Source organism: Tinamus guttatus, unplaced genomic scaffold, assembly GCF_059628265.1.
Source record: "Tinamus guttatus ecotype Peru unplaced genomic scaffold, ASM5962826v1 Tinamus_guttatus_pri_ptg000056l, whole genome shotgun sequence".
In the NCBI taxonomy this organism is placed as follows: Eukaryota; Metazoa; Chordata; class Aves; order Tinamiformes; family Tinamidae; genus Tinamus; species Tinamus guttatus.
In genome coordinates, this window is record NW_028288590.1 from 3,553,925 (window position 1) to 3,698,103 (window position 144,179).

The window sequence follows — 144,179 nt, forward strand, 5'->3', positions numbered from 1 at the left end:
TGCTTGGGAAGCTTCTTCTATGATTTTTCTCTTCTTACAAAATAGCAACAAATCGGTTAACTCGGTTTTCAAGACCTCAATCTTAGTTTTTTGAGCAAGCCTTACGAAGCGTTCAACAGTATCATGTTCCATTGCTGTTGCAGTAACTTCCACTCTAGATGCGCCAATTCCCATTCTGACTCACCAGGTCGTGGTCACAATCCGCTTTTCTCCAGCAAGATCTCTTGCGTTCTCGCACGATCACGTCGGGGTCACCAGATGTCGAGGGTCACTCTCGTGCCAAGTGCCAGGGCCCTCTCCACAAGCCAGAGCAAACAACACCTCCACACAAAGTGAGGTCAACTCCGCTCTGCTGTTGTCTGTAGCAGGGCTTTATACCCATGCAGGTGGGCATGCACTGAGGAGCAGCACTCATTGGCTACAGGCTCCCAGCTGATTGGTTCTCCTCCAGGTGTTCGGTTGCTAGGCGTCGGTCCAGTTCCCCACAAACTCCACTTTCCTATATATTCTTACTAAGGCCTCAACAATTCCTCAATCCCTTTAGCGGTAAAGTTATCTAGAAAAATACAGAGGAAAAATGGGGACATGAAAACAGTGAATTCAGAGCATCCATCTGTCATGGCAGCTGGAGAAGCACACAAAGCACCTGGGTGGAAGTTTCCTTCTGTTGAATTGTGTCCAGAGAGGAAAAACTAATGGGATTTAACAACAAAAGGGTCACGTGAAGAGCAGGACAGGATCGGCAGGAAGATTGTTCATGTCCTAGAAGTAATATATGTCATAGGATGGATTTGGATATGGATCTATTCAAATCTATACCCATGCTGCCCATCATGCTGGTTCCAATCCAATCCAAATCTTTAAATAACTCAATGGAAAAACTACTGTAGACTTGATGGATATTAGATCCAACTGTAAGATCTGCAGAGCAATCCCTAGCAACATTCAGGTGATGAAAAAAGGAGAAGATGCTTGGATACTCTGGTAATTGATGATACTGAGTTCAAAAATAAAAGCAGAGGCTGAGCTGAGCAATACTTTGATCACTGATCCTAAGGATCAAACTCCTGTGAGGCTAGACCCTGCTGTTTCCTAGGAGCTGAGTGTTAGAGGAGCAGTCCTGTTTGAATAGAGCCTATCATTATAATAATCTTTTCATAAAACCTCTTCATAGTGTTCCTGCCAATATTTTTTAACGAAAATGTCTTTCTCTATCCTTCCCCACACCCAAAGTAGAAAGAAAAATAGCATATTGTATTTTCCACTTTATCCTGTGCACATTGCTTCCCACAGGCAGCTGAGTGTCCTATATTATAACATTGATAGTTTCTGACTTTTTAATTGTCTATGATATTAATTTTAATTGTAATGCTTTGATGATGAATATTTATTATATACAAAGAAGAGCTGTTTCATTAGGGAGAGAAATGAAAAGCCATCTCATAAAAACCCAGTTGTTAGCATACTTACATAGGAACTCTGAGTTCAATTACCAGCTGCAATTCAGTTAAAAAAAATGATTTAAGGGATAAAGCTTGGACATCTCCTTCTTCTGTGAGTTCTTCAAAGTGTCTTTTCCTGTCAACAGGAAAGAGGATTTTCACAGAAATTTGGTGGAATTTTCAAACAGTAAACATCAGAGCGTATAGACCGGAGGCTGATCCTGAAGGCTTTTGAGCATCTAAGTTTATACTTACTTGCAATTAGATGCTTAAGTGCCATGACAGTTTTAGCTCTTAATAACTTAGATAAGATTTATCTGGCACAATGCAGTGCCACATAAAGATATTCAGATGAACTCTAAGAGAGGCGAGGTATCAGCACCAGTGCAATGTTCTTAATGTGGTGTGTCTCATGTCTCCACAATCTGCACTGTTAGAACAGTGCAGCTCTAGAAAGCTGTCCAAAGGGACCCTAAATTGATAGCAGATTCTGCCTTAAAAATGTGAAATTTGCGAAACACAGGAAAAAAATGGTTGAGAGCTCCTTCTGAACCATTGTAGATCTCTTGGGTAAAGGATGTATACAACACCTTAAATAATAATATAAATAGAATAATGCTCTTCTGCAAGCTGGGAATTCCAACGGGGAAATGAAAGGTAGGCAGTGTTTAATCTAGATGTTTACAAATATACAAAACAGATGAGTTAATCTAAATTGTACACCTTAAAACTAGTGGTGAAAGCATTACAGAAAAGAACCAGATAACTTGATGTTGAAGACCTGTCTCAGGGCATGGAATAAATCTTGGTCCACCCAACTGTTAGTTCTGCAGTTTAAATTAGGAGACATATTTTCTTCTGACATAGGTTAGCAGTGAGCACAGACAGGCTTGAGCATTTTGAAGTCCACTACTATGGTTTAACCTGGATTTGAGTTTCCCGTAAATGTATCAGACCAAGAGATTTCATATCCAACACTCCATTTGACCAGTCTTTGATGGTGGCCAAAAGGAGCAACGTGATAGGAATTCACGGTGCTATTCAAATTTCCCATGGACAAATCTCTTCTTCACAGTTGTGACAGTTGGTATCGGTAGTCTTGACAGCTACATCAGTGATTTAACGATATGGAGGTTACACCATTGTGGTGTTCCGATGCACTACTTCATGAGAAATCTCTGTTGGAGCTTGCAACTAAGTCTTTAACAGTCAAAGTATCAAACAGAGCTTGAAAGGGAGAGTGAAGGAAACATGTCTGCTCTCCTTTTTTTGCTAATAAAAGCGTGTATCACAGAAAAACTATTCTAATAAAATACTGACAGGAGTGTCACATCTCCACAGAAAGTCCTAAAATTGGATCTCCATGCAGTTATTATCTTCTCTAGACTGGAGACACACTAAATTTTGGGTGGGTCTTTTGTATGATGGTGAAGTTAACTTCAGACAAATGTTTAAAGGTCAGTTTGGGTCAACCTAATAGAACTGCTCTGTTAGAAACTGTCTAACAACAAAACTAAGAAAATAAAGCCTTCTTAGGCATACAAAAGTGTAAAACAAAAACAAAAGCAAAAAAAAAAATTTGAGCATTCCTGAAACATTAGTCTTTTTTAAAGCATTTATACCTTTATAAGCATTCTGGAAGAAAATATTTAATTTAATAATTTTAAAAAATGCCTAATGTTTAACTTTTTTTCCCTATGAAATTCACTGTAGCAGAGTATTAAACAGCTAAATTATATGGGTTAATGATCAACTAGTAACAAGCTGTGTGTGCAAGCCTAAATTTCTTTGTATATGTTGTGTGTGTTTGGCTTGTAAGTATTTTTTAATAAAAACAACAGAAAAAAAATAGTTCCCAAACAAGAAGCTGAAGCATTCATTTCCATACACACATAAACATGAACTGATGACCTAAAACCTCAAGGTCCCCTCATTAATGGAGTGTTAAACTTAGGAGGAGCAAAGTTATGTCCAACCCACATTTAGCCAAATGATCTCTCCAGAATTTATACCCATCACCAGGCAAAAATCATCTGAAGGGAAAAACACAAACAGTTCTTTTTTTCCTCTATAAAATGGCCAAGTTTTTTCTGTCAAATATTTTTGCTTATTTGTTAAGAGGTACAAATTTATGATGGAACGACCAGTAGTTGATAGACTTTTTATTCCTTCTTCTTTGTAGCTATAAGCTATTATTATTTATAGTCCTCTAGCTGGTCTGGTGGAACATAATAGAATATAACCTTTCAAAGAGACTTTTTTAACCAGAATACATATTACTCTTTCAGAATTCCCATGTGCTGTAAGACTCAAGGGAGCCTAAAGTACTAACTACAGAATCTGTTAAGTTTATACATATAAACTTTTACTACTGATGTAGTAGACTTCTTAGTTCAAAATTATGACCCTGAAAAAAGCCTAACATATCACCTGATACAAGAGGTGCCTGATCTTTCATTTTCATTTAAATTCCCCAGGAACTGTGTCATCCAACCTGTCTCACGCTGAATAGCTCTGCATACAGCAAAGTCTTGTTCTAGAAATTGAGAATATAAGTAATTTGCTTGGAAATCTTTAAGTAATGGTTGTTTGCAGAGCAAGACTGATAAGGTCAAAATAATGTTTTCCTAATTGGTTACGTTTTCTGTGCTTTCCACAGCACACAGCCCACCTAACTCTTAGCATGTTTTCTAGCATCCTTCCCCATGACTTTCATTATGCTCCCGTTGTAGCACCCTAGAAGTCCACAAAAATTGTGCCCTCATGCCATGTTCCAGTATGGAACTTATATAAGAGAACTTTTTTAAGGATGACTCTTACAGCAAAAGTACTGCCCAGGGTATAGTGAACTTGTAATGCAGTGAGCTACTGATTCTTCTTTTTCAGAAATAAAAGTTTATCTGGGATTAGAGGCCTGGAGCCATTCAGACACCACAAGTGATATGCCATCTAAAAAGACTGCCATAACCAACTATAAGTCTCCTAAAGACATGTCATTGGTCTATTAAGGCTAAAACAGCATTGTTCAGGAAGAATTTTCTGTGTTTCAGTTTGTGTCCTCATCTATCACTGGGCACCACTGAGAAGAGCCTGTTGGAATCCTATTTACACTCTACCAACAGACAATTTCTAAACATTGATAAGATCCCCCTACACTACAATATGGGCAAATTTGCTGCGAATTAATTCTCCATGATGACTGTCAAAACAAGGGGAATGATGGAATATTGAATGGTATTTTTTTTCTCATCTATAACGTGCTGTGTCCTGGAGGCTGCAAGACTGACCTGAAATGATGGATATCAGCAACCCCAAAATTTGATTAATTAAAATGCAAACTTACAGCTCTCTCATAGTACAGCACTAATGTGCCCATGGTCTGTAAACACCTGACCACTTTTCAAGGGGTGATTTACCTCCCAGGTCTGGATCAGTGTGAATGCCTAGAAATGGGCTGCTGCACCTCCAAAGTCTTTGATAAACCCTGAAACAAAGTGACCAAGGTGACTTTTTACAACCTGAAATTAACAAATTAGCATCCTATTTTTGATCAGTCTGTTCAAATGAGAGAGTTTTATATATATATATGCTTACTGTCTACCAGGAAATCTGTCCTAATCTCAGTGGTGTTATGGCTCTGTCGGTTGTGCTTCCTACCCTGCCTTGCCTTCACTGTCAACAAGACAAAGTCATATATTCAGGTCACCTTATCTTATTTTTAATATATACATATAAAAAGAGGAGACCCCAAAACAAACCCAGTTCCTAAACAAAATAGCAATTTTTTGCAAAGACAAACAGAGGAAAAAACTAACAGAACTTTGGAGATATTTGAAAATAATGTTAGAGTAGAAGCTCCAAAGAACATTTTACGTCTGCTAGTTAAGATAGACCACAATTTAAGATTAAAGTTAAGGTAAAAAAATAGGTGAAAGTTTAGTACTAACAGGCCTGGTGGCTGATTGACAAAAGAGGTTCATCCACCAGTCACATTTATATTAAGAGTTTTTTATCCTAGGAAAGAGATGATGAAAGAAATGTTCTGTACTGAAGAAGCAATCTCCTAGTGTTGAACTCATATCTCGTCAGGTATAATGAGGCTCTTATCTTTTGCAGTTTTCCAACTAAGATTTGAGTAAAGATTATCCCTAGCAGTTTTCTACTTGTTAATGTAAAACTGGCAAGCTTTCAGTATGTAGATTTTTTCTTCTCATAATTTTTCTTTAGTGTGGTAAACTGTTCATTTCAATAAATTAAAAAGTGCAAGATTTAACCTCTTCCCCACAAACATTGTTTTGTATTTTTTCTGTTTGTTTGTTTGTTTTATTCCAAATGTTCACTCATGTCCTGACCTCTAGTTCCATCTGGTTAAGGAAACTTTGCAAATCTTCATGATGGCTGGGGTTTAAAGGGTGTTTTTATCACTATGACTCAACAGAAACTGGCTTATTCATACATTTATTTTATGCATGGATAGGAAAATAACTCAACAAGGCAGCTCAGCTTCTATAGAAAGAGAGTTTGAAGACTTACTTAATTTTCCTGTTTGTTAGCCCAGTTTTATGCCAATAGAACTCCAGTAGCCTGCAACAAGAATAGCGCTGTGCTGAAGCAGGCTCTTAGAATATATCCCCTCTGTGCAGTGACACTAGGTAGGAGTTCTTTCATTTTCTAATGCTCCTACAATCAACATGCCTGAGACAGTAAGGCACAAGATTTGGAACATTTACAAAGCCTACACAGACATGCACACTCAAAAAGAAAAAGAAAAAGAAAAAGAAGAAGGAAAAAAAAAAACTATGAAGCACTGGTAACACTGAGGCACTGCTTTAACATTTTGAGTATGGGATGTTTTACTAGGTGTATATTTCTTCCACAGGCTTATAAACTGCACAAAGGAAGTGATCAGCCAGTCAAAACTGAGGAATATATTTTCCATTAATGATAAATACCTGTAACAGACAAAGCAAATTTTCCCCCCTTTTCTTAGCTGAAGACCAACTTAACTTTTAAGGAAAAATTAATGGGCTCTTACACCACAATCCAGATGGTCATAGGCCAGAAGGAGGTAAATAACCCACTAAACATTGCAAATATAAGTAGGATTCCCCTTTCTTGCAAAATTTGATTACACCTTAGCATTTACAAATATTTTATAGTAAAAATAGTGATCATTGCAAGCATCAGCAGTATTAAATGCACAAAGTCAAGTGTTCGTTTCTTGCTTCTGCTTACCTTCATTTATCTTTTTTATCTTCTTATCTTCACGGAAGTATATGTGTATATAAGTGGGATTTTTTTTGTTTTTAATTTGCAATATTTTCAATTTGTGGGTATCTTTCAGACACAAGTGATGTGCGCTTTAGTAACAGCAAGCTAGAACAGTAAGGAATTAAAGGCTTAATTGTTTTGAAATGTATCAGGAATGCTGAAATTTTGGTATCTCCTCCTTGTGAAAGATTACAATAGGCACCAGAAATGGGTACAAATGTGGTGGCACAGGCAAGCGAAGCCAAAACATGACAACTTTCTTGCCTGAAGTGTATCAAGGATAACAGCCAGAAATTCTGAAAAAAAAAAAAATGCTAATTGTGAAATTTCCAGATATCATCTGGACAGAAAACCTGATCTGGAAAAGTAGGGAGAAGGACAGAAGGAAGGCAAGCATAGCCTAGACTCTTGTTAAACTACATTGGCTTGTAGATGTTTGCAGTCTATCCATCAGCCAAACACTCAATTGTGAATCTGAATGGAACAAAATTATGTACCCAAACATTTCACTGAAATGCCAAAACCAGCACTTAGCTGAAATGTATATGCAGAGCTTTTTGTTTTTCTAGTTGCATTCCAGTGTTGCTGTCCAGCTGTTCTTAAGGATACTGGATGTATTGGCACAGAGAAGTGATTATAAGGCAATATTTTTGAGGCAACCAGAAGAATGGTACCTCTATGAAATTTCAAATATGAAATTTAAGATACAGCAATTTTTAGCTGGCTTTAAAATTACAAGAAATGGAAATACTTTCATCAATCAGGCTTAAATGCATATAAAAAATATTTATGATATACTTACCAGCAGATAAATTACACTGTGATGAAATGCAGAATTTGTTTAATAGGTAAACCTTCCTTTAGCATCAGAGTGGAAATGCATTTTGGACTGCATCTGGTCCTTGGATTGATTCAATCATAGCAAAAAAATTAAGCGGTTTTGGAAAAGCAATCAATTATCTGCTCTGTGACAGAAAAAATAGTGCCACTATTTAACATGATCTTGCATTAAGAAGTGCTTGCTTGTAACACGGAGAAATAATTGCCATTAAACACAGGAGTTTATGTCACTATCTAAGCAATTCTGCCATAACTTGTAAAAACACATGCATTTGGGAAACACAGGGTCAAAAAACCCTCTCTGCCTGAATTCTCATTGCAGCCCATCACTCCCCCTTACTGCTATTAGCCTTTCATAATGTAAAACATTTCTTCATTTCCAGCAGATAATACTTTCAGTCGAAAGGTAATTTTTGAAGTCTATTACTTGCATTCTTAGTGAAGAGTACAATGTAGCATTTTGTTCTAATATGCCATTGAAATTGTTTGAGTAGACACACCATGGAATCAAATACAAAATGTCAAAATGGTTTCCATTAACTATGCACATTTGCACTGCTTCAGTTAATGGGCATGTTTTTGTTCTTTTCCTTCATCTTTGCATCTATAAGATGAAATGATTCAGTTAATGTAACTGAAAAGTACATTGAAAAGGTAGAGCAAATTACAAAAGCATCAACCACAATTCCACCCACGTACTTTGTTTTATAATGAAGTTTAATAATGACTAAAATTGTCTTTAGATTTAAACATCAGTCATTTCTGCAATTGTGGTTAATGTGAAAATCTCACCCAGAGTAATGTTTTAGGAAAACATGGTGGAAATTGTACATTATATTTGAGACTGAATTGTCATAATGAAATCTTAACTAGATATCATTGAAATATATAGTATGTTAAAAGTAATTTGCCACTACGGGCAGGACTGAAACAGGGACTATGTCCCCATCAGCATGATAACAGGTAGGGAAAGTTCTCTTTATATTATAGACCCTCCTTTGTGCTTCACCACCATTACAGTGAGAGAGTCTTTGATATTTGGTATCGTATAAAATACTGCAATAATATCTAAATGACTTGTTTTGTACTGATAGTGCCATAAAAGAGAGTGTGTTTCATGAGAGTGAACATCAATGAGAATATTATTTTCTCTGAAGGACACAAAATGGATTCATCTTCATTTTGATCAGATAAGTCTTGTATGACAAGAAGCATTTTTTAATGGTCGCCTGCACCACCATTGCCTTGTGAGCCTACAACATGCACCAAGTCCTTAGCCTAAGGAGGGCCGTGTTTAAGAGCAAAATATCATCAACTAGGAAGGTCTCAGATCTGCCCAGTGCACCCAGCCAAGCACTTCATGTCTTCATGGTTGTACAGGTTCCTGCTGTGGAGAGCAGAACTGGGGAGCAGAAAGGTTCTTACCCTGCTTTGCACCCAGCTGAGAGGGCCTAAACATTGTCCTTCAGTGACTGAATGATTTTTAGACGTTGAAATTTAATTTGGGTCAAAGTTGGATTAACTGCCATGGAAACTGTATTTAAGCCACTCTTAAAAAGAAAAAGAGAAAAAAAAGAAAGAAAGAAAGAAAAAAGGAAATCCTACATTCTGTGTATTCAGCTTCTCTTAGTGCCTGAATAAATGAGCTCTCCTGATAATTAAATTTAAAGCCAATTTTGTGCAGGACCTCTCTCTAAGAACCTGCACAGTGAAATGCAGCAGTGCGCAGATTCTGCGGGGGGAAGACCGAAGGCCCATATGTGGATCGAGGGGTGGCAGTGCCCAGCAGCTGCCCATGGGGCTTGGGCTTGCGCCCTAGCAGCCACCTTACTCAGCCTCCTACCTCTTCCTCACCGGCTTGTTCTTCTAATCAGTGCTGACAAGCTAAATCTTAGGGCTTTTTTTTTCACATTTAACGTTCAGGACAACGCTAGTAGTGGTCACCAGATGGCAGTAGTCACCAGATGGCAGTATATCATGCTCCCCCCACCACCCCAAAAAAAGGGTCCAAGGGGCTTGCAGGCAGTGAAGAGGTCCAGGGCACAGATGGGCCCTTGAACGGGGCTGGGCTTGGAAAGGGTCTCCTGGGGCTTCCTGCTGGCCTCTGAAAAGCGATGCAATGTGGCCCAGCTTCCAGTGGCTAAACTTTTCAGGTGACGATGCTTCTTTCCTACCATGAAAGCTATGTACACACACATAAATTCAGATACAGTTTGTCTCACAGTTAAACTAGAAGTCACATTTTTTTCAAACCTGAGCAATTGCTGCTTCCACTAAATTTGATGGGCAATGTGCTGCTAAATATCAGAAAAAGAATAAATTATTTAGTCTAGCTTGATTTATTTACAGCCTGTATTACTCCTGCTGAACATAACTTTCTGCAGACCCCTGAAATGCCAATGACTTCGGGAACAACATACTTGGTTATTGTGCCGGCTGTCTACTCACACTCAGTCAAGTTGCTTCAAGATTCTTCAAGTCCAAGGTTTCTCTCATGAACTCTTTCATTTTCCACTAGGCCATATGGTTAACTTCCTCAATAAATTAAAACATATGCAGTTCTAGATGCCTATAAACACCAGGTATGTTGCACACAGTGTTTGGGATGATGCTGAAGCAGCCTTAGGGGTCACTTCGTCACACTGCTAGACACACAACCACAAGCTGTAGTTAGACTTTGTATCTTCTCCCTGTGTTCCTCTGTTTCTGTGGAGCTTCAAAAGCTTGAAAGCAGAAATAATACCAAGGGTCTTTCTGTATGTGGTCACATATAAACTAGATTTAAAATCCTCTGTACATTCACTAAAATGTCAGTCTTAGTGAAAATGTCTAGTAACAGCAAAAGCGAAGTACAGAGATCAGCAGTCAGATGGTCTGTAATTTTTCTAATGTGATTCCTGAAACACTATTACTATGCAGATATAAGGAGGCCATTTCCTGCCAATGATAGTAGCCCAATAGCATGGTATCAGCACTACTGATGTTGATGCTTCCTTTTTGCAGGTTTGTATCTTCAGATAATGGTCAAAAGACGACAAGAACCCATTCCCCAAATACGTCATGCATCATCTTCTTCCCACCCTGGTGGGCAAAGGGTACAAATATCACAGAATCACAGAATGCTTGAGGCTGGAAGGGACCTCTAGAGATCATCTAGTCCAAACTCCCTGATCAGGAAGGGACACCAAGAGCAAATGGCACAGTGTCACATCCAGGCGGGTAGGAAAATCTCCAGAGAAGGAGACTCCACAACCTCTCTGGGCAGCCTGTTCCAGGGCTGTGTCATCCCCACAAGAAAGAAGTTCTTCCTCACATGGAGAAAACACAGGAACTTCTTGTGTTTCGATTAATACCCATGACCTCTTGTCCTGTCACTGGCCACCACCAAGAAGAGTTTGGCCCCATCATCTTTATGTTTTCCCCTCAGATACTTATGCATATTGATCAGATCTCCTCACAGCCATCTCTTCTCTAGGCCAAACAGGCCCAGCTCGTTTACTCTTTCCTCCTAAGAGAGATGCTCCCATCCCCTAATCATCTTTGTCACTACACGCTGGACCCTTTTAGAAGTTCAATGTCCCTCTTGTACTGCGGAGTCCAGAACTGCAACCAATACTCCACATGCAGCCTCACCAGAGCTGAGTAGAGGTGCAGGATCCCCTCCCTCAACCTGCTGGCAACGCTCCTCCTGTTCAGGCCAGGATCCCATGAGCTTTGGCCACAAAGGCACACTGCTGACTCATAGTTAACCTGTTGTCAACCTGGACTCCCAAATCCCTCTCCACAGAGATGTTTTCCAGCAGGTCAGTCTCTAATCTGTACTGGTGTCTGGGGTTATTCCTTCCCAGGTGCAGGACCCTGCACTTCTCTTTGTTGAACCTCATGAAGTTCCTCTCTGTCCAACTCTCCATCCTGTCTCGGTCCCTCTGAATGGCAGCAGAACTCTCGGGAGTGTCGGCCACTCCTTCCAGAGTTTGGTATGGTCCGCAAACTTGCTCAGGGTGCACTCTGTGCCCTCGTCCAAGTTATTTGAACAGTATGGGGCCCAGTACTAGTCCCTGCGGGACACCACTGGCCACAGGCCTCCAATCAGACTTGGCCCCATTTATCATAACCCTCTGAGCTCCGCCATCCAGCAAGTTCTCAATCCACTGCGGATTCCACCTATCCAGGATGGATAGGTATAACTTCAATCATCTACAATACTTTGTCATGTGAATCCTGTTCTCACAGGTAATACACTAAAATGCCATTTTCCTTCTGCTCAGTGGAATTCAACATGGTATAGAGCACTGTGCTCTCTGATTTTCTGGATACACTGTTCAAACTGTGGACTCCACTGTTAGCAGTTACAGCTGAAAGGTTTTATGTTTGCACAGGCAGAGCAGCTAATAAACTGCTAATTACTCTGTTTGGTCTCAGATATTTTAAGTTATTGTCTTACTGGTCAGTGGTTGTTTGTTGGTTAGTGGTTTTGTAAGCTGCTGTCAAAAATAAAGATACTTTGCACAGGGCTCAGCACCACATGAGGTCACTGGCCAGGTTTGTTCTCAGCTCCTCCTAGGGAATATTCACCAACTAGAAGGATGTCCATTAAAATTACAGGGAGAAAGTTTTTTTTCTAAGTCCAAACATAAGGAGGAAAAAATGAAATGCAAAAACTAGTATCATCGTTTTGTCACTAAATGCAAATTTTTTCTAGGTCCAGACAAAAGGAGAACGAATGATAACCTCCCCCTCTGGGGTCACTGTGGACACCGGCTGCCACTTCTCTGAACTGCAGTGCACATCAAGATATTCCACAGTATCTATAACAAATAAAACTGAGTTGCCTTTATTCATAGATCTGTTTTGAGCAAAATCTAGCAAAGTTCAACCCAGGTATTACTAGTAAGAGCACCTCTGACATTTGCCCATATCTAACTCAACATCTCTGATATCATCTCATTAGAAGTAGCATAGCACTGATTACCATTAATGCCCTCAGGTCGAACCATTTATTATTTACTTATTGAGCAGATCTATACAGAACAAGAAACTTTTCTTTGCCCCAAGGAGGTCACTATATGTTTCACTGAAAAAGCATGTTAGATCTAGATATTATTAAAACCTACCCTCTGCTACAACATGAAGCAACTAAGAAGAGCTGGTTTCCGATTAGAGGTGCAACTGACATTTAATACAGTGATAGTTAGGAGTCATGTTTGCTATTGTTACTGTTGAAGCTTTAGCTTCTTCTTTTCTAGATGAACTAAGAAAGACACATAAAAAGAGAAACATGAGTGCAAGTGGGTTTCCCTCTTTGGTGCTGGAAACAACAGAGAGTTATGCCAGTGCAAGTTTCCATTGGAATTTGCTGGTTTGGTTTTAGCAGATAAATGAGATAAATTTAGACATATTCATCAATCTTGTGCAATATTTGGAGTCTCATGTACCTTGATTTTCAACAACTACATATTCAAATAAAATGTAAGTTCTTCATTTTAACTTCTTCTAAATTCTGGACATTTAAAGTTGGTAGTAGGGTGAAGGTATTTGTGCTTCTAACACAATGTCCTATATGCATTAAAGGGAACTTCAAAACACTTCAAAAGTCAAACAAAGCTCCTGCTGTCAGAACAAAATCAGTTGCTGAGAACATAGCTCAGTACCGCAGACATCAGTTGCTACAAGGTACCATTGTTACTCCACTAAATCAAATGAAAAATGGGTTTGGAGGGTTGAAAGCCTTTAGGCTATCCCATTAAGCTACTTTTATAGGTAAATTAGGAAAATTCTGCACTGGTAACTGGTATATCCTGGGTTTTTCTCTGACCCTTTGAAAATGAGGCAAAATAAAGAAAAAAATAAGGTTGTACATGACTTTGTCCTTGCTTAGGCTATTAGGTGAAAACCCAACTGGCAAACTCACTCTTTTTCTAGCTGATTTATGGCACCAGGGGTTTGTCAAAATAAGATTTGCATAGTGAAAAGCACAACAGCTATGTAATGTGCCAAGTGAATATTTAATAAGCCAGGAAGTGGCGCAGTGTTTATTAATGCAACCTAATAACATTGCTATAATAACCCACATGACTTTTAGAAGAACTGTAAATCTAGAGGATATTGATACTTTGTTTTTCTTTCCCTCTTTTTTTTTTTCTTCCTTTTTCTTTTTTTCTTTTTCTGGGCTGTCTAAAACGTATATAGTTTATTTTTTTTTATATTTTGCCTTTGCTTCTCATGTCCGCAGAGCAGTTCACCTATCTGACTGGATGATTGTCAAGATTTTCTCACATTGCTTAAAATCGCTATTAATTGCCATCAGAAAAGGGTTCTTCCCAGGTAAGAAACACCAGTGGGGATCATAAGAGTTCACATTATCAAATGACCACAACGACAGTTACACTCACTGTTTTTATAGGCATTTTATGCAAAATGCCTATTAAAAATATCCACACATCAAGTTCAAAAGACCACCAAAAGAAGTGTACGGAGAGGTAGAGCTAATTCAGAGTTTGCAAGCTTTATAAAAAGGGAACCTTTATAAAAGGGATTTTTCCTTTTTTTTGCTATAAATGAATATTGAAATGGTCATTATGTTCCTTGCTGTGCTACTGTTAACCATCCAATGCATGAATGCGGCTGAATCATAATCATGAAGAAGAGAGAGAGTCTCAGACTAAAGTGGGAAAAAAAAAAAAAAAAAAAACAAGCAAACATCACCAGCATAGTGTAGTCAAACAGAAACAAATATGGGCACCCTTCTTACAATACAGATTTTGTGAAATGGTGGAAACACTCCTATCATTTATGATTTCCTGAAGAATGGACACTTATTTATAAATGAATGGCTCCGTAATAACTTGGTGACACCTTCATAAATCTCACCAATGCATGCCAGTGTGTGACACATCTGATGAGAAATGTGTTTACTCCTTTTGGATTAAAAATAGAAAAACACAATACAACAAGTTCATTGGCAGGTTCAGGTGGCCACTTAGTTTATAATAGAATCAGGAAATGAGAGAGTCCTGTAGCACACAGAAAAATACCCTTTTTTAGAGGGCATGAACAGTGTATTACTGTAGGTTTGGGTGTTTTTTGCTTTTTTTCAGCATTTAAATATCATATCTCTTTACAATGAACTAAATATTTATTCAAATCTTCAGCTTGTTATTTCTTCATTAGCAAGGTTTTCCCTGCTGCGCAGTGGAATATGTGAGTAACTTTGCAAATGTCAGAAGCACTCAATTTAGATCAACTGGGGGAAGTGATAACAAGACTCATAATCAAGTGGAAGTACAATAGTGGCACATTTCAAGCTGCGAAATAATAGATTGATTCAGAAGCCTTTCTCATGGGATAATACTTACATTTGTTCTCATCATCTCAATAGAATAGTGTATTTTTATTTTAGCATCCTATTTGTAGACAATAATTTAAATTATAACAGTCTACTAACTGTTGTTTTGTAAGAGCTTTTGTTTTTAAGAAAGATAAGCCGAATTTAATACAGGGAGTGTTTTAAAAGCTGTGGAATAAATTCTAAAGCTCTCACACTTCTAACATGCCTGTGTTCTTGTGACATGGGGTTTTAACAGCACAGTGAAAAGTATCAAGTGTCCTGTCTGAAAAGAGAACTGCTGAAATTTAGTCTGGCTGCAGGGAAGGACCATATGACCAATCTCAAAAAGGCTTTTTATGAAAGTTGGGGTTTTAAACATTTAGCTACACACTTTTTATGTTTTTTGGAGATCTATAGAATTGTGGCAATTGCCTAATTCTGTAAGAAATCTAAAATGGTTTCCTTCTGTCTGCTGGTTCTTTGAATTTATATTGTCTGTGACAACAATAAAATATTATTAGATTAATTTCATTGATACCACTTACTGTTCTTTCTAGGTTCCTTTGCAGTGCAATGACAGGTTAATATTAAAGTCTGGTTTTATTATTTTTTCAAAGAGATTAACTATAGAATATTGTCGCAAAATTACAACTCGGAGGTCTTTCTCCATTTCCTGTTTGCAAATCAGTTTGTGGCTTCTGAACCATTCTTTCATTTCCAAACTGAAAGAAGTTAGATGTGTACTATTGTTCTTTCTCAATGTTAAAAAAATGTATATTAAATTTATTAAATATGATGGACTTTATCCATTAGGCCACTTCATAGGACTCTGTAGGTTCTAGTGTGATTATTCATGTGATTAGAGGCTATAAAGATTGAGTGTCTCTTTGGCTGCTGTGTATATTATACAGTTGAATTAATGAAAGGAACTAACAATTCCTGATTAAAGCAATTTTCTTTTGGGGTACCCTTGGTATCTACTGTATCTCACTCAGTTAACCAGATTTGCTGAGATCAGATTAAGGGACAGACACAGACTCCTTCAGGCAGCAACTTGTCACAGCAAGATCAGACTCGTCTTCTGAATCATCCTTTCAGTGGCCAACCTTTATCAACTTCAGGACTGGGGGTTGATTTAGACACCTGAACTGAGTGACAGCAAAAAGCCTCTCTCTTATTTCAATATACCAGTAGGTATCCTCAGTCCTCAATTAATGTACATTGACTTTGCTTCCCTGAAGGCTTTAGGGCTATGTGGATTTAAGCCAATAAAGAGTGGGCCTTACAAAGCTTCCCTGTGCACCTCCATCTCCATGTGGCTGGCTTTTCTGGTGCTCCCTTTCTCCTTACTTTCAGCAGATATACAGGGAAATCAAGATAGAGAGTTGGTTTACTCATCAGGGATTAGGTCATCTAGGGTAATAGTCCATATCTTCCAGACAGATCATGAGCTAGACACCTAGCTAAGTCCAGACTTCTTTCCCTATGCTGCACTGAAACAGGAATGTTCCCAAAATGGGCAGGGAAAGGATCTAGGCCTTTTAATACACTCCTGTCCTGGTTGCCTCATTCCAGAGATCATCTTTTCATAGCCAGGGATCCATATCCTAATCTGTACTAAGCTTCCCTTGGTGCTTTCCGTGCCAGTGAAATCACTGAGACCAGTGATTCAGTAGGATTTGAAGAGGATCTTGAAGTTGCAGTGACAGTAAGTGCTTTAAATTCAGTTAAACAGAATTTATTTTAACTTAGGTATATAAACCTTAAAGCTTCTGAGATCAGCAAATCTCTAGCTGATAGAGTTAGACGAAGAGTTTTCCCATGGACAGGTGCCCTTTGCTGCCTGTTGGCACTGGTTTCTTCTGGAGATCATGCCAACATCTGGGGGAAAGGCGGAGGTTCTGCCTTAAAACAGGACAGGAAAGTGACAAAAAGTGCCTCCCGTCAGATGCAAGCAGAGTGATTCAGAAGAGCCAGGAGTGCAAAGACCAAACCTCTCTGCCCATCTGACACAGCTGAAGCATCGCATCAGACTTTCAAGGAAAACTGCACTTGTCATTTTCTTACCTGCAGGTACTTCCTTCTGATAGTTTTCGCAAGTCTATCTGCAGATTATTTTGTTAACATTAACGGGAGTGTATGATCTTTTGAGTGCACAGGGGGATGAAGGTAAGATTTCATGCTCTGAACATTTATCTTCTGGATGTCTGTGATACAAAATAGCTAGCAACCATATAAAAAGACCCTAGAGAAAGAAGGGATGAAATGTTGTTATTATTTTAAGAAATAAAAAAGCTACCAGTAATGCATAGAAACTCATGTTCATTGCCCCTTCATTCAGTTCATTAACAATTTCCTACAGAGTAAGCTATCTTCCTCCAGGACTGCAGTCTGAAGGACAGAAGAACATGGATATTTTTTGCACTGCCTGAGACATTTTAGAAGCATTGAGAACTACAGTTCCTTTAGATCAATACGAAGTGAAATCAGTAAAGGCAGCTGACAACCACTTTTCCTGTATTTGTGAGATGAAAAAGTTCTTGAAATATGTTTTCTTGGTCTTTTCCTCTTGATACTCTGGCTTAGCGTATTCTGGGATGGGATTGACAGAAGCCAACATTTTGTGGCAAATGGTGAATTATAAGCAGACTTTGTGGTTTCTGTTCTGGGCTCTTCTATTTATGTTAGTAATTGATATTAAAAATATAATTACATACAAATAATAATATTAGAATTTTATCTTTTGAAACAGAGCGCATTCTCTTGGTGCCCTAGGCACAGGAAAAGTGACATTTTCCTACATATTTTTTGTAGATCACAGTCTACACATTAAAAAAAAAGAAAAAGCAGATGTTACTCTCACCACTTTAGTATCACAGAAACTAAATTATTTTTAAGATAAGTGGCCTGAACACAGAGCCTTGTTTTTATCATTTTTCTGTATGATGTGATGGCATGGTCACACTCTGCTAAATATAGGCTTTATATGAAGGGAAAAAACAATCTTTTCGTTTTCACTGATCTGAAATAGTCCATCCACCATCGAACTCTCTATTTCCTTTGAATGTGGTGATATTATTAAGCAGAAGTCTAGCATTACTCCTGGGCTGGCTAAACCATAAAATGTGAATGTTTTTTAAATTGCCTTAGAACAAGTTTATTTTCAATTTATATGAAAATGTTACAATAAAAGTGTGGAAGGGATATATATGTAATTTCTAATAATCAGTGAGGATATAAACCTCATGGTTTAAGTTGCACACAAACAAAACATCAATTTGAAAACACAGACTTTCAAAAACAAGACCTCAGAAGTCAGCAAATGTCAGAATTAAGGTTGCCTTGGCAAAGTCGTGCGGTTCATTTTCCTGTTACTGCCTCTAATTATTGTTACTGTCTCTAATTATATGATTACAAAATAACTACTAACCCTCTGCCTCATTTAGCACACAAAATATTCCTAATGATCATCTAATCAATATTTTGTTTTAATCTCATTGTGCAGTGTGCAACCCCAGCCAAATTTATTGCTCAAATACAGGTTTAAGATCATTCTTCAACCCCTAAAACATTCTTCTTCTCAATATCAATCATTACCTCCACAACAGAGTGACATGTATTACTTAATTTATTTTCATATAACCTTTGTGACGTGGTGAATAATCACAGAATCACAGAATCCTTAAGGTCGGAGGGGACCTTTAGAGATCATCTAGTCCAACCCCCCCTGCAGAGTGGGGAACATTCTTGTTCCAGTGCAGCATAGAGAAAGAAGTCTGGACTTAGCTGGGAGTCCGGCTCACAGACCTCTCTAGGATCACCTAGAGCACGTGGCACACGACTGCATCCAAGTGGGTTTTGAAGATCTCCAAAGAAGGAGATTCCACAACTTCTCTTGGCAACCTGTTCCAGTGCCATCACCCTCACTGTTAAGAATTATTTTCTTAAGTTCCTGTGGAACTTTTGATGCTTTAGCTTATGGCCATTTCGTCTAGTCCTATAACAAATATTTTTTTTTAGCTAGGGAACCGGAGATCATATCAGAAGACAAATGTTTCCAGTGATTTGCAGGCTGAGTTTGAAACGTGGAAAGATTAAACTCCTTAGAGCACTTAATATTATATGGCATTTTATACCGTCTTTTGACTTGTGGCTAGCTGGAGTTGTGTGTTCCTGGTCATTTTATGGCTATCTGTCCTCTGACTTTGGAGACTAAATTTGTCCCACATCCAAATTGTCCAGACTTAAAACCTTTTTTAAGAAAAAGATTTGGGTGAGCATCCAGACAAGAAAGAGCAATACGGAAACTTTTAAGCTATGCAGCTACACTGACATGCCAGCAATGTTGTATGGTGTTTGAGAAGATCTAAGAGAAGATGCCATGTGATTCAAGACAGTCTGAGGTTTTGTGGACACTTTTCTGCCTGAAGTATGAATAATGGTCAGGGAACTGTGAGAAAATGTTCTCAGCCTGCAATAAAAGGCCTTAGACCTCATTTACTTCAGTATCTCCTTTCAATCTCCTTTCGGTGCAGGGGCACCATTCATAGTGGCCTGGATGAAGGCACTGAGTGCTCCCTCAGCAAGTTTGCTGATGACACAAAACTGGGAGGAGTAGCCGATACCCCAGAGGGCTGCGCTGCCATCCAGAGGGACCTGGACAGACTGGACAACTGGGCGGTGAAAAACCTCATGAAATTCAACAAGGCCAAATGCAAGGTTCTGCACCTGGGAAGTAATAACCCCAGACACCAGTAGAGGCTGGGGACCGACCTTCTGGAGAGAAGCTCTGCGGAGAAAGACCTGGGTGTCATGGTGAATGATAAGTTGACCATGAGGCAGCAGTGTGCTCTTGTGGCCAAGAAGTCCAATGGGATCCTCCGGTGCATTAAGAAGAGCGTCTCCAGCAGTTCGAGGGAGGTGACCCTGCCCCTCTACTCAGCCCTGGTGAGGCCACACTTGGAGTACTGTGTCCAGTTCTGGGTCTCCCAGTACAAGAGGGGTGTGGAGCTGCTGGAGAGAGTCCAGCACAGGGCCACAAGGATGATCAGGGGCCTGGAACATGTTCCCTACGAGGAGAGGCTGAGGGAGCTGGGCCTGTTCAGCCTGGAGAAGAGAAGGCTGAGAGGGGATCTAATCAGTGTATATAAATACCTCAAGGGAGGGAGTGCAGAGGATGGTGCTGGTCTCTTTTCAGTGGTGGTCACTGACAGAACTAGAGGTAATGGCCACAAACTGAAGCACCAAAAGTTCCACAGGAACTTAAGGAAAAATTTTCTAACAGTGAGGGTGACAGAGCACTGGAACAGCCTGCCCAGAGATTTTGTGGAGTCTCCTTCTCTGGAGCTCCTCCAAACCCGCTTGGATGCAGTCCTGTTCCACGTGCTCTAGGTGACCCTGCGTGTGCAGGGGGGTTGGACTAGATGATCTCTAGAGGTCCCTTCCAACCTTTAGCATTCTATGATTCTATGATTCTATGAGACAACTGCAACTTGTGAAAATCTGCTCTTCTGCTAGACCTATCTTTGTACACAGCATTGCTCCATTTCCAAACTGTCTGGGATTTGTACTAAAAAAAGGTAGGGCACTGCAGGAGATATTAAAAAAAAAGTCAAGACAGTATAGAACTCCCATCACAATACTTATTCGAAAGGAATTTTTAGTTGAGGCAAAGAACATAAATTTGCCAGTTCTTCATTTCTGAATAATGATTGTTCACAGTGCTAGGATAAGTAACAATCTAACCCCATGCTCCAGTGGGTAGTATACTTATAGAGTGACCTGCTTCCAGCAATCACTGACTTCTTATTCCAGAGGTCACAGCTCATCACGTGTGTTAGTCAACAGATGATCTAACCTTAACAAACTTCTTTGATCCCTTTCTAAACTCATTTATACCTTTTTTGTTAAAACAGTCTGTGGCTATAAAGTTCACAGATCATATGAAAAGCATGAAAATATGCCTTTTCTGTCTTTTAAGGTCTACTCCAACAAATTCATTTGGCATTACTTCTGGCATTGTGAGAATAAATGTTCCCTATCAATCTTCTCCATTCTGTAGATCTCTCTCACATTATTTGTCACCTTTTTATCCAATTCTTACCTCTGCTCGATCTTGCTGTCTTTCCTTGAATCCCTTGTAATTCTATTATATCTTTTCTTTTGCTACATCATGACCAAGGCTACACACTGCAGTTCTTAAATTGAGAATTATGGAATTCTGAAATATTAATAGATCATTAATATACACTAGGACATGATTATGCATTCTGCAGGGCTCCTAATTCTTTTCCCAATCATTGTGCAAACTCTAGTTGCTTTTACAGACACTGCTGAAATGTGAGCTGTTGTTTTGAAGTGGCTTCAATATGCCTTTGTTGGATGGTGGTAACTGCTCTGGAAGTTATCATATATAAATATATGCATGATATTTCTTCTCCTGTGCATTAAATTCAATTTAATATGTTTCAACTTTATTTAAGATTTGATCATCCACTCATAGTTTTGAACTCCTTGACAACCCACAGTCAACTTTAGTTTGTTTTATCCTAAACAATTCTGTATCATCATTTTCACATTTAGTCTCCTAATAATAATTTATTGGCTAGTAATTGTCTAATTAATATAGGTGTCATATTGTCACTTTCTATTCTTCAGGTGCCAAAATCTTTTAAGTGACAGACTACTCTTCACAGTTAGTGGTTCAACAGTTGTTTACTTCATTGCTCTAGAATTTCTAAAGGAAACAGTTCTGTGGGCATATCCTCTTTTTAAAAGTAGCTCAGTTGTAGGAACCTCTCAGGTCTCTTCTGGAGTGAACATTAATGCAAAGAATCAATTTTGAGGTTTTTTTTCATTAACATTACCTTATTGACTCCTTGCACAACTTGACCACCTAGTGCATATTTTCTTCAAAGGTTTCTGTTCCCATTTTAGGTCCTTATTAGCTTTCTTTATATATGCTTGATATGTGAGCTCCTTGTGTTTTCAAAGAACAAACTGAAGGTACACAGAAATTCTGTCCTTTGGTAAGAAATGTCAAAGAGTTTTGGAGTTTCTGGAAGACTAGAGGCAGCAACGATGCAGTTCTTCCATGTCAGCCAGCACCTTGGAGTCCTGACTCACACACTTCACCATGCTCTTGTCATGTTTACCAGCAGCACAGCAATGCTGAGACTTGGTAAAGTTGGATTCTGCTGCAGGATTCACAGAGGAGAGTGATATGCTGAGCAGAGACTTTTGCACATGCTCCTCTGAGACTGACCCCTTCTTTAACCTTGACCTTTGTTTGTCTCACCTCTTTTGGACTAAATTGGTTGGCTTTTTCACAAAAATTTCAATCTGAAGCACACATCCAATCTATAGTATATTAGTTTGGCAGACAAGTTCACAAACTCAAAAGTCAAGGACCTCAAAAACAAGGTTCTTATAACAAAAAGTGTCTCGGAGGCATAATAAGAAACTGCACTTTCAGTTTTACCTATAACATCTACAGTTAAAGGAACCCCTTCTAACTATGTGCTTAGAGGCGCACTTCCTAGTAGAACCCCAGGGTGTCAATGGTGTTATGGGGCAATTATCACTGGAAGCCTACATCATTTAAACGAGTCTAAATATAAATCATTTAATCCAAGAAAAAGCATGGCAAAATTAAACATCTCTGTTCTATCACTCCCCAGGCATTTTTTTGAAGCAGTAACTCTGTTATGAAAGGCTCATACAACTTCTTTGGATCACTCAGAGAAATAGGGTATTAGCTGCGTCCACATGTCCCACTCTGTCTCTCTCTGAGTTTTGCATGAGCTTCACTCTGCAAATCACTCCCCAACTACTTATTCTTAATAAAGCTACTCCATGTGCTATGAACCTTTGGCAAGGATCTCTGGGAAAGAATATGTGCCTTTAGCATCCTAACATTCAGGGAGGTCCTCCACAAATCCATGAAACTAATTTGAACCTTACACTTAGTTCAGGTTTCATTCTCTGACCTTGCACTGCAGATCCTGTGAATAGAACATTGTCCGCTCAGTGCAGTCTCAATAACTGGACATTTTCTGGGTCCCTGGGTTTGTACAATGAGATATCTACTCCAATCTGTGTGCATAATGCTCCAATGCCTGCCAGGAATGGCTGCAATATTGACGCCTTTCAATGTAGATCACATCATTCACAGAGCAGAGTTCAATAAAATGATACTGTAGTTAACAAGTTTTAATAACACAAAGTTACTTTAAAACATGGAACTAATCAGAAGGAAGCCTGTTTATGCACGTTACAGTTACATTGAATTGTCAATAAATAAACAAAGATTTGCTTCACCTATTGTCATGTATATCAAGTAAGTCATTAATCTAAACTAATGAAGCTTAAGATATACGACAGGCAGTTTTTATAGAGCTCCTTCTTAATGATATGTTTGCTTTTCATTGTAGTGTCGAGAGAGCCCATTATCAAGAAAGCAGCACATTATAGCCAAAAAGCCCTGAATCCACTGTTTCTCTCTTTGTTCCTGGCTCACAATAAGTAACGCTTACACTTACGCTTTCATAGAGCTCTCCTGGATGAAAAGCATTACTCAGAAATGAATGAAAAATACAGAAAAGAATTGCAACAGGAAAATATAATGTGTCCATCGCTTGATCGTTAGTTAGTTAGTTAGTTATTGATTTTTGGTCTATCTTAGAAAATAAAAATGGAGGCTAAAATGAAACTTATTCATATGTATTTCCCTTTTAAATTTATATGAATATCCATTTTACAAAACTTTAAGTGATTGCTTGCTATCATCATGAAGCTATCTTCGTTATAAGGAAATGCAGAATAAACGAATTAAAAATATTTCAGAGACTTCAAATAAAATCATATGCTTAACTGCAGATTTCCAAGAATAAGACTGCTGGCTTCTCTGTATAGATTTGCCAATTTGGTATTACAGACAAGAAAAATCATATGGCAGTAAATTTTTCATTTTATTTGAAAGTGGTCAGAAGTAATACAGAAAATACAACAGATCAGCATGATGCAGAAAAGACAACAGATTAGCTCCATCTCCTGTGACACGAGGTGCTCCAACATAGGCACCTAGTTCCAATTTGGATGCCCAAGAACACTGAGGTGTGACACAACAGGGAGGAGAGATCTGCAAACTATAGTACCCAAAGACCTAAAGTCATGTATTCTAGGGCATCTCAAACAGCATGAGGCCTTTGGATCCTGATTGGACAACAAGTTGACCATGAGGCAGCAGTGTGCTCCTGTAGCCAAGAAGGCCAATGGGATCCTCCGGTGCATTAAGAAAAGCGTCTCCAGCAGGTCGAGGGAGGTGATCCTGCCCCTCTACTCAGCCCTGGTGAGGCCACATCTGGAGTATTGTGTCCAGTTCTGGGCTCCACAGTACAAGAGGGATGTGGAGCTGCTGGAGAGAGTCCAGCGCAGGGCTACAAGGATGATCAGGAGCCTGGAACATCTGCCCTATGAGGAGAGACTGAGGGAGCTGGGCCTGTTCAGCCTGGAGAAGAGAAGGCTGAGAGGGGATCTAATCAGTGTCTATAAGTACCTCAAGGGTGGCAGTGAGGAGGATGGTGCTGGCCTCTTTTCACTGGTGGCCACCGACAGAACTAGAGGTAATGGCCACAAACTGAAGCACCAAAAGTTCCACAGGAACTTAAGGAAAAATTTCTGAACAGTGAGGGTGACAGAGCACTGGAACAGGCTGCCCAGAGAGGTTGTGGAGTCTCCTTCTCTGGAGATCTTCAAAACCCGCTTGGACGCAGTCCTGTGCCACGTGCTCTAGGTGACCCTGCGTGTGCAGGAGGGTTGGACTAGATGACCTCTAGAGGTCCCTTCCAACCTTAAGCATTCTATGATTCTATGATTCTATGATTCAAGCACAGAACGCTTTCCACATTCCTATATTTCAGTGAAACCTTTCCATGGGTACTTACTAAATCTTGTTTGGAAGGAAGCAAAAAATTAGAGTCACCACATTCTCTAGTCTTCATCACAAATCATCACACTATTAAAAAGACAGTTTCCTTGTTTCTATTTCACTTTTAACTCAGTCAGCTCCTAGTTATTATTTTTGACTGTGCTTTTCTCTTCCGAAGACCCTGATTGTCTTTTTCTTCCCATTAAAGCCCTGCTTTGCTTCTGCATTCAGTACGCAAATCATCCTAAGACCATTGAATGCTATTTTATATACAAGAAAATCTTGCAAATTGCTAGAGAAGATGTTCTTTTCACATAAAATGTAATTTTGGATTGAAGTTACAACTTCCATTCATCCAAGTTGCTCTAAGGTGGTGTGATCATTTGGGGAATACATATGTATCCCATTTTTATGTTGTGAATTCATTTCTAGTTGTAACCTTTCATTCTGGCTTTGAGCCTTCGTTTTATCGCAAGAACTTGACACCTTCTGGAGGCACTATTCCTGGTGAGCTCTGAAATGACTATGCCCTAGCTGATGGTTGTTGACTTTGAAGAGGTCTGTACTCAGATGATAACAGAAAATTGAAGTATGAAATTCTTCAGTGGAGTTTCACAAAAGCCTAAAAAGATTCCAATGCAAAGCTGTTAAGGCAAACTTTTCAAATCAATGGACCACAATTAATTGCCACTTGCAGATGGGTCAGGCCAAGAAAGGTGAGAGTTTAGGTGGCCAATTGAGATTAGATCTCTTACGCGGGTGACAAAAATTCTGCATTCATGACTGCATTCATGAATCTGATGTCTTTCTATATATGTGACTTTCTTATGCTTGCTCTAGTGCATACTTTGTGCATGTGCACATGCATGTAATAAGTTACTTAGCTGAGCTCATCTCCTTGCTGTGTTGAGACATTCAAGGTTACCAGAAAAAAGGTAGTTCCTAACACCAAGAGAACTGGAAAGGTAAAGGCAGGAGGGAAGCTAAGCAGGTGGTCTAATAGCCAAGGCAGCTATCTCAATATCTGCACAGCTAGACTACAGTCTTCTAGAAATGCCTCCAAATTAGTATTAGACATGGTTTTTGCATCTGAGAGACCCAAAATTGTCATGAGTCTTTACAGAGACCAAGGAGACTTAAACGATCATAGACTCCATGTTTTGAATCCACTACAAGAGACTAACAACACCATAAAAGAAATAGACTACAGGAAAGAGAAAGGTAGAGAGAAAAAATTTAAAGAGAAAAAAAATTAAATAAGATATTTGACTTCTAGCTTTCAAAAGAAGGAGAATACCTAATGAGCTCATGTGGTTTTGATACTCACACTTAGAAGAAAGCACAATCAGCATGAAATTCTTGTTTCTGAGACTTGCTTTTATGTCTACAGAATTGTATCTCTGAGCTGTTGCTGATAGTACTGAATAAGCCCTAACATTGCCTGGACATCAATGGACTTCTGTTTTAAATTGTCAATACAGGATTTCTAGTGTGAGCAGAATCCAGAAATAAATATCTTGCTTATTCATTATCAAATCGTATATTCTTAAAATTTCAAATGGACTTGAACAACAACAAAAACAAACAAACAAACAACCCCCTTCCCCTCCCTCCCCCCCCCATTTTTTTCTCCTGGAATGTGCAATTTCTGAAAAAGAGTATTTTGCATGGAGAAATGTCAATATCCTTCATATCTTCCTGTCCTTATTTCTTCCAGTCCCACTGAGAATTGTTTCAGGTTATTTTTTCCCAGACTGAAATAATTCATTAAATTGAGGAACCTAAACTTTTCATTAAAAATAGCTTTTTAAGATTGGCCAGATTTCCTTGAAACTTTGCATATCATAGTCTTCCTAATCCCCTTTTCACCTGAATACCAATCTCCATGGAAGTTCATGGATTTCTTCCATGAGGCAATAACAGAACCAGCTGACAAAGACGTGCAATATCTCAGAGACTTAATACTAAGTGTATCATGTGAAATCTAGTCACTGTAGAAAACTTAAGGCATTCTGATCAACTTAAAATGTCAACCAACATTGACTTTTATGTATTTACGCCACTGTCTGGCAAAGACTATATGCAGTTAACATCAACTATGAATGCAGCCCCATTAAATGCAATTGCACATGTGTTACATAGATGGTACAGAATGGATATGCGTGTTGCATGAATAATAGTCCTCCTTTAGTGGCCTCTTTCAGTTTAATGTAAACATGATGGCAATCAGAAATAGCATATCATAGAATTTCAGACCTGAAACAAGGATTCAAAAGAAGCTGAAAATATGTTATATTAGCACTCAGATGATATCCAAGGAATATTGTTCAGTACCTATTTTTCAAGAAATGTCACTTTCTAGTTGCTAAGCCTGCACAGGCAGTCTCCATTGTTAGGAAACCTTCTATTATGAAATCTTTCTGCCTTTCAAACAGTCCTCTAAAAATAACTCACACTCTTTTCTTTACCTGATTTGGACCATAGAGAATTCTTTGGACTGAACTCTTAGGTGCTGTGAACAGATAGAATGTTATTTATCAGGACTGTCTCACTGAGCAGAGAATCAGGTCTTTAGAACTGCAGTAGAACTAACTCGAAGTAACTGAGATTTTCATTTAGTATAAGCCATCTGAACACCACATATCCCCCCATAAAATGGTTTTGTGAATCACTACAGCCAATCTGTCTGAGGTTTGTTCTCGTTTGCAAATACTTTGCCACTGATGTAATGTATGTGGCTGTCAAATTCTTTCATGTATAAAATATAAATATTGGTAGCTGTTATGTTCAGCCTAAATGGATATCTAACAGATATTAAAGAAAGCAATCTCTGAAGAGAAAATTTATTTTTTTTTCAGAGCTCTGCTGTAACTTTACAATGCGAGGATTCTCACTTTCTTCTTTATTTTCCAGGATTAAAAAAGAATCTGTTCGGTTTACAACATAGCCATTTACATTCTGGCTTTGGATTTTCAAGAAGACGAGAAGTCTGTTTCCATTAGCACTAAAACCAAAGAGAGGCATTCACCCTAGAAATGTCAGGCACCATTACTTTCTATAGAGTCTGAAAGCACTGCATCTGTTGATGTCAGACATGGGCAATATGTCTATCTGGAGAAGAACAATGAGGCCTCTGAAAAGAATTTGTAAAAAGACATGCAGAATTGTTTTCATAGATGGCAAGTATCAGTATTAGTAAGAAAAATACCAAATTTCCATGCAGTAAGCAAGCTGCTAAAAGAAGGTACTCAAGTTCTTTATTTTGGGGGAAGGAGAAGTGAATGCTTTGTGTGACAGAGATGAGGTGACTTCCAAAGTTTGTAATGCACTTCAAATGTAATAGATGAATGCAATACTGGCATGTGATATTCCACTTCACATGCACTTCAAACCAGTATTGTTGACTTGGGCTAAAATTTTCCTGCCTTATACTTCAAATTTCATTTTTACAGAATAATATTATGTTTGAGATGAATACAACAATTAAATGCTTATCAGAAAGTACTGAATGAATAAAATAGCAGAATGTTTACCATATGAACATAACAATTTGCATTTTAGGTAAACAATTCTTATTTGCATAAAATGCTTCTATTAATTTAGAGAAAGCTATTCATTTATCTAAAGCTTTTTCAAAAGCGTAATATATGCATTTTCAACCTGTATTGAACCAAAAGTTATGCACAGTCTATCTTATTTCATCTGACCAAGGTATTCAGAAGCAACTCCTATATACTTTATTTTTTCACTGAAGCCATACTTTTCTTGACAGTCAGCTTACCTTTGCATTCATAGATTTTATAGATTCTGTGTTTTTAAAATAAGCAATTATGGACTGATCATGTCAGCTATTTTCTGGTCCATCAACATATCAGTCCTGATAGTAAACCATTTTCTTATATTGCAGCTGAAAAAAAATAAATAATGGAAAACCACACAGATATACCTGCAGAACATATAACGTATCACAGTTATTATTATTATAAATTTCCTCTTTTTCCAACAAACTAAACTGACAACACTTTTAGGTATATACCCTTATCTGTTGCAAATACATCTGATGAGTGTAACTGCCATCATGCCATGAGTCATATCATGAAGTGATTTTTTTTTTAAGCTGTGAAATTCATTCTCTTCAACTGAATTATAGATACTTCATTTCAAATATAGGATATGCTTCAAAAATTCCTGTAACACAGCTCTGACTACCCACTCAGAGGATGTTATTAGTTTTCAGTTTAAAATAAACACAGTGAAATGAAATTCAGAAATTAGTGAAATGAAAAGGTAATGCTGAAAGATAAGATGCCACTGAGAGTTCAAATAAAGAGCTAATCCTAATACCTTTTTTGCATTCATTAAAGATTGCATGATATATGGGACATAAGACCACAACCATGCTTATCAGATTCTCATGATGAAGAATTAAAAAATCATTATCAAATGTGGGAAGGACTCCCTGAATAGTGCCAGGAACATTCCTCAATTATCCCATAAGCTCTTGACATCTTCACAGTCTATTGAAGAAAGACAATCAGAATATGTAAATATTGGACTCACTACCTACATAGTAAAAGTTACATTTTCTTCCCAAGATCTGGGTTTCATTCACTGTGTATAAAACTACTTGCAAAATCTATTCAGGACCTTGGGTAAACATTGTTTAGAATTATGGAACCTCTCAGAAGGGTCATTTAAAAAAAAGCGTGTCACAAATTCACAAGTGCACTCTGTGTTGAATGTATTATGGTAATTGAACTGTCATCATACTGTTGTCAGTGTGCATCTGTGGCTAATTGAAAATGCATTTCATTGCAGTTTTAGCCATAAACAGCATGTGAAAAGCTTTTCTTGCAATACAGGGGGGATGGGTTCTGCAGCTTTTTGGTACTTCCTTTTTGTTTGAGCTCTAACCAGGAAAACCAAAGATGAGAAAGGAGAAATATTAAATGAATAAAATTAGTCATATGCTTATGAATTTCAACTTTGGGTCTAGCTGAATCCTAAATTGATTTTCCTGTCATTAATACTAGCATTGATCTGAGCAGGAGGAATTTATTAAGAATTTTCCATTGTAGATCGTTTTGAAAGAGTTATATACTTCAGGCCTGAATACCACATGCAATAATTCAGAGCAGAGTAATCCATATGCTACACATCTCTGTTAATCTGTCAAGTGAAAATGCTAAACCAGAAGTGGATGAGAAGAATAGATTTATTGTGACAATGTATTCTGGATTCCTTCTTTCCTTTTCTCACCTAAAACTTCTACATGGTAGATATTATTCTCAGGTAAATACTTATTCATGACTTTATGTCCTTTGCTAGGGAAAATTCATTTTCTTGCACCACAACTCTCAGCAGACACTGCCCAAATCACCAGCTCAATATTCATTACAGGTCATCCTTTAAGTAATGTAATATTTATTGCTAGTTCTAAAGGAACAAAAATTAATTGAGTAGATGGTAAATATGAGACATAAGTCTGTAGGGGAATATAGCTAGAAGTTATTGTGTGTATGGCTTTAAACTCCTGTTACAGATCAAAGTTACAAAAAACTGACACAATAATATCAGAAGTCTCTGGATCATTCATAACATCAAACTTTCTTAACTTTTGAATTTGAATAAAATCATAAGAATCAGTGGGTTAACATGGACACGTATTCACCATGCAAAAGGGTCTCAGCTCCAAGGTCTTCTAGGTCAGGGGCTAGAGCATAGCACATGCTGCACTCAGTCCATGTGCCCATGTCTCTGTCTTCAAAGGGAACCTGATTTTAGGACACAGTTTAGGAGCCTGCAAACAGTTCTGGTTTCTCCAGCTTAGACTCAAAGAAGATTGCAAGATCCCCTGCCTTGATTAGCAGGCATAGATGGTGTGGTAAAAAGTCCTGGCATAGGTAGCCTATTTGTTTCTGCAAAAAATCACCTTAATTTAAAGTTATCATCCCAAGCTAAGTTAAGCTGATATACTTTTATTTCTGAATGTTAATTTTATTGGATTCTGATGTCATTTACCCTCAAAAGCCTGAAAGTTTTGCCATCATGGTTTATACTACTACTACTCTATTCAATGTCCTTTGCCTACTTTCAATGGCCTGTCTTCTTATTATTGGTATTTCCTTCCAGTTGAAATTTTTATTATTAGTTTATCATCAGCCAGCTTCCTGTTCTCAGGCAAGGTAGACCTTGATAAAAAGGAAAGGTAAATCCTTATAAAAAAGAAAGGATTCATGGCCCTCCTTGCAGCTGTTGGCTGAGAAGCCCTCTCTTACATATAAAAAAAAACATATAGAATCTGCTTTTTTCTCTTATTTTGCCACTGCTAACTCATTACTATCTTTCTCCTCAGTCACAACTGGGGTCTCTGTTAATACAAAATCCTCTCATCCTCTTGTCTCCTGATATCTTTCTCTTCTTTTTTCCTCCTTTTTTTTTAAAAGGATGGAAGGCAATGAGGAAACAGAATAGATATAGTGTATGGCAGATAATCATAGTAGCTTCCAGGCAGCCAGACCAGCAGACCCTTCACAGAAGGAAATAGGATTACTGATATAGGGTCAATATTGGGTGAAGATGCTTTGTCTAGGAGAATCAAAATGAGCTTTAATAGGCTAAAAAGAAAGGTAGCTGATGGAAATACACTAGATAACATCAACAAGGATAGATGCTGAGAAATATAAAAACAAAGCAGCAAACAAATAAACCAAGTGACAAGATTTATATGTAAAATGTGAGAAGCTTTACAAAGCCTACATACATGATGGTATTGGAATAGTATTGAATTTCCAACCCGTTGTCTATTTCCACGACATTTTCTCAGATAGACAAAACCCATTTCTAACTCTTTGCACCAAAGGCATTCTTGCATACTCACCATTATTAGATAGAGTTTTCTGGATAGTAATATTTTGAAACCTGATCATTAGATTTACATATTTAAGTAAATAAAAATTCTTTTTTGAAGACTACTACCTAGGATATGGTCTTAATGTTCATGAATTATAATTGACTGCTTAGGTACACACTTTATTTTAAAAACACTGGCTTTAGTTATGGTTGATGCACATTATAAGAAAAATGTCCATGTTGCTTCAGCCAAAATTTCGGATCCTCAATGAGTTTGGTATAAAAAGCAACCATATATTTATAAATATTACTACTTTGATATTTTCATAGGTATTGTAGAATTAAGGTCCTTCAGTAAGCATGTTGTACCTTGTACTACTTTATTGCTGTATATTTATGACATATAGCTTTAAGAACTCTAATGGCATAAAATACAAAATGATGTAAAATTACGGTAGAATCACCAAGATTTTTACTTAAATGTAATAGAATCTACTATGCTGTTGGGTTTTTTTTCATAAGTTCTTTGGAAATTTATTAGTGAAGAGATTAAAAAATGATCTAATAGTTGCCCTACTTTCTGAAGAAAAGGTTTATGTCTCCTTTTCTGTGCAGAGAAGATTATAAACAACAACTACAGAGTTAATACAGGTTAGCTGCATGAGCCCTTAAGCTTTGTTTATGGTAAAGGCTCAGCATTTACTAAAACAATCTATTCAGAAAGGTAGGAGATATCCTTGTTTCAACTCAATGCATCATTTATAACAATAATGTAACGGAACAATTCTTCTTCAGGGAGGGCTGCTGCTCGGGTATCTCGCCTATAGGATATGCACCCAATAGGGCTGGGCAGTCATAGCAGAACATCACCGAGTAGTTCCAAATAAAACAGCGAGTGTTTCTGGAGCAGCTTCCAGCTAAATAGGGACAGTGACATTGATCTGTGATTATTGATTATGCAGAAATCCAAAGCAGTGAAAGATTTCTGATTATCCAATCCAGTGCAGAGAGCATCATAACTGCAAATTAAGAGTAGATGAAAGGGGCACATTGCTAGTCGATATTTAACTCTTTGATCCTGTGTGCAGCAGCTATAAAGAAAGATGATAGGTTGGCATCTTGCACCAAAAAGTATTAGGTATTTATGTAATATTAATCTGATCTCCCTAACAGAAACCATTTTTGGTTACACTCCCTAGAGAAATATGCAGAAGAATTGAAAGCATAATGGCAAGGGGATACTGAAAAAAAAAAAAAAAAAAAAAAGCTATGTTTCTATGCTTAAGTAAAATGACATGAGTCTTCAGAGGAAAAAGTAGGTGACATTAGTGAAGTATTTATCCCACCAGATGTTTCTACAAAATAAAGCTTGATGAGCTGTTTGAGATTGAACAATAAACCAAACTAGGCGGCTACTATTTAAGTAAAGAGAGAACACGCATAAGAAGGTTGTATAAACATATTGCTAGACCGAAAGTGTGATGAATAAAATATCTATTGATGCCAGTTAAGTACTATTAATGTAATTAAGATAATCAAATTGGAAATATATGTGGAGTCTATTCACTTAAAAGAGCATTATTAATCAGTTTGTGCTTGGGAACAGTTTGCTTTAGCTGTTTAAAAAAGAATCCTTATCAGACTTTTCTATTTACTTTTTGCAACTTCTATGGGAGACAAAAAAAAAAAAAAAAAAAGATTCCCAATCCCCTCCTTAAATTCTTTTCCACACTATTATCATATTTATTAGAAAGTAATATGTAAGTAAAGAAATAGCCAAGTTATATGCAAAAATTGATATAATGAAAGAATAGCACATTGTCTAGACATGATGTTGTTGGAAGTATCAAATCTGAAATGCTCTTTAATAGTTTTACAAACGACAGAAGTGAGTTTAAGAAGGCAAAAAGCCTAACTCCTACATTCTGGCTGGAACTGTTTTTCCTCCCAACAAGATCAATAAACATTCACTGCTTTCAGAGTCTGAAGGAAAACATTTTCTCTAATGAAGAGACAGGACCTCTTCCCTCTCACGTGTGCATTAAGTAGGTGCCCACACCCTTCAACCCGAAGATCTGATAGAAGTCTTGGCTAATTTTGGTCTCACAAAAGTCACTTAGTCTCCTGGCATCCACATTCCACCTATATAAAATGTAGGCAGTAATACTTGTCCTGTATGTAACTACTATGATGGCAGATTCACAAATAACAGTAAGGTTTTCTTCAGTGCAATATATCAGACCAAAATACTTGGTTGGTATTTCTGATTCCTGCCTTTTTGCTTTATTTCTTCCCTGAAGAACAACAAAATGCCAACCCCAGGCTAGTGAATGCAGGGTGCATGGTGAATTTAAGGTCCATGGAGATACTGGACTCCCTCCCTGTAGAGGACACCTGCAAGGACTGGTCACCAAGGGCACAGTGCTCAGTGGTCATGCAGGCATGTGTGATGGCCACAGAGACACCAATTCAGTAATAGTGGTTTTCTGCTCAAAATGAAAGGGCAGTGGATCATCACTAAGAGCAAAAGAGGTTGACATCTCACTAACTTTATTATTTCTCTTTCTTCTCTTTCTTCTAATTTGGTGAGTTTAGGTAAGAGATTTCCTCTATCCTTTCCTTTTTTTCTCCGTGATATCACAGAAAGCACACCTTCGTATTTGGCTTCTGGACTTAATGAGGTCAGCTAAAGAGATCATCCCCACTGATGACAGAAGACAGGTGCATCTACTCACAGGATCTCAGGCTAGAATGTTACAGAGGTGAAACCAGGTTGGATAAACATCTGCATAGGGATAGTTTAAATGTAGCTGATCCTGCTAGGTGAGTGAACAGATGAACACTGGAGGTCACTTTAAACTTTGTTTTCTAGGATTTTATGAAAGCTAGTTATGACATCCTTTTCCCTGTAACTACGGATATGTGTGCTTTAGAAGAACAATGAGAGAATGAGCAGTCTAAAAGTGAGGACGATTTCACTCGTGGATGATAAATCTACAAGAAAACCAAATGACAGCTCCCTAGCTTTTCCTCTTGAACCTTTTTACTTAATTTTAGGTACATTTTATTTTAAAACCTCAATTCGCCCGCTGTTAAGTAACTTATTACATTCTAGGTTTGTAAACAGCTCCTCTGGTAAATGCAGGAGAGAGGCTGGCAGCAAGTACCCATCTTCAATATTTTGATTAGTTCTGCTTGGCTTGTATCATCAGTTGACTGAATATAAGATTGTGCACATTAAATAAAGTAATGCCTTTATGGTGACTTGACAATTATTTAACCACTACATTGTACCCCAAACTCCATCTGCACCAGATAAATAAAAACAAACCCCTCATTCTTCATCCAAAGCAAGGTAGAATTATTATGACATACACATAATTCATAGAAAAGCATAGTAATACACTTTTACTGTGCTTCAAGTTGCACTTAAATATGTATTCTGCTCTGGACAGAAATGTGCAAAGATGGTTTATTCTGGTTTTAGAGAGGTGTCACTGCTCAAAAGCACTCAAAACCTGTAGGATCTGTAGACATTCTGAGTCCCTAAAAATGAGGTCGCCTTACTGTAAGATGACTAAAGAAAAAGAGAGGATGAATTCTCTACATTTCCCTGCAAATCTAGAAAATGCTGTCAAATATTAACATGTCTCACTGATTCCTATGAAATGAGGGATACTAGTTTTAGCATTTAAAACTTTCTTGATGTTCACTTTGAAGCATTCACACGAAGATCAGCAATGCAAAACTGTATCTGGACTTTTTTAGATAATCTTTGAAAAAATATTATTCTTCAAAAAATCTCTAAAGTAGCTATAGCAGACACTGCCATCCAGTTATTTTGTGTAGGTGGTTCTCCAGGCTGTGCACGGTTTTGTTGAAGGCAACAGGCAGCATCTGTGCTTTTCAATTCCCCCTGTGTTGCATTGCCTGTGGGAGTGGGGCCTTTGCCTTAGAGGAAGGCAGCTATTCTAGAAGAAATCTCTCTTTTTCCAGGGTGTCACTGTTGCTTTAAAACTTCAGAATCTAGTAGCAATATGAAATAAAATATATTTCACTGTTTGTCTGCTTTCTTTTGAATGCTTTTTTGGAGGTGTGGCAGTAATTCAGCCAGCTCAGTGCAGTTGGAAATATTTCATTTCCAGAAAGTTGAATTTTTGAGCTTCTTTGGAATCCTAAAGCTGTAACTTAATATATAGGCCCAAACTTTGCTTTCATTTAAGTCATTGGCAAAATTCCCACTGGCTCTGAGCGAAGCAAGATTGGCCCACTTTCAATGTTATTAGGTTTAACATTTTAAGTCCACAAACATAAGAAAGTAGAATTAACATTATCATGATTAAGTATTTTATTTTCAAATGCATTTGACAGTGGATTCAAACAAAGAAATGTGGCTTATCTTAAACTTTCAAATTGCTGGGTTGAGCAAAATGGAAGCTGCTTTCAATTAAATAATGCAATGAAAAGTATTGGGGCAGAATTGCATTTGGCAAAAGAAAATACTGTATTTATCTCATTGTAATCCATTCATTGCTTTATAGCTCCAGAGTCCTCAAGCAAATATCATAAATCCACACGAGGTGCTTGTATGTTCCAGCAGATTTTGCATTTGAGTCTTAGAGTTAGCTGAAAGATGTGTTAAAACTCATGTAACCAGGCAGCTTCCTGTCAACCACCCACCTGAGAAGCCTCAGAAGTGCTAGTGATTACAGTGAGGTTTTGGATTAAATTACACACCAGAAATTGGTTCCAGATATGTCCAATACAGAGGAGAATATAACTGAAATAAAGCTGAATCTCCCACAATCAGTTAACTAAAAACTCCTTGAGGTTTCTGACATCACAGCTGTGAAAGAAATTCAGCTTTTAGGATCATATATGTAAGTCTCAAAGTCAAAAGCGTTTGCAGAATGCAAGTTTGCCCTAACCAGCCCCATCTGGCAATGCTCACCCAAAAGATGTTGTTTTTTATGCATTGTGCTAGATATTGTATTTTGCTGGGATTTATCTATTTTTCAGTTGCATAAGTGGCAATTCCTTGCTATGAATATCGTGTTAATGAAGGGCAAAAGGAATCGGGCAGCACCAGCTCCTGAGTAAATTGAACTGGATGTTTGTTTGGGTATGGGTATGGCTCAGGAGGAAAAAGAGGGCTGCCCGATTCCCACCACCTGCTTGCAGCCTCCTCTAAAGGTTGTGCTGCTCCAAGGTCTTCACATGGAGACTCTGACCCTCATGAAAAGAGTTTTTGCGGGGTGTTGCACACTTGAGTCCATGGTGGCAAAAAACAGCAACATCCCAGCAAGGAACAGCTGGACTAGAACAGATGTGCCTGGTTCTCTAGTCTCTGCACAAGCAGGTATCTCAGAAGTAATTTCTTCACAAAACTGCCCTGCAGAGACCCCACTGTCAGCATGCGCAGCAGACATGCCAGACACCAACACCATGCCAGGACCTGTGCTCAAATGGGGCTCTGAGAGGACAGACACTGCCAGGCTCTAACAAAAACAAAACCCTGCTAATACTTGAATTGTGATCTCCTTTTACGTTTTAAATGTTGATTGAGTTTTGCTTATTCGGTTGTATTTATGTACACATAAGACATCTGTGGTGTGTCTGATTCTGTTTGTATTCTTCAAACAGTGCTCGTATATAGAGAAGACTCCATGGCAGTCGAGTAGAGATGTTGTTTTCTGATATTTCAGAGCTCAGAATGTGCCAGTAGAAGCTACTGTTTCAGGCTTGTGAACCACATGAGCCAAAGTGAAAACAGGGACCTGGACTCATAGGGGCTCCCTTTCTGCTCACACAAGGTATTGCCTTGGAAAAGTGACTTCCCACATTTAGAGGAAGTGATCAGGCCGCCTGATGGGTTACAAATGTGCCAGGGGCTCCAGCAGTCATGAACATGTACTTAGCACTGATCATGAGAACACAGGAGTATGATAAAGTACTCAGATAGGATTGACTTATTTGCCATTATCCGTTTCAGAAGTGGCTGCTCAATGAACAAATTTATGGCAACATTCAGGCTTCCTATCATTTGCATCCTGAGTTCAAAGCAATATCGTTAAGGGACTAGTAATATTAACAACAAATAAAAAGTCTGTGCTAGTTTAAAAAATGAATGTCAGTATGCTGATTATCAAAAGAACCAACTGTATTTCAAATAGAGCAGGTGAATCTGTTATCCACTGCTTTTATCACAGCAATTGCAGACGTTATGCACATAATTGACAGGAAAATATTTTGCTAATTTCTATACTGGCGAGTCTTTTTAAATCAAAACTGTAATTTGGCATATATCAGGAATAACTTTCCTCTGCAGACCCTAAGGTATAATCCAGAGACATAATCCACCCAATTTCATGTTTGCTTGTCATAATATAGGAAGGGCATATACTGGATAAACAGGTTGTTTCAGAAAGTTAAATAACTCAGATGACAATTGGTGATGAAATAAACACAGACATAAGCAGGAGCTAGTTAGACATAGTCAGTTCTAAGACAGAATCACAACCACATAAGGTTGTTCATCTACAGAAGATAAAATGCCTCTAAAGACTAATTTTCATTTGAGTGTGCTATGACAAATCATTTGTTTTTGAAGAAAAAAAAACCTCTTGATCCTGTTCCACTGAATGGCAGGGTGGGGAGGCAATTGCCAATGAATTGCACAGAGAAGAGTCAGACCATTAGTGAAGTCTGAAAACAGAATTAATGCAGAGCATGTATTCATGGAGATCCCTGTATATTATAGCATTTCAGAATGTATGTTTTGAAATATACTTGCAGCTTCATAAAAACACTCTACTCCTGTAATAAAGAAAAAAAATGGTGGGAGAAGTCTGCTGGCATTTTCACTTTAAAATGTATACTTTCTTGTTGATATAGGATGCAACTGTTCAGTAGTCTTTGACATTTCTCTGAGATGATTACAGATCTTTCTCTAAAACACCAATTTAAAATGCTATCTTGTTATCTACAGTTGATGCTCTTACCATTCCTTTTTATAGCAACCATTTTTCAAATGACTTGTGAGTCACTGCCTCTGTCTAGTCACCACTGTCGCTTTGAACACTCTTTATTCTGCCTGGTGCCAAAACTGCTGACTGTCCCGTATCTAAAAGATGAATTACTGCAAAGAAACATATTCAACCATCAAAATGGCTGCTGTCTTTGCAAGAAGCTGCGTTAAAGACTGGAAGTGGTCTAATTTAGATACTCCCCTTATTAGCAATATATTAAATAAAGAAATCAGAAATGTGTCTGCCATTTAGTATGTTAAAGATTCAGGGACTAGTGGGATAAATGTATCAAAAATGCAGTACCTAACTAACTCCCCTGCCTCTCTCTACCTTTTTCCATGAATTGTTGTTTACACTGTCATTTTCCACGACTGTACAGAAGCTATGCTACCTCTGCTGGTAAATCTGGCTATTTAGTCCATTTTTATGTTGATCCAGCAAAAAATGTGCTTGGTACATCCTCTGGTGGCAAAATTTAGGAACATCAGTTGGGTGTGTAAAGAACAGATTCTCTAGTTTATGATCTTGGTGTATTCCAGCTTTTTTACGCAGATCTAACTCTGCACCAGAGAGATTTCACAGGAAATGGGTATAAATGATAAGGATATCTCACTCCTATTCCAAACTGCCATGATAGGTTATAAACCCCGGTGGCTTTTTGCTATATAGATTCAGAACAGCTGATGGCACTGTCACACCATGAGTCTGAGCCTGCACCTTGCTGTGTTGTCCCACCATCTGAAATTGAAGTATGAGATTATCACTTTTTAATGAGGAAGAGGCAAAGTTGAGTAAGTCTCTGTTCTGGAGCCTTCTGCTCCAAGGGTCCATCACACTAAATCCAAGAGCAGCCTCAGAGGTGAAGGTGGAGAAGCTCACTCGAGAAAGGGGGTAATGGGGAGGAGGGCAAGCGCCCAGCCCTGCCTTTTTCAACAAAAATAGGGCAAAATAGTCATTACTAAGGCAGTTGTACCAGCTCAGTTCAGATGGCAACTTGGTGTTTCAGAAGCAGCAACGCAACATGCCCTCACCTCTCTGCATTTTCCTGGCCCTGCCAGCACCAGCGGCACTCCTCCGGCAGCACTAGAAATTAGTAAACAGCAGTGACAGCGGAGCTTGGCGTGGGAGAAGTACGGTGTCAATTAGGAATTAATTAAGTGTATGTGGAATGAGGAAAGAGCTATGAAATAGGTGCGAAATGAAATCAATTTTAAATTAGCTGGTTAGCGATTGTCTGCAGAGCATGTATAAATAGTTCCCTTTCTGATCAGCAGGTTTTCTATTTTGCCCAGAACATAGTTGTTTGCTTATTTATTTTTATTTTTTAAGGTAGCGGGTTAGGTCACATATGAAGCATTTTGCTATATTAATTTAAACTTGAACAGCAAAGAGGAGTTTTAGTTTCTTTTTTATCAGATGCTATCTTCTCAAGACATGCTGACAAGGCCCACAGAAATTAAGCAATGCTATTTCCTCTGTTCCAGATGGTAGGTTCAGTTGAGGTGAATTTCTGTCCCCCAGGGCAAATCCCATGAGGGATTCAAAGAAAAAAGGGAAGCAATCATCAGAAACCACCTGGAGACTGGTTGCACCACTGGTGGCCACATACCCTGCAGTCCTGCTGGCAAGATCAAGGTTTCATTGCACAGCACACATGGCAAGTTGAGCAGAGCCCCTGTACCCCAGACTTTAGAGTATGAACAAGAAGAAGACAAGTCCCAGGTACAGAAAATTCTGCAGGTGAGTTCTGGTGAGTCAGGTTTTCTCTAGAGGATGGTTTTACACAGCCTTGCAAGGAGTAAAAAGTTGTTAGAAAGAAGATTGACTCTTGTGTCGGAGTTCAGCAAGCCATCTTTCAATGCTGAGAAAAACTGATGTAATCTTGTGGAAGCTTGTGGTGAACCATCAATATGTAGTGTTATTACTAATATCTATTTATTTGAACACTGAAGTATTTGAATAAATATTTATTCGAAACTGCATGCCTGGGAAAGACAACCTGCCACTACGCCAGATACTAGAATATCTCGCTACAGCTCCAGCAAGAAGAAATCATGCATCCACACTATAGCAAATATATAACAAACATGAAGAACACACAAGAAATAGCTGCCAGACCATCACCCTCTGCTCATGGGTGGTTTGCCTGAGATACTAGAGAAAACAAAGGTCTTGTGCAAAGGTCTCACTCATAGAATGAGTGAAGTTTTTGGACCACTCTTACTGATTCTCCAATACCTGGAAAAGAGTGGAAAAAAAAAAAAAAAAAGATCATTCCTGTTTGCAATCAGATATGCTAGAGACCTGTGAGTCAAAAAAGAGAACGGACTGATTCATCATGCAGCTGAAGAACTAAGATAAGTGAAAATGAGTCAGACAGTGCCTGGATATGCACAGGTAGACTGGATAAAAAAAGGTGACACACAGTCACTTTCAGAGAAAATTTCTACCCTTTGATCAAATCCAACCACAATAGCATCAAATCAAGGTGTCTTGTGCAATGAAGCAGAGAGAAAGGAATAAACATCTTTTTCTGAGAGGTGTTTAAATGCTTGCATACATTTTGTATGTAATTAATCCCCTATTTAATCATTCTTTTAAAATTTTGAAAAATATAAGGATCTCTGACACTCTTTGTTCATATAGAGGGATCTACACCTCTCTCTGAAGCGGCCCACCACTTTTTTTGTCTCTCACTGAAGACCATTCGTGGGATTGCTCTGAGTTTTCTCTGAGTTCTCACCACCAGGTTTGTATCCTGTGTATTTTCCTTCTCATCTAGTTACCCAGTTGCCCCCCAACCACCTCCACCTTGCAGATACAGAGACGAGCAGTGACAGCAGTTCTCTCAGACAGTTCAGAGTTCATCAACCGCTGTCGTTTTCCTCTCCAAAGTCCTGAAAAGCTTTTCTGTAGCTTGCTGTAGTTTGCAGTCTCTGCTGTTGGTGCAGTCTCTCTTAGCCGGCATCCCCATTTTGTGTCCAAGACTAGAGCCCCAGACGTGCTAAGCCCGCTCACCCGGTGCAATAACAGTCTGCATCCAATGGCCAAACGCAGATCTCAGCTGGAAGACAGCAGGTAACAGACTTCACAGCGTGGCAGTCATCAGCAACAGCTGTCCCTTCCCCACGGCTGGTAGCTTGCACCAAGCTCCGTGCACCGGCTGGGTCTGGGAGACGGCGCTAGCAGCTCCTGCTTCACAGTGCGGCTGGTGCTGGCAGAAGAGGCATTTAACTTGTAGCAAGAGCTCACAGACAGGCTGCCTGCCTCTTCCCGATAAGACCAGGGCTTGCCTGGTCTCCTTGGTCTGTGCTGCTGGTGACTATTTGGCTACAGGCATTGATGGAACAGAGCACTGCTGAGCTAAGCCAAACTCTGGCTGTCTCGGTTGGCAGAGGGAATTAGCAGTGCTATCTCCTCACTGAGACCTGGATGAGTGATTTGTCTTACGCAGTGCCTAGGAGACCACGGGCACCCTTGTCTGCTAGAGAGTGACACTGCTCGCCCTGTTGCAGAGCCTTCACATTATCCTGAAGACAGCTCAAAGCTATGTCCTAAGGCAACTGTATCTCACCAGTTGTCCATCCGGCATAATTGTCCATCCTGCATGGACTAGTGAGCTGGGTTAAAAATCCTGTTTAAGGATCAGCAGGTGCTGAGACTCGGGCGGAGGTATGCCATAACTGAACCAAGAGGTCTACCAATGCACGGCATGAGAGTGACTCTAGGTACAAACCCAGGGCACATGCACACCAAATCACGTGCTGATCCTGCACCAAAAAAACAACACTGTTATATTACTGGATGCTTTGTGTATTTCATATCACGCAACCTTGATACTACAGCAGAGTGATGTCAGATTGTGGAACTCAGTGCGGATTGATGAAGGAAAGAACACCATTTGTGTCACTCAATGAGACTGCAAGCAGGATTCTTTCGATCTTAACACTGGAGAGTTTATTACTTCACTGACACTGGTATTGCAGAAACTGTAGTTTGAGAAGATAGTAAACCTGTTTTAAAATGCTTATTACAAGATCAAAAACCCTGTGGCCGTATGACACAAAACACTAAAGCAACTTCAGTCTGTCAGTTCAAATTTGTTCCAAATATTTTGAATTCTTAGTACAACTTCAATCTGTCTTGACAGATCAGTTTTTAGCTCATCCTGCCCACTCTAATTTTATGCTGAATACACATCATCTGTTTACGCATAGTTGGGATAAAGGCTGGCATATATCCACATCCTCTGCTCTGGCTAATTCATCAGAAATATGGCCATGCCTCATTCAGATCAGATTTGTACCACAGGATGATCCAGCAGCACACAGATCTTACACTGCAGAAACACAGCCTGTGTGTGTACTGTTGACAAAAATTGCATGTGACAGAAAGAATCTAGAAAGAGAGTAAAAAGCACAGAAGCTGTAGGAAAGTCGATGAGGAAAAAAGAATGAGATCTGAGTTCAAAATAATAATAATAATAAAAGGCAGGGAAAGAAAATGTGAAAACCAAATGCAAAAATTCCTGTAATATAAATACAGTGACATGTAATATTACATGTAAATCACTGAGAGTATGAATTAACTGGTTTTCAAGACTGGTAGAAGGTCAATATGAGATTCTGGACTGGATGAAAGACTTACTGGAAGAAATTGTGCTAGCTATCTTATGAAGATCAGGCTAAAGAAAGCCAATGTCACTCCAGTCTTCAAAAAAAGCAAAAGGGAGGAGCCAGGAAACTACAGGCCAGTCAGCCTCACCTCCGTCCCTGGAAAGGAGATGAAGCAGCTCATCCTAGAGACCATCTCTATGTATGCCAAGGAAATGAAGGTGATCAGGAGTAGTCAGCATGGATTCACCAAGGGGAAGTCGTACCTGATGAACCTGATAGGCTTCTACAATGAGGTGACTGGCTGGGTGGATGATGGGAGAGCTGTGGATGTTGTCTACCTTGACTTCAGCAAGGCTTTTTACACAATCTCCCATAACATCCTCATAGGAAAGCTTAGGGTGGACTGGATGAGTGGACTGTAAAGTGGATTGAGGACTGGCTGGATGGCAGAGCCCAGAGGGTGGTAATAAATGGGGCCGAGTCTGGTTGGAGGCCTGTGGCCAGGGGTCAGTACTGGGCCCGGTGCTCTTCAACTTTTTCATCAATAACATGGACGAGGGCACAGAGTGCACCCTCAGCAAGTTTGCAGATGATACCAAACTGTGAGGAGTGGCCAACACTCCTGAAGGCTGTGCTGCCATTCAGAGAGACCTAGACAGGATGAAGAGTTGGGCAGAGAGGAACCTTATGAGGTTCAACAAGGAGAAGTGCAGGGCCCTGCACCTGGGAAGGAATAACCCCAGACACCAGTACGTATTAGGGGTTGACTTGCTGGAAAGCAGGTCTGTGGAGAGGGCTTTGGGAGTCCTGGTTGACAACAGGTTAACCATGAGTCAGCACTGTGCCCTCATGGCCAAGAAGGCCAATGGGATCCTGGCCTGCAACAGGAGGAGCGTTGCCAGCAGGTCGAGGAAGGGGATCCTTCTCCTCTACTCTGGTCTGGTAAGGCCGCACCTGGAGTATTGGGAGCAGTTCTGGGCTCCCCTGTACAAGAAGGACATTGAGCTTCTAGAGAGGGTGCAGTGGAGAGCAACAGAGATGATTAAGGGACTGAAGCAATTGTCACATGAGGAAAGACTAAGCGAGCTGGGCCTGTTTAGTCTGGAGAAAAGAAGGGTGAGAGGAGATTTGATTAACATGTTCAAGTACCTGAGGGGTGATTGTCGGGAGGATGTGTCAGGCTCTTCTCCGTGGTGGCTGGTGACAGGATGAGGGGTAATGAGTGTGAATTAAAACACAGGAAGAGAGGAAGAACTTTCCATATGAGGAAGAACTTCTTTACTGTGAGGGTAACAGAGCCCTGGAACAGGCTGTGCAGAGAGGTTGTGGAGTCTCCTTTTCTGGAGATCTTCAAAACCTACCTGGATGCCATCCTGTGCCATGTGCTCTAGGTGTCCCTGCTGGAGCGGGGGGCTTGGAATAGATGATCTTTAGAGGTCCCTTCCAACCTTAAGCATTCTGTGATTCTATAAATAAACTGAGAGAATATTTTCACTTTAATATTTGTTGATCATAAATATTTGCAGGTCACTTTGATAAAGCAATCTGGATTGTACTTGAGGTCTAACTTGAATATATTTTTAATTCAGGTTGAAATGTTGGGCTGTGCGGCTGGAAGAAACAAGTAAAAAGAATGTACCAATAGAAAGGAAGACTTGAAAGAGAAGAAGAAAAGCTCATTAAAAACTAATGAAAGACAATTTAAGAGACTAAGGAGATAAAAATACCACATGATGGCATTAAATTAGTAATTGGAGAAGTCTTGAGAGCAGATTTAGATTTGGAAGATTTATAACTCCTTTCTTTACTCTAGCCAATGTCCTCCTCTTATGGGTATGACTACTTCATTTTGGGTGACAACAGCTCTGCTCCTACATGTAGGCTGTCATCACAATTAAACTGTCAGCTGAAATTTTTTAGCTGTAAGAAGTTGATGTTCCAATTTCTCCTATTCTCTCTTTTGTCCATTAGTGAAAGGAACGGGCATAAGGAAACTTGAGGGCTATAGGGATATGTCATTACCTGATCTATTGCTGCCAAATGAGCTTCCAGACTGGTCAGCAATGTACAACATTGAGAGTGAAAAAAATAAGTGCCAACTGGGTGAGCAGTTATTAGGAGATGCCATGCAGGTGGGAGGAAATCATTCCAGGGAAATTGCCAATATCTAAAAGATATTTGGGTTTTTCTTAGAAGGGGGAGTTGCGAAAAATCAATATTATAGTTAAAAAAATGTAGAAAGCAATCTCACTACATATCTATTTTGCTTTTTGTAGAAAAAGCTTATTGAAGTAATAACAGTTTGCTGTTTTCTAACTGTCCAGCTATTAAGAGGAGGCATGTATGCAAGATCAAGAGGTCTTTCATGTTTAGACACAGTAAAGAAACCACTCGCTATTATTCTTTTCATTTAAAGGACAACTTCCAGTTGCTTTCACAAAGAGCATTCGCCTTTTTCTTTTAGGGGAATATTTTGAGAATTTAAGCCATTTAAAAAAACAAGGTGTAAAATGCAGGTTGATCTAGAAGGTAACAAAAAAACCTAATGGAAATGGGAACAGAAATTTCCATAATTTCATTGGACTTGAAGAAGCCACAAACCTTGGAAGTCTGAGCACATATGAAGTCTGCCTAGAAAATAGCCAGAGAAAAAATAGCCAGAGAACTAAGCTGCCTTTTGTGCTAAAGTCCCTCAAAACAGAATTGTTTCCTTGAAGTACTTTCTTTTCAATCACTCAGTATTTTCTATGGGAAAAAAAAATGCTCTATTGGAAAATTCATGAGCTGTGGGTTGCTAGTGGGAAACTAATGAATTTTGGAGCTAAATTTTAAACATTCAGATTTGTAAAAGTGCTCTCTTACCATAGGTGCAAGAATGGAAAAAAAATGCTGGTAAAATATCTTTAGACTTTCGCTGCTTGATTTTTCTGATATTTAATAACTATAATTATAAAAGTTGCACTTTTGTAAACCTTCAAGAAGGGCATTCTTTTTGCATCTGCGGAGTATGACTTTGAATACTTCTTAAAAATAAATAAAACAGAAGAAGTATTGCCTCTTCTAAGAAAACATGTTCATGAAAGGAACACACATGAAGGACAAAGAAAAATGTTTATTAAAAATCCTGAACCTGTAATGCATGTGCATTTCTAAATTTATCTCTAAATCCAGGGTAGTCTATTCAGTTGCTTATTCACAAATTACTTTTACATGGTTAACTAACCAAGAGATATAAGAAACAAGGAAAGTCTGAATATCATTCAGCACTCAAAATCCTTACGGGAAAGGTAAATACTCTAATATCAAACAGTATACAAAAAGCAGCAGTGCTCCACAGACCCCCACTACGCATTTGGAAATGTGTCTGGTAAGGGAAGACATTGGATCAGGACTAGGAAGAGGAGGTTTTGTCTGGGACCAAGGAAGGAAGATCAATGAAGCTGCCCTGGAGGAAGGGGGAGTAGGCAGACTTCATCATTTAAGGGAAGTCCACAGGACACTGTAACTTATCTGTTCATCTGTCACTGCATGAGTGGTGCTCATTTAAAACCATGCAGCTTGGATGCCCTGGTGAAAGTCAGTAGGAAAAAGCCACTTCTGCCCTAGCTGCGTGCACGGAGATGCCAGGAAGCTGGGAGTCGGCTCTCTCGTGGTACCTGCTTTCAAGGCTGAGAGGAAGGCCGTGATGATGCCCATGGGATACTGAAATTACATTCTCAGCATTTCAAAACAGTGATACCTAGAAAGTGCAGCAGATTATTTTGTTCTTGGGAAAACTCTGTGAGAGAATTATTTATGACAAATCAATAGGTAACTATCTCCCCATACAGCATCTACACTCAGGCTGGCTTGTCCTGATACTCAAGAAAGAGACTTCCCTGAAAGGGTGAATATTGTTTTAGGTAAAAAATTATGATCTTCTCTTTGAAACATAACCCTTGCAAAGGAAGCCCTTGCTGATTACACCCAGGACTTATAGTGCTGTTTGACAGCTGCCCTAGGCAGGTGGTTCTCAACTTTGCATTTCCTGCAGCACTGGCCATGTTATTTTCATTAGCCAAAATCAACAAATGAGTTCAATTTCACAAGTAAGAACCAGTTAAAAAAAAAAAAAAAAAAAAAAAAGCTCAGTGTCCCGTATTGAGCCAGGTCCCCCTTCCTGCCAGGAGGGACCCTCGTGACAACACTGGCATCGCAGCCACCCCTATGCCTGTGTACACGTGTTCCTGCAGCCCCACTGCCATCCTTGTCACGTTCACTGCCACTTGGCTGAGCCAAACAACTGCGTAGCTGGAATTCCTGTCCATTTAGGTAGCAGTCATTTTGACTCAATTGCAGTCATTTATTTATGTTATTTATATTATCAACCAGATGTGACCTCAGCAGATGGCTTAATCCATGGTTTTCTTTCCTTTTTTAAAAAAGAAACCACTCTCAATTTTCATATATGTAATCTCCTTGAAGATTTTCTCTTAGCCCACAGCTACATCCTTTAACAGGGGGCACATGTCAGAAAAAAAAAAGAAAAAAAAAAAAAAAAAGCTGATACCAGGTTATAATACAGGCAAACATCCACAGACTTGAATTTTCTTTGTCTGCATTTTATACTGGGGACCAAACATCGCCTGAAGCTCTATAGTATGCAGACATCTAGTGGCCAGATAATATAGTGCAATTACTTTACAGGACACCTAAAAAAATTTCATACAGCCTGAAGTAACCTGAAGGCCAGATGCCTTGGGTTCTGTTGAAAACGTATTCATTGGCTCTGTAAGCCCATTTGTCATTCATTTTGGCCATGGTTGTGAATATTTTGAGGCACTCTGGCTTCTTGTGCTTCTAGGATTTCTTTTTAAGTTGTGCATTACTTAGGTGATCAAACTAGACAATACCGCGAAATCAGGGAGGTTCAAAATGCTGCAGCACATCTGCTAAATCACAGCCTCTAATTTCACACTGAGACTCAAGCACTTGATAATCATTACTGGCTTCCCTGCCAAGAGCACATGGCTCTCAGGGTTTTTGTGTTTGTTTTAGATTTGTCTCCTGAGTAAACATTTCCTTATCTATGTGAATAGTGCATATTTCTAAGCCATGAATAAATCTTTCTGCTACCTTTGGTTTGCTTATTTTTCTTTTTGTTCAGGCACACATAAAATTATCCAACTAAAGAGATCAAGCCTTTTTCTAATTATGATCCAAAGCAATGAAATTCATTTCCCATTACCCGCTAGTACATCAGAAAAAAAATCTGGCATCTTCATAACATGAGTTTAAACATACATTTTCCAGAATTGCCTTACACCTGCCACTTAGAAATACTCCTGACATGAGGTATCATATGCAGTTATATGTGTTTCACTGTGTTATCATGGCTTTCATTTGTCTCATGCTCACCAGTGTCAGATGTTTAGATGGGAGGCACTTCAGAAAACACTGCTTGTAGCGTGTATTTATACAAAGCCTAAGGGATGCAAGGAGTTTATATAAGATTAAGATGTTTTTGTCTCCAGCTCAGAGACAAACATTATCTGAAATAAATAAGTCCATACGGGTTACTTTTGTGCTTGAAACACCAGCCTTCTCAAATGCTTTAGCAAAATAAAAAAATACTTGCTCATCCAAATGCTACCTGCAGATGTACAGTGGTAGTGACTTCGTATTAGGCACACATTCTTATCTTTTATTGGAAGTTTTAAATTTCATTTTAAACTTTGCTTTAAAACTAGTTTTTCATTGCATTGCATTCTAAAGATATGAATATTCACACTGATATATGTCTACAATGACTGATAGAGTTTCTTAAATACACATGCATGTAAAAACTCCCAAACACAGTCTCAGGAGATGGGGTGAATGGTTCCCCAGCTGCTTGGTATTTTGGCAGAAAACATAGGTTTACAAAGAATGAGCTGGCTCCAAGGCTGATGGTGCCGTCATGAAGCCCAGAATCGGAGAAAAAACAGCAAGCTAAGACTTGTTCTCTTTTCATAGTCTTTACCTCTGTGAGGGTCTTCTCCTTTCTCCCTACTGCCTTCGTTCACCAAGGGATGTCCCCATTTGTAAAAGGAAAAAAACTCTTCCTCATTCTCACTGGGGTTGACTTGACATCCATGAAAGGATTAACTTGTACGAGGCCATTACAGCACCAGTGCTGTGCCTCCCAGTTAAATTTAGGCAAAAGACTGAGCTGATGTTTGCAACCTGGCAGTTTGGAGACCTTGCCCTTTTGCCCTGTATTTCCTGGTAGACTCACTACTCTAGTTTAGGCAAAGCTTTTGTATCTGGCTGCTCTACAGGGTTTATCACTGTAATGTCCGGGGTCAAGTCTATCCTTCATCCCATGCCAGTCTATGCACTGGTTCCCTTCCAAGCGTATTCCAGGTCAGGCCTACGATCTGCTGCTGCTCCATCTGTGCCTTGGTGTCCCTGCAAAGGAAGGGGAGAGCCAGTGCATAGGGGAGGCAGAGGGAGTCATAGTGCCCTCCAAGAGGTTCCTCTGATCTGACAAAAAGGAGTCCAGGACCACAGCCCGGAGTGCAAAGTGTGTTGTGCCATAGTCTAACATAAACTAAGAGTTTTAGGCTTCTAAAATTTCCTGGGAGTTCCAAGAAGCTACAAAAGAACCAAACCTATGGTGGGAAGACCTACAACAGTCCTGCTCCACCTCAGTTGCCTCCTCTCAACAGCTTATTCTCTGCACTACCCAAAAATGCACCTGAAGGCAGCAGAGCCAGTTTTTGCCTCAGGAAGCCTACAGCTGTTTTGACATATTAGGTCATAAATTTCTTGATCAAGAAGTAGCTGCTGTCTGCAAACTTATTCTAGCCTCAACATACCTCCTTGAAACTTTTAATTCATATTTCTAATAATTATATGGAGTGCTGCACACATTAAAAATTATCCCTAAAAACACTTTCAGTGCATATAGGAATTTAATTTAGATCTTCAGCAGGGGAGGCTTAGAAAGGAAATTATTAATTTAGGGCACTATACTGCTCTAAGAATACCTTTATCCATTTTTACAATTTCTTAAAAATAATAATAGAATGGCAAGAATGTAGAACTCTGAAGACTAACAGAGCTTTACCAAACTCAGTAAAACCTCTCAGGTGCAGTGTAACTGAAGTAATACACAGAGAATCCATGCTGCAAGCTCCTTCCTATGGATTCCCCCTGAATTCAGAAAGACTAATTTAGCTTTTCCCAGCACACCAAGAATTTAGGTTGACCAAGCTGTAACTAGAACAGGAAAGTTTTGTGAATGAATTTATTCTTATAATTAGATCTATTTCTAAAGACAAAATACATTTTAAGCATTTTTTTACTTTTTTTTCTTTTCTTTCAAAGCCAAGCCTTCAGAAAGACCTAAAAAGTCTCACTAATGTTGAGATAAATTTGTTACTCTCAGTTGCTCCTTCAGCTACAAAATTTATCTGACAAGAACTTCACTGTACAAGGCAATGCAGTAAAGAACAGTAAACACAGGAAGGGAACACAGGAAAGGGAAATGATGGACTTTGGGTTTTTTAGGGGAGACGTTACATCATTTGAATTGCAATATATCCTTCTTTCAAGGCCAGAATAATAATGTCCAGGTCCAAGATAAGGAACACATTTATTTAGAGAATAAATCTAGTTCAGATTTCATCATAACATTAGTATTTGTCATATTTATATTACAGTTACTCTCAGCTAATATTCAGTAATTAATAATGTTACATGCAAAGTGAAAAGATCTTCTGGATGAGCTGTAGATGTAATCTGGGAATTGCTGAACTCAGAATTTGGTTCGCTCCATTTTTGAAGGTGTCCTTTATTGCTGTGTACAAGCATATAGGGATGGGTTTTAAACTGTCAGAAATTGGTTGATTTCTGCCACTTACGTTTTTTTGTCTTTTTTTTTTCTTTTTATATCTCTAGAGCCCAACTCAACAACAAGGCTCAACACTATGAGGCTGCCGTCAAAAATTGCATTGAGTTCAGTCTAGCCTTTGCAGGCCAGACATTGTTTTATTTGTAGCAGACCTCACGCAGAGAAGCAAGATGTGGGTCAGCAGGAGGCTGAACCCAGTGTCTTAGGTTGGCCTCCAACTGCAGATGCCAGTGAAGGGTGAAGGGCAGTAGCCAGTGAAGCTACTACTTTGCCACTATGGAAATGTGTGACAGTTGCACACATTGCAGATAGGTTGGGTGTTTTTGGCTTGCACTGAAATTATGATCCTCTTGTCTACCAAATGTGGTCATACTTCATTGAATTTGGTCAGGAGATGGTGAGGGGCTTTCTAAAGCATAATCCTAAAAACACAAAGAGTTTCTACAGGTAAAAAGAGTAATTCAGCTATTATAGCTCTCCTGAGCAGACAACTTCATGAGAGGCTGCATGCTGTGTGTTTTCTATGCATTCACTGCATACATGATGTGAAGGGCAGCTGGGTATCTCTTAGGCAGTAACAAATGGTTCTGCAGTACACACTAGGGAACACATGAAGTAGTGATCAGCATTGACTCCTCTTATCCAGTTCATACGTGGTATGTGGGTTTGTCCTATTGTTCCTGCTGCCCTTAATTTGCACATAAATGACTGAGAATCCATAACTCCTTATTCAGCAGTCACTCTGAAGAAGTGGATTAAGGACGCCTTGCGACCTGCGCTTATCGCTGCATGGTGCTGACTTTGTGACTGATGATTCATCAGTCTGTTCTCAGCGAGTTCCTCTCCTTTATGAACCCTCTGCACCTCTGTGGTGCTCCTGCCTGGAGCTTGCCACCTGTGCCTCCAGCTTCCCTCCACTCACGTAGGTCTCTGCATAAACCTGCCCTCTTCACACTGGTAAAATGGAGCATGCTGATACCTGTGGTGATCAAAGCTACTTCCCACCATGTTATTGACTCTGTCTTTCAGCTCTGCATGTTGTGTAGGAATCAGAAGCTATGAGCTTGATTAACTGGCTTAGACTACCTTTCCCTTTTCTGTTTTGCACTGTGTACTGTGTGGCCCAGCGTGGCAAACCCCATGCTGTGCAGTGAGCTACAGACATGCAGAGCAGGTCCCCAGATCACCATCCTCAGCAACATGCAGAAATAAACGGAACTGTCATAATTCCCAGGAGGACAAAAGCCTATAATTTTCTGCCTGAATTGAACATCTCTCCGCAAAGTTCCATGACTTACCAAGTAGATAATAATCCAGATTTATTGGTACATTGGTTATTGGTACATTGGTTAATTTTCCTTATTTCAAAGTGGTCCCTTATTTCAAAAAGGCTCCTAGTAAAATGTAAATGTCACCCAGCTTTATTCAGCTTAACCACTTTAAATGTACAGATTGGGCACCAAAGTGTTCTCTTCTGTCCCAAACTTATTTCCAAATTTATACAATATCTTCTGTGCAGAAAGAATGCTTTTATTAGCTTTATAGAACGCACTTCCTCTCTACAGAAAATACATTAGTTAATTACAGCACAAGAAATGCAACAAAATAAAATTAAATCCAAAATTCAAAACAATGATGAGTATTTCTATATATAGTAACATCCATACCAAGCTTAAAACTAGTACTAGTTGGATCACAAACCATTGCTGAATGCTATAGTAAAGACACTGTGTAAGTAATGATAATTACTATTTTTAGATAGGTAACAGTGTGAATTGGAAGATTTAATATGTTTTTTTTTCTTTTAATGTACAGACCCATTCCCAGAATTTCACTGGACCATGCGGACAGAGCAACTGTCACAGCTGTCTATCAAGGCTGAATTAGATGAAGGCAAACAATGCAGGCTTTGTGGCTGAGCTGAAGCACCAGTCTCCAAAGTTTCCATTTCTCATCCAAGGGCACTGTGGGAGCATTGTCTTCACCCTCTCTGCAAAGAGAATAGAACAATTATGCTACTGAAATTCCTCCGCAGTAGGTCTGAAAGACTGTTTATGTCCAGCCAGGGAGACAGGGGAAACTAAAAGCAGGGGTTTCATGACAGCAGGTGGGGGGTGTTTCAGGGCATATACTTGGTGACATAATGGGCCTGATTCTTCTCCTTGAGTCTCAAGCCAGTGCTGGAAGTTTTAGCAGGAACAGAGGAAATGGCAATGAAAGTGCAACATTAAATGCAGTGGTAACAGTATTACCTTGAAACAAAGCTTTTCTATTGGCTTTCTGAATGAATCAGGTAATTGATGCTAATGTGAAGATCGTAGCTGTAGACTAGGAAGGAAACTGTACTAGCCACACAGAATATTTTACCATTTACCATCTTAGGGGCCCTACTGTGTGAAGTGCTGAGTACACAGCTCTCATGGGTGTCAAGATGTGCTGAGGAGATAGAAGGCAATGACCCAATTTGTCCCTCCTAATAGCAGTAAAATTCATTAGTGGTAGACATAAAGACGGTACTTGGCTTCATGAAAACACATACTACGTTTCAGCATAACCTTAGGAAATCAGCTACTCATATTACCTCAGTGCTTCTCAGTTAGTGATAGCTATGAGAATGACATTTCATTCTATTCTGCTATCATCTCATTTTTTTCCTGAGGTTATTTCAGTGCCAGTTATAGCTCAATAAGCATGCTCAATAAGCAATCATAAGCAATGATAATCATACAATAATGCATCAATCCTCAAGTGTTTGGGTAGAAATAATCACTTGGGGCTACCTTTGCTTAGAGGCAGTCAACACCTCTGTATAGAGTTCCCAATACTTTAAAGACAAAGGTAGCGTAGAGGTAGCCAGTCACCAAAAGTGCAATCAAGAAATTGATGTCTACACATAAGATAATCTATGCAGTGATTTCCTGTTCCAATATTCCCTAAAGCCACAAGGTCTGGCAGCAGGACTTTTTGATATTCAACTTCAAGAACTTTCTACTAGCTCCCTTCGAAAGGGGACTGCAAGCCCTTCACAATGTAGCTAATTTTAGTCATGTTTTAAATAATACTGTATCAGAGGCTCAGTTCTTCCTGGGGCTCTGATAACAAAATAAGTTATTTTTGCTATACGCTATTTTGCTGTCTTGAAAAACTCTTGGTATATTTTTCAGTGGACTGCTGATATGAGTGTGTAGTGACCAAACACCTCTAGAAGTAAACATAAAGATTTCTCTTGAGTGGACAGAAGGTATTGGGACATTGAACAACCTGAGCCAGTATGCTCAGAAGAAACCAGAAACTTTGTGTTCCTAAGGTTCCATGTAGGCAAACTAATGCTGTGACACAGTGACACCTTCTCAATCTCAATTAGTACTAAACTAATTAACAAAGCTGTTCTATACACTACAGCCAGTAGTATCTTCCTGGCTAATCCCTAGTGTGATATAAGGGTGATTGAGTATCTAATTACTCCTTAATTGAATGCACACTTTGTATATTTTTCACTAGTTCAAGCTTAATGCTTTTGGTTACAAAGCATTTGGTGACAAACAAAGTCAGTGAAATTAAGTTGAACTAGGATTTGGCAGCTATTGTTTTAAAGAATTACTTTCAGAAAGGAGCCTAATTGTTAGTTGTCTGAAGGTATCAGTTGTGTTTGTTATAGAAACAAACAATATATTGTCTGACAAAAGCCTAATTGCATATATTAGTAGTGTTGTTACTTATGTTTACCCATTATTCTTGTTTAAGAATAATTTTTCTACCATGCTAAATTCAAAGCACTTTTTAACAATATATATGGTCCAGCATCACACTATTCAGGTTTATGTAAATCAAGACACCTGCTTCTCTTCTTCTTCTGAAGGGTTTTTGGAAATGTAATAATTGAGCAAAATATTATACAAATATGCATGTGCGTTATAATCAGAAAACTGCCTACATTGAAGTTTATATCCCTGCCTCTGTGGTTTTCTTTGCTTGGATTGAGCGCTACACACGAAGGAAGCCCCACTGCTCTGGGAGCAGTTCTCTGCTGGTGAGGCACCTATCCACAAAGGAAAGCTGTCAGAATCACAAACTGTAAATAGCTGGGGAAATTGAGGGTTCTTTCACCAATAACTGTGGTTTAAAGCAAAGAAATATTAGCCAGGCTGAGCAAAACTGACAAGGCAGGCTGACAAAAAACAGGGGGTGGGATCACAGAGGGATTCACACCACTGTATTTTTAAGAACCAAAGGTCCCAGGTTTCCATAGTAATAGAATACACCTATATAAGAGAAAAGATGTAAGCAAAATTCAGTGCAAATAATACTTTTAAAGTCTTCCAAAAGTGTTGGAAAAGTGCATACAAATGGAGTATGGAGAAATGAAATTGGATGGCCATGATAATATGCCTTCCATCTGACAAGGAGGAAAGGAGATACTCCACAGCAGCAGTCTTAAGCCAAGATCACTACACAAGATGAAAAACATTCTTTTGCTACTTAAAAGTAGACTCCCCTTTCTGGACAGGTTTTCCACTTCTTTTGTCATTTTCGTTACCATTGTTCCTCACACAATATCTCCATTTTGTCTCTGAGAAAGACTGTTGTTTCCTTCTTAGTACTAAGTTAAACTAGTTAAGAAAAGACTAGGTTTAGGAAAAGCCTAGGTTAAAAAATAAAAAAAAAAAATGAAGGATATGAGTAGTAAGATCACTTTGACAGTGACTACACATTACCATTCTCCTATCCGCCTAAAAGACAACACTGAAAGCATGGTCAGGCATGGATTTCAGAGTGTCTCAGAACACTCACTACTTCATTAATTTTCATGTTTCCTGTAACATCTTCCTTGACAAGATCACAGTTTACCCAGAGCCATGGTCCACATGTGGCTCTGTGCATCTAACAGCACCTGCCTAAATAAAGTGTATCTTGAGCTGTGGTGATGTATAAATACGTTTCTAAATTACGAATATCTTTTGTTTTTTTAACACCATTCTATATTTCATAGACGCTGGTGTTAGTTATGAAATATTGTTAATTATTATTAGCATTAGCATTCTCTTTCTTGAGTGAGAACTATCACCAGTGTCTTCAGACTTCCAAGTAACTTTATCCACTTTGTTTTCTAACTGTTTTTCAGACTTTACTACCTGGTTAATAAAACTTTGTTTGCAAAATGCATGATTTGCATGCATATGGATGATTTTCATCCATATAAAAGAGTTCAAAATTCCAAAAAGAATAAAGAACTGAATATTGGGACTCTCAGCTCCAATAACATTCTGCTTTAATTTCCCAGCATGATTTTCTCTAGATAAGAGAGAGCATACTGCACTTCCTAACATCTTGTATAACACTGCTGAAGAAGCATCTGCATGTTGTATGTTTTGTTCTCCGTGTGCACGAGCAGACACGTGTCCTTCTAATATCCCTGACACTTGAGAGCTGTGACATCACTACATTTTGTAGTTACTAATCCAGAGTCCTTAAACTTTACAAAATATGTAGATTTATCAAAAAAGAAAAATATGTAAACTTCCTACCATATTCCCTCACTACTATTTTGCTGCGGTTTTCCCCACAAGTAGAATCAACATAGCAAGGTCTCAGTGTGTTCAGACCCTAGCTTTTCTGTTGAAATTGCCAATAAACATGCCACATTGGTTTTATTGACAAGTGTTCTTGATTATACTATCAGTTTCCAAGTAGCAGTGCACAAACTAAACGTGGCTTATGCTCTCGCAATGTGTTTCAAAGAAGGACTGATGACAAAGAGTAATTTGGGAGTCCTTATCAACATGAAGTGAATGAGTCATATCTAAAGCACTTAGCAGAAGTCTGATTCCTAGGCTACATTATGATTTTGTTTAGTTTCAAAAAAGAGGCAGTATTTTGTTCCTTTTTGTTTCCTTCTTCCAGTTTTTCATATCTCCAGTAGTATTCGTGTTTTTCTAAAAGCTGCTCAGTAAAGGATTGAACAAGGAAATTCCAGTATGTTATTAATTCTGGAAGCAACTACAATTTTAAATGGTTTTCTTCCTTTTCTTCCTCTTCTGGGGCTTGATGATTCTCTGTATTGATGTTCTGGCTTCTACTACAGTGGTGGCCAGTCTGTGACTCTTGAGCTCCCCATGGCTACTGAAACATTAAACTGTGGTCCCTGTGCCAGAGACACATCCCACAAGCAAGAGAAGTAGCCAGTTGCTGCTCACTCATTTCCTCTCCTAATCAAACTAATTCCTCAACTGCAGGAAAACAAGTCAGGCTGACATCGCAGGGTCAAGCTCACATCCTGGTCCCTGTTACTACAATGAAGAAGTGTGAGGCTACCTGGGAAGGCAGCACCTTTCAACCATTCCCCAAGCTCTTCCTCCCCTGAACTCCTCCGTGTTCCTGGCACATTTCCAGGAGTGCTCAGATTATAGTGGGTGTTTCACAAGCCAAGAGCATCTGTCCCATGGTCTGCTCATGCTCTCAGATGTAATCACACTCTCAAGTATGCTGAAGCGGCAGAAGTGTTGTGCACTGTTCAGAAGGTCTTAAAGAGAAGAGAACAGTGCTTAGTTTTGTTGATAAAATAATGCTGAGCCTCTTTCAAGGACTGAAACAACAATTACACCAGCTCCTTCCTAAGCACAAAATCTAAACTCATAGAGAAGAACAATGAATGACAGATGAAAAATCACTGAGAAGCAGAACAAATACCCTATTTCATCCCATCTAGGAAATCAGTATTTATACTTCTAAACAGCTGGTGTTGATAGTAGTTTTGTTTTTTTAAACCAGAGAAAAGAGAGGAATGGTCATAATAGCTTAATGATACATAGATGTTGAAAGCTTAGTCCAGGTTTGAATCAACAGAAAGTATAAAATCTCTGAGTGTAGGAACCTCCTCAGAGCAACCTGTCTGTGAACTTCTAGGAACCACAAAAGCTACTAGTAACTGAAAGGACAGAGGTATACTTACTGGTAAAGTGTGAAGTTCACTGAGTTCTGCTTCGACAAAAAAAATGACAAATACAATCACACTGTTCTTAACTCCAGTACTCGAAGGCAGGGCACAACTTCACAGCTCACTCTTTATCTAAATGTCCTTTCATAATGTTTGCTCTACCAGTGTCATACATGTCTGGCAGTGTCACAAAGAGGGGCATGCAGAACCACCTGTTTAATGTGAATTCACTCCCACTGGCAACACTGACCCTCCGTTCAGCACCCTAAGGAAGGGGTAGCACATGGGTTGGCTGCCACATGGGTTTGCTGCCACAAAAGCAGCAGCTCCAAAAATAAAGGTGCACCACGCATTTATCAAATGTCATGGGTACTGCCACCGTATTTCCCTCTCCCCTTATTCTCCGTTATGAAACTAGGGCTGTGCCCCTTCTTGTTTGTCCGTTCAGACCCCACAATACCATGCAGATGGTCTCTGCAATACCAGGTATGCTGTCTCTGTTACTCCCACCCTAAATTATTCTCTCCTATTGCTTGGGCCTAGAACGATCCCTTAGCATTTTAACGATCTCTCTGTCTGCTACTGCTACACAGGGAGTCCCAATCAAAGGACAATTATTTAATACTATGAAAGACAGAAGAGGCCTTTTCTGAGCATACCTGATCTTTGTGGGGAACTGCTGCCTTACTCCTGGAGAAAACAGTGTGAGGAAAAGTTTTCTTCCTCTTCTGGAGGTGATCGAAGCCACATGGTTTCTTTTTAGACTTCAAGTATCTAGCTCCCAGGGCACGAGAGACAAACTCAGCAGCAAGAATATAATGTGAACCCCTGATCGCTTCTGTGCTATTAAGACTGACGCACCCAAAACTAAAAGGAGGACTTGCCCAAATGAATTTCTGATAAGTAATTCAATCAGGAGAGCTAAAGCCCATGTTTTCCTTGTATCCTCACAGTGTCTATAGTCACAATTATTTTTCAGTGCTTGAGCATCCATAATTAGCACAGCCCTACAGTGAATACTATGATTTTATATTAAAAATTCTATCATTTAGGAATTAAAGCTGTAGATCATTTTGTAAAGCATGGCCAAGGTAAATATTATTTAAAACATTTTTTTATAATTGTTGGCAAGTGCAATAAATTTTTAAACATGAAAGCAAAAGAGAAATTTTCACATTTCAACTCCAGCAGTTGTAAAACTCTTTCATGCTTAAAATTCAAAGTCAGCATGTCAAGTAATTTCACTGTTACAGAGACTTGAATTACCTGCATTGGCCTTAGGGCATTATTCACCGAGAGAAAAATTGTACTTTAATATTGCTATGATTTTCCCAAGTAATTTTTATGCAGAAGTTGGGTTGAATTTGAATCATCCATTTCGAGATTAAACTGACGACATTTTGTGATTGCAGAGAACCATGTAATTTAGGCTTAGAGATATGCCCAAAATTAAATATGGGAATGAGAATAAAATATTAATGGAAGGACCAATGTTTTGTTTTCTTCACTGAAATTCTGGGATGCTGATATTAAATAAGGTTATAAAATACAAAGAAATGCTTACTTAGAAAATATTTCAGTGCTTACATTATATTGAAAGACCTTCATTAAATTGTTGGCCACTGTCCCAGCCAATTTAATAATTTCTGTCACAAGATAATATTCCAATACATCAATTTTTGGAAACTTTAAATTATTAATCCATGTCAGGGGTTATTTGTTGCCTGATCATTTGTTAACTTCATGTGAAGTTGGAGGCTGGGCCTGGAGCATAATAGGAAAAAGCTTAACTCAGAGGCCGAAGTGATATAAGGAATTCTGTCACTGGCTTAGGACAAAAAATTGAATGCACAAATAAATATCCTTTCCTCACCATGCACATCAAAACATTTCAGTAGTATTCTTGCAGGTGAAACTCTGAATAAATTGGTTCTCCTTGTGAGTATATAGTTTTGAAGGAATGTGCAGATAGAAAAGCTGATGTTCTATTAGTACAAAAAAGCATAATCAATTTTATTTAATGAACAACCCAATAGGCTTGTTTTATTACTTAATACTAGTTGAAAACTTTTTAAATTTGTGTTACAAAAACGCAGGACTTATTACAGAAAGCAAAAGAGGATTTTCGTTCCTTTTTGAAGAAAGCTGTCTTATTAGTGATAGGTGAGAACACTTCTATTGCAAAATCAACCATAAATGTTGTTGTCTGACTTACTACTTCTATGGCAACTAGTCTTGATAGTGAATTTTCTTAAATTTAAGTCTCTAAGAATCTCATTACTAGGCTTTTCATTTAGTAAATCATTGATTGCCTAAGTGTAATGAGGTTTAGTGAGTAACAGGAGAGCATTGAGGGAATATTCCTTGTAATTGATGGAGGCCAGGGGAACATGACATGGGAGGTTTTAATAGCTCACGTGTGGATAATGCAGGTTCACATGTGTATTAGCTCTCATGCACTGAATCCAAAGTTATCTCTAAATTCTTGCTCTGTGAGTCAGTGGGGACTAGAAACAAGAGCGAGAATAAGAAGCAAGAGCTACCTTGATAAATGAAATAATGTGAAAAATTAGTAGTGACAGAAGTTAATTAATCAGTCTCCTCTTGTATCTGCACTTGTTTTGCATAAGACTCATTGTTGGGCTGGAAAAGTACAGCATTCTAACACAGGGAGAAGCGATCCAGAATTCCCGAATTAGCACTATTTCTTAAGAGTATAACACAAGAAAGACTTGCCAATGACTGATTCTATAAAAAAAACTTAAAAAAATTATCAACCAGTGCACCTACCTAACTGGGAAATCTATCACATAACCTTAGGTATTGGTTACTGCTCACTGCAGATGGAGAATTTTTTAAGCTGCATGAAATAACTGTGATTTAACCGTACTTGATCCACTATCTCAACACAAAGACTTCAATTAATTACATTTCATATTAGTTTCTAGACATTGAGAAACTTGATCCTTAGCATTTCAGAAAGGTAAGCAAACCCTCCTTTACCACATGTCAAAATAAAATATCACAGAGTCAAGATTTACAATTGTGACAATATATTCTGTGCATTTTTTCTCCTCTAGCAAAATCTCCCCAGTGAAAATTAAATTTAAATGTTTTGAGTTTTCTACTAAGCTTTTACTTACCAGAATAATGATTTATTTTTGTTTGCCTTCCTCTTCTGCTACTGGAATGCAGCCCTGATGACTCTGTCACTAAGTGGCTGAGTTGGTCTGAAGTTGTCCCCTAAGATTCCATCACAGCCCTCTAGAAGTTCTGCGCCTTTAACATGTGTCCTCAGTCTACGAAATTCTTCTATCTGAAAGGTAAAAAACAAACATGAAGAAGCTGCAATACATTCTTCACCATGGGACTAATGATTCTTATTTTTTTCTATGTTATATATTTCGATGGTGTTGTCAATTATTTTGAGCTGGTAACAATGAATATTAAAATGAATAAGAACTTTCATGCACATGTTTTTGCAAACTTATCCTTCACATTTTCATCAATCCGGGAGGGATTTATACTCCTCATATCCATTGTAGAGTACATCCCACAAATCAAACCCTGAGTTGTTATATTGGGGTAATCATTCTGGTCTTCTTCAAAAAAGTACATTTCAGGAATAACTCAGTGAACTGTAAACTGTCATAATTTTTTTTCAGTGATGTGAATTGTTGATGAACACTGCCTTAAATAGTTGCTTCCTAAAAAAAAAAAGTTTGTTAAACTAGGAGTATTTTGATCAGACTCTCAATTTTAGATAAAATATATATTAACATCTTACATGGAAAATTATCATGTTTTTTCGAATCAAAATGAAACCACCCTTTGAAGTTTCTTTAGATTTAGGTGCTAAATATTTCAGTCAATCCAAAGGACATATATGACTTATTTATCTCATTTTTTGAGATTTCTCAGTTTTATCTTATCTGGGATTTTAGATTGGTAATAAATGCCTGTAGTTTTCATCTCCATACTCATCATCGAGATGTGTGTGATACAAGACTACAAAAATCTATCCATCTTTCCTCAAGTCTGCTGTACCTCTGTACCTAGAAATCAACACTCTTTTACTTCTTGCAGCTGAGATATAAAGCAGCAACTTAGACTGAAAAGGCGAAAGGCAGAAAAACTTAGGAAACTCTTCTAAAGTGTTTTTAAAGGCAGATCTCTATTTCGAAAGGGGTTTTTTATGTTTTAAATTGAACTGAAAACAAACCCACTACAGGTTTGTAAACTAAAAAAGTCTTTGGGATTCAAACGCTGGCAAATCACTGAATGGGTTCTGTAAGACAGCCTCATTCATCATCGTTGAACTGAAACAATATTGCAAAGTCTGAAATAAATGTAGTTTAGGCAGGAACATTTTACAAGACTGTGGATTCTTTTTAATCTACTGAGAATGAGAGATTTCAAATAAACACAGCTGAAGGAGAGGGGAAAGCTGACTCTGTGCAGGTTGGCCTTTTGTGAACTATCTACTAATGTAACTAAAAATGCTCTGCTCCGATCCATACAGTGGAAACTCTCTCCAGGAGGTTCTCCTCACAAAGCAGATTCCAGTTGCTTCAACCAAGAAAGCAGAACTGGCCTGATGCCTATGCCTATCCTCTAGTCTGCAAGGAAGTCAGGAATTGCAGGCTCACTTTGGAGGGGGAATCACTTCCGAGCCTGCCAGTCTCCTTGTTCAGTCTTTGATATTGCGATTCAGATCCATCTGACAGAGATCTTCACTCTTGAGAAGTGGTTCTTTCCATGTGGAAATTTCCGTGTGGATAAGGATATGTGCGTCTCACTAATTCTGCTTCTAACATGGGATCAGTTACTTTCTTCTCTCCACTTTCTTACCCCAAACCTCTCACAAATCAGTGCTGTGCAGTATAGCTTATAAGGTTATAGAGGAAATTAGCACTTTTGGCAGATACAGATAAGATCCTATGATATTCAATACCTATGATATTCAACACCTTCAATAGAAATAGCCATGTATAAATATTCTTCTCATGCACAGAAGACCCTGACCTGTTCACACGGAAATTCAGGATCGGATTCTACCCACAAGAAGAGTAAATCCACAGTGCTAACCTCCACATTTCTACTGAACAAAGTTTACACTTCTTTGAACAGTTTTCAGTGAATGTTAATATCATTTCCCTGCAATGCTTAATATTGCTTTAGTCCATTTTAATTAAATACTTACTGAAGAAAAGAATAAACAAAATGGAGAATATCTGCAGTTTTCTCTATGCATATTTCTTTTATATGAGGAACAGGAGCATTAAAATTTTCCTTGAAAATTTCACATACCTTCATGAAAACAGACCTGTTTCCCAGTGAGCAGAATACCATGAACTTTACTGAGTACTTTATTTCAGACCACACAGATTTGCATAATTTCCACTCTGCCTGTGCTAGTTACTATTTCTGTTCTTTAAGATGATTTGATTTTATATCAGTAAGACAAAGGACCAGGCTGCTCAATACAAAAGCAGTTAACTCTGACGATGAGTGCAGCAGAACAACAAGCTCCTCATTGTATCACTGTTTATGAGCCCTGCTCTGACTGCCTTGGACAATGTACTTTTCTGTGCTTCAGTGAACCACAATGCAAATTATTCACAAACATCCAATTTTAAAAATATATAGTGGAGAAAAGCACGAGTGAGCCTTTCTGCATTTTTCCTGTTCTTCACAGGCCTACTCGGAGGGGCGTTTCATTATATTTCTGTAATCAACACACATGGGTTAAGTGTCTCACAACAGCAGTCAACACTTAATCCTCTCTCTGCTGTATATTTTAACAAGAGACAAGTGAGCATGATAAAAACAAAAAGGAAGGTATAAAAAAAGGAAGGTATATAAAAAAAATCCTGTCAATAGCACAAGGCATCTTTCCAGACATGACTTGACCTCCTTTCCACTGAGGTCAATAATATAACTCCAAGAATCAGATTGCAAAGCCCTTATTCTCAGTGGACAACATCACTTGCACACTTCATCCAGACTTCATAGAAATATTTGTGAAAAAAACCGCTCTCAGAGGGAAGTAAGGAGAGCAGCATCAAGTCACTGTTTTCCATGTAAGCAGAATCAGACTCTAGGAATGCAAACACTGATGCTGCACTCCCAGTTTGCTCTTCTGCTATTCATATAACTCACATGTTCAGACCACAGCAGCTCAAATTATATTCATATGGAGATGATTCTTCTTTTATTTATATTGGCTTAAATCAGGAGCAACTCAGTTGAACTTTACCATCTAAAATTGTTTTCAGGCGAAAAAGATTCTCTGCTTTGAAATGGCCAGCCTGTTACATATATGGGAAAATACTTGCCACTCTATTGTTTCTATGATAAGCAAATATGAAATTATTCATACGTGCCTATGAAGAAGAATTGTGATTTTATTCACTTTATTTTCCCTTATGAAGCATTCTATGTTAATATAATCAATAAACTATGTCAATATTGCTAATCAATATTGCTATGTTAATTACAGGAAATGAGAATGTGAAAGAGCATCTTGTCTCCAATGTATTCACCTTCATCAGAGAAAGGCAATAAACCCTATTCCATATATGATGTGTCATTCTTTAGTATAAATAATTATTGACACTCAGAAGCTGATTATTTTATGACCTAACATGAAAACAGAAAGTCATGAATTTGTCTCTTACTTGCTACAATCACAGGCACTGCTACAATTTATATAAAGGATTTGAAATTTCATAAACTGTGTTCATTAATATCCCACAGAATAAAGTTCTGCAAGTTAATGACACATTTAAAATATATTTAAATTAATTAGAAATGCATTTTCACTGATAACTACTCTTTACTGCTATAAGCATGTTTAATAAAACTAAATGCCTTTCCAGCCTTCCCTGGATGATTCAAAATGGTATACATTATGATACATCCTTTTTTTTTTCCCACAGTCAAGAATTCTTGCATTTCTAATCTCTCCTTAAATTGAATCTCTCATATCTACTCTTCCCCAAATGTACAAACAGTCCTGCTAGCTAGTTTAGCCCAGTCTCAGCTAAGAATATGCAATAACTCACCAAGGCAATGTATAATCCATCTACCCCTCACCTAACGCTCCAGGCCACGGTCATGAATCACACTCTTTTCCCTATATATTATGTATGTATGGGAGGGTCTCTCTTCAAGGGAGGTATTCAAGATATGCTCAATGATTAGAGCACAAAGGCAATGCTGAATCATGGATTTTTACACAGGCAGCACAATATTTCTCATATGGAGTTTTATTCCCTTCACACCAAATTCTACCATATTGGCTTTTTGTGGTAAATGGGCACATATATTGACTAAAAGTCATATTTTTCTACTTTCTTAATTCTTCTTTTCATCTCCACCACTCCTTCTTCCCATCATGGATGGATGGTTTGAACTGTGCCCACATCTGTGTGCTGTATGCAAGCATACCTGGCTTCTAGCTGTGGTTGCTAACCACAGATCTGCATAAAAACAAGTTGGTATTGTAGGGTTTTTCAAACTATGCACTATGAACAGCCTCTCTAACCGCTATAGCCCACAAAAACTATTTTCTTACAGTAGCATTTATTAAGCTAAAAGTTCTCAATATATATAAAATTTCTACAAGTGACATACAAAATTAGGGAATATAGACTACAAAATTTGTAACAAGTATGAAATAAGTAGTCATGCATTGTCTCAACCTTATTGCTATAGTCTTTACATTTCTGATTAAGTCCTCTTATTTATCATATTCTGATGATTAGATGCCATGCTACAAAACATACTCTATAAGTTATTCTGAATCTAATAATGCCAGTAGATTCAGCGTTTTCATTTACTCAGACCAAGCAACAATAAGTCTTATCCTTTCATAACCAAGTAAGGTATTGTAAAAAAAAGTACTTAAAATGTTAAAGCAAACTGAAATAGGCAGCTTTTGTTAGTCATTTATTGTAAAAATAGAACTAAATAAAATCAAAGTAAGTTAAATAGAGTTCAATGCAATATAGTTAACATATGCTAACATTTTTCATTCTCCAGGACATAGTGTCTCCCTGTGCTTTTTTGTTCAACATGAAAAGTAGTGATATTTGAAAGCTTACGATTACAAAGAATTGAAATTCTTTTGCCCATTGACTTCTTTCTTTCCTTTTCTTTTACTTTAATAACAAATTATTTTAAATGCAGATGATAAATGGTAACAAGGTTTTCATCTCTGACCTTTACATTGCTTTTAGTGACTCAAAAAGCTTAACCTTTACTTGAAAAGTCATGTACTGATCTAATGGGATCTTCAAGGAGAAGCAGATATAATGCTCTGAAGTATGTATTTGCACGCTATAACCTTTAGCTCATAACCACATTCTGAGGTCACTTTAAGCACAGCTTTTACCTGCACTTGGGACACAGTCAAAGGATAACGAAATAATATCCAGGTGACACCTTCACTGCAGGGTGGAATAGTCAGGGAGCCCTCGTACACCCAGTAGTCACGTAGTAGAGGATCTGAAATTAAAAGAATTGTCGAATTTTAGTGACATTACGGAAGAAGACTGTGTTAATTAAGATAGCTTTTGATAGCTCGTTCATATGAATTAGTTAGTATGCAGAAAGCTCAAGTATGAATTTATAGCCTGCTAAGTTCTATCCATCAGTTTCTCATGTGCACATACATGAGTTCAGTCACTAGCTACCCTTTGAAAAAGGTTAATTCGGCAGCACAGCGTGTAGTAAATCTCCTCTGTTGTAAATCTCCTCACTTACTTTACAGTAACTTCTCCCTATATACTTGCTGTATACAATGCTCAATGACTCTTTTACAAATAATCATTTTACAGACATGAGAAATAACATATGTTGACTCCTTAAAATTATATAATAAATAAATAATACAGTAGGAAAGAGCATCCAGGTTTCCTGATTGCATATTCCCTAATGTAATGACTGTTAGACGTGCCCTCCTTTGTGCCTGTGCCACATGTTTGAAAGAAGGGATGGAGGAATTAGATATCTTCCTGTCTCTCTGGTCAATTTGAATCTCAGGCCCAATATTGCATGGAGCTTAAAATTCATTGCTGGATTGAGATCTAAATTCCTTATCTCTTGCTAACAGAGGCAGGAAACATTTGTGTCAAAAGCTGTCAGAAAGATCCTATTTAGAAAGTAGAGGCATGAAAAAAGGCTGTGGTGATTAAATTTGGACTCATTTTATGTTTAGGGTATGTTTTAGGGATGAATTTATTTAATTTTGTAGTAAAAAAAAAAACAGCAAAAACAATTCAGCTCAAACTGTTTAGTTCAGAATCCTCATGACATACTTATCTGAAATACACTAGTGCCTCCCAGCTTTGGAAAAGGAACTTAAGTTTCACAGGGAAAACAAATGTAGAGTTTATGCAAAGAATTATTCTGTTGTCTCTCATGAAAATGTGCAACAGTTTGTCCAAGTGGAGTTTTACCTCCGTAAGTAACAACTTTGATTTTAATTACTAAATTCCCTAGGGATTCCAATCACATCATACTTCAGAAGTGAAACTAAGTAGGACTGTCCTTCTCTGCTGTAAGACACACTACCCAACATAGCTTTTAAAGTATTTAGAAGAATCTGCCTGATTTGAAAACAGGGGACAAGAGAAAAGAGAAACAGAGGAGGTTTCATGCTGACAGAGACTGTGACCAGCTTGATACTGACAGGACGGGATGCTGCAAACCAAATTAAGTTTGCTTATTTGTCCTAACTGCCGTTTCACTAGTAGCTCAGAGGAATATCATTAGAACCACGCCTTGCTAATAAAGCATTATTGCTTCATATTGCTAATGAAGTGTTGTCAGCAAATAGTTTTTGCTTCATTAGTTTCATTTTATAGTTAGAGAATTACACAGGAAATCTATTGAAAGACAGTTGCATTGTCAAATACTCAAAAGTTAAGAGTTGCAAGAATTAATTTGGCCCTTCCTGTGCATGCACTGTGACAGTCTTGTGACAGGATAACTTCTCATGATTTAGTTGCAAAGATGGATGATGTTCTCTTGAAGAGCAGCTCCAACATTTGACTTTCCCACTGTTCTATATGTAGTCCTAGGTCCTTACTTTTATCCATGGTATTCAAATCTGCTTGTTAGAAGGACCGAATCATTCATTTCCTTATGAGTATTTCTAAAGCATTCATTTCTTCACTGTCTGAGTGCTTAAAAAACATGAATTAATTTATTTTTCCAACACTGCAACGTGGTGAAGAAGGATAGATTACCTTCCAATTTTAAATATGGGGAACTGAGAAGCAGAGAGATTAAGGTCAAATGCATCTATTCACTTAAGATGTGCAATATGAAATGCTTAGAACCTGATTTCTCAGAGTGGTTAACTTTCTATAGCACATTATACTGCTCCCACTGACTTCAGTTGCAGCTGTAAGCACTGAGTACCTCTGCAAATCAGACCCCATGATCTCAAGTCGGGCACCTAGAAAATGAGGAACACATAGTTAGAGACCACTTGTTAAAAATGAGGTTTATGTGACTTGATTTTCATCTAACAGGAACTTTCAAGCAGGGGTCCAGTGAAAAAATAATTTCTGGTCCTGCAATTAAAGGATGTTTTACAATGTATATATAAAAAGGGCCACAGGCAGGCTTAATTCCTGCAATTCCTAATTGGTGAGCAATTGACTTTGCAACACAAACAGTGTTCTTTTGATACAGTTAATATAGTTTAATACAGAAAGAGGTTTCTTTGGAAAATTAGTTTAAAGCTCTTGTCACTATGCCACGGAATTTAGTTCAGACACATTCACTGAAGAAACATATTTCTTCTAGAAAAGTATTTTTCAAGACAAGGTATAGTATAGAAAGTAAGCAGGTAAACGTATCCTTCGTTGAGCAAAAACCGGCATTGTTTGAGGAATAGCAGCTTCCCATTTTATGCAGAAGCTGTGGAAGGATTGCACATAGCTCCCCAACCAGGTAGGATAAGAAACCATCACAAAAGCTAGCCACAGCTTTCCCCATGCCACATGAACTGAAGGGACACTGCAGCATCACATTTCACGTACATGCTGCAGGTGAAAAGTTACTTCAACTACCAAAAGGACTTTTTCCACATTCCTATTAGCACCATGCACTACTAAAAAATGCACTGCTACCTTAGAGGATACTCTCATAGGCTTGCAGACAATTCTCTTGATCAAGATTGTCTCAGCCTCTGCAATTACCTTCAAACAGCCAAGCTCTTCTGGATATGTTTTATCCCAGCATGGCTCTGTGCCTTTAATGCTGGAGACAGGGACTGTAACTACCTTTGAGTATCACAGATCTCTTCCTCCCCACGATCCAGCTGTACTGTAGAGGCAATGCTTTTGAAACCGATAATGACACAGTAAAGAACAAGATGGGCATTCATTGGATAACTTCCAGATAGACAATATTTCTTTCCGGTGTTAGACAATATACTAGATAATGTTAGACAACATTATCGTCCCATGTCAGAAGTGATAAAAAGCTTTGCCAGTTATTCACCCACACAAAAGTAAGCAAAAGCACCTACCTGGCAATAAAGAGTTGGGATTAAAACAAGGTATTGTTTTGGACTTTCCCTGAAAAAATGAAGACAAATCAATCTCATCTCTAGTTTCTCATTAAAATGATGATGAATGGAGGGGAAAAACAAAGTGTGTTGTTTTAATATTAAGCTTTGAATTCCTGTCCACAGCAACCACATTAATAGCCTCTATTTAATCATCATTGCATTTGTCCTTGCACCTATACAAAAACCTTTCTTTTTGTAATTTGTATTTTAAATCTAAGGTTATCTCAACAACTTCTTAACTCTATGCCTTTTGCACCTGGGCTCCTTTCTGATTCCAACCTTAAAATTCTCTGCATTAAATTTCATAGAACCACAGAATGATTAAGACTGGAAGGGACCTTTGGGATCATCTAGTTCTCCACTGCACAACAAGGGTCACCTAGAGCACAGTGCACAGGATTACATCCAGGGTTTTGAATATCTCCAGAGAAAGAGACTCCACAACCTCTCTGGGGAACTTGTTCCAGTGCTCTGTCACCCTCAGAGTCAAGGAGTTTTTCCTCAAATTCAGGTAGAACTTCCTAGGCTTCAGCTGGTGACTGTTGCCTCTTATCACTAGCCACCACTGAAAAGAGTCTGGTCCCCAACTCTTGACACCCTCCCTTGAGGTATTTGTATACATTGTTAAGATCCCTTCTCAACTTTCTCTTCTTTAGGCTGAACAGGCCCAACCTCTGCTCATGAGAGGTGCACCAGTCCCCTAATCATCTTTGTAGCTCCACATTGGACTCTCTCTAGAAGCTCCACATCCCTCTTGTACTGGGGAGTCCAGAACTGCACCCAGTAATCCAGGGGCGGCCTCACCAGAGCTGAGTAGAGGGGCAGGATCCCTTTCCTAGACCTGCTGGCAACACTCAGGAGACAATGAATAACTTGCCCAAGGTTATGCAAAATAGCAAAAATAAAATCAAAATTCTGATCATCTCAGTGTTCTTATCTGTTTTTGAGGTTCCCTAAAAATAATACACCCAACAAGGCGGCATTGCTCTTTTCCTACTGCAAAGTAATATGGGTGTTCAGTTTATCTATTTTTTGTTCTACAGATAAACCCAGATAAGTTTGGAGACGATGCTACTGGGGATCCCTGAGCATGCCGCAGTGCTTATATTCATACTGTATATTGATAATCACTGAAAATGTAAAACTCGCAATGGGTTCCTGCTACAGGAGATCAAACTATACTTTGGTCAGAAAAGGAAGTAACTACAAAATCTGTACATTGCCTAGGGATACTGTAAAATGCTAATACATGATCTGATCCAGGCCACCGGACTATGGCTTTCACATGTGGTTTCACTACAAACAAGTATAAAACATTTTCTGGGCTTCAGTGTTTCATATATACCCTTCCCTGAGCTATTGCGTGTCTGGTCAGGTAAGGCAGAATTTCCTCAGGCAATCTTACCTTGTACTGGATGTCCTGGAGAATTTCAGTTACAGCCTTTAGGCCTACATGTTCTTTCCCTATCTGAAACACAGCAAGCAGAGATGAACTTCAGTATTCTCTTATTTCTGAAACTGTGAGGCAAGACAGAGGTCACCCAGTACAGTGAGTTCTGCAGTTGTTTTTAGTTAAGCTTCACAAACTTGCATTAGCCAAATACACTGTTACATGGTAACTCCAGACAATTATATCACATACAATAAAGTAATCAGCAAAAATATAATGAGGTTTAAATAACTTTAAGGCAGAGACAGAAGCTGACAGAACAAGAAGAGGAGACAAAGTTAAGTAAAGTTAAGTTTAGCAAGTCTTAACTAATCTTGTTTTGTAGGATGTCCTGCATGTACGGTCAAAACCATGCAGCTCTGTGACATATAAATGCCAAGGATACAGTTTGCCCCTACCAGATTTTGTCAGAAAAGTATACAGAAAGGAACAGAGTGAAGAAACATGGCAGACGTTTCTTGAATTTGGCCCACAGCATTGAAAATCTGGGCCCAAAGTATCTCCAAAGCTCAGGGAAGTTTTGTCTGACTGAAGAGCGCAGAACGACAGACCCCCTCCCTCACAGCCGCCTGTCTGTTTCTACCGGCCCCATACCAGGCAGCTTGGAGAACAGCCTTTACCAACTCTAAAAAGTACAGGTTGTGGAGCTTTCAAAAGAAGTAAGATTTTGAAATAAGAGGTTGTTATTTTCCACGAACATTGTGCATTCTGCATGCTGATTCAATAGAACTGCTTTTGACCTAAACTACCCAACCTAAGACCCTACTTTTTACCTTCAGAATTGCGCTGGCAAAATAGAACCTGAATGGCTTTCTACTTGATTCGTTTGCCAAACTGTACACAGCTGAGTTAGGGAAAGAAGTGGATATGGATGAGAATAGGGGCCTGAAAGATTTGTTCACTTTTTGTGGTTTTTTGGAACACAGCACAGCAGTAGTCATTAGAAGGAAACAATTGATCATCTACAAAACATAGTCTGTATTTCTAGGAAATCAGGAGGATTCCTTTGCTTGCTTGTTTCAGACTGGGATTCAGTTTAAAACCTTCAAAGTAGGTGAAACAAATTACGTTAGAGATGTGGTTTCTAGCTTAGTCACCACCAAGGTCACCCATTTAAGTCAATGAAAATATTTTTGCTGCCCTCAACAACAGTATTTTTCTGAGAATAATTAATGATTATTTTCTGTGTCTTTAATCGGAAAAAAATGTGATAGAACTTGCTCTCCCCATCCCTTTAATATTGTTAATACTGTTAATACATAAATACTGTTTTTCTTCAGTCAGTTTTAATTATATGGAGCCCTTCTTGGCTTCTGAGAAAGCATCCTGGAATGTTTAAGAACACTAATTGAGGTGAGATACCAGAAATGGAAAATGGTTTCAGATTTATTTAAGAACTCAAATATAACTTCCTAACTAATTCCAAGGTTACCTCTGCTGGAATTACAAGGTGACTTACATAAGAAGTTATGACATAGCCCTCTAGGACACAAAATTGAGAGAATGAAGACTGTCTTAACATCCATTTTTAGCAGTTCTTTCTCAATGTTGGATCTGCAACCGAAATACCTTTCAACTCAGACAGCTCAAAGGCACTCATAAAGTCATTATGAAATATGACAAATTAATAATACCGCTGTAGAAGAAAATTCATTTGATCTAATTCTAATTCTGATTTTTTTTTCCTCTAAACAAATTTAAATGCAACAGTTAGCCGCTTCTCGTGAGGAAGGTGAGAAACTAGTATTTGGAAACTATAACCTTTCTTATGGGGTGTAGCCCTTGAAATTTCTCCAGCAGCAATTAGATTGTTGGCTAGCTCCCTAGCTTGCATCTTCTCACCAAGAGGCTTTGAGCATCCTCTTCTGGGCTTTTCTGAGGGTTTGCCCACTCATTACAGTGTTACATCTGATGTCTCTGAAGAATATCTTCCTACTACACATTTCTCCTTTGTGAAGAAACGCTCTTGTCCTTGTGTTTAGAGAGGAACAATCCCATACAATCCTGCAACTTTGGGCTGTGCCAATTCCAATGGGTCTGTAGGCTTTTTTTTTTTTTTTCTTTTTTCCCTCTCCTTTCCTTTGTATATTTTTTCAGTCACGGAACAATGGTCCTGGTCAGGAATGGAGAACATGTTACAGAAATAGTGAAGCAGCAATATCCCTTTAGAGCTCAAATGGACACTGTAACTCCTTCTGCCCCCAGAGGAATGGAGAGTGGAGGTTTGTTTATAACCAGAATCACGTAGAAAGGCTTGACCTTGTGTAGGGTACGGCGCTCGGAAGATCTCGCGATGTACGGGAAGAATAGGGAACTAAGGCATATGCCATATTAGGTAAAGAGCAACGCTTATTGGCTACATAGGCATGCTTCCGCCTTTGCTACCTTTATAAGGTCCAACCTGCGTATATTAAACGCCATTTGCAGCATCCTCATATTGGTGTCTGTGCTCTCTGGCCCAGGCACGGGTGGGACGTGCCTGGCCGCCTCGGCGGACGGAGTCGATTGCCAATGTCAGGCAACAAGTGGTGACCCCGACGTGATACTCCGAGGCGGCGGACCGTAGGCGGCGAACCGTAGGCGGTCGAGAGATCCGCGGATCATGGAAGGGATAGTCAAGGTCGTATTATCGTGTGCTCGTGAATGGGGGATTTCTATGAAATCGAACGCAGTTAAGAGCTGCACTGAGCGGCTCCTTGAAGAAGGGGCGGTTAACAGTGCCGGGGAAGTTTTATTCCCCCAGCACTGGCAGAGATGTACCACCGCGTTAACGGAATATGGTATGTCTAAAGGGAGTGCGAAAGATCTAAAGACGTGGGGAGTGATACGGCAGGTCCTCCAGAGAGCAAGGGAGGAGAGGGAGACTTGGAGGGCAGCACGGGAGGCGCTCGGGAAGAGCGAAGCAGTGGGAGTGCAGACAGAGGCTGATGAACAGACCCTCTGCAAGCTTTTAATCTGGTGCAGAGAGAACGGGTTCAAAGCCGAACACCACCTAGTATTCAAACCCGATGTGAAAGCCAAAAGCAAAGTGGCCATCGGAGCCACGGCAGCCTTTGCAAGCACTTCAGGACCGGGACCGCCACGCCACTGAAAACCGCTGGTGTTTGGAGACCCATCGCTAACCCCCCCGCCAGTGCCTGCCTCTGTGCCTGCACCTGCGGCACCTACACTGTCTGTGCCCCTGCTTCCGCTTGTTAGATCGCCTTGAAAAAAGGAGAAAGGGGGGCTGGGGAAGAGAAGGCGAATGAGATCAAGGAAACTTATGTTGCTGAAGGCTTCATGAAAGCCAGGAGGGAGGTGCGGAGGAATTTGATTCATCTTTTAAAAGTAGGGGTTGTAGAACTGTAATGCTTTAAGTGAGGACGGAAACCGTTATTAGGGCTATTATTTCTATTTGCTATGTTCATCTCTATTATGTGTTGTATCCTTTGTATATTGATGCCAACACGAGGTATGGTTGAAAGGTGGAAATTTGTATGATCTGTAGAGTCATAAAACTATTGTGAAAAATAGGATCCAAGACCCTGAGAAAGAAGATGTTTGCCTGCCCAGGCTGAGCGATAAGGAGCGCGGAGGCGGCTGCCCAGCCAGGCTCAGAGCCGACCTCCTCCAAAAGCAGCTGAAGGCGGCTGCTCGACCGGGCTTGTAGCCAACTTAACTGCAAACATCCTCTAAATTAGTTTGAAGGTCAAACACCCGAGAGGGAGGGAGATGAGAAAGGCAGGACCCTCAGACTGACGACTGGGACAATTTACTGACATGCGCACCTGCGCACCCAGGAGGGAAGGTTATGTGACTGAAGGCGGAGTTTGTCCGCCCCCTGGTCTGCCTGCTGGCACGTACTGGCCCTACGTGGCAGGATGCACCGGGCATAAACAGACAGTGCAGAGAGAAAGGGGGGGTGAGACTCCTAACACTGAGACCCACGTTGTCTCTGCGGGGACGCCCGCTGAGTAGGGAGCCTGTCAGCAACCCTCTCATCTGCCAACTCAAGAGAATGTTCAGTCTCAGTGTCCTGCCACAAGTATTACCTCACGAGTAATTAGGCATACTTTGCTTCTCTAACGTGCTTTCACCTGAATAGCCGTAGCCACTTTGTTCTGTGTGATTATTGCCGAATCCCAAACCCATTCGCAACCTAATTGGTAGCGAGGATGGGATTAGGCAATTGAGACAGTGGAACTCACTAGTGGAGTGCACAGCTACGTGAGGTCGTGCCACTGGATGGAAATTGTATTTGTGCTGTTTGTATCTGTGGTTTTTAGATCTTTATTGTGTAATATATATCAGCAGAGAGGGCTAAATAAGCACAACAAGAAAGTCCAGAATTTGAAAGAGGGAAAGCCAGGAATAACTCAGACTATGGCGTTCCCCCCCCACAACCAGTGGAGGACTGGGAGCCGTACTCTGACTTGTATCCTTGGAAAGAGACTAGGGAAGTACTTCAGCATGGGAAACAAGAATGAAGCGATGGCCAAGCTCCAGTGCAACTGACACGGAAGGACCTGCAACAGTCCTTACAAATTGTAAAAGCCTCAATGCTACTGGAGCGGGGGCCTCCTTAATATACAGAAATCCCAAGCAATTTCTGGGGAGGAAACCAAATTGAAGCTATGCAAACATAAATAGAAATGGAAATCGAAAACCTTTCAAAATGATTCGGACATCTTAATAATCGATTTAAAAGATTGTTTTTTCACCATACTATCACATCCTGAGGACCATGACATAGTGGAACATATGAACCAAACGCTGAAACGCCAGCTACGAAAAACAAAAAATTGGCAAGAGCAGAATATGTTTTAAAATTTTGAGATTGCCCCAGGATAGCCTAGTCCCTCTGATGGTCAAACACAGGGCTGGGCTAAAGGGAGGCCTGACAGAAGTAAAGTCGGGTCCGTGTAAGGTGATGCTGAGAGACTGGAACACGGGAAAATGGACGGGACCCTTGGGCTTAATAACCTGGGGAAAAGGGTATGCTTGTATCGTTACAGATACTGGAACCAGATGGGTGCCAGCAAAAATGGGCGAGACCTTGGCTGGAAGCAAACTCGCATACATCAAACGTAGCAGGCAGGCAGCTGGTACCCTAGCTGTGGAAAGTGTGAGCCTGCAGAAGAACAACATGGGAGGAAGAAGTGTTACTGTTATTATTAGCTGTATATTGTGGCTTTTAGGAGGTAATATTACTTTTAACGCTATTATAGAAGCTGATGCTACTTTTAACACTAATGGATATGTTATGCTACTTAGGCGTATTGTTAATTATACCCAAATTAAGAGTTGTTGGCTTTGTGGGACAGCGGATCAATTGATGCACTGGTGTTAGGTATTCCTCAAAGCAACTGGACAGACCTGAATCCATATAGCCTACTCAATACATCATATCAGTGCACACAGGAGAATGTATGGGCGGGCACGCCAATAGCCATCATGCTGGAGGAGGCGCTGCAACAGCACAGCACCACAGCCTCCATAGTCCACGTGAGAAGTCATGCCAGTATACAGGGATATTATCAGGAAGGCAACAATAAAGCTGATGCAGCAGCCAAGGGTGTATGGACAATAACACAAGCTCGTGCTATACACGAGCACCTCCACATAGGAGCGAGAGCCCTCGCAAAGCATTGCAACATTCCCCTTGCAGCAGCCAGGGATGTGGTAGCCACTTGCCCGTATTGCCAACGATCGACTTTATGGGGTGCTGGGGTAAATCCCCGTGGCCTAAAGGCAAATCAAATCTGGCAGTCAGACTTCACATTATGCCCTTTATTCAACCACGACCCTGGTTAGCAGTTACAGTGGATACATGCAGTGGACTGATCATAGCCACACAACACCAGAGGGTTACTGCGCGTGGAGCTCACCAGCATTGGATAACGGCTATAGCATGGTTAGGCGTTCCGCGAATAATCAAAACAGATAACGGCTCCTGCTTCACAGCCCAATCTACGCAAGACTGGGCTGACAAATGGGGAATTCAACTGCAACACGGAATTCCTCACAATAGCCAAGGACAGGCAATTGTAGAGAGAGCAAATCAAACCCTCAAACAAAAAATCAAGATCCTTGGGGAGGGGGAAGGTCATACCCAAAGAATTCCCAGTATGAAGCAACCAGAAATTTTGATGCGAGCGCTATATTCGCAGAATCATTTCATTCGTGGAAATGAGAACAAGGCACCAGTGGATAAGCATTGGGCGGTCACAGCTATAGAGGATGGGCCCCCAGTTCTGGTCAGGTTCCCAGAGAAAGGGATATGGGAGTCTGGGTGGAACTTGGTAACCCAGGGAAGGGGCTACGCGGCCGTAAGACAGCAGGAGGTAGTGAAATGGGTACCCGCAAGGTGGATAAGACCGAACCTCAAAACTCATGGCAACTATGAGCTTACCCCTACAGGAACAGCTGATGGGACGACCCCCACAACCCATACACCTCAGTGATGGAGGATTCGACTGGACCCCGACCTCCTAAGAAAGCACCTTGTCCGGTTGAAAAGGAAACAGCAAAACAAACAATCGACATGGCAAGACGAGGAAGGGGTCTCTTTGCATTACCCTGCTGATACAGGTTGTATGGAGTCGACCAGGAAACACAGAATCCTAGGCCCAACAATGGGCGAGAGGCGCATCCCATTATTGCCTCCCCACCGGGGTGGAAAAAAGGGGAAAGTCCTGATCTCAACCTGTGTTGAAAATGTTGCAGTTTGAAAGCCGTAGTGGTAATGGTGGGGGGGGGGAAGGAAGGATCAGAAAAGGTATCGGATTCACGAACAGTCTGTCAACTGTAGGTCCGATTGCCCCCCCTCAAACAAATAGTCGAGTTCGCAAACAGTATGATTTATTCAAGTGCAGCATTTACAAAGCAGGTTTCGGATGTTAGTAAAGGAAATTCTCTACTAGAGCATGGGGTTTTTAGCTAGCTCTGATGTACAAATGTGCAATCATCACTCACCCCAGAAAATGGGAGAAGACGTCCAGTCTCGAGTCTCCTCAGGCAGCGTCCTGGCGCAAGGGGAGGGAAGGGGGCTCAGCCTCTCAACTGACCCAGGAGTTACGATGAATTCTTCCCTCCAGACTTTTCATCCTTAGTTCACCTTTTATACTTTTCTTTACATTCAGGTGGAGCTTGAGTGACTAAAGTCATACTTAACCTTGTTGTTGATTGGTGGAAAAGTTTCTCGCTTTCATTTAAAGGTACAGTCAACCGAAAATTTAAAGCGCATGCTCAGTGAGGGGTGGTCGTACCTCGGAGGCGGGTAACTTCTGAGATGGAGACAGCCACTGTGCAGCTTATCAGCAGCCCAGCAAAGGGAGTGCAACAGAGTTTGGCCGTGGAGCTTTCACCCCGCTCCGTCCTCCGTTACTCCCTTTCGCAGCTGCGAGGAGGGCAGATTGCGTTGCCCAGGGAACCGTGGAGGAGCAGAGTCCGTGCATACCAACCATCCTAGAAGTGGCAACTGTGCAGCACCCCAAGCAGGCCTCTGTAATGCCAGAGCTATGTGAGGCCCTAGTTTTCCTCTCAGTTCCTGCTTTCAAACAATTCTTCTACAAACGCTCCTTCCACACAATCCACTAACACGCTTTGCTTTTGTAAGTTTTGCGGCTTCGCTAACAGATAACGCTTTATGCAAATTAATGGCACAAAGAGCAGCAAATCTCACAATACTGCCTAGTGGGACAGTGTATGGGGAATCATGGTCACCATATGGGTCATATGTTAATGTGACATACCGCTCCCATCATGTGAATTTCACAGGGTACCTAGAGATAGTCACTCAGAAGGCTCAGAAATGAGAGAGAAAGATTACATCAGACCCCTCTGCCACCTGTGAAAGTTATAATACAATAAATATAGGCAGAGGTGTGGGAAGATTTAGCTGCGGGGATGATGAAGGAAACAGGGAGTGGATTATACCCGAAGACTTGTTTAGACACTCAGGTACAAGATGGACGAACGGTACTATAATTCTCCCCACCTGAAACGTTTCCTGCTCTAGAGCGCTATGCTTGCTGGCTGCTGCATACCTACCACCAGACAAAATACCCCCAACCCTTGTAAAATTTTTTGCCCCCATGTCACCTGATGTCTTTTTACCGGATAATATGAGCGAGGCACCATTCCTCGTCCTGGTGAATGCTAATATTACTTGCCTCGGCCCGATCTTAGGATCAACAGGGCTATACAAAATTCAAAGCTCGACCTGTCACTTGTTGCGGACGAATAAAGCAGTAAACACGTTGTCTCAACAGATAGCGGCAGGTCTTAGGGATGTCAACCAGATACTCAAAGCACATCACGAGGCCATCAACGTAATCTTCGAGATTCTCCAGGTGGGGGCAGGCCGGTCCAGAACATTCAAAAACCTAAAATTTTGTTGCCTGACCACAAAAGACTACGAGAAGATCGACAAGAGGTCAGAGGCCATTCAAAATGTAGGATCAGATCTGCTACAGATGATAAGACGTAACCCAGGAAACTGGAGATGGCTTGAGAACATAGGCAACAGTATCTGGACATGATTACTATCCTGGCTCAATTGAATTGATTGTGGAAGCTTGGGTTGATTATCATTATGGTATTGATTGGTGTCTTTTCCGGCATGCCTATTTTGTCATGTATAACCCACTATGTATTGCATCAGCTACGACGCTCACAGAAACAAGGCAGTCACAATGTATGCTATTAGCAGCTTGTTCAAAGTAGTGATATTTAGGATATTTAGATTAACTTGGGGGGGGGGAGATGTAGGGTACGGCGCTCGGAAGATCTCGCGATGTACGGGAAGAATAGGGAACTAAGGCATATGCCATATTAGGTAAAGAGCAACGCTTATTGGCTACATAGGCATGCTTCCGCCTTTGCTACCTTTATAAGGTCCAACCTGCGTATATTAAACGCCATTTGCAGCATCCTCATATTGGTGTCTGTGCTCTCTGGCCCAGGCACGGGTGGGACGTGCCTGGCCGCCTCGGCGGACGGAGTCGATTGCCAATGTCAGGCAACACCTTGTATTTTCCATTCTTTAACTAATATACTTTCAAGATACTATTTAAAAACAAGACTTGCTTATTTAGCACATGCATAGAACACACGACAGAAAAATATCTTCCAAATAAAATACTAGCAGTCATACATTGTTTTATTTTATAGCATCATTTAAAATGAAAGAAAACAGAAAGTATCTCATTTTCTTCAGACAAATGATAGTACATGATAAACAAGACAGGAATCTTACCTGCACAAACAAAGCAACGATCGCTATGCCGTGCTTCTTCCCTACTGCCTCATCAATGCTGCTGTATAATGTGGAGTTCCAGTGCATCAGATGAAGCTAAAATAAAGCAGTGCAAATAGACCAAGAGAGAAAATATGCTTTCCAATAAAAATAAATAAATAAATAAATAAGGAAGTTAACTTTAATTAACAAAATCTTTGCAGGTGTGTGACTGTATGTGCGCATGAATATAAACGTGTGCAAGCAAGTGGCTCTGCACATGTATATAAATGGATTCTCACATGAACCTCAGAAATACCATTAGAAAAGAGATCAGCTGAAGAGAAAGTGATTTATAACCATTACCAAATGCCTGCAACAAAGATGAGGGTAACAATACTAATGATGATTAGCAGACTCCCTTGGGCACTGAAATAAGACCAGCTAATGCAACCCACCAGCATCACCTCTCTCCCCAGGTAGGCGTAGATTATGGACATAGGTTGTCCAAATACATAGTTCACTGGCTGACTGTACTGTCTTAATGTCACTCGTCTCACATATCACCTCCCATGATGAGTCACTCAAATGTCAGTAGTAAGAGTAGGTGAAGTGATTTGAGGAAAGGTTATAAAGAAAGTTAAGGAGAGAAAAATGGCTGAGGACAAGCTTAGAGACAGCAAGGGGCTGCGAAAGAATAAAATGAGAGCCATCAACTGACATCTTCCACAAATTACAGGGCCTGTAAGAGTTAAAGCACATATATATGTGAGGTAGTAAAGTGTCAATAGCTGTCCAGCATGATTTGGGAAGTGACATTTGAGAAACGTATTGGAAGACAGACAGACAGAAAGAAAAACAGAAAGCAAGATAGAAAGGAAGGCAGAAAGAAAGTTATAAAGCAAGAAAGCACTGCATAAAGAAAGAAAAAAGAAAGGAAGGAAAGGAAAGAAAAAAGGACGGAAGAAAGAGAGGAAGAACGAAAAGTGAGAGAGAGGGGGAAATGGATGGATGGATGGATGGACAAATAGACAAAGTTATGTACTGAAATGCTAAATGTATTCTCTATGGTTAGGTCTAATGACATTGCAGAGCTTCTACATCCTAAGCAAACCTTCTTTGAAGTTTAGCTGCCAACAACTTTTGCATATTCCACACAGATAAAACACCTTAAAAATACAAACTCTTAAATGTAATTCCTGTTGTAAAACCAAGTAGTAAGTGTTTTGCTCTATCATGTGTTTAAGAAGTTAAATGCCATTCTCTTATCTAATATCATCCCCCCCATTCAGCAAAAATAGTTTTTAAAATATAGCATATTTCCATATCTTGTGGGCCACTTCTGCCCAGTAACTGCTCTGAGTTTGCTCAGTGATTTCAACATTCACAAAATCAGATCCTTGGGCTGCCAGTTTATGTTCATTTCAAGTCAGATGAAATCTTCTAAATGAAACTAAAGTTTTAAATGAAACTAAGGTAAATGGCATTAAAATTCAAGTTAAGATTATATATAATTCAGTTCTTGCTGATCAAAAGCATTTGCTATGATAAAAAAATGAAAACTTTTTAAAAATCCATTTGCACAACAAAATACTAACAGAAACATACTGGACTTTGGCTACAAAACTTCAAAAGAACGGTCTGAGGAGAGCACTTAGAACTCAGCTGTCTTGCTCTTGCCTGTGGATTTATTTGTTGTCATATATTTTAGTGTATGCAGAAAGGTTTTTTTTATACGTTTGATTTGCTTTTTGCTTTAAATAAACAGTCTTCAGCACGCGCTTCAGTAGGGAATTGCATTTCCCCGAGCAAGGCGCGGGGTTTGCAGTATTGGTTATCCACTAGAGGGGGCTGGCGCAATCCCATCATCTGAATCCAAATCCCGGCTGGAAGCGGCGGACAGGCCTGAGCGGGCAGGGAAACGAGTGAGGTTGCGGTGACTGCAGCTGTGCTGGCAATGCCCTGGCGCTGCCCTGAACAACGCCACTCGGCGCTGGGAATGTCAAAGCAGGCTTCTCCTTCAGTGATCGGAACAATAGCGTTGCGAGGGAGAGGCAGCTTCAAAGAGACCCTGACTTGGACTATGTCAACAAGTGGAGCTTGGCTAAAGCTGCCATCGAGCAGCTTGCTACACTCACATCGACTGTAGCAAGATTTCGAAGATTGTAATCTGATATTTGTCTCCATACTGAGAAGCGTTGTTTCCTTTCGTCTGGAACTGCTCTTCAACAGGCCAGTGTTTCCTTCCACATTTTCATGGGACATAGGACAGTAAGTACTAGCTACCCAATTCACAGAATCATAGAATCATTACGGTTGAAAAACATCTTCAAGATCATCAAGTCCAAGCATAAACCCACCACCACCGTGCCTGCTAAACCATGTCCCTAAGTGCCTTATCTACACTTTTCTTGAACACTGCCAGGGACTGTGATTCCACCACTTCCCTGAGCAGCTGTTCCAATGCTTGACCACTCTTCCCGTGTAGAAATTCTTCCTAATGTCTAACCTGAACCTCCCCTGGCGCATCTGGAGGCCATTTCCTCTTGTGCTATCGGTAGATATTCTGGAGAAGAGATCGACCTCCACCTCACTACAATCTCCTTTCAGACAGTTGTAGAGAGAAATAAGGTCTCCCCTGAGCCTTCTCTTCTCCAGACCAAATAACACCAGTTCCCTCAACCGCTTCTCATAAGGTCTGTGATCCAGCCCCTTAACCAGCTTCATTGTTCTCCTTTGGACACACTCCAGCTCCTCCACATCCTTCTTGTAGTGAGGGGCTCAAAACTGAACAGAGTATTCAAAGTGCAACCTCAGCCGCACTGAGTACAGGGGCGATCACTTCCATGGTCCTGCTGACTACACTGCCCCTCACACAGGCCGCAGGGGCTGTTGACCTTCTTGGCCACCTTGGCACACTGCTGGCTCATGTTCAGCCAGCTGTTGACCAGCATCCCCAGATCCTTTTGTGCCGCACAGCTCTCTGGCCACTCTGCCCCAAGCCTGTAGCGCTGCATGGGGTTGTTGTGATTGAAGTGCAGGACCCGGAACTTGGCCTTGTGGAACCTCATGCAGTTGTTCTCCACCCATCCATCCAGCCAGTCCAGATCCCTCTGCAGAGCCTTCCTACCCTCAAGCAGATCAGCTCTTCCTCCTAGCTTGGTGTTATCTACAGATTTGCTGAGGACAGACTCGCTCCCTTCATCCAGATCATCAGTAGGGATATCCAGATCATCATAAGGAACACCGCTCATGACTGGTTGCCAGCTAAATTTAACTCCATTCACCACCACTCTCTGGGCTTGGCCATCCAGACAGTGTTTCATCCAGCAAAGAGTCCACCTGTCTAAGCCATGAGCTGCCAGCTTCTCCAAGAGGAGGCAATGAGAGACTGTGTCAAAGGCCTTACTAAACTCTAAGTAGACCATGTCTACGGCCTTACCCTCATCCACTAATTCTTGGCATATCTTGCCATTTACATGGACGAAGGAGTTTCACTGTGTCCTCTCAGGGCCTCAAAGCTTTTCCGCCAGCTCAAGCAAGGTCAAGATGTTACAATACAAAGACACATAGGACAAAGGTCAATAAAAAGGAAGTACTTAAGGCTAATCTAAGCAACCTTTGACTAGGTTCAGGTTTAGCAGTCAACACCAATGAAGATACTGACAGGGACACCTATTACTTTTTCAGTCCAATGGTTTTATAACTTTGCCATTCTTCTCAAGTATATTTACACACAACGCTCCTTGGAAAAAGAACCATCATTTTGTACCGACTTTCTAAAGCCAAGGTGAAACAGACTTCTGGCCAGTGTTTAAATGCCATTGCTTTAGATGTAGTAGTATTTACAGTAGATAAGTACTTTTTACAGAGCAGGTTGAAAACTTACAGCCATAAACACCACTGGAGCTGGTCAGTATCTGCAGGATCACAAGTTATGGACAACAGGTCCAAAAACAGATACTAAAGGGTACGGGCAAAGAAGTAGCTTCTTACACTCCTAATCTAATGACTGTAGAAGGTACAACAAAAAGTGATCAGACTGAAGTGCTTGCTCTCCCCGAAAGACATCTCCAATCTGCCACTGTTACAGACAGAATTCTGGAGGGACACCAATGATGAGACCCTATAGGGTGCTTCTGTTCTCAGGCCCTAATGCTACATCACAGAAGATTCTGTCATCAGGGATTTACAAGCTGAAATTAGACACATAACCCAGTGGAAAATAACACTTAAGACTATAATACATCCTAGGACAAGAGGTCTCATATCTTTTGCTCTAGCTCTGGTAGACCTGTGATATCTGATAAACAGATGTCAATACTCAAGTACATGGATGCCAAATAAAATTAATTCCTCCACGAAATATGAAAAATACAGCTCAGACAGGGTAGTTAGTTAAGTAAATAAAAAGGGATTCAGAAAGGGAAATATTAAAAAGTAAGTAGTAAAACTTCTTAGAAAAGTGTCTTTTCAAACTGTGGTTTATCCAGTGTTTTTGTGGCTCTCTAGAGCGCTTGTTTTATTTGTCATATGGTAGTAGATAAAAACAGCTGATAACTCAGTAAAAAAAAAATGATGGCAAAAAGCCAATGAACATTACAAAATTTGGACTCTATGGACTACAGTCCACAAATGATACGGCAAGTAACTCCTGTTAATATTAATAGGAATCCGATACAAACAGAGGGAAAGACCCCAGTACTTTTACAGATTTTTAAACTATCCATATAATATAATGCCTGTGTATACTATTATCTCCACACCCATGCATCTGTACCTTACACATAGCAAATTATAGGCAGAAACAAGACTATACATTTTACTTATCAGATTAATACTCAACATTTGCTAACCTTGTTTAAAATTATTTTGAGGCAGTTATATAAGGTGTGCATGCTCATAAGGAGTGACAGTTTCTGATACGAGCACAGCCATGTGTTTGTTTTTAAATAAGCAGCTGCAAGGTACTGGCAGGTTACCACTGTGTGGTTTTCATTCCGAGCACAAACACACTGCACATGTCAGCAGGGCAGGAAAGATTTGGTTCAAGTTGCTAGCCCCTGTTTCCATACTCACTAGTTACCGTGTTTCTGTAGAGGCAAAATGAGCCTGCTACTCTGCTACTGATTATCACAGCTGGCCTAGAGTGTCAGACAGTACTTTCTTTAGGAAACAATCACAAAGCTGTGAAAAACCCCTTAGCCTCCAAATATGTATTTTTTTCTCTTGGCTAAGAAAATAATATGGAACATTTTCACATTCCTACCATAAATCAAAGAACTGCACTGCTCTGCTGAGGATTTCTTTCAAATTGGATGAACTGAAGCCATGAAAAAGTAATTGCTAATAAAGTGTAAATAAAGTTGTTCTGCAAACAGCGGGAGAGATTCTCTTTCACAGGAAAGAATAAGAAATTATTCCAGCTAGTGAAGTGAATCCCACACAGAATGATTCTTCCTCATGCAAGAAATTCTGAACATCTTCTCAAACTGCATCCAGTCAAGCCAAAGGCTATTGAATCCAGATCTGATGTACCTTGTTCAGAACAAACTGGCACTGACAATAACTACAGGCTTGTCTCAAATCAGCACTCTTTCAAAACTGAGTGAGGACCTGGTTCTAACCTAAGATTCTGGTTTAAAAATCAATAAACATATGAAAACCCTATCCTTAAGTTTCTCTACCACAAAAATACTTTTTATGCTGAGATGAAAGGAAAAGGCCCTGGGATGATAAAGTCTGACACAGAATCATAGCCACTGTGATGACAGAGCCTGGCAAGAATCAAAGTCACTCTCTATATGAGCTACTAGGTTTGTTAGTTCTGGAAACCAGTTTTCCTCTATAAGAAGCAGTTTAAAAAGCATGTAATTTTTTCCTTCTGTCTAGGGCACCACGGCTCCATGAAACTCTACAGGGTCACAAGTTCACTGGGAACAAAAGTGATCTGTGAAGTGCTCTTGTTGGCCTTATTTTTGTGCTAGCTCCCACATGAAATCACAGCATAATTTACATTGGAAGGAGGTTTTTTTTTGGAAGTCGGGCAGTCCAATCCCTCTTCCTCTACTCAAAGCAGTAACTAATTCAAAGTTGGATCAGCTTGCTCAGGACCTTTTCCAATTGAGTTTAGTGGATCCCCAAGGATGGAGATCTGGGTAACCTGTTCCAGCAGTTGACCTCCCTCACAGTGAAGATGCTTTTCCCTTGTGTCTATTCAGAATGCCTCTCGTTGCAACCTGTGTCCGTTGCCTCTTGCCCTTTCACAATTCTTAGTCAGATTCTGTCTTCTCCATATGCAGGAACCCAAGCAGGAATTGCCTACAACTGCCAGAATGAGGACTCTTCCTTGTAAGAGCTCCTTTTGAGGCCCTCTCTGCCATTCATGTATGTTTACTTGGTTCTTGCAATGACTGGAAGGCCACTATTAGTTCTGCACTTACTGCCACAGGCTGCTGTGCATCCGTTATCTAAGCAGCAGACCAAACACAAGACAAGTGAACACTTTATAAGAAAACACTTGCTGGTATAAATCATAGCTTCTCTTTTGTTATGGCATATCTGATTAAGAGTAGAGAAGGAGTCTGTGCTCAAATATTTCTGTACTCTTACAGGAGTCTTACTTCAGTGCTATAAATTTGCTATGAAGCTGCACAATTCAGAATGACTACATAAAAAGTAGTTCATATAATATTATTGCTTTCTTTATGAGTACTTATTACTATATTACTGGAACCCTAATTTGTTATCTGGATCTCTATAAAATGCTGTTCACTTCCACTGGCCAAGCTGGCGGTGCAGAACTCAGTAACTGACCTGCACACCTTCGCAGAGCTAATGTCAAATGTGCCAATAGCAAAAGCCCTCCTGAGCTCAGTTTAATCAGAACCAGGCCCTACAAAGCAGTTTTCCCTGATGCAGCCTCCAGCAGCTGAGGCAGCAGGAGGCAGCACGCAATGTTTACATAACCTGGCCTAGGTCCTACCTTAATCTAATGAGCCCATTGTGCCCCTGTTACATGAGGTTGTGATATAAGAGATAATTCTCTTGAGTAGATCTCTTTTTGTGCCTTACACACAATAAAATACTGTCATTTTTAAATAATCCCCCTTTAGATCTGCATATTAAACAACTAGAACATCTCACTGTGATACTATCTTTACTAGGATTACTTGAATCTGTGCTGCTTTCGCAAACACCCATTACACTTTTTCCAACCCCTACATTCTTACTCTTTAATCAAGTTCTAATTATTACAAAAGCTTCTTTCTTCACTAAACTCTACATGACATGCAAATGAACTTTTTGGTGAGCTTTGTTTCTTAGTCAGAACTAGGCTATACAGATACTTTTCGTTAGGTGTGCAACAAACAATTACAAGCTTCAGAAAAGTCTGCTTAGTCTAGTGTTATTGCTCCCGTTCCCATACTCCTTACATCTTTCTAATTCTTGCAATTCATATAAGCTGTGCCTCAAAAGACTAAAGGTTAAGTGAATATTGTACTGCCACATCAGAGCTGGATCTAAAGCAGCCTGGAAATTTTCAGCATATGTCCCTTTGCCACATTTTTGTCATTGCTGAGAGAGACAGGTTGAATTTCAGCTATGCTTGCACCTGAGTGCCATCAATCCTTAATGAAAATTAAAGAAGCTTTAGGGCTCCTCTGGTAGCTGTTGTAGAGTTGAGAACTGTTCTCTTGGCCTGGTTCAGGTTTGTTGGAGACCAGTATCATGCACAGCAGAGGAGCAGGAACAGTACTGGCTACCTAATTATGGCCAGTCAAAAGTCTTTTCTCTGCTCTGAGTGAATTGAAATAAAGCTGAGGAGCTCAGCTAGGAATAGCGAGAGGCAACATGGCCTACCAGTACAATGACGAAGTGTAATTTAAATAATCCAGATATTTACATGAACAGTGTCACATGAGGACAAAATGTGGAAAAACAGTGTCTCGCTATTATACATGTGTGTAAGAATTTATGAGTTGATACTTGGCTTGGCACTGAATTGTTTCAGGAAGCAATTGACTAAGCTGCTGGCAGTGACCATAACATGCAGTAATTAAGTTCCAAATCCTCACAAGGGACCCAACCAAGGATATGACCAGGGAACTCAGTTTCAAGAAAGGTGATTGAAAGAAATAGAAAGTTAGTTATTAACAGCCTGAAGGAGAGATTTAGGAAATTTAAGTTAATGAAATTGATACAGAGGCTATTTGAAAACATCTTTGGAGAAGCAGGACTATATGTACATACTCCAAGTCACAAAAATAGAGCAAAAACTCATAAAGTAACAAAGCCTGCATAGTTAAACGTTACAGTTCAGCCAAGGTAAATATCCCTACTTTGAAAATGCAAATGTGCATGAAACCAAATGACCAGATCACAAACCCGAGGCAAAAGCAAGAAGAAGAGGAGGAGGAAGATTGGAAGCTAATTCAGAGGCCAAATAGGAATAAAGGCTCCATTCTATGTAAAATGGAAGCATAGTCCTGAAGATAGAACTGTATTGTGGCAGTAAAGAAGATAATTTTTCATAAGACTGTAAAAGGAAGGGTTGCAGAGACACCTTACAAGATACAAAGACAAAATACAAGAATAAATCTTTCCAAATACAGACAAACAACAGGGGTAGTCCAGGTAACTGTGTGGTATTTGTGCTTCCGGTGTGCCACTGATAAAGAATTGGTTGCGACATCTCCAGAGAATCTCTAGCTGCTGTTGTGGCAAATCCCTTGTGCTTTAGCAGTATCTGTATACAGGGGTAAGCCATAGTGAAAAAGAGTGATTAAAAACATTTCAATATCTAATATTAATCAGTGATCCTTGTTTCCTATGAGTGGTTCAATCACATACAGAAGCTTCATGGCATATAAGATACATAACTACCGGTCCTTTGAAAAATGAAATTAGCACCAGGAAAAACATCTATGCGTGGAGCAATTCAGAAGACTACAGCTACAGACAGTAAACTGAAAAGAAAATAGGAGGTGTAAAATATCCATCTGAGTGCTCTTTACTGTTCTGGCAAAAGCAGCTAATCATCTAAAGAAGGAAAATCAATATAGAACTAATAAGAAGGGAAAAGATGAGTCAAATCTTGTGTCCATATTCTAAGCAAAGATGGACTGATCAGAGGGAGGATTCACTTCCACAATATACAGGATTAGGAAACAGAAAGGCCATGCAAGGAGGCTGCTACATAACCAAACACTAGGACAGTCCTTGCAGCCCTAGCAGGGAGGTAAGACATGAGTCTGATTTGCCTCTATGGTTAATGTAACCACAGCACCAGTGTCTTTACACGTGTTAGTTTTCATGGAGGAGACTGTGATCTCCCACGAGTCCTGCAAATTCCACCTCGAGCCCTTTCATTCAGGCCTTCAATAGAAAACCAAAATATGTCCTTCTCATTAGCTCACAGAAGGTGGCTGACAAGGCACATCAAATTGATGGCAGTTTCTTAAGAAAAACATTGGCAAGGCATCATCAAAAACAGTCCTGCAAATATCCTCCTGTATAAGGATATGAGCTCCTTGGAAACTTGTATAATTTTAGACAGTGTTATAGGATAATTATAGACTGTATTTTATACTTCTCCAGTAATTCTGTTTTGTCTCACATTTGTTGATTAAATTAAACTGTATCTTTCTGTTTGCAATTTGTTCACAAGCTGACTTCCTTAAATACAGCAGCATTCCTAATTTAATGTTACACTTACTCAAGCAAGACAGTAGACTGTGAAGTAACAGATGGATAATAGCATCTCCTTCAGGCATTATTTATCAAACAATAACATTACCCTTAATGTATCAAATTATTACAAATTATCAAATTATATTAAACTGATATTATGTGTTTCTGCCTTGTAGGACTTAACATTTGTAAAGCTAGCAGTGGGGTAGAGAAAGGTATAAGGGAAACCAACAATACTGTAATTTGTAATTTTTGCTTATTTATTTTTCTTCCTGCTTGAAAGCACAAGCATTGTTTATTTCTATTGGCAAGCACATGAGATAAAAATAAAACAGGTATTAGTCAAAAATGAAATCTTTTTCCAACTGTAATAAATATGACACAGACGAGGAAAAGGAATGGAAAAGAAAATGTGCCATTGATCCTACATAGCTGTCTTTCCATATGAGCACAGTCACAGAAAACTGAAAAGTTATATAGTTCTCACAGGCACCTTCATACGTTAGGCTCTGCAGTGCACCAAGTTTCTGCATACACTGTATGAACCTCCAAAGAGCAGGTTCTTTTCCCCAGTGTCATATATGGCCCCAACAAACATGTTGATAGCTGATCTGAACTCCACAGTTTTCTGTCTCCTTCAAAGCTAAGCATCTTTCTGAAATGAGAAGCAGCTGCAGCTGCATATTATCTTCTTAGGTCATAATGTTGATAGCTCTCCAGTGAGCAGTTGCTCTTCCATCCAACATTCTTCTAAGAAACACAGTCCATTTTTCTTCCTTAATGTTGGCCAAGTTTCCATCAAATAATGAACTTCATTATCCACTCCTATAGTTTCTCTTGAATTGTACTTTTACACATTGCATAATGGCATTATAGTTTTATTCGAGCCTATAACTCCACAAACAAGTTAAACTCTCAGAATTTTGTTAATCTTGAGCAGGAAACTGAGGCAAGATGCAAACAGAGTCCTAACTGTGATCATGGTAGAAAGCAGAATATTAAGAAAAACAGGTCAAGGGCAGACAATGAAAACAAACTGTGGGGAAGAGACTTGAGTCATCATCTTGTTGTGTTCAGACTTGGGCTTAAATAGTATTCATCTTCTATGTGACCATCAAAGTCTTCTCCCATGGCAGAGTGAAAGCAAAAGCAGCCCACTTGTTAAAGTTGGGATAGGAGGTTACAATAGGGGATCTCATGATTCTGCAGAGAAAGACCTGGGTGTCATGGTGGATAATAAGTTGACCATGAGGCAGCAGTGTGCCCTCGTGGCCAAGAAGGCCAATGGAATCCTGGGCTGCATTAAGAAGAGCGTCTCCAGCAGGTCGAGGGAGGTGATCCTGCCCCTCTACTCAGCCCTGGTGAGGCCACATCTGGAGTACTGTGTCCAGTTCTGGGCTCCACAGTACAAGAGGGATGTGGAGCTGCTGGAGAGAGTCCAGCGCAGGGCTACAAGGATGATCAGGGGCCTGGAATATCTGGCCTATGAGGAGAGGCTGAGGGAGCTGGGCCTGTTCAGCCTGGAGAAGAGAAGGCTGAGAGGGGATCTAATCAGTGTGTATAAATACCTCAAGGGAGGGAGTGCAGAGGACGGGGATGGTCTCTTTTCAGTGGTGGCCACTGATAGGACTAGAGGAAATGGCCGGAAACTGAAACATCAAAAATTCCATAGGAACTTAAGGAAAAATTTCTTAACAGTGAGGGTGACAGAGCACTGGAACAGGCTGCCCAGAGAGGTTGTAGAGTCTCCTTCTCTGGAGATCTTCAAAACCCGCTTGGATGCAGTCCTGTGCCACGTGCTCTAGGTGTCCCTGCGTATGCAGGGGGGTTGGACTAGATGATCTCTAGAGGTCCCTTCCAACCCTAAGCATTCTATGATTCTATGATTCTATGACAGATAGTCATAAACAAGAACTGTTACCATGATATTTCTATGAGACAGGGTAAAGTAAGTAGAAGGCAAAGCCATATTTCAGCTCAAGGTATGGAAAAGTTTCACATCTTGTGAAAAAATGCCAAAGGTTATATTGTTTCCACCACAGACAAAATAGCTATAAGCTATTTTGCCTTCAGAGTTACTTGGTTCCCTTAATCAGGATGCAGTGCCACCGTAGCTGTTACTACAGGCTGTGACTGAACATCTCAGCCTGGCTTGTCTGCAAGGAAACTTGGTGGAAAGGGAGAAGACTCCTCAGTGAAGGCCTTGAACTTTTGGCACAAGTGAACCAAGAAGCTGAGGTAAGATGGAACAGGGCACACAGAAAAGGACTCTGGATTCATTTCTCATTTCCTTCTCATTCCCTTCTATCAATCTCCTCTCCATCAGTGACATTTCTGCTTAGAAGAGTTTTTCCTATTACATGCTGTCATTTGTATTTTGGACTGCTTGTTTCTTAAAAGAATATTGGAGTTCTCTATACTGGTAGAAGCCATAAATCACAGATGATTGCAATTGCAAGCTCAAAATGGTCTTAGGTGCATGAAACATGAAGCTTGTTCTGCACATGACCGGCTGGAAAAAAGACAATGCTTAAAAGAGACACAAAGGGATGAGGAAGTTTCAGGGTAGACCATTAACACCACTCTTTTTCAATAAGGCTTATACGTCTTTCACAATCCAATATGTAAGTTTTGTGCAGATTTGGCTTAGAAGAAAAATCATATGTGCCACATGTAAAGATATATAGGGTTCTTCCACAAAGCATAACTGAGCATTTCTCGGGCCAAGCAGAAAGCGTCACTGCGCTAGTACGAGCCCACCTTTGCACCTCTTTTTTTTCCTATAAAGAAGTATGAACAACTTCCTACACAATGAAGCATATAGAAGTTTTCCCTTATAAATTCAAGCTATATGTGCCTGAGCAAAACAAAGGCCAGGCCAAGATCATACTGACAAATTACCTAGAAACAAAGTACACATCAGAGACTTTGTGTGCCTACTTAGGTCAAATTAACCCTCAACCACAATAAAAAATTAATATTTAAAGAGTACAGCAACTGGCAATCTCAAGAGTCATGTACTGCTCATTGTCACCTTTACAATGATTTTTTTTTATCTTCTTGTCAGTTTTTCTTTTTTTACACTGAGAGAGAACAGAGACCTCCCAGTTTTGTAGTACTGAAAAAAAAATCCAATGAATTAGGATTCTTCAGAATATAGGCTATATGGAAAACCCCAGGAAAGTAGTTAGAATACTTGCATATTTAGGGCTAGGATCACATGTAATTGGAAAATAATTGAATTGGAAAATAAACCTGAAAACATCTGCTTAAATAATGGCCTGATTCTCCTGTGTCTTTCCACAATCATGCACTCAAAAATTAGATTATTCTCAATGAGCATATGTACTTTAAACTATTATTGGTATTATCCATAACCTATAAAGAATATAGCTAACACATAAATGTAATCTTTTCTTAATAAGAACCATATTAATCATGGCTCACACTAAATTTCAAAATTTAAATAATCATCCAAGCCTAATTAACTAATTTTCCACTAAAAACCTTGGATAATTTCTAACTAGAATTCCAGATCTCAGCTCTAAGCTACATAAACCATTCTGAATTCTCTTCTTTTTGCCTTCTGTCAAATTCAAAACTGCCTTAGCATGACTTATTTCATTTATAGTTCTTGTGCTACCAAAAAAAGGGGAATTATTTTTTTTTCTTCACAAATAGGTAGTCAATACAATCAATTAAGACCACAGGATTTACTCCTTAATTTAAAGTCTCATCCCATAGGATTTATGATTCAGATCACAGTCTGAATAGAGCTGCTAGCAAAAATCCTGCAGATTTCAGAACTTGGCTCACATATTAAAAAATACAGTCATTATGGGTTAAAATCTTCTTGCCATTCTCACGTAACTGATCCCACTGAATTCAACAGAAGCTTCTACACAGAGAAAGAGAGAAAGGCCTGCATATGTCCTGTCTCCAAGACGTTCTATTACAATTGCAAATGTTCTGGATTGGTGTCTTGTTAATGAAAACAATTTGCCAACAAGCCAATAAATAACTGAAAAACAGACAGCAAGATAATCAAATAATTCCTTAGTTGCAGTTATTGTATCACTGTAAACAAAGATCATTTCATTTGAAGGAAGAATGATCTTTCTCATTTAAAATTGTGTAAAAATAAACTTTCACATTGGAAGCCTATCACGTTCTCTGATGAGATGCCAGAAGGCAGATGCACAATATGCATATACCTGATTTCAGACCTGGACACTCAGAAATCCCCAAGGCAAAGACTTGAGAATAGAGAAGCGCAATGTTAACTTGCTCACCTGAAGCCCCAGAACTGTAACTCTATCCAAAGAGATCCTTCGGCAGACATCATTTTATGTGAACAAAGGAAAATTTAATGGTTTAAGTTGGACTGAGAGTGTCTGAATTTTGTTTTTACTTTATCTTTAAATGCATTGCAGCAAGTATTCTGATAACTTGAAAGAGATGCCTTTCATTACACAGCACAAAAGAAAATCCTTTTTTTTTTCCTATACAGAACTGATTCTGGTCCTTCAGGCAACTGGGTTTTACTCTGTCGAACGCAAAAACTGTAAGACAGACAATAATACATTTTTTAATCTTCCTGCACATCTTGGAAACATTCTTAATATGATTTTCTGCTAATCCTTTTCTACTGAGAGCTTTCACATGGTTCACAGCTAATACGATCCTACATTTTAAAGAGGATGGATTATCCTCCTGGCCATACAACAAGCAGTGAAAAGAACTTTTTTATTTTCTCAGATAGAATTTTATTTCAGAGTAGCAGCCTGAAAATATCTGTTTCTTTAAGGTCAGATTGTTCCTTCAGTCATACCACTTTTTGAATAACTAAGAGACACTTTCAAGACATAACTTACTCTCCGTTTCCCTTTGACTAAAGAAATAGTAAAAACATAGTAAAACTTATCATAAAACAGCCCTGATGTCATCATACGGCTTGCTTTCTCCTCCTGCCTGCCCTATCTTTTATAGGCCCTAAACTAATTGGACATGGCACTACAGTATGCTATGTTTATACAGAGCTCAGGTAAAACGGGGCTACATTTTCCGCTGCCCTTAGATGTTATTTTAACCTTGTAAGGAATAAACACGTTGAAAGGTGAGATGAGTAGTGATTTTGCTACTCGTCTCCCTCTCTATTTTTATCCTATACCACAAAGACGAGGGAGAAACTCAGAGCTCAGACTTGTTCTTCTTCCTCCAACCCGTACTCCGTACTCTTGGCATGAGGTACAGGAATAAAGACGCGGAATAGTCCTCTTTTTTCACACCTGCATAAGGTTGAGGTAACTCACACATAGCTATAAGTGTGGGTTTTACTGCTCTACTGCTCTAAGTGTGGATTGTAAAGTGCAGTCTAACCTTTGGTACCTTGTTCCATTTTCTGTCATGAAACAATCTTTCATTGTTAAGACCATTATTAAAAATTTAACACAAGCAGTGGCCAAAGGGCAAAGTAACACTATTTATGCACAGCAAAAGTACTTGCTGCGAATGACTCCTGGAGAAGGTTGCACAAATGTGTGCTTCAATTTCTGCCCAAAAGTTAGGAAAGACTTTTGTGCTTTTTTTTTTAATAGATTATTTACATGGAAGAAAAAGAAGAGCATTGTACAGTATGTACAGTATGTTGCTTTTCTAGGGTTTAAAAACACATGCTATGATATTTACCTTTAACAACTACTTTTTGTTTTCTCATACTTTCCCAACTGATTGCAAGCACAGATGTTTCAGTGAAAATGATAACACCTAAGTGTTATTTGCAACATGCTGATTTCTTCTGTCAAGAAAGGTGGAAAACAAGTCTTTGCTTAACTTCAGGGAGTAATAAAAATAACAACTCGGTCACTGAGTCTCACGAACAATGTTTTTCTTCATCTAAATTAGTTTGAAAAGCTGTTCCAGAGGTTACACAAGCTAGACAAGAGTCTAACCGATTCCACCATGAATCTACGTATGGGCAAGGCCCCAGCTGTCTAGTAAGAAATAACAGATTGTTGCACCAAGAGACATAGGATATTGCTTAAGGAATACAGGATATTGCTTAAGTCCTATCAAAACAGTTAGGGTGTCCAAGGTGAAGAGCCTATGGAAGTAAGTGAAGAGGTAGTTCTCTTCCAAACTTATTAAAATAGCACTCTTTTTTTTAAAAAAAAAAAAGTCATGATTTACAAAGATCATTACACTGATAGTCTGAAGCTGTTTTGCAAATATCTGATCCAATGGAATAAAATAAAGACTTTAAAACACTCAGTCTTAAAACCAAACTGCTGCTTTAGTCAACAATTACACGTACCTAGATCTCTATCACAGACAGGTCTGTTCAAATCCAAAGTCACTACATTGGCTTCTGTAGCACTGCTCAGGATTTATAACAGTGTAACACAAAATATAACCTGGTGCTAGTTCATTGTGTTTTCAATGCGTTTAGTTAAACTGGGCACTTCTAGTTTCATATTAGTATTTTACCACTTAGCTTGTCTTCTCCACAAAGGGTCAAGAATTTAAAACCCTTATCTTTGCTTTGTAAATTCATTTCTAGCTCCCTAAGAAAAAAATCCTACTAGATTTGCTCCACTAGCAGGTCTGCATGCTAATTTTGCATTTAGTACAGCATGAAAGTATAAATTTCCCTAAATGCTGGGATATGGCCAAAGTAGGCATCAATCACTGTTTATGTTAGGTAGCTATTATGTACCCACCCAGTGAAAACTAAGGCAAATATGTTTTCAGAATATGCTGATTTGAAACTAGAGTGCAAACTAATGCTAACAGCAAAAGTCAAGGAAACAGTTTTCCTGTTGCCCTGATCAAAGTGACTCTTCTCAGCAAAAACAATAAGGTGGGGCCATCTCTGGAAAGGAAAATCTTCCGTTCTGGAGTTTCAGAAGTACTGCTCCATAAACATTTATAGTGGTCACAAGCACTTATTTTACTATTGCTCAAGGAAAATATTTGATCTGGACAATTTGAGCTGAATTAGATAGAGCAGCTCTTTATTCATAGAGCAGAGTGGAGTGAGACTCATCTGCCAAAAAGCCTGCCCTGCACTTTTTGTGCAACACAAGGCAGCAAATGATGAATCTGCCCAGCCAGCATACCTGCATGCCACTGGCTCCAGGTACAACACTGACAACTGTGCTGCAATTTTCTACCAGGAGAATTAATGTGGATGAGGATCTGCTTGACAAATTATATTTTCACGTTATATTTAAAGTGTATTTTAAGTCAATTGATTTTGCTACAGACTTTCTACACCATTCCCTCTTAGGATGAGAGTTTAGCTAAAAGTTGTTTAGATGCAGAAGGCGGGATAACAGTGGCTTGCTTATCCTGAGATGATAATCTTCAAATGTGCCAGCATTTTATTTGTGCAGCTGCCAGGCCCCTTTTAAAGCAAGTGAAGAATGATGCACCTTTCTGACTGATTAAGGCAGGTGACTTGCATCTCTATATATGTAAAGTACACTTATTTATGGATTGAAACAGAGCAGTCTGGGGTTTCTGCAGAGTTACCAATTATCACTAAGACTGTCTGAGAAATGATCCTTAATAAATGAGGAGGCAGCAGACCCAGTTAGGTACCCAAGCACTGCTGGGTATACCAGCACATGCTGGATCAGTCCTGAGGAACAGCACTAAGCAGGGCTGTTTTATAATGCACAAATTGCTTCTTGTCTCAGGGTAACAGCCCATATAACCCGTACTCAGTCCACGTCACCCAAAGCAGAGGTTATTCCTTTGCTTTCACTTTGGTCAGTGAGTCTTCTCCATTTAAGTGTATCTATCTCCTGTACTGACTGAATGTGTCTGAAATCAGCCTGCAAAGCTGGTGTGAGTGGCTTTACATCAGCTTTGGTAGACAAGTAAAAGCAAAAGAGTCAACAGCATAGACCAAGATCTCACCTAAAGCCAGTACCTAAACAACCCTATGACCTAGATCGATGGTGTGAGTTCAAAAGTTTTTTATGCTTAACTCAGCAGTATATGCTCCAATACTTTTTATATTCTCTTCCATAAAACCATTTTATTCCAGCAATCTAATGCTCATGAATAAGACTACAATAACAAATTCCAGATAAAAAGGAAATCGAATTTTGGGCTCCCAAGGGATTATCATAAATATACAAGGCAAAAATAATTCAAAGATCTCAGAAGAAAATCTTGACACTTTCTTTAAAACTGATAGAGCGCATATCAAATGAAATAAAAGGTGCATAACTGAAGTCACCAAGCATCCGTATCTGTTGGTAAGACACCACGCAGATGCCAAGCATTGGTATCTGTTAAAAGCAGATATAGCCCAAGGACAGAGCGATATGTCAAACCACTCCTTGGTCAGTGTAAGCAAGCAAGCAATGGACAGTGAAGTAAAATGCAAAATGGCTGTTGGGGGACAGGAGAAATGGGTCCTGGCATTTCGGCTGCCTAGAAGCCCAAGCCAACACCTTGTGAACAGCTGAAGGTTTTCAGATTCCATTATCACTTTGCTTGTGCCTCAAAATTTGTAATTTATTGGGATATGAAAGAACATAGCTAAGAATATCACACAATCTTCTGTTTTCAGATATGTAAAACTATCTCATGAACAAATTACCATATCCTTACTCAAAATTTACCTAAATTGTTTTTACTCACCATGGAAATATTTCTAGCAGCTATTTCTCCCCATTTATAGCTATTAGTCAAGGTGACAGGAAGTGTTGAAACGGTAGGTCTCGTTAGAGCACTGGTATTATTAAAACAGAAGTTAATAATTCTGCAAGTTAACCTTATGACCAATTAATCACACAGTGTGATGAGTGCTGGAGGCACTCTATTCCAGATGCACATCCTAATTTACCTGCACTAAAGCACACCTCAGCAAGACAGCTTTTAGGTTGACATATAAAGCAATAAAATGCTGAGCTAAAAGAATTTCTTTTTTGAAATAGCAGGAGTTCAGGCTATGATTTAAAATCTTGTGCATTTCACAGGCCTTATGCAACACAGCATCGCTCTTACCTCCATGGGAAAGGCTTTAAAATTAACTGTGTGCTCAGAACCACGCTGGTTTTCTCTCCCCCAGTGAAATCGAACATCATGTAGTTCAAATTCATGTCCTCGAGGTAATGGTCCACCTATTAACACTGGAAAAGAACACAAAAGGTAACAAACTTTGCTTTCCACGTCAGCAAGACACTGAATATATTTTTCAAATACAGTGAGGAGACTGTAGCAAGGTCTTTTATTACAAGCTGTATTAGAGAGGAGAAGAATAAAGCGAATACACCTGATGATAGCTTTATTTTTTCAGTACTGCCCAGCTATGGATCCCCAACCCATGCAGTTACATGCAACTGTGAAAATACAGCTCTGCTGGACTCTTAGCTATACGAGGCAGAACAGCTGTCCTAAGGCAAAATAAAAGTACTGGAAGGGTGTAAAGGTGCACCTTTATCGGCCACATCAGTGAGTAACTTCAAAGCTCTTATCAAAGCAGTAGCTCTGTGTTCTAAACAGATGGTGAAGAGCTTCCGAGTTAATCTGAAAGCCACCACCAACTTGTCCAAATCACTCCATCATGTGTATTTGCTATGAGTCACAGATAGAAACTTTTGATTGCCAACACTTTGCTGGGTAAAGAAGCTCAGTCATGTACCACCTGTCGGGCTGCTGAGATACACAGTGAGATCAAGGCTATCATGGAGTAGCAGCAATGTATTTTACTTACTGTCAGCTTCTAGGCTGCCATACTGTTTTCACTGATTTTTCATAAAACACTGAGCATGTCTTAACAGCATCTGCCCACAACGGCAAGACTACCAAGCCAATCTATATAATAACTCCTCTGCATTAACATAACTTTTCCCCATAAGTAGTGAAAACAATTCTACATATATGAGTCCCAATGTACTCAAGAATTAATCGATGGAAATGTTTTGTCCAGAAATGCATGCATCTGCTTCAGAACAAAAAATATTCTGCAAGTTGTAGGTAACTTCTTGCTGACATCACTGAGTACTGGGCTTCTGTTCAAGGCGAGATTCTGCTTAAGGGCATTCATAATCTTCCTTGGAATCCCTTAAATTCTAGTTTGCATTTCACAGACTTAGAATAAACCTTTTAAAATCTCTGATAATCAATAAGGATTATTTAATCCTTGCATACTGTACAGCTTCAAGGAATGACAGTTCCATAATACAAAGCCATTTTGACATACACACTATGTATCTTTAGTTGGGAGCACATGTCATACTATTAAACATAATTCAGAAATTGAATTATATTGCAACTGTATGAATACAAAAATAGGAGTAGAAATCTATAAAAAATGAAAGAAAATGTCAATTAGGGTACTCACAATCAATTATACTGGAGAAAAAAGTAAAATATTCAGACTAATCCTCCCTTAATTACATGTCATAACCAACAACCATTAGGTTTTCTAAAACAAATTATCCTAAAAGTAGTTATAGATTTAAATTTGCATCTTGAACCTGGATTGTCTTTGCTCATTCTGCCTATGCCTATGTCCTAGAGCACAAATTTGCAAATCTAGTGGACATGATCAGTTAAAAAATCTGTTAAAGTATTTGGGTAAATCCAGAAAATTAAAGGGAAACATGGTATTTTATTAATTTTTTTTAGGAAAACAAAGCTTTCTCTCTGCTTTAAATTATTGGTTCTTGTGAACATGTAGCTAGAAAAAATGTTCTCCCTATCGTGTAGTTATGGATCTACAGGAGCTTCAATGGGTTTATTTCTGAGGCTCAATTCACACCAATCCCATGATAAAATTATTTCAATGTATGAAGCGTATTTATTTTTGTTTAGCCTCTCATCAAATTTTGATCCTTGTCAATGCATGAGATGTTTAACTTTTCTTTGCCTTAAAGCAATTTTTGATCCTTATTAGGAAACAATTCTGAAACTATCATCACTGTGCAATCCACCACAGCCTTAAGAGAAGTCTCCCTGTCCTCTGAAACATTTTTCAATGTACAATTCCATTACACATTTGGTCATGCTTCTTCCAGCTAATGTATAACATATGTATGATGATCAAACTGGCAACAGCCTGTAAAAATGTTTACAAGAAGTGAGATTTGGGAATTCCAGATGGACTGTGTATCCGGAATTAAAGGACAAAATCAGTCATCACTAATGACAAACTCATTTTTAGTATGTAGCTTAATCATTTTACTCTTTTTTTTTTTTTTTTGTCGACCAGGAGGTTTTACTTTAGCTGTTGAAATTAGAATAGAGGGGAACCTCTTGCACATTAATTGGACAGAGTTTCAAAAGCACTTAGTGCTCTACAGTTCCCATTAAAATAATCTAGCTAAATAGACTTGTCAGTAGAGATCCCCTGTGAGGAAGAGAAGCTGCTTGAGTTTCCGTAATTGCTGAAAATTGGCCAATATGTCAGGCCAAATGCAACTTATTAACTCTCTTCTCCTCTAGGAAGGGATAAGCAATTTTGTCTGGTTCTCATAAGAAACAATGTGAAATAGAATAAAAGTTTATGACTGAAGTATGGCACTAGGATTTAGAAAATCTTGGTTTCAGCTTTTCCTTAGATTTCATATAACATAATTTCCCATTCTCCATTTATGGTCTGGGCATAATTTTTCCTTTTCTTGGAGAACCTTTTCTAGACTCACCAGCCCAGCATCACACTGTATTTATGTTTAAAAATAAGTACTTTCCTTCCTCTAAACCTCCAGTGCTTTTGCACATGCATGTAGGTGTGTTGGTTTATTCTTATTTCTGTATTACTGCTCTTAAGCTGCAAACCTCTCTTGGAAAAGGTAGAGTTGAATGATTAGAGCTTTGGCATGCAAGCGATCATATTTGCAATCACTCTTACTTCCTCTGCAAGAAAATTCAAGAACCTCTGGGATCTTGCAGGGAAAACCTTGCTCCCTGGGGACAGAGCTCTGCTTCTGAGGAAGACCGTAAAACTGCCTGGAAGTAGAAAACATTGGAAATCTGCAAAATTCTGTGGAAAGAAATGATCTGTTTTGCAATAAAATACAGAGCCTAGCATGGGAGGGAAAATATAAAGTAAAATACCATTATTAAAATAACTGACACCTCCTATTTTAAAAAATTCTGTGTAAAACTGAATCGACTCCCTGACTTGCAAGACTACCAGTATCTCAGAATCACAGAATGGTGGATGTTGGAAGGGACCTCTAGAGATCATCTAGTTCAACCTCCCTGCACAAGCAGGGACACCCAGAGTACATGGCACAGGGTGGCATCCAGGTGGGTTTGGAAGATCTCCAGAGAAGGAGACTCCACAGTCTCGCAGGAGGTTGTTACCACAACAGGGCAGAGCCTGTTCTAGTGCTCTGTCACCCTTGCAGTAAGTTAGTTCTTCCTCATGTGGATACTAAACTTCCTAGGAAACAAAAAGTTGGATTTGTCCATCCTTAGCTGTTTGATGGCTCCATGGGCGCTGTTACTAGCTAATGTAGGTTAGAATAAATCAGATGTCCTTCCAAAAACATGGGAAGAAGAAGAAAACAGAGAGGACTTTTTCTCCTCACTGCCTTGACAGTCAATTGCTTTATATAGAACAGGTTGTCTAGATTAAAGGTCTGAGTGAAGAGATCCTGCAATTTCACTAGGGTTGGAACTGTTCCTTTTATTGCCTTATAGCTCTTTTTTGTAACTGCCACTGAGAAACTCCTTAAAAAGCAAGGACCACTTTGCAACCTGCTGTTTATCAGCGCTGTAAGTGCCTGTAACTGCAGTATCTATCTGAAACAAATTGTTGGAGTCTATAGATATTAATCAGAGCCTGCTCTGCTGAACGGAGGACTTCCTCGGAGCACAGACAAAACTTGCAGCACACTATCTTGGCGATAAAATGAACTGCTCCTGAGAGAGGACAGTTGCTGCTGCCAGTGAATTAGATGATGCTGTCACACAACAAAACTCTGAGCCTGCTCTGGAGCAGTGCGAGATGCTCCGATCGCAGGCGGACGCAGCCTGGGCAGCCGCTCTCCCGCAGGCTCCACGCCGCGGAGCAGCGGGCACCGTCCCAAGCGCGCGGCTCGCGGGGCATTACCTGACTTGGACTTGAGGAGGATCTGGATGGCGTGCCCGTCGTTGATCACCTCGCAGTCGCGACACACCACGTAGTTGGGCGCCAGGCGCACCTCCAGCAGCGCCGGGTCGTACCTCGCCTCCCGCGAGTTCAGGTTGATGGGCGACTGGTAGTCGCCGTTGGCCTCCGGGAAGATGAGCCCCCACTCCACGCCTGGCGCGGGGCAAGAGCCGTGAGCACCGGCCGCGTCCCCCCGCGCCCGGGGCGGCCGCCCGCCCCCCGCCTCGCCGCGGGCCCCTCACCTTCCTCGTAGCCCCACTCCGGGGCGTCCTCCCGGCGCGGGCCGGGCGCGGGGAGGCTCCTGTCAGCCATGCGCGTGTCCCTGCGTGTGTGAGAGAGCGCGAGGGGGCGCGGCCGCCTCGGCGCTGCCTCCGCCCCCGGCGGCGCGGGCGGGCGCGGAGCGGAGCGGAGCGGAGCGGCCGCCCAGGGGACACGGCGGGACGCGCGGGGCGGCCGCGGGGCCGGGCCCCAGGGCTGCCCCGGGAGCTGCTCGGCTCCTTCCCAAGGAGGGGCGGGACCCCCGGGGTGCGGCCGCGTGGTCCCGCCGTTCGAGGATCCGACGGGATGGGCACGAGCGTCCGTGGCGTGGGGAGGACGGAGTGAGCTGGAAACTCATTAACGGAGCAGCAGGGGTGGAAGGAAAATAGGGCGAGAGGAGCAGAAATTACTGAAGGATTTCACGATTTTTAGTTTTATTTTAAGATTGGGACACTAGCACAAATTTCTCCCTGCAGGGTCATTACTTACTGACTAACGAATGACCAGCTGCTGCTCATTAGTTCACCACTGGTGACCAAAGGAGTATATTCTACCTAAACAAGCTACAATCCTGGTACAGTTCACTGCAATTAATAGCGCAACTTGTGAGCAAGGATGATGCTCTGACTCTGATGTGGCCCTTTTCCTCATGGTTAATCCTTTGCCTCAGTGCAAGTGGAGCACTCCAACTTTTTTACAAGTATTTTTGGCAGATAAGAATATTGTGCTGTAGGTACATAACCATCACGCGTACCAAACTGACTTTGCTGTTTAATAATTCTGTCCCCAAACCATTCTTTAAGCACACATTAGCTGTTTCTATTAGCATCAGTCCTTTTGTGTCATTGTTCAGACACATGGGGAGAAGAAGCATTTCCCATAAATCATGTTCAATTGTGCTCTGTAAATCTTCTTCCCCTCCAAGCATAATCCCACACTTTGGAGAAAAAAAAGAAAAAAAAAAAAAAAAAAAAAGCAGTGTCAGGAGGCAGGGTTTTTTCCTGGAGGCACAGTGCTTCATTCATGCCCTCTGCTCAGTCCTTTCCTGCGGCAGCTTTCCTGTGGAATGCCTGTGCTAGACCTTCACACTTACAAGAGACAACATAATCAGACCTGTAGTTTCCTGTTTTATAATAAACACCCAATACGATTTTTCACAAGTTGCATTCACAACTGCAATTAAGAACTAAGCTACTTATGTTTGCTGCCCTTCCTTTTAACCTTTCCGTTCTTTCCATACCTCTTCAAAGCCAGGCACAGCAGGTAAAGTTGTACTGAATAGCTGGCATTTCTTTATTCCCTTATGTCTGCTTATTTGTTTTCTGTAAAAATATGCTATTTTTTTCCATAGTTGCTGTCAGGCATGGTCTCAATGGCAAATTAGATTCTGCTGAAGATTCTTGAGCTGAGTTCTGTTAAGTGATGCAGTTGGCTCAAGGCACCTCCTTCATCCTTGGGAGCTCTTCCCTCTTTAAGTTCTTACTTTCTTTTCTTGCACTGACCATACAGTGATCTGCAGAAACCCTATTATTGTCAGACATCTAAAGCTCGTAACTTGATTTTGTACAGATGCTACAAGTGGTTGATTTTCTATAAAAGCATACTAAATACTTAACAATAAGACAATATACTCTCTATTCTGTGAGAATTCTTTGCTCATGGTATTCTGTCTGGAGTAATGTTTGCTATTGAGACAAATGCATAGGTCTTAGAGACAATATCAAAATAAGCAAAAAGGAGAAGCATGGTCAAAGTGGCCTCCATAAGTCACATGGAACGCCACCAGCAGGGTGGGGATAGGCAGGGGTCTCCTGAATGCTGGTGCAGCCTTAATTCTGGGGCATGTGCTGACTTCTTGCTTAACCGGGATTGGTGATCTGACCATTTATTGCTACCAGGAAAGAAAGGTTGGTGTGCGGATCTAGGGTTTAAGAGTTCTCCTCAGAAGTCAGAGGACAACCCAGTTCAGGGAGGCCTGAGTCTCCTTGGTTCCAGTAATCAAAACTTGCAAAAATTTTGCAAAATGAGAAACTGCATTTTGAAACATTCCCAGTATAATGCCTAATCTTGATGAGACTGCGGATCTTCATTATTATATTTACTTTTTCTAGATACAGTTATTATTATGTGTTATACAGCTACAGATTTTTTGTTCTTATCATTAGTTCCATACTATACTAGGAGTATCACACAGAGACACTATACCTCCTCTGAACACCTTACATTGCAGACACTGGGAGAAACAAGTCTGAACCAAACTTCTTTTAAACTGCATCCAAACTCCTTTTAAAATTTGTATTCAAAATTTGTATTCATTAATGACTAGGCCTTTTTTGCTGTTGTATTTTAAGATGTTAAATTTCAATACCTGTAGTTAGAGCTTTCACCACACCTGAGACTGAGTCGACTGCAGAGAACTGCACAGATTAAAGCCAAAAAAGACATATGGAAAATCAAAACAGAATTCCATGTACATTTTTCTAATCTGTAAAGTCTCTGCAGTCTGCATAACTGATATTTCTCTGATTCAAAGAATTAGAAGTTTGAATTGTGAAAAGACCTATGTCCTATATTATACATTTTTTTTTCTTTATTAACTTGCTCCCAATGAAAAGTATTTGGGGACATGCAAGATTTAATTTTACAATAAGAAATGTTCTATAGAGTATTAAGTTATTCCATTTGGAAGCCATTTGGGAATTTATGAGTCTGTAACCTATATCTCAAATCATGCCAAGCTATGCCTTGTATAAAAACTTGTGTCCTTACAGAAACAAAAGGAGCTAAAGAGATCAGGAGCATGTAGCCTTTGCATTGAATGGGCTTTCCTATTTTGCTTCCTGTATTTAACTACGAGGTTGTCTATGACTTTACTATGAATTTAACTATGAAGTTTCTGCATTTGTCCATTAAAGTACAGGCTTATACATAATAAAATTGAAAATTTCACTGCACTTTTTAAAAGGAACTAATTAATTACAAGGAAAGAGTCCACTGAAGCAGTGTGTTTCTGAAATAATACCATTTGCCAATCATGTTTTTTCTTCAGCTGGAGCAATGTATACAAAAAGGAAAAGGATGGTCAAGTAATATAAATAGTCCAAAATGACAAGGTAAAGGGAAAACATTTTCAATAAAAAGACCATTTATAATAATGAGAAGCCATTTATAGTGAAAAACTCCATATGTTTGCAAGTCAGGTTTACATTGGCACAGCCTGTCCTGCAAACATTACAAGATGTGTCAGCTGAATTGCCATTTCCCTCTAAGTCTACACCAAAGGGTGGTTTCTGTGCCTTCATATGTTTTATGAGCTGTGAGTGTAGATTTGTATTTTTTGAGCTTACCAGCTAATAGGAGAGAAATTTGGATCTGTGCATACTTCGCATGTTTAACCTTGCAGCAAGCTCAGTTTCTTCAAAATTAAAAGATCTTCGCATAGACCCGAAAGTACACAAGTCTTTCTACAACAATAGTATAAAACCCCCACGTGTAAAACTGCATCTGTAAGAGTTCATGAGAGATAAAAAAAAAAAATGCTAAGTGATTAGGATTTCTAAATTAGCGTAATTGGTATATATTCTCCAAGTAGTCATATGTTTAAAACATGGCTACTCATGAGAATTCATGCATGTATTCAGAAGACAATAAATCTAGGATAGGATAGCTTCTAGGTCTTAAAAAAAACAGAAAAACAAGGAATAGGAAATCACTTCTTGGGACTTAAAAGAAGCATAGGCAAAAGGGAAGTGAGATGATAAATAATACAGTGTAATTAAGGAGAAACATAAAAAAAAGAAAAAGAATGATCTATAGAGAATAATCTAGTTAATCTAGTGTTGCCTCCTGGAACTTATCTTTTTCAACCAGGTTTTAGCTCTCAATTTGTAGAAAAAGAAAATTTATAAAAATTATGAAAAGTGGAGAAGACAACAGGAATTGCTGATGAAGTAAAACAACATCCAATGTAAAGTGGAAATCTGCAGACAATAGATGAGTAGAAAGGAAGTGACTTCTTTGCCCTGCTAGGCTAAGAGGAAAATACAGATAACAGATGAAATAGGGTCTCTCTGAAACGCAGACAGAGAAGTAATAAAGGGCACTGGTATGGCAAAACTCCTATATAAATACCTCTTTATTTCTTTAGGAAGGAAGCAGAAATAAAGATACACCCAGACCAAACTCAAGGAAGAAGCTGGGACATACAGAAAGAAAACCTGCAATAAGGAGATGATAGAAATTTATTTACCTCTCTGTAATCATATCGAGTCTTTAATACCAGGTTAGATAAATTGGGTAAACACATTTTTGTTTGTTTATTTTTAAGAACTACCAAATAAGAGATCAGGGAAAGACAAGACTATCTTTCTTCTACCTCTGCTGTACTGTTTAAAGTAAATGGAGAGAATGAGTTATGTAGTGAGCCTGAGTGGTTTTCCCTTGAGGAGCAAGAGCAGGTGTTGCCTTGAAGGCGTTGGCTTTTCACCTTTGAAGCCCATGAAAAAGGGGAAGCTGAACTGAATGGCATGGGAATAACAGCGCATTTGGTTCTGGGATGGCAAAAGGAGAGTCAGTTCTTCATTTGTTCTACTGACTTTTGCTTATCAATAAGTAAACATCTACAAATGATAGTGTGCCCACGTGCCTAGTCCCAGTAAAGCTCATAACTCATACATTTAAGTGTAATCTGGCCTCCTATATGTCACGAGCTATTACATTTCACATAGTTACTTGTGTTAAGTTATTTGACTGTTAATAAATAATTTGTGTTTTGCTAAAGCCCATTTTTGCAGAAATGCATGATCTTAAGACAGCAAGAAGCAAAGAACTCATTACTTTCCTCTGACAGTTTGCTGCAGTGGTTAATTGCCTTCACTGTTAACTAATGGCTACCCAGTTCTAGTTTGAATTACTCTGGCTTCAGCTTTGAGCCAGTGGTTCATGTTATGCTTGTTTGCCTTGATGAAAGAACCTTCATTATTTTGTCTTTTTTCTCTAAGATACTCATCCTCTTTAGTTCAATCACCTCTTTGTAATCTAAATGAGAGGGGCTCATAAACTCTCACTAGAGGGCTAAAACCAGGAAAGGCATGTGTAATTTTTTTAGTTTTTTTTTTTTTTTGCACATTTTCCATTTTTTTCCACATGAAAATTACAGACATGAGAAATGTACAGTGTAGCTCTTGCTTTCTTTCCAGGTTCTTATTCATTTATTTTTAGTGTGCATATTGACCACTCACATTAGTCTTTTATTTTGCCACGGACTCAGACATTGGAGCTCTTTTTCTGCTGCTGGATAGAGTAAACATTAAATCCTTTTTCTGGAGCTGGGGCATCCAGGAGACTGTTTACAGAATGTAACACAGCCTGCATTACCATTTTCATTTAGTTAACCTAAAACACCATTCATCTGAATGAGTGCTAGTCCTATATAAAGTGTTCATTTTTTATCAGACTCTCAGAGAGTACTAAATCATATGCCTTACAAAAATCTATAATGTAATTCTATTTCAGCTTGTTTGACAAGACATACTTTGTATAAAACCACTGTTACTAGTACTGATTATATTCCTCTCCATCAAGGCTGTACTTTTATATCAATGTTTCTGATATTTTTCCTGGAATTATTGTTGTCAGGCTAACAGTAATCACCTGCATTCTCTGACTTTGCTTTTTTACTTTAACACTTGCATAATGTTAAAATTCTTGAAGACCTCTAGCATGTCCCTATATCAGTGAAAAGAAAATGACACTAAAATACTCTTCAGCCAACTCATAGGTGCAAGTTACATGGACTAAATCCAGATTTTAAAAGTCTAAGTTTTTTGATGATGTAAAATATTACTTAGCTCTTAATGAACTGCAAAATTCTTTACCTACATGTGATGCAAGCAGAGCAGACTCCTTTCTCCCAAAACACGGAGCAGAAATATTCTTTGCTTGTTTTCAGTTTTTCTTTATCATTAGCATTTCCAGAGTGTCCAGCTAGTAACTGGTTTCTCTCTTACAAATGTAGCAATAAAATTGTTACTTGTCTGAAACCTAGCTATGGATTTTTTTCCTGTGAGGCTAATATCAATTTTGTATATTCCACAACTTCTATTTCGTATCAATATTTGTTGTTGTTCTGTTTTTCCCCATTTGTCCCAATATTTGTCCCTGTTGTTCTACTTAATATATTTCTTTTTTTTTTTTTTTTTTCATTTACCAGTAAGTTAGTACTGGCTATTAAATACAATGTTAAATTTAATAAATACTAAAATAAATTTATTAAATACTAAATACAATGTGACATTTCGCCGTATTTTATAGCAATTAAAAAGCTCCCTATTAGCATTAAATTTGTCTGCCTTTTTCTGCTCAGGTCATGTTGCTTGTAATCTTAGCAACAGAAAATGAACCATTTGGTTTCACAGTAAGCAGGAAACGTAAAGATATGAAAAGCAGTTTGCAGTTTCAAAGTCCACTGGTCAACTGTAGATAATGATTGTGAAGGAGAACGTATTCAAAGGGAGACCAGGTAGCAAATGGTAGAGAACAGTGTGAGATAACACTGTAGCCCTGCCAGAAAGATCCCCCCGCCGACATCCCCAGTTTTGCAATTCAAAACAGGTTAACTGTAACCACAGAGAAGAAGTTTCTGTTCAGATTCAGCTTTTATTGTTCAGTGATGTTGTTTTGATTTGGAGAACTAGGGAAAGGCAACTGGTTTTGTTCTAATTTAAATGATCAGGAAAGAAATATCAGATATCCTGAATTAATATTCTTCCAGGGTGATTATACCATTCAAAACGATGTAGCAATACTTGCCTTAGAAAAGAGGTGTTGTGAAAAGAATCATTTAAAGAATTTACCTTATCACGCTGAAGCTCCAAAACATGAGCTCTCACATACGCATAGAAATGTTCACATTTAGAGGCACAAATTGATTTCTAACCTTCCAAGCTACTGAGCAAAATCACCTCGCGCTCATTGAATATGATGCCCATGCCCAAACCATACCACATTCTAATGCACTAAGTTACCCAATGGCTCTCATACCATATCAATGTCATGCAATACATCTCTATACAGAGGTTTTATACCAGTGAAGAGTTGGCTTTGTTGTTTTCTTGTAAGATTTTGTATTTCACAATTTCCACCTTGTTTCAGAATCTGAGAACAGGCATTTTCTGGCTTATACTGAAACACAGGAGTCTTTAATATCTGCTCAGCAACTTCCTAGTGCTTTGTCCCACAGGAAGGGAGGGAGTTTGTGGCATGGTGTGCACTGCAGTATCTGCTCCAGCCAAGCAGATAAGGGCAGCCCTTCTTCATCTGCAAAGAGGGCAGAGGAAGAGCACTAGGAGACAGCCAAGTTAGGGGTTACTATGAAGGATTCATGGAACAAGAGGACAGCCAGGTAAGCAGAAAAGGTCTCAAGCTTTTATGTTGCCAAATTCTTCAATAGCGTGTAAACAAGTCTCAGACAGCTTACTTTTGTTTCCCACCTATGGCATGGTGTTTCTCATACGGAACAGAAATTCTCCTCAATTCAGTTGTTTTTCTTGGTTAGCCCTGAACACCTGAGTTTGGCACTAAAATGCTCTGTCTTGTGTCTTGTGCATGATAAATGTTCAAACATCCAATATTCTCTTCGTATAGAAGGGATGGCCCATGACTGGCTGTACTGACACACTTTTTTCGCTAGAATCATGTCGAGTCAACAGGAATCTTTGCTGGGAAATTTGATGTTCTATTTTTGCTCAGCAATAGTTTAGCAAAACTAAAGGAGACCAGGGCACGCCCTGTCATATGAAAGGTCCATGTGTGCATTCTGAGTCTATAAGACAAATCTCACCTTGGAGTTCAGAGATGTGGAAGATACTTTTCAGACTGAAAGGCATCCTTTATAGTTTTGTGGGATTTTTGCTGGACAGTTCTGCCCTGACCATAAATAGAATGCCCGCAGCAATAAAATTGATGGCACTAGATCAAAGCATCTACAAAGTTTCTAAAATCAAGATTCCTTTGCAAGCTTCCTGTTAGCATTTTCTCCCCTGCATTTATATTTCTTTTAGTGGTTTTGTTCAGAGCTCAGCTTCTGGCATTGAGTCATTGACATTAAGATTTGCTAGGCTACAAATTTTGAACTGAAAGTATGGAAATGCAAAATTAAAAGCTTGCTTATTAGAAAGCTTCCTTGCTAGTCTACAGCATTGGTGCAAGTTGTTCAGCGGCAGGAGTGCTAGTGCTTTTTCAGTGCCACAGGGAAAGGGAAATCCATGCCAGGTAAAGCAGCATACTAAGCCCAGAAAGCTGTACGAATTCACAAGAATAAGTGCTCCTTTCATAGTTAAAACCCCAGGGACTTTGCAAAATCCCTTCAGAATGGTGTCTAAATGAGGTGCCGCAAGAGCGGTAGCTAAAGCAGGGGTATGCTCCACTAATGAGCACGTCTTGTGCCAGCTCTTTACAAAGAATAGCGTGTTTCCATCCACATCAAATCAGCTCTACTGGAAGTTGTGGAAAGAGAGAGAGGAGAGGCTATGGCACAGTTCATTCTGTTCCCCTCATCTCAGTCATATTAGGTGTAATCTTGCCTCTGTTGAAAAAATTCCTCATAGAAAAAGAGTTTTTATGTGAACGTTGGACTGGCCTGGGGCAGAACGTGAATATTATGCAAATCAAAACCTGAAAAATATCATAATCCCTGATTGCACTGCTGTTCACTTTAACAGCTATAATATGACCAACAAGAATGTGAATTTTGTGCCCTTCATTACATTCAGGAGTTAAAAAACTCTTTGCTATGAATGATAATCTTTTAGAGCTATTATTTCAGGATATTTTTCTGCAGATTCAAACAATGTTGTAATGTATTCAGAGCATCTGCTTGAGGGTTTCCTGCTTATAAGATAGGAAATTTTGTAGATACAATAACATTTTACCAGTGTAGACATTTTTCTAGTATTAGTCTTTATTTCCATAACTATTTTCACTGGTGATTTAATAAATAATTCATTATATTCCATTTATGAATTGTATCCTCATATACACCCTAAGAATCCATTAGAGCTTATGCGATTGCAAGAGTATGTTGTAATTATGAAGAACTGGCATCTCACAGTGGTATTAGTAAGAATGTATCTAGAAAATAAATGTTTTTCTAAAAATACATACAGCACATTTCCTTATGACTTCTTCACTTCCTCTTTTTCTTCAAAAGCAGCTTATAAAGGCACTATGCACCTGCTTTTTTCTTCTTACATCTGTGTCTAGATGAGAAAGAAGGCAGTAAGGTTAAACTGTAGGGACTTTTTTTTATGATTGCAAGGATTCTTGGCTTCAAAAAATCAGTTAATTCCAGTGCCTTTCATCTTCTAATCTAAGCAGGACAACAAAGAAAGCATTCATAGACACATGTGACATGGAGTAGTCTAATGACATTAGAACAGTTCAGTGAAGCATTAATGAATTTAGGGTGATGGCAGCAAACTGTGCTAAGATCTAATCTGCTCTGTGGTAAGTGGTTTTCATAAATAACCACAAACGCAAAAAAAGAAACAGTTAAGACTCTGACTAAAATCTTTTATTTTCAGAAAAAAAAAATCAACTAATTTTCCTTTGACATCAGTAGTTAGTTTCTTGCTTGCTTTTTCCTATTACTGGAAATTTTTTCAGCCCACAATGCCTCTCATGCTGTTATCATCAAGTGGAGACACTCCAAGTATCTGATATTCAAAAAACATTTTTGCCTATGATCACTATGATCACATGTTCTTCACGCCCCTAGCCTCAGCAGCTACTTGGAAATGAGTTTCAAACACAAGCTTTGCACAGAAAAGTATATGGTATGATGTTGAGTATGTAGTCTGTTATGGTATATATTTATTCCTACTTCATATTGGTCACTTTTTCACCATCCTTGTTACCATACATCTGTGTCTGTTCATGTATTTGGGTGAGGTGGACATGCAAAATGTTAAATCAGCAATGTTTGTGAGATAAAGACAAAATGTGAATGCTGGCTCTTTACACTAGACTTGGTTCTGCCTCACTGATATCAAAAAGATTTTTGCCATTGACTTAACTGAACATGGTGATGGAGATGATAGGAACTTCTGCTAGATTGTTACCAGAATCCTATAAAGGAATGTGTTGGGCTTGAGGAGAGAAATATATGTGGAAACTTCCGTTCACATTCCTCCATGACTGGTGGTCACAGGTTGGTGCTGACAAAAGTTTTCAAAAGTTTTGTAACTCCATTAAAGGCATGCACTTTGAGGAGAACAATGGTTTTTGTACTTGAAATAAAGCAAAAAAAAAAAAAAAAAAAAGAGTACTTCTGGTATTTTTACATGTCTGTGCGCTTCCATGTATCTCATGTTGTTTATCTGAAGGAATACATGCTCTTCAAAATGCTATCAACAAAAATATTCTAAAGCACGTTCTCCCTTCCCAAGATGCCGGTAAAGAAGCAATATTGGAAGGAGACAATGAGCACAAGCAGGAATTGAATAGGATCTGTCAGATCTTGTCACTGAAGATAGAAGAAGGCATGCTGAGGGGAAAGGAAAGGGTGGCAATAAAAAGAGGTGCAAAGGATCACAGTAAAATGTGGAGATGTCCGTCTGCCCGGATGTTCCTACAGGGTGGGTAAATAGAATAAAGGTAGGCTTGCTTTAGCTGCCCAGTATTAATACAAGCAACACTAAGCAATATTGAGTGTCACATAGACTGGCTAATTGCATGGGTACCCAAAGGTCTGGGAGGAGGATTGGTATAGCACAAATAATGGCTTTGTTATCAGTACCCAGGCCACCAAGATCAAAGCCAACATCGATGAGAAGAAAAGTTTATTAGTGCACCAGTAATATTTATAATTCTACCCCAGATACATTGTAGTAGTCTTCTTAGGAAAAGAAAATGTATCTCTAAGCGTACTGTCATGAGAGAGAAACCATAGAAGCAGGGCAGGATAGAGGTGAATCCACAGAGAAGTCTTATTTTCTCCCAGACTACTTATTGATTTTAGTGGGACTTCTCAGGTCAGCAGAGATGGAGGAAAAGACAAAACTGTCCTTCTGCTATCAGAAATGCCTTGAGAATCAGATTTACAAAAAGAGATTACATAGAATTGATTGCCTTCCTTAGCCTCATTTCCTCATTTCAGTAATATTATTAGTTATAAATCACAGAAGGACAGCTTTATATGGAATTACATAATTATTAATATCACAACATCACCATCATCCCCCCATCAGTTATCATTCATGTATGTTGGAAATCCCAATAAAATCTATCTAACTCTAGACTAATAACATGGATGCACTTTTCCCTCTTCCCTCCCTTCTGTTAGCCTGTTTTTTATCTTACTTAATTTTTATTCTATTATTGTGCAATTGATTTGAACAACATTTAATTCTTTTTTGCTTCTTAGCATCTCATGCATCAAAATGCATTAAAGAAGATATCAACTATCTCCATTGCTTTAAATGTTGTTTTTCCTTCATTGCCACTGAAATAAGACTCATGAATGCATAAATCATCAACCGAGTAAGTGGCAGTTCCATGTTTGACAAGCACACAGGCCAAAATTAACAGCCTATTTAAAATATGAAGTATTAACACAGTTCACCCTGTATGCTTAATATTTAAAATAATCAATTGATAATGATAATAATAGGAATAAGAAGAAAAAAAAAAAAAAGAAATTACCTTGTCTTGTCTATTTTCAAATCTGAGAATAAAGTGAGTTTTCCCTTACAACTAAAAAGTGCCTTCAGAAGCAGCTTTTCTCTGTGAAATTGGTGCAAAAGTCATGCTGTTACATATTGCTTCTTCTGTTCGGTATCTAAAAGGCTGGGGGAGATAATTTTTACGCACATATTCCCAGCCCTGCTCTATTCCCTTCGTGCTTTGCAGGATCAGAACAAAAGGTCTAGAAAGTAGGCTGGAAAAATCCATTGTGGGTTCTCCTTGAGAGAAAGGCTCTTGAGCCCTTCCAGCACCGACAGTACAGCTGGCAGTACAGTCAGTCACCTCCTCTCTAGCATAAGGGCTGGCCATAGGTCGTGATCCTCCCTGTGCTCCCTAGGGACTTCATCTGATGAAGAATGGCAAACTAACCACCATCCACATGAGAATAAAGTCTCAAAAAGTCACTGCTCTCTTTCTCTGTGGATGTCAGGATCATCAGTATGCTTACACCATGAAGGCTGATACTGGAATTCTTTCTAACATAGCTTAATAATAATAGAGTTTTCTTAATTTTGTAAGCAGTGGTTTCACAGAATTACGGAATTATAGAAGTTGTCAGGGACCAACCCTTCCCCCACATTAATAACTGTTTCCTTATGCTTAAATATAGCTTCCTGTGTTTCAGTTTGTGCTCATTGCCTCATCATTTCAGCAGATATCATAGAAAAGAGTCTGACTCAGTCTTCTTTACTCCCTCCCATCACATATTTATACACACTGATAAGTTCCCCCAAGCCTTCTCCTCTCCATGCTAAACAACCCCATCTCTCTCTGCTTCTCCTCATATGAAAGATGCTTCAATCCTCTAATCATTGTAGTGACCCTTGCTCCAGGGTTCCTACATCTCTCTCATACAGGGTAGCCCAGAACTGGATCCCAGTGTGTCTCACCAGTGCTGAGTAGAGGGAAGGGTCACCTCCCTCTTTGTCCTGCCGACCTGGCAGTTAAGCCAGCTTTCAGTCCACCTCACTGGCCATTTATCGAGCCCATATTTGCTCAATTTGACAATGAGGATGATATGGGAGATGATAGTGCAAAACTCTTGCTAAACTCAGCACAGACAAAATTCACAGCTCCCTCCTTTTCCACCAGGTGTCATTTCATTGTGGAAGGATGTCAGGCTGGTCATCATGGTTCCTAGATCCGTGCTGACTGCTCTCAATCATCTTCTTGTCCTTCATGTATTTAGAAACAGTTTTGAGGATTATTTGCTCCATCACTTTTCCCAGGGATTAAGGAGAGATTGACCCCTCTGTAGTTCCTGGGTCCTTCTTGAAGATAGGAGTGAAATTTGCATTCTTCCAGTCTTCCTCTCCTAATCTCCATAACCTTTCAAAGATAAACAAGATTGTCCTTGCAATGACATTGGTCAATACCCACAGTGGTCATGGATGCCTATGACCAATGGGCTTGTGTATGTCCACTTTATTTAAAGGTTCCCTACTATGACTCTGCTTCACCAAGGGCAAGTCTTCCTTGCTCTAGGCTTCTGCACTGGGGATTCCTGAAGGAAAATCTTACTACTAAATGCTGAGATGAAGAAGGCATTGAGGCACCTGGCCTTTGTCAGCAGATCCTCTGTCCCATTCTGCAGTGAACGCAAACTTTCCTTTAGTCTTCTTTTCCTGCTGATATACCCATTAGAAACTTTCTTGTTGCTCTTCATATCCATTGCTAGATTCAACTCCTGAAGGTCTTTGACTTTTGTAAGCTCATCTCTGCATTGCTGGATAGTGTTTTGATATCCCTTCTGTGTTACCTGGCACTACTTCCACCTGTGGTAGGACTCCTTTCTGTGTTTGAGTTTTGCCGGGACTCTCTTGTTCATCCATGAAGGCTTCCTGCCACTTTTGTTTGACTTCCTACAAATGACAGAGAACCGTGATTGAGGTTGGAGGAGGTGTTCCCTGAAAATCAACCAGTTCTCCTGGATGTCTCTTCTTTCCAGGACCTCATCTCTCCCATGAGATTTTTCCAAGCATATCTATGAAGAGGCCAAAATCTGGTCTGCTGAAGTCCAAGACCGTGATCCTACTGTTTGCCTTTCTCTCCTCTCTCAGGATCCTGAACTCCACCATCTCGTGGCCACTGCACCCAAGGCTACCCGTACCTTCAGACCTCTGACCAGTCCTTCCTTGTGTATAAGTAAAAGGTCCAGCAGAGCATCTCCTCTCATCAATTCCTCAATCATGTGAGTTACAAAGTTGTCATCAATGCACCCCTGAACCTTCCTGGATTGCCTGTGCCCTGTTGTCTTGCCCTTCCACCAGACACCAGAGCAATTAGTGTCCCCCAGGAGGACCAGGGCCCCGGAGACGACTTCTTGTTGTCTGATGAGACAGACAATCCTCTTCCTGATCAGGCCGTCTGTATCAGATCCATCAGAACAGCACCCATCATGGTTTGCCTGCTCACCCTGACCCATAAGCTCCTCACTGTGGAGCAGAGCTCCACGTGTCCCTGTTGCACTCACATAGAGGGCAACTCACCTTCCTCACCATCCCAGCTTGCCCCTACCAAAGAGCCTGTATCCTGCCATTGCAGCACTCCGGTCCTCTGAGTGTGATTTGCCCATTTTAGAGATTTCTAAAAATCCAGGCTCCCTCTACTGAAGAATTCAAAGGTGAGTGTTTTCCTTTTCTCTTTCTCTTCAAACAAACAGAAATTCTATTTCTCAGTACTATCGTAAAGTGCATATGTTATGGTAAAAGTCATCCTATGCTGCTGTTAGTTTTGCAACAAATAAATGTTTCTATCAGAGATTCTTATCAACAAAATTAAATAGGCTTGCTAAATAAATGGCTTGCTAATATATTTCTGTGAGCCAGTTTTAAAATGGGTCACATTGTACTTCTCTTTTTTGTAACCTAAAATAGAAGTTATTATATCAACAGTGGTATGCACATAATAGAAAGTTATCTGAAATTGAGTTTTGGTCAGGTTTTTCCTTGAAAATTAAGGCTTTGTAAGTGAAGTTATTGAGAATTATCATAGTATACATTTTATTTTTCTATTTTGAAATTATGTTTTTGATAGTAAAAATTGCAGCTGAAGTTCTGATTAAAAAAAAAAAAAAAAAAAAGGATCTCTTGGGACAAGCAATAAGTAAAGTGTACAGTCATGTTGAGAGCACAGCATTAAGAGCCTTCCTTTCCCTCCACAGGCCAAACTCTCTGCTGGCAGTTTGGGTGCATTTCCACAGGCTTCAGTGGAACCACATCAATTTACATGACAGAGAATACAGGACTTTTTTTAAAATCAAAATTGACCTAAACTGTAAAAATAAGGGTGGTGTTTAAGGAAAGGCCTTGCCAGCATTTTCTTTCACAAGTTTTAGATTCGACAGGCTGTGTGTGAGATTCAAGTGCCAACCCATTTCTCCCTGGAGGATCTTGCAGATGTGCAGCTGCACCTGTTCAGCAACAAAGAAACACGAGTTGTCCATAAACATTGGCACATGCCACCCACCCACAGCACGTGAGGCCATCCAGGAGTCACCAGCGCCTCACCAAGAAGAGGGCTTTCTTACAGTCGTGGTGTAATGCGGATTCAGACCTGCATAGGATGAAAGTCACCCAGCCTACCTCAGGTCTATGTGTTACTTCAGCACTAGCTGTGTTCAGGCCCTGCCAAAATAAGATTTTGCCAGTTTGTAGAGTGCAGCTGTAGAAAAAGTCTCTTCTGAGGCTGGATTTTCTCATCATCATCATGCAACCAGCCTGGACTCCCACTCACTGCTTCCTCCTAGTCTGAACAGTTTTAGTGACATAAGCTAGACAAGGAGGGTCAAATAATTTGCAGCCCTTAAAAACCAAATAAGGAAAAGAAAAGACTTTTCTTTCACCTGCTGAATAGGACAGGAGAGAACAACCTCAGGTACAAGGTCTTAAATAAATCTTGTGCTGTGCATTATAGTCTTCTGGGATTTCTTCAGAGAGGTGATTTTCACATGGACAGAGATCAGTGAAAAGCTCCACATTCAATCTGTTTCTTATATAAAAAAATACATTTGCGTGTCTCCAGAGTGCAAGTCAGAACTGCCTGAAAGTCACAGGAAAATGAAGTGCAGAAAGGCTAAGAATTTCATGCTTCTTTTTCTTTTTATATACTCTCCAGACCCATAGATCCTGCGGGAAGCAGAGGACTTGAGCACAGGGACAGCCAGAAAGATTCAGGGCTGTTAAATTAGTAGCTTGTCTAAATCCCAAGGTAAACTAGTTGAGCTAAATTAATCTGTGAACTCTCATGTGAGATCTAGAGCCCCTGAGCAGCAAAGATATTTTGAGATGATCTAATTGTGGTTTGAAAGAAAGGATCGTAGAGGCACGAGTAATGCTATACTCTGCGCTGTGGTGGGTTTAACACACAGTTCTCTGCAAAAACTCAACAGAGGCAACAAAGACCAATGAATACGAGATCCAATGAACAGGAATCAAAGGTATTAGAAATGCACTTCTAGAAAATAGTTGCTGGGATAATCATAGGATACAACATTTATAATGCTTGCTAGGAAACTGAGATATGTGTAAAGCAAAAGAGTAGGGATGATGATTACTACTTTCAATTAATAGCTTGTGTTGCACAGGAGCTGTCCCTCATAGAAGTTTTTTCAACTTTTAAGCAGGAATCAAAGGCACCCCGGCCACATTTGCTTTCTGATGTTCAAGCAGGAACAGCCGGTAGTAGTGCCATTCTCTGGAATGAATTAGGGAATACAGGTCCTGCCAAGTTAACATTGCGTTGGGAAGGTGGGGAAGAGGTTGCGCAGTGCTGCAGTGCAGGAGCAGCACTGGGGCAATCCAGCTCTCCCTTCTGGCAGCTTTTTGGGGAGCTCAGTGGCACGGGACAGAAGTGCTGCATCCATCCTCTTCCGTAAGGAGTCTTGAGTGAACACTGTGAAAGCACGTGTGAGTTGTCATGGTCTTGTCAATCTAACTACTACAATTAAGCAAGAAAGGAACAGAGGTGATTTCCAGCATGCTGGTTATGCACACCGAAATTTTATAGTGTGCGTATATCCACCTTCATTCAGTGGATGGAATTTATGTACTGAAATGGATTTTATTATAAAATCCCTGAGATTACACTTGTTTTTATCTCTGCATGACTGGAGAAAAGCATATTTTAAAATGCCACGTTTAAAATAGAAAATAAAATGAATACGCATTTGGCACTTTGTGACTCTGTCAAGATGTGATTAATGCTTTGCCCCATGGTCGTAGGTCAACCCTGCCATAGAAAACTTCAGATAATCTTCAGTGGCGTTTCCGACACCGTTAATGGCATGGACAAGGCTAAGATAACAACACACCATCTATATTCTGACAGCAGCTGACAGAAGGAAATCAAATGAATTAACTCATCAGACCCGTAAGGCACATTAGGAAATTCAAAACAGATTGACTGGAATGATTTACCTCTAGCACGAGGTTAATATCAGTTCCTTGTTTAGGCATGGCAGTGCTATAATCTAGTGCTGCAGTTTTAGAAATCTTGATGGCTGCTTATCCTGAGGGTTTTGTGTTGAGATGAGCCTGCATTTTATTAATTACATGAATGAATTACTACTTGCAGCAGCCACACATAACCATAGTTTAACATTGTGTGGAAGGGCTACATTTACATTCATATGCGCATGCATATGCACACAAACACACTACAAGTGCAGACATGCCAGCATTTTTGTAGTATAAACAAACAGTGCTACAATTTGCTTGCTGAGAAGCATTATTAAAATTGGCAGGTATGTTACATGCTGTAAATACATTCTGTCTTTACGAAGATGCATATGTATCCAGCGCACAAGCTTGGCAATCATCTTAAAGGAGCAAGGATTCCCTCAGTTATAACCAACAGAGAATTTCTCAGAAATTGCATTTCATCATTTGTCAACCACAAGCTGTCAGTGAAGCCTATTTACTCTTGGTAAACTCCCACCTGTGCCTCTTTCAAAGTTAACAGGTTCTATTTTTAGAAAATTGAATTTTCTCAGCATGCCAGACCACTACAGCATCACTGAAGTAATATGAGCATTCACAGCTATCATTAATACAGTATTTTTATTAAGAATTTCAATTTGTTTATAACCTTCATGAAGTGATAAACTATAGCTAAAGGAGTCAGGGACTGTAATATAGAAACATTTGCCATTATGCGAGTAGCACAATTTATACTTTCCAAATGGACAGCTGGCACATCAAGGACTCCTTTTTATACTAAGGACAAAATCACTATAGCACTTTTCATTGAAAAATCTTAGTAACACAAGATGTCAGAGTATCGTGTCTCAAAATGGCTAAAACTTGACTTTTGTGCAAATAATGAGATCCAGACAATACCATGACAAATGGTCCTGTTGACTGAAATCTGAGGGTCCTGCACACACCCTGCTCTGTGACCAGCTGCTGAGAAAAGTTCTTCTCATCCCTTTGGGGGCCGTAATCTCCTGGAGCAACAAGGGTCATCCCTAAACAAAAGCAATTCAAGCCACACAACAGCTCACTTCCCTGCCTAAGAAAATGAGGAAGGGAGGAGGAAGCCCCACCAAGCATTTTTACATCATCCCAAGTTATGCAGTCCAGCAGGGATTGTGGAGCATGGATACTTCCAGAGAGGGCCATCTTCACTGGTTGAAATTGAAGGATGAAATTACTGTGAAATTACTGTGCAACACAGATTACACTAAAAATCTGTGAATTTTGGCTCTGCCTTCATTTTCTGGTGATCTTTCGCAATGTATAGTGTCCAACAATACGTATTGATAATTGTAATAAAGACTACATAAGAATATTCAATATGTAATGTCACATGATATTAAGTGCTCGCACTACAGCTTGCACATAAATTGTGACTACACAAAACAGCTTGCACAAGGCAAAATATTTTGCCTTATTAAAAAATAATAGTTGTAATGGAATGTTACAAAATAACCAAAGTAAGGACAGAATAATTTTATTTAAAGCAATTGTTTTATAATCACAATCTTACAACCTTTCTGGGAAATCTGAATTTTCTCCTGCTATCCCAATCACATTCATGAACTTGTAATGTTAAAATCCCTTCCTTAAACTATATTGGTCAACCTGTTTAAGTGAATGCCCCACATGCATACGACGCACAGACACGCACCCGCAACCTTTCCCATTTTGCACTCAGAGGCCTTAGGAGAGGGCCAAGACACTTCTACAACCAAACAAGATGCTGTTGCATGGTAGTGTTTTTCAAATTCTTGCACAGCAGATGTGCTATCCCAAATCAAGGCAAGCTCCTTGCAACCTGCCAGGTCTCCATTCAAAAGTGAGAGTCAGAATCATACACAATCCTCTGGCTTTATTTTGTTTGTTTAAAATAGCTCTATGATATCAACTGCTTCCATGGAAATATTCCAAAGAGAAACGCTAGATTTAGCTGACAGATGCATAAAATCCCATGTTGTCACAGAATTCCCCCATGTCTACTCAGCACCAGCTGCAAAGAATGCAAATCTACAGCTGCGTCTGGTGTTCATTTGTACTCCAAATTCCTTCCTTCACAGCTGCTGTTTTCCACTTTCCTGTACTTAGAGCCAAGTTCAGATGTAGGAGGCAGACCACGGCTTCATATATTGATGTTAATACATATGCCCCTTTATTTGCCTTGAAAAAAAATGTCCGAGTTAAATAATACTGCATTTGTGAGGGCATATTTGAGTATACTCAGCCTCCAGACTGACTTCATCTTTCAAATGTAACCCCTTTTCAACAAGTTTCCTGGAACCCTTGTTGCCTCTCTGAATATTTGTTCAGATGTAAAACAACAGGAATCTCATTCCCACTTAGTCCTCCTGGGCACCGTGGAAATAATAATCATAACTGTAGCAATACAAAACAAGAGAGAAGTGATCACGAGGAACTGCAGAGCAGTGTTTCTTCAATTATCTGCGCAGGCTTTGGCTGGCCGTCCTAAATGCCCCTCAGGAAAGGAAGCTCTAACTTGCCATTATGATTAGTGTTACCTTTGCTCTCCCTTGTGTAGCTGCTATCAACCTGCACAGCTTTTTAAGGCAGTCAGTGAGTGCTCTTAAAATAACAACTCTGCAAGGGCTATTTTCATGTGAGGTTTCCCGTATTTTCTATCTAAACAGAGGAGAAATCTCCAACAGCAGACAATGAGTACGGCAGCCTGCATTTGTCTTCTTGGTGTTCTTTAAATGAATTTAGATTTCCAAGACTCACTGCCAGTGGCCTTGAGTTTGGATTTCATTAACATGCATTTTTCTCCCCTGCTTCTGTAGTGTTTTTCAACTCACTAAGACCTCAGTGTACAGATATTAATGGTGATCCTTTCAAAGATTTTCAGCCAAATCACTGATTTATACTTCAAAATTTTTATTCATCCTATGGCTGACACACCTTTCTGATTTTAAAAAGATATCAGACTTATGTCATGTGAGGGGAAGTATTCAAAACACAGGGTCAAATCTGACAAAAAAGTTGAAATTGGACCTTCACAGGTAAATACTTGTGTTTTAAGACAAGTGCCGCATGTACTTTGCCAATGCAGCATGACTTACATCAGGCCGTGTTAGCTTCACAAGGTTTTTATCTTTTCCCAAACTGTTTTTATTGCCCTCAGTGAAATGGTAAATCCACCCTGTGAACTGCAGTATTGCGCGGATTTCTCAGCCTAAAACCACAAATAGTAGAGACCAGCCTCACGAGAAGTACCACATGCTTCTTCAAGCCTTGCCCTGGTTTACATGCAGCTTGTTGCAGCTCTTGTACAGTCATTACTGCCCCATTCTTCCAGTTCTGGCCCTAGGGCGAGCAGAGACAGATCAGGTGTCTGCATCCACATTACAAATATTCTTTTAAACCTTCACATTGCCATAAAATTACTCCAGGAAGTCAGATGAACAAAATATGACCACATCACACTAGAAAATTGATCCCTTCTTATGTGGTAAAAGCCAAAGTCAGAGTCTTATTTTTGTCATGAAATGTTTTAAGCTTATTTGAATGGTAGTTATGAAATGCAAAAATTAAATGGAACGGAGAATCTCCAGCTAATTCTCTATTTACTAACTGTGATCATGAGACAAAGCACAGGTATTAAACATGTTTATGTATTAAATGTATTCTGGGGTAGTCTAGAAATGTTTGTCATGGTTTTTACTTACCTATTTGCAATATCAAATTTTCAACATCAAAAATAATATCAGTTTAAGAAAACATTGATCTAAGAGAGCAGAACAAATGGTGTGTACTGACTTTACAAAAAGGCAATAGCAGAGGCAGTTCATCTATCAGATAAGCAGAAAGGAGGGAGAAGAGTTTCAAACACTTTGTTTGAAGTGACATGACCCGGCACAAATAGTCTCAGTGACATTTAAGAGCAAATAGTCCAAGCATCAAGTACATGTACTTCATATCATGGAGGCAAGTGCGACAAGTTCAGCCTGATCTGCTAAAGTAAACTAGCTAGGGTCCAGTTTGACTGAGATTTTTGTTTAATTCTAAGTCTCAGAAGTTAGTCCTGGTTAACTGGACCAATATCATGTACCACCAGAGTATAGGTAGTTATGTATTTGACTTCAAATAACTTTCTATCAATATCCTAACGAAATGTCTTAGTATGGTAATTAGAAATGCATTTATCCATTTATTCTTTTAGGTTAGTAACTGTTTCCATTAAATAATGGAAAGGAATTAGTGCCCAGGTAAGAATAAATATTTCTGAAATTTCTGAAAAAAGGAAATATATGTTTAGAGATCTAAAAATTATATAAATATAGCCAGGGATGATGTTTAAAAATGCAGTTGTATAAGAGAAATGTAAAAAATATTTATCAAATACTAAAAAATAGAAAGTGCTGAGGAAGGTGGGAGAGGCAGGGAGATTTTCCACACAGTCTGAACCATCAAAAAGCCTATTAAATCTCAGACTAGGGGATCTGAGACGGAAGCTGTGAGAAGTCAGCAGGAAAACTCAGCACTAACTGTGCAGAATAAAAGTGCTGAGACGCACGAGAAAGGCTCTGCAACCCGGCGCGTGGATGTGCCGGGGAGGTCCGGGGAGGAGCGCGGGGAGGACGGGCCTGCCGCGGCTGATGGGCAGGCAAGGCGGCAGCTGCAGGAAAATAACCGCGGGGCAAAGCAGTGTCGCTTGTAAAAATAACTGGAAAGCAGGATTAAAAGTTTCTTGTGTTACAAAGGCTTTCATTCTCGGCATCCAAACAAAAGACATTTGTGCAGCAAAAAGTCGCCTGGCAAAGCCAGCCCCCCACCCCTCATCCCACAAACATCACTTCCCCTGGAAAGGAAAGGGATGTTTGCAAACAGCATCAGGCTCAGGGAATAAATACATCGCTGGAGACCATTCCTCTTCACAGCATTCGGAGCCCTGCGAGGCCCTCATTCGGAAGCAGGGTTTGAGCACAGCGAGAGCACTGCGGGGAAGCCGCCTGCAACGAGCAACGGGCCCTGCTGGTTCAACACTCACTGTATAACTCCGCACCTCCACATTAACTATCTTGCATGCCAGCTTTACGTTCGTCATCCTAGAAATTTATCTCAGAATCAGTTCTTCCTGATTGGGAAACCAATGTTTCTACTTTGCTTCATTGTTTAATAGCAAGAGCAATCCGTTATCTCGGGGAAAATACTTTTTTCCATTTACACTGACTTTTAAATATGTTATGATCCTTTTCCTTTCTAGTTTTCACTATAAATAAGATAAATATATGACAGATACAGGATCTTAAGTAGTCACTAATGTATAAATGTATATAATTTAGGTTGTATACATATAAGATTCTCACCTATTTTCCTTCCAACTTTGTATAAATTGTATTACGTGTTGTACTATTTCCCTCAATTATTTTCACTTACTTTAAGCAGGCACTGCTTAATCACACTACCATTCTACGTCTGTGTTAGAGATATTGCTAAGTGGACTTCAGAAAATAAAGCTTTTAAGTAATGTTAGCTCCTGGAGTCTTTAAAGATACTTAATTTTATTTTTCTGCTCTGTGAGGTTTGCTGCAAAAGCATTTCAGCACAGCACCTCTGCCAGTAACCCCTTATTTCAGTTAATTTAGAATCAAATACTATTTTTATCAATTGGGAAAAGGCGGTTGAAGACTTTTCTTTAATAATCAAATGTAACACATGCCAGTTTTTTACACACAGCCAAGCCCTCTGAATATATTCCATAAAACAGGAGCAGATTTAGTTTGCTGTACTGAACTGCTCCATAGTGAGTTATAAGTTGTAGGCAGTGTCCTGATCGAATATGGGACATACCACGTGCATGCCACACAAGTAAAGGGAGGATCCTTATGATAATCACAAATGTTGCACACACTATTAAGTGAGGCTAAAATGTTGTGACATTGTACAAAAAAAAAAAAAAATCCAACCTCATGATGATCAGTAAATTCTTCTGATCAGCCAGTAATTTTCTCTCTTTTTTTCCTTTAGCATGTAAGGCTACTGAAATTTAAAAAGAAAGTTAAAAAAAAGGCTCCAGAAAAGCTCTTAAGTGTTGTGTGACAGTTGCCTCCGAGTTCAGACTGTAGTCCAGTCTTGCATTAGAATTACAGCAAGTTATAGCATCCCAAATTCTTCTTTTACATTGTTCAAAGTTGAAAATTATGGAAGTGACAATACTTCCCCCCTTCTAAAAAAAAAAAAAAAGGAAAAAAAAGTAGACTTATTTTACACACTATAAATTTACTACCAAAGCAAAAAAAAAAAAAAAAAAAAAAAAGAAAAGAAAAAAAAGGCTCTCAGGAAAACACAGCCCTTACCCATAAAATTTCTTTTCATTTTTCTTATTTAAAATCATGAGGACGCACTTTTGTGCTGAACAAAATGCTTCAGGAACTCCTCCAAGCTTTCTGAAACAGTTACATTTCTGATAAGGAGAATATACAAGACAGGCAAAAGTCTCAAAAGTCAGGATATGCAATACATAAGTTATTAGAACGTACTAACAGCACTATCACTATTTGTGCAACACACACTAGGCATCACATCATTAATACTTTTCTCCAAAAAGAAATACAAGTATTCAGAATGCATTCTTTTACCCGGCTATCTACCCTGAATCTTGTAAGCTGTAGAAATTTGGGCTGTTTCCAAGGAGTAGTTACAAAAGAGGTGAGATTTAAAGATGGCATCAAAGCTGGGCAAATAGATTTTTGTCTAAAGTAAATAAACTCTGGGGAGACTGAAACAAGGGAATGTAGGGTAAATTCAGCTAATAATTTCAGACAGGAACAAGGAACAGGGAGAATATAAAGGTCACAATATTTTAGTTCCACATTTTCCTTTCTAATGAAATTGTTAATTTTGAAAACACTAAATTTTGTGTTATATATTTTAAACAAAACATTTTGAGATCATCTTTTTAAACATCACTATTAATTTTTGCTTTTTAACGTGGTAATAAAAAAGACCTAACCCAAAATCTTAAAAAAAAATCAAAAAATATTAAAAAAAAGAAAAATCCAAAACGGGTTTCCTGAAAGTATCAAAATACATAGAACTTTTCCTGTGCCTTTTTTTTTTTTTTTTTTGGTTTCTTCTCTGAACAAAAGAGCTTGTTCTCGATGTGTTACAAGTGAAGCACAGAACCTGTAATTTGCTGAGCTGGGATTTATTTTTAAAAACATTTGCTGAAACATGTTTTATATTTATATTCATTTGACCTAAATTTACCTGAGTCCCTGGGCCTGTTGCCTCCTATTGGCCAATTCCAGGCCTTGAAAGGCGTCTTGTTAATAGAAAGTGGCAGTACTCAAAATCTTAACTGGAGGTCAAGCTGTCTGCAGGCAGTCCTAAATTTATTTTAACTTCTTACGCTGACCTTTAAAAAATATTTATTATCAAATACTGTATCTGGCACACATCTGGCATTGCTGGAGACATTTGCACTTGACATTTGACTCTTTTTTTTGGCTTTTAAGTTTCCCTTACACAGAATCACAGAATGGTTGAGGCTGGAAGGGACCTCTAGAGATCATCTAGTCCAACCCCCCTGCACACGCAGGGTCACCTAGAGCACGTGGCACAGGGTGGCATCCAGGCGGGTTTGGAAGATCTCCAGAGAAGGAGACTCCACAGCCTCTTTGAGCAGGCTCTTATTCCTTCAGTAAATTACTAGAAATATTTACCGGAATATCTTCTGAGACTGCTTCCTAAATGGGAAGACTGTACGTCATGTGCTCACTGGCTTCGTAAGTCATAGTGAGAGACAGGACAATGATGGCATTACAAAGAGGAAATAGAAAAGATTCAAAAATAAATTCCACAGAGCACACAGAATTCGGCAGACTTGGACAGACAAGCAACTCTATTTATATTAGAATTTAATTATCTGTCTCTGTCCATCAAGTGACAGCTAGCTTTATCACCTACTGTGTTTGCTGGCAAACAAGACAGTAACGAATAGTAAATTGAAGCCACTCTGTTCTAGTTGCACCACTTCTCTTGAAGTCACCAGGAGATTATATGGTGATATTACCACTGGCCACCATGACTCAAGTTTTGGTTGCTGTAGTTTCTCTAGCTTGGATATGTCAAAGGCTCACATAATATAATGAATAAGTTGTATTTTGCCAAGGCAGAGAAAAAAAATATGGTTTCTGTTACTGTTGATAAGATTGGGGAAGAGATGCTATTTTCACCATTGAGTTTTGACATTTCCACTCTGTACTTCACAGTGAGATGGTATAATTCACTGTACTTTGAAATTTTAGCAGAGGAAATACCCTCAAAATGGTGCCATTTCTTTTAAAATATCTATTTCAAGTATATATATATGTATATATAAGTATTTTAAGTATATATATTTATAAGCATATATCTTTTGGGTTTATTTATAAAAATGAATATGACCATAGTCTATAACGTTAGATGTCCTGACCAATCTACTCCTTAATATTCCCTTCATCTCATATGCAGTAATCAGCTCACAAATATCAATCCATTCTTAATTCTTGCTTTTGATTCTTTCTTTCAAAGTGTGAAAAGTAAAGGAGAATTATGTTTTCCAGCACGTCCTAAAGGTTAAAACAGTCTAGAATTAAAGTCGTCATCTGAATAGAAGCAAAAATAGCACAGAACATGGAAAGAAAATAAAGGAATACTTACAGAGAATCAGCATCTTAGAGAGAATACGTACAGAGAATCTCTGTGCCTATTAAAATTCGCCAAAATGCATCTGACTGGGGTTTATTTAATGGAGTGTTTTGGATGGAGACATATGAGGAGCAGTTTAGCTTTAGCCAGCACTAGATATGGCCCTCAGCTTTTGCAAACCCTACATAGAGCACCTGTGTGATGCAAAATTCCCAAAGAGCAGGTGCTCTTTCATCCAGCATTTCACCAGCAACTCTTCTCTCCTCCTCTGATTGTCAGCTGACATTCATTGCAATTTAGCTTCTGGGAAACCCGTCTATAAGAATGCAATGACTACATCATTAGAATTTGAACTTCTTATGTATTTTTATACCTACATAATGCAGCTGACAAACTTCTGTGTTTCATGAAAACACAAATGTATAAAGCAAAGCATGTGTGCTTAACTTTATGTTTATTTCCTTTGACTATGTTTCACTACAAATTTAGGATCTAAATGCTCAGTTCGAATTCAAGCAGACAGATGCATGCATTTAAAACATACAAGAAGCGTAATTTTATTTTTTAGAATCACAAAAATTCCCTATTCTTTGCTTCACTTGGTAATTTTGCAAAGGCTTTCTTACTTTTAAGAAAAATTATATCTATTTCACATTCATCATGAGCATTTATGATAAAGCTTACATATCTTAAGATACATGCCAAACAAAAACATGCTAGACCCCTGTAGGAAAAAAATAAATCAAGAGAATATGTTTACCTGCATCAACATATGAGCACGTCTATCATTCCTTATTGTGCAGACGCTACTCCTAGGCAGGATCTTTTTTGTTTTCCACTCTCTCTGTTGCCTTCCAGTGTTTCTGTTGCCTTTCAGCTCAGATAATTGTGTTCAGGATTAGTCCTTCCTTCTAACTGTATTACTCTCTCCCCTCTTCGATCTTTGGTACTCCTTTATCTATATCCATCACTCTTGTCTTCACTTGATTTACTTTGTCCTGAACTTTAAGAGCGAAATTGGTGATTAAAAAAGCTTTTCCCAGCCTTCTCTTTCGTTTCTTAATTCAAAGTGCTTCTTTAAAAAAGAAATTGAATCTGAAAAGAGCTAAAAATACAACTTTTAGGAATATGCCAAGATGGTTGAAGATCCCAAATTTCCAAAAACCTCAAATTCTTGATCTATCTGGCAGTCATCGCTGTCATTTCTTTGTCATTCTTCTCCACAAAACAGAATTATTCCACTTCTTGCTACAAAAAGCCTCTTGTTATTTGAGCATCTTTCCAAGTATGGCAGTATCATTTCTCACCTGATCCAACAGAGACATTGCACTACCATATATCAAAATGTGCAGCATGGCTGGGAATGTCTTTCAGTACCATCAGAGATCACTTTACCTGCAGGTTTACACCTCCAGACTTTGTTCCACACTCCTATTTTCTGCATCTGTCCTCTGACAATCCCCTTAACAAGGAATCTCAGCTGTGTGGGCTTGTCTATTCCTGATCCTTGTGTGAGTGGATCTCTTCTTTCAGGCTGCAGATAAGAAACTTCTTAAAGAACAAACTGGAAATTTTGTATGAAAAGTGCACAGACAGTGTGACCCTCCTGATGAAGCTCAAAGTGTTCATTAGGTAGACAACATAAACTATTAAAGCAGAAAAAACAAATTCAGATCTCATATCATTCAACCGTGCCCATGCCAAAGCAAGAAATAAATTATCAAAGCTGTGCATTATGCAACATTGTTCACTTTTTTTTTTTTTTTCAATTATGAAGGGGAATTTGCACAGGAGTAAGATGAGATTTTGAATTCTTAGCTAATATCATTGCTAATTTGAATTGCTATTAGAAGAACCTTGTTTTCCTCTAAGGCATTATGTGAAGATTCGTTGTAACCTAAGCATGCACGGGAAATATTTAAGGGCCATTACAGAACAAACACTGAGCATGAAAGCAACAGCAGAAAACTAGCAAATACCCCTCACTATCATGCCAGGACTTTGCTGTTTAGCTATCAAGCAGACATTAACAGATGATAGATAAGTAATTATTCAATGAAGTTGCATCAAATATGCTTAAATATATCCAAACAATAATGCAAAATAGCATCTAAAATCTGACAAATGGAGAAAACTACACATAGTAGAACCACATAATTTCAATGTAACATTCTTAATTATGAAATATTAACATTTCAGCACGCAAGGTTTTAGCAGGACTTTGGATTTCCATTTACAAAATTGAGTACCACACATTTACACAAAATTGAATACCCTTTCTTGCCTAGATTTTCCTGCTCAGAGTCACCATGTCCGACAATGGCAAGGGCAGAAGCTCTTATCACCACTCAGGAGTTCTTATCACCGGCACAGGAAGGCAGAGAGGGTCTTTAATGGCACACGCTTTTCCTCTCCTGGCCTTAGGAAAGCCCTGCTCATTCCTGAAGGGAGAGAAATGACATTCGTAGAATATAGACAGCACATGGAATCCCAAAAGGAGCAGCTGCAACCAGTGCTGGCACACAGGCACACAGGAGCTTTTGCAATGGATGAGACTTTAATGTGCCAACTAAAATACATGAAATTATACATTAAATTTTGAAATATTTGAGGGAGGCAGAACAAAACTGAATATTATCACAAATATATATATATTTTGAATATCCAACTCAGATCTATTTGCGGGTAAAAGGATGAAAATATTTAGACTGAGCTGAGTCCCATACTGGGTTCTTAGACAGCAAAAAAAAAAAAAAAGACTGAGTTAAACTTTCTGTCACCCAGTGTTATAAATACAGACCATGATTAGCAATGGCTGGAAGTCCATATGTTAACTCATAAATTCTATGTCTACTGTTAACTTGGAATACACCTGGAGTTACCTTGGAACTGTAGTTAACTATTTCAGAATGATTTTAGTGAAAAGTAACCTACATTATTTCTCATATACACGTATATTTTCTGATATCCTTCATTGCTTATATGCAGTGTTCTGCATATAAGATTTGAAGGCCCCCTCTTTAGTCCCTAAATACATTCCTGCTGATACAGCCAACTGTGTGAATAGTTTGCTATCATTCAGTTACCATTACATATATTAGAAAGCTTGTTTTTCCCCTTAATGGTATTGTCCAGGGAACCTCTGTAAGTCTCATTATATTAGGTCTACTGCCAATGTTCATGAATAAAAGAGAAAGAGATAAAACAAAGACAAGACCAGATATCTTTTAACTGCATGTGACTTCTCTGCATGGCTGAAATCAACGGGTGTCTTGCCATTTGTTGAGATTTTCACCACATGCTTAAAGAAACCTCCAAGGGGTGTTCTCCCTCCTTAAAGCTTTGTGCACAGAGCACTCATAAGCACAGAGCAAGGATGAGAATAGAAAGCAAAATGCAAGAATAAATTAGGGTCCAAGATTTACACGCTGAATTTAAAACTTATGTACCTGAGGCCATTACTCAACACTCTGGAAAGGTCTCACATTCCCAGTACATAAATTTTGCTTGTAAAATGTCTGGAGCACAAGCAGAATTGCTTATGTCCTCACAGGGATTTCCCACATTATGGAAGTACCATCATCCTTCTCCCTGTAAGGCCATATGTAACTGGTGTTCTTAGACAAAAAGGTTATTTATTGTACAAAATTCAGAAAAAAAAAGTACTGTGTCCTCTGTCTTTATCTTTTAATCTCATCATCTATCACTCAAAATTTAGAGAATCCAAAGATCGGATTGCTCATGCAGGATATAGGAGGCCCAAGGTCAAATTTCAGCATAATTTGAACCACATCAGCTGTTTCCCAAGAGAATGTATTATCACCATGTCTCAAATAGGTCTCAATTTATCCTCTTAAAATGTCTCTATTTTGCTTATAGTAACTTGGCAAGAATCAAAGACTGGAAAGATCCAAACAGTCCTAGTCCTCTCAACTACTTTATACATCATGCAACAACTTACTTAGAAGAAAATACAAAAGCACTCTTGATACTCCCTTTTCCCATTTTCACCCTCCAAAGATGGAAGAATAAGCTTAAAAATGGCAGTGAATGTTTCACAGCAATGAGTAAGTTATGTTGGATCTGCCTCTCCTCTCTCTGCTTTGGGGATTTCTAAGAGAGAGCATCTAATTTCAGGAATTACTAGCTGTGAAGATAGACATCCTTAGCTTTTCTAAGGAGTAAAACCTCTGCTTACTTGAAATTTCTCATTATTACTGCTTGTTGATTATCTCTAGCATCTTCTGTAGATGTCCATTCTTGGGCATCTAATTCTCCATATACATACTATGATTGCTTAACTGTTGATTTCGTCAGCACTTTGAGAGCATGGAAGATACAGGCACATAAAATAAAAGAAAACAGTTTCTTCCTAGCACTCTTGAACCCCAAATTACTCGTCTTATTGATCAAATGGTGTATAAAAATGCCAGTGTGCAAGTGGGTTGTTAGATATTTTCCTGGGGAAGCCATACGTCTGGGACTTACACAAATGTTCCTGTTTTCATGAAAACATGGAGAGAACAAAGTACTTTCAGACTAAAAATCAATATTTCCCCTGCACTAAGTCATACAGACTTTCTTAACCACTTGCAAAACAAGCAAGGAATATCAGCGCGCAACATGGTTGAACCTACAGGTTAAGGTAAAAGATGCTTGCGTTTGTTTTCTTCTGAGCATTACATGAGGCTTTCATTTTCACCTCCAGCAGATATTGATTTTCTTAAACAGTTCACAGCCTTCTGCATTAGTTTTCCTGAGGTCACCTACACACACCTGTTTCAAAGCAAGAGGAAGGAGCTCGTGATCTTCCTCCTGAGCTTTTACTTGTTCTAGAGATGTAACCCTTTAAAACAAAAATCTCCTTCGTTACACCTGTACTTTATGTCCCATGATTTTCTCTCTCACTTGGGATATCTTGGCTCTTAATCTTTTGCTACTGCCTTACTTGGACAGAACACAATTATCCAGAGGACGGTTCTCTGGAATGTTTCCATAAAGAGATCTGAAAAGAGGAGTTTGCTTATCAAGCTGGCTCTTACTTTTTGCTTTCAAGAGAACTGAGGTAAGTTATTTTTTGTTCTCCGTCCACCACATAATATTTAAGAACATGTGAGGCTGTTGCAGGGTTACTGGCTCACGCACAAACTGCTGGTGAATAATTGTCAAGAATACACTCTCATATATGGGATAAAGTGCTAGAACATGGACCAAATAATTCTTAATGGAGCAAAGAACTTAATAGACCCTCTCTACCCCCATAGCCACAGGTATGCTGAATTTAGAGGATCTTTTCCCTCTGAACCACTCACCCTTTTCTAGATTGTACCAAAGAAAGCAACTGTCACAACTGCGATTTTATTAAATGATAAATCTTCACAGACTTCCTTCAAAAAGCAGATATCAAACTGGAGGTAATATGTAAAATATAAATACAAATAGCACTCATTATGCCAGCCATGTTAATTTGGTGCAGATGTGCGCACTTTTAAACACTTCTGAACACTTTCAAACACTTATGAAACCAAGCAGGATATGTTTTCTCTAAAAGCAATGCAAGGAAAGATTAAAGACTGTATATCATTATCCCCAAAACAGAAGGTTGAATACTGGCATGCAGAAGTCTGAGGAGAAGCCTGAAAATATAGGATTTATTAGATCTTGAGATGGGTTGGCATAAAGTTTTTTCCTGTTAAAAGCTATAAATGAAGCTGAGTATTATGTGGCCTCAAACAAATGCTAATTTATCTGGCAAATGACAGAGGTGTCTGTCTCCCAAGTTTAGTATTACCTTGCCGTGTGAAGTGCTCATAAATGTCTATACCTGCACCAGTCCCACTGATCTACCTGATTTTGATGTCTATTTTAAACAACAGTGATTTCCTTGGCCAGCAGCCTATGCTGTGTCTGCACTACCTCTGAGGACCAGCAGCAGAACTTTCACCACCAGCAAAGAGTGACTTTTCTCACACATTTCTTAGATTTATTGCTCTTCAGCACCATTTAGACTCTCCTTGCTGCCTAGCACTTGGCCTGCATCTCTTTTGGGCATAATGTGCTGTCATTCTACCCATAAACATTATCCCTGTCCTCATTTTTTTTTCAGTTCAAAGTGTCCAAAATAATAAGATGGTTTTCCCACTGACCACAAGGGTAGCACCAGTGTTATGCACAGTGTGTCCTACAGAGCAGTATGGTCGAACATGAGGACACGAGATTTGGCAAGAGGGTATATTTGATACTGCTTGTAATTATTTAGTCCTTCTAGAAAGCAAAAAAAAAAAAAAAGAAAGAAAAGGCAACTTTAAACAATAAATCCAAAACTTCATACTAACCCCAATCCTAATATTAACAGGAATCACCAGCAGTGAGTACAGCAATAAAACTTCAAGTAAAGCATATTCCTATAAAGAAACATGTAATCTCTGGATTTCCCTAGTCCCTGTAGAATCCACCAATAAACTGGGAGCAGGAAACTTCAGCTTCCCAGTTCCTAACACTAACCCTTATTAATTCAGTTGTGTAAATCCAGCCTCTACAAGACCATGTAGGGCATTAATCCTTTCCAAAACCTGCTCACTTTCAACTCTTTAGCAATAACAGAAAGCAAGAACAATCTGGGCTCTTGTGAAGGAACATGTTATCAGGGGAGAATGCCTCAGTCCTAAATTTAAAACAAGTAAAGTCCTAACTTGATACCTAACTCAACTCTAGGTCTAATCCTATTTATTACTACAGTGTGCACCAAAACACACAGCATTTGCCTTTACAAACACCTGCTGTCTTTTTTTTTTTTTTAACTCTGTGAGGCTCAGAGAATAGCTGGAGTCTTGAGAATCTGCTTCCAAACCCTATCTTTGACCTTATTTATTTGCAGGAACAACAAAATGATAAAAGAATACATCCAACCTCCTGCCCTGTCAACATCTGCCCTCTTCCTAACTCCATCAACCCACCAATGTAAAAGAATAAACAAGAATCTCAAAGAACTGAATTCCCAAATCCCAGCTCTAACCCTTACATTAAACGTATATAAGCAGTAAAGAAGGACGTAGGGTATTTGCCCCTTTCAGATGCTGCCCCACTCATGGTTCTTCCATCCCCCGAGAAAACAAAAACAAACAAACAAAAAAATCCATTTCTCTCTCATATGCCCAAACCCCAGCTTGGAAGGCGCCCCAAAGCCAGTGTTTGCCAGCCCACCCAAAGAGGCCCTGGCCGCTTACGACCTGGCCCCTCCGCTCCCTGTGAGCCCCTGAAGCTCTGCACTGACTCTTGCACAAACCCTATTCCACTTTTTAATTATTCCCAGCAGATAAACTCTAGAGATTTGTCTCTGCAGACTAACCCCAGCCGATTAAGAGATACTGGCCCTATTAACCTGTATTCTCCTTCTACCTGTATGGGATATACAGAATATTGCAGTAGACTTGGCTATTGACTCTGTAGGAATTCCAAAATTAACCTCAATCCTCATTCTACTTAAGGGATCTACAGCCAGCATAGAGAGGGACCTTAAAATATTCCAATTCTTAATATTTATCCTCTTCCTAGTTTTAAGGAGATTGATAACTTAATATTGGCTATATGTATAGAGCCAGGGAAATTACAAAATATTATTTTTGATGAGTTTATGGTTCCCTGGAATTAAGTTAAATAGGATTTTTCAGAATAGATGTTATTCTTCTGGGAAACATTTTTCACTGACTCTTTCTCTGGATTCTTTGCATTGTAAACACCTCATTATAATGAGTTGAATAGTCAAGAAAAATATTTTAAGTGAATACATTTCATAGCAAAGTTAGTGACTACTGAAATCTATTTCTTCAGCAGATATGTTTTACAACTATATATGCTAATTCTCTTACTAATTTTTAAACATAATTTAATATGTTCTAAAACCCCACAGAATTTTTACACAATGAACGTAAAAGTGGTCTTGATCATAACTGATAAAAGGGAAGCATGATGCAAAAACGATTTAGTTATTAGAAATTTCATTTTTGCAGTAGCAACTATGATTTCAGGAGTACTAACAACTTTAGTTACATACTTGATGCAAGTTCTCCACCTAGTGGGGTATTTTTTAATGCTCTATCTGGGTTGCAATTCCTGGCATGTCATCATTTTTGTTTCAGAGTAATTTAAGCAGTAATAGCAACAATTTCCTTATGCAATATTTTACAAATATTTATGCAATGTAGCAACTTTTTCCAAAATTGATATTAATTTCATACAGAGCCTAAAATAATTATAATAGCTGCATAAAATATAAACACAACTGTAAAGAAAACCCAGACACCAATTTGTATTTCAAATTTTAGAAAATCCTACATATTTCACAAGTAACGATACTCACAATGATATTAACAACAACGACATTCTAAACAAAATTTTAGAGGAGGATATTCATGCAATATTTATAAAACAAACTCATACAGATGCCAGAATAAAAAGTAACAATATGAGTAACTTGTCATGGGACAAATGATTTCAAGTTACTAGAAGTCCTTACTTTCAGGCTAGAGGGGACTGTACAATACATATTCTAATGTGACCACATGCACATCATGTGGGAATTCCTGAGAAAAGTAGAAGGATCATGGTCATTCACAAAGTCAAAGTAGATGCTCATAAGCACCCATCCTGTCTAAATATATGAATCATTGTAATCTTCCTACCCATGGTTAGGAAGAAAAAAATCACAAAAGTAAGACCTGATACAAAATACCCTGTCCACCTTTCAGACCTATTAAAACCAAGCCGGTCTGAGTTCTGACCACAACTATACTAGTATGGCTTAGAAAAAATACTAACCTTTATCTTCAGGTAGGTTGGTCCTGAGCCACTTAGGGAGCCTATGGTCAAAACCGCAGCGATGAATTTCACCCCAGTTCCTACCGGCCACTAGTGCCAGTACCAAAGCACATGGTGTAATGCCGTGTGCTCCCTGAATGATACATTACTCAGTAATTGTGTGGCTGCATTTCACGTCACCTTCAGGTCACAGTAGCTTTCAGTTATCCCTTGACAGCAAGAGTGAGTCACAGTTCTGCTGCACTGGCGCTAACGAGGGTGTCGATTAGAGCAGTGTGCCCACATCAGGCAAAAGGGCCACCCGTTCCAACCAGGTACAGAGCAACGTAATCAACGTGGTCTTCTACAACAGGAGCTTCAGAAAAGGGCCTTGACTCTTTCAGTGTGCTTACCAGCGCTCATTTTGCCAGTACTAGGGATCACAGATGGACAGATAGATATAAATATATAACTACTCTGTGTAATAATATAACTGCTAATAAAACTACTCTTCAGAGGCAGGAAGGTGGACTGGAGTAATGGTGTTTCCTACCTGCTGGGTTCCTTTCCACTGAGATTGCAAATGAGGTACCAGGTAATGAGCTAGAAAATCTCTGTTCCAAGAAGCCCATGCTGTATACATACACACACACACATATACATGCATATGGATTTGTGTATGTATGCATGTATATGTGTCTGTATATATATATATGCACACACACATATTTATGCATATATACACATATCCATATGCATATATATGTGTGTGTACATATATATGTGCATACACACACACACACGTGTATATAAATATATATTCACTTGTGTCCTAAATTTTTCTTGTCTGACTGAAATTAGGCTTTCGTTTGAATCAAAACTGACATTGCTAAAATGAAAACTAGAAAGAGGAAAAACGGACCTCAAAACCCCGCCTAAGATATTTGAAAAGATACCTTATGAAAACATATTAATTCCCCATCAATACAAGGAGTGTTGGGAAAATTCTTGATGCTTAGAAGTTACTTATAAGGATGTAGCTAAAAGGCACTATTTTAGGAGCAAGTTAAAGCAAGTCTACAGCTTTGATTTTTGGAATTCTCTTAGGGATTTGCATGAAGTTTTCTGTATAATAACAATCAAACTGAAGAAATAAAATGAAGTTTGGGAGCACACTTAAGAGTCAAATTTCATCTTACTACAAACTGCTTTGCGGATAGGACAAACTTTAAATGAAGTTATTATAAGAATAAATATTTTTTCTCTTCTCATGTCACAAAAAAGGCTGAATTTTTCTATGAAATTTGTGCAGAAAAAAAAAGCGCTGACTATGAATTAGAAAATACCACTGCGGCAAATGGAAGTTTTTAGAAGTGATGAACAAATGGAAATATTGGCTAATAAAGAAAATATTTAAAGATTGCTAGTCCCAGTTGCAACCACTTTACCAGAATATGCCATCTTACAATATACTTTACTTTGGAATAAGGTCATGACTATCCATAATTCACACTTTTATCAATGCTATGCCTTTTTGTTTTTGCTCTCTAATTATTAATTAAATCAGTTATTATTAAGCTAGCACCTGATTTTGATCTTGCACAACTTGATGCTTTCTTGGGTTACCTCTTACTTTCTTCTTAACAGAGAAGATTCTCCTTTTTTAATTGCAGTTCACGAAAGGACCCCTTAAAAAGACTTGTGCTACTGTAAGAACACAACTCTCTGTTAGAAAACATATTCATGTATCTACAGCTGAAGGCAATTTTCAGCTGATTGCCACTATGCAGCTACAGGAAGAGCGGAAACATTTCCTCATTATATTATCATTATAATTAGGGTCATACTGGACAGAGAATTAATATCCCTTGGGATTGGACTGTGATTCCAAATTCACTTTTTTTTTTTTCCTAAAGATGATAAATGCAAAACATTCTAAGTAGCTGCTGCGCTTTTTTATCTGGGATACATGGACAAAATCTGTCACATTTTTCTTTTATGAATTGACCATTTACTAAGTCCTTTAGAAATTATAAAAGGTCTTTCACAGTCTGACTTTGTTGCCAAGGATTATATCCAGAGTGATGATGTTTGGATACTGTGGGAAACATGTAGTCTGTTCATGTGTACGTGACTTGCTTTTTTTCCTCTCATTTCTGCCACAATCTCTAACTGAAGATGCACAAGTTTTAGAAAATCAAAACTCTCAGTTTCAGTACTACAAATTCATCACTTGCTCATTACCTGCTAAAATAAAGCTAGAACACTAAGAGGATGATTTCATACTACCTAAAATAAAACTCATGACTCCATATAAACTTCATGGAGCAAGAAGCGCCAAATTGGTATCTGAAGGAGCTCACATAAAATCTGAATCACTTTCTGGAGATGTCTTCCTCCCTTTAAAGAGGGAACTAAAACTGGCTGAAGGCTAAACCTAGGTACTCTTGGTTAACCCAAATGCATCCCCTTAGATGAAGAGTGGAAAGTCAAGGGGTTGGTAACATTGCAATGTTTGCTAAGGGGAGTGCTATATCCAAGTTTTGAGATGCAAAAGAAAATTCTGCTCATAACACAGCAGTTGAGACTAAATTTGACAGGAAAAAATAGTAGATATTTTGGGGAAGATTTTGATGTAAATTAGTGTAGACTCAAGGAAGTAAGTAGGTTAAGCTCTGATTTTATTACCGGGTCAACAGCCGATTAACATTTATATTTGCAAGGCTCAGATCACCTTTCTTATGAAAATGCCAATGGAAAGCCTTAGTTGGGTGAGGAGGTGGTGGTCACTGGTGGCCCTGACATACAGATTGTGATATGTACTATTGGTAACGTTCTTTCCATTCACAGTTGCAGTCTTACAGTTAAGCAGAAGGGATTGCCATCCTGCCCTCTGCATTGGCCCTCCAAATCCTTGTGTTTTTTTGCTTTCCTAAGATAGGAAGAGACTAAGGGTGACTGACAGCAGATGAAAATTATGCGGCCACATATATGTTAATCTTATCAGCTTTTCTGCAGGATTTGGAAGGAGAAGTATATTCAGAACTGCTCCTTTGTCTCACTTTGGGTCTAGCCACAGATTTCTCTGCTCTCTAGAAAACAATTCTAAGGGTCTGTGAAAAGTAATTCTTTCAAGAATTTACCCATTCTTGTCATTCATATGAAGGTAATTCTTCATCCTTAATATCGGCCAGAATATTTAATCATGAGTTTCAGGCCAAGGAAAGACTGGGAGACTCTGATAAACATTTCTTCCATCACAGGCTTAACTACCCTCGTCTAACATAACACTCTAAATTGCTTTTGCATGTTGGCAAACTAAGTGAAAGCCTTCTTAATCATAGGAACTCAGGACATTCACTCGTATAATCTACCTACATAGGCTCTCAGTAGTTTGGAAAAAAAAAAAAAAAAGCCAATCTGGTTCAGAAGAGCTGAGATCTGAGCTTCCGAAAAATAATAAGTTAAGGTCTATTAATTTCTCTGTAAAACCCTCTCTAACAATTGTTCTACTTTACAGATTTGCAGCATTGTCAGGTTCCACTTTTCCAGAGTTTACTCTCACAGTGCTGTTGCCTCTGCACCTGAAACAGATCCTTATCTTTGCCTGTCCAACACAGCAAGAAGTACAGACTGGAAAAACAAATCTGCTACATATCTCTAACCACTGTCATTCATTATTACTATGTTTTTGACACAGACATATTGAAGACCATGACAACATACTCTGGACAAGAATGGCAGGACTTGTAAGGAACATGAATGAATGCACTTTGTTCACTTACAAATAGAAGTAAGAAGATCACTTCCATTTTTTACTTTATTAATATTTTACATACATAAAGATCCTTTTGTCCTAACAGATTCCAAAGCAAACCATTAAAAACGGAATCAGAATGATTTAGATATTACTGCCCATAATTGGATTATGTGTTACTTACTTCTGCATTAAATTACTGTAACAGCTCAGCCTACAAATGACCAAGGCCTCTGATTCCTCAACTGAGAAACAGTCTTCTCTTTGAGCAACAGGCTTGTAATTGTAGCACAGACTTTGTGAAAAGATCCATTCTATCCTTTGCTGAATTAAACTCATAAAAGATGCAAGAACACATTTGTGCTGCTGATAGTGACAGTACCAGTTCTGCAGATGTCACTGTTGCTGTCACTTTGCCCTACATAACTCAGGCAATCTTGGATATCTCTCCAGAAGATAGCACAAAGCCTGATTCAGTCCTTTCCTTTTACATTTGGCCTTTATGGCACATGGAATTACAACAAGCAGGAAAAGGAAGATGTCATTTGGATTGCAATTTCTAATTTATTTGTATGTTCAATGTCTGAACTACAGTTTCAGCAAGTTATTTGGCCTGCAGATTAAGTCTCTCTAGTTCGCTGGCTCTAGGACATATTTTTGAACCAGTTCTGTGAGAAGTTCTGCCTGGCGCAGCACAAGATTTTTTAAAATGTCAATGTCCCATTATATTCACAAGTTCTGTGTTTAGGAGGCTGGTGGGATAAGCATAGGACTTCTAAGGAGAAGCCCACACTACATTTATAAATGTGCTATTTCTTTCAGGATTAGAACTCAAAGAAAGTGGTAAAAGGGAGTAATCACAGGAGTGCAGTAACAAAGTCATTTTTGTTTTCAGAATCTCAACAGACAAGATAAATACCCATGCAAGCTATGGGTATTTATCTAAATCTAAATCTAATCATCTTTTAGTTGTAAAATTGTCTCTATGTAGTGCTTAACTGGCCTGGCAGAAGAAGCTGAACTATTAAGATTCTCACGTACCTGATGCAGGTTGTTCTGTTAGAAGTTACTGTAGAAGGTTCAGTTATTCACAAGCATTATTCAGGAAAGAGTTTGAAGATTTTCATATTAGAATAAGAAGGCTCTTACATCAGCTCATGAATGCACATTTAAAAGTCTGTGAGTATTATTTGGGGGGAAATGGCATAAAATTACAGCAAAAATCCATTCTGACATAATCAAATATTAAATTGCTTAAAAGATGAAGACCTAGAAAAATGGAAATGAATTACAAGGGGGAAAAAAAAAGAGAAAGGAGAATTCAGAGAGAGTATAATGAAAAATTAAAATCAACGTAGCGTTCCAGGAAAGCATAAAGGAAACCATGCACCAAATCTTAGTAGAAAAACTGTAAACCATCAGCAACCTAAATAAGAACAATTGAAATAAAGCAGATCTCCCTTCAAATGGACAGAAAAGTCAACTTGAACGGGTTTGGTGTATATAATGAACGTGGAATTTGACCAGAGTAACCTGGATGACTGAAAAGAGGGTATGTTAATTCTGTGAAAGGTGGATTTCTGACCACTGGCCGAGATACACGAATAAAGAACAAAAACATCCAAGAAGCCTTGCAAAAAAATAACAAGTGAGCAGAAACAAAACAGAAAACACTAGCACCTAAATTCTGGGAATAGATTAGAATTAGTTGTAAAGAGAAAGTAAAAGCTGAGCTTTTATGTGACATTGAAGTCCACGGATTTTCAAAGGATATGCCTTAAAAAAAAACAATAGGTTAAGAGATCCTATTCCTGACTGTAGGTGGACAGAAATATATTAGAAAAGATGGGGGGAAGTCTCATTTTAATGAGACTCAGCAACTGAGTTAGTTGCTAATGGGGTCTAACTGGACTGCGGACTTGATCACTGTCTACAATGTTTTATTGAAATCATAAATATAAAGCAGTACAGTAAGCACTATGGCTGCAGTTCACAAGTATGAAAATTGAACTTGCTAAGAGAGTGGTATGAGTTTTTCCTTGGATTGGCAGTCATGTGGACTTCATTTCTATAACTTAGGCAGGCTGAAAGAGGAAAAGGAATTAAGTTTCTCCTCCAACGAAGTCCCTAATGTAGCATGTCAGAAACATGTGGACCTAGGTGTTGAAAATTTAACAACAGCATTTTAGACAAATGCTACTGCTCAATGATCTGAGAACATTAAAGATAGTAACCTAAGTATTTCAAAAGATGATACTGTCATTTAAAAAAAAAGAAAGACAAGACTGGTGGTTAATTAACAGATATTTCAGAAATTGCAAT

At 39.1% G+C, this 144,179-nt stretch overlaps 1 protein-coding gene across 1 annotated transcript; it reads right to left on the bottom strand.

The window, feature by feature from the left end:
- Positions 1–52,755: 52,755 nt before the first annotated feature.
- Positions 52,756–103,500, bottom strand: CA8 (carbonic anhydrase 8 (inactive)). The gene is made up of 9 exons (XM_088540103.1): positions 103,424–103,500; positions 103,143–103,334; positions 99,086–99,210; positions 80,393–80,488; positions 71,110–71,172; positions 69,663–69,711; positions 66,513–66,625; positions 61,258–61,430; positions 52,756–53,170 (listed from the first exon to the last, which is right to left on the bottom strand). Exons 1-8 carry the CDS (start codon positions 103,491–103,493, stop codon positions 61,296–61,298), a joined length of 843 nt encoding a protein of 280 aa, XP_088396229.1. The 5' UTR covers positions 103,494–103,500; the 3' UTR covers positions 52,756–53,170; positions 61,258–61,295.
- Between the last annotated feature and the right edge of the window lie 40,679 nt (positions 103,501–144,179).

Bases quoted from the DNA above. Each gene is read 5' to 3' on its own strand.
- CA8 (XM_088540103.1), bottom strand. From the start codon at position 103,493: ATGGCTGACAGGAGCCTCCCCGCGCCCGGCCCGCGCCGGGAGGACGCC. The intron at 103,335-103,423 runs GTGAGGGGCCCG...GCCCCGCGCCAG, and splicing joins GGAGTGGGGCTACGAGGAAG to GCGTGGAGTGGGGGCTCATC. The intron at 61,431-66,512 runs GTAAAAGCTGTG...TTTACCTTTCAG, and splicing joins TGACTGTGTCCCAAGTGCAG to ATAGAAGAATTTCGTAGACT.